The sequence below is a fragment of the Zingiber officinale genome, chromosome 10A, assembly GCF_018446385.1.
Source record: "Zingiber officinale cultivar Zhangliang chromosome 10A, Zo_v1.1, whole genome shotgun sequence".
NCBI lineage: Eukaryota > Viridiplantae > Streptophyta > Magnoliopsida > Zingiberales > Zingiberaceae > Zingiber > Zingiber officinale.
This window is the reverse complement of record NC_056004.1, coordinates 58,700,454-58,844,632: the sequence shown is the minus strand read 5'-3', so window position 1 is coordinate 58,844,632 and position 144,179 is coordinate 58,700,454. Positions and strand designations below refer to the sequence as shown.

General features: G+C 39.1%; 1 protein-coding gene across 1 annotated transcript; it reads left to right on the top strand.

Moving 5' to 3' along the window:
- The first annotated feature begins 64,449 nt into the window (after positions 1-64,449).
- Positions 64,450-115,039, top strand: LOC122027305 (plant UBX domain-containing protein 2-like). Its single transcript, XM_042586242.1, has 3 exons — positions 64,450-65,303; positions 98,308-98,586; positions 114,568-115,039. The coding sequence occupies exons 1-3, from the start codon at positions 64,530-64,532 to the stop codon at positions 114,814-114,816; spliced, it is 1,302 nt and encodes a 433-aa protein (XP_042442176.1). The 5' UTR covers positions 64,450-64,529; the 3' UTR covers positions 114,817-115,039.
- The last annotated feature ends 29,140 nt before the right edge of the window (positions 115,040-144,179 follow it).

The following is a 144,179-nucleotide window of genomic DNA, read 5'->3' as shown; positions in this document are numbered from 1 at the left end:
AGTGCACCTCTGATGAACGGACTCTATATTCTAGACCTTAAGAGCTCTATCTATAACGTTAGTACTAAGAGGTTCAAATCGAACGATATGAACCACACCTATCTCTGGCACTGTCGCTTAGGTCATATAAATGACAAGCGCTTATCCCAGCTCCATAAGGATGGTTTGCTGGACTCATTTGATTTAGAATCATATGAGATATGCGAGTCATGCCTACGAGGCAAGATGACCAAGACTCCCTTTAGTGGGCACAGCGAGAGAGCGACTGATCTGTTAGGACTCATACATAGTGATGTATGTGGCCCTTTCAATGTCGCTGCTAGAGGCGGTTATAGGTACTTCATCACATTTACTGATGATTTCAGTAGATACGGTTATGTGTACTTGATGACACATAAGTCGGAATCCTTTGAAAAGTTCAAAGAATTCAAGAATGAAGTACAGAACTAGATTAGCAAGAGTATTAAGATACTTCAATCAGATCGAGGTGGTGAATACTTAAGCCATGAGTTTCGTGACTATTTAGCTGAGTGTGGGATTCTATCCCAACTCACTCCTCCTGGAACACCGCAGTGGAATGGTGTATCCGAAAGGAGGAATCGTACCTTATTAGATATGGTACGATCTATGATGAGTCACACAGATCTTCCGACATACCTTTGGGGCTATGCTCTAGACACGGCAACTTTCATTCTCAACCGAGTTCCATCCAAGGCCGTGATAAAGACACCATATAGGATATGGACTGGGAGAGATGCCCAGGTGTCTTTCATGAGGATTTGGGGATGTGAGGCTTACGTACGACGTCAAGTCTCAGATAAATTAGGATCCAAATCCGACAAGTGCTATTTCATCGGATATCCCAAGGAAACTAAGGGATATTACTTCTACACTCCCAGTCAGCACAAGGTTGTTGTGGCAAAGACTGGAGTCTTTCTGGAAAGGGACTTTGTTTCTAGAAAGACTAGTGGGAGCACGTTCGATCTTGAAGAAGTTCAAGATGCGAACAATAGCACTGATGCCTCGATGGAAATTGAACTGGAACCACAAAGTGTTGTGGATGATGTTCCACAAGGAATTGAAAACAACAACCTCAAGTAGACATACCTCTTCGCAGGTAGGGTACGTCGTCAGCCTGAGAGATACTCTTTTCTCTTGTCTGACCATGATGACATTGTGCTCATAGAGGATGAGCCTACCACCTATCAAGAAGCTGTGATGAGACCAGATTCCGAGAAATGGCTAGAAGCCATGAGATCCGAGATGGAATCCATGTACACCAACCAAGTATGGACTTTGGTTGATCCACCTGAAGGAGTAAAATCCATTGGGTGCAAGTGGGTCTTTAAGAGAAAGACTGACATGGATGGACTTATCTATAAGGGTCGCTTGGTAGCTAAAGGTTTCAAGCAGATTCATGGTATTGACTATGATGAAACCTTTTCTCCAGTGGCGATGTTTAAGTCCATTCGGATCATGCTTGCTATTGCAGCCTACCATGACTATGAGATATGGCAGATGGATGTCAAAACCGCGTTTCTGAATGGAAACCTACTCGAGGATGTGTACATGACACAACCTGAGGGTTTTGTAGATCCACTGCATACTAGTAGAGTATGCAAGCTGCATAGGTCCTTTTATAGACTAAAGCAAGCTTCTCGGAGCTGGAATCTTCGATTCGATGATGCGATCAAACAGTTTGGTTTCATCAAGAACGAAGATGAGCCTTGTGTCTACAAGAAGGTTGTAGGGGACATAGTTGTCTTCCTCATATTGTATGTGGATGACATACTACTCATTGGGAAGGGCATCCCTATGCTTCAGTCTGTCAAGACCTGGCTAGGGAGTTGCTTCTCAATGAAGGACTTAGGTGAGGCATCCCGCATTCTAGGGATACAGATCTATAGAGATAGATCTAAGAGATTGCTTGGCCTAAGTCAGAGTACATACATTGACGAGGTACTCCTTCGGTTTACCATGCAGAATTCCAAGAAGGGATTTCTGCCGATGTCACATGGCGTGAGTCTTTCGAAGACTCAAGGTCCCTCTTCTAGAGAGGAGAGAGATCGCATGGATCAGATCCCTTATGCCTCAGTCATAGGATCGATCATGTACGCCATGCTATGTACTCGACCTGATGTCTCGTATGCTTTGAGCATGACGACCAGTCAGATCCAGGTGAAAGTCACTGGATAGCGGTCAAGAATATTTTTAAGTACTTATGAAGGACTAAAGAATATTTCTTGATATATGGAGGCAATGATGAGCTAACTGTAAAGGGTTACAGTGATGCCAGCTTCCAGACCGATCAGGATGATTATCGATCGCAGTCAGGGTTCGTGTTTTGCTTAAATGGTGGTGATGTGAGCTGGAAGAGTTCGAAGCAGGACACAGTAGCTGATTCTACAACAGAGGCCGAGTATATTGCTGCATCAGAGGCAGCAAAGGAGGCAGTTTGGATCCGCAAGTTCATCACTGAACTTGGGGTGGTTCCTAGCATCGCTGATCCAGTTCAGCTCTATTGTGACAACAATGGAGATATAGCACAGGCGAAGGAACCTCGCTCACACCAGCAGACCAAGCACATACTACGGCGCTTCCATCTCATTCGAGAGATTATCGATAGAGGAGATGTGAAGATTTGAAGAGTACCTACAGAGGCTAACATCGCAGATCCCTTGACCAAGGCTTTGGCACAGAGGAAGCATGATGGTCACACTAGGTCATTAGGCCTTAGAGCCTATACTGATTGGCAATAGTGCTAGTGGGAGATTGTTAGTTAGAGCCCTAGAGCCAATCATTTGATGATTATATGGACTCATGTATATCATATTCATGTATATATATTAATGCATTTGGTTTTTAGTTATTATGCTTATTTGTATTAGTGCCAGATAAAATAAGTATAGTAACGTCCTAGAGTAGAAGGTTCATACCTATATCAATCGATTAGTTGAATCGATAGTGAGATGATATAGGGAACACTACTCTAAATCATTCCTAGTCGAGTATTAACATTCAGGGACAATGTTAATGCAATAAGACTAGCATGTAGGTCAGCTCGATGACTTGATCTCACAAGTCATGGATATAGAGATATCATGCTGACACATGGGTATACATTGGAGAATGTATACTGAATGACCCGCCATGAGAAAGTATCATGGATCGTTATATGAGTGTCATATACTTTCTCATGTGGCTATTAGTATGACTATGCGTTCTTAGACCTGAAGTCACCATGGATCCCTACATAAGGAGTTATGTACTTTGGTTTTGTCAAACGTCACCCGTAATTGGGTGGACTATAAAGGCGATTACTAGGTATATAACGAATTATGTAGAGGGCTGTGAGTGATGTAGGTGGGATCTATCCCTCCCATATGACGGGAGCGACATCGGTATTCTTGATAGAGTGAGACCACTAAGTGCATGGTCATGCCCAAATGAGTCAACATGAGATGTTGAGCTCATTTGATCGAGTGAGTCTACTTGGAGTTCAAGATTTAGATTGATTAGAGGATGACACGGTCTATGCCTCATATTGATCAATCTAGATGTCTAGGATAGAAGGACATTTGTCACATATTTTGTGAGGAGTCACAATTGGTAGTCACAAGGTGATGTCGGATCTCGACATTCTTGTAACTTGGGTAGTAATGATGTGTTGCTAGATACCGCTCATTACTTATGCTCCTAAATGGGTTTAGGGCATTGCCAACGTTACAAGAACCTATAGGGTCACACACTAAGGACAATTAGATGGAGATTTGGTTCATATGATGAACCAAGAGAATTAGATTCATTTGATGAATCATATTGGATTAAGAGTAATCCAAATTGGGCTAATTGAGTTGGACTCAAGTTGATTCATGTATTTAATGAGTCTAATTTAGATTATGACTCATTAAATCAACTTAATTTAATGAATTAGATTCATTATATTAAGTTGGCTTGAATCATATGGTTGGATTAGATCAACCATGAGAGAGATTTGATCAAGTTTGACTTGATTTGAGAGGAAGAGAAGAAGTCATGTTTGACTTGACTTTTTACCACATCACTAGTGAGTTGGCAAGATGTGGACCAATAGGATTGCTCCACATCATCAATGTGTGCCACCTCATGGAGGTTACAAGCCTCCATAGCATTTAATGTGGCCGGCCCACATTAAATGAGGAGGTTACACTTGTTGCCATGTCATTTAGTGAGGTGGCAAGATGTGGACCAATAGTGTTGATCCACATCATCCTAGAGTGCCACCTCATGGGGGTTACAACTCTTAATGGTCTCCACATTAATTGGAATTAATGTGGGGGTTACACCTCCTAGAGTGGCCAGCCACTTGATGGCTAAGGGGTTTTTTGAATTTCCTCTCATTGATTCATTCACTCTTCTTCTCCCTTGGGTGCTCTCTCTTCTCCTTCTCCCATTCCTTGGCCGAACACTCCATTGGTGCTAGCACACCTTGTGTTTTGGTCATCTCCTTCTACTTGTGTTCGTGTGGATACATATAGAGGTTGTCTACTTTGACAACTAGAGATCAGGCGACATCTTGGACAAGCGGGAACGCGAAGGGCTTCGCTACAAGGGTAATGATCTTAACTTTAATGTAGATCTAAAGTTTTTACAAACTCGTACAAGAAAAGGTTTTTCGATAATTTTGTTTACGAATCTTTGCACGAGATCCATGGCTTTGGGTGACTCGGGGTTTCCGCGACGCGAAAAAGCGGTTTTTGTGGCCCGAAGAACCCAACACTAATGTAGGGTAATTAGTGCCTTAATGCGTATATGATACACATTCATGTTTAGATACCCATTAATACCTCGATCATTTGTTGTTGTTGAATATGCCAAAGCAGAGCAATGCATATTATCTTGGTAGGGTGCGGAGGGACAATCTTGGTCCCGCCTATCAAAGCTTGGGTGAGAACAAACTCAATTAGCTTGAGTATAGCTAGTTAACTCAATTGGATCGGGTAAAACTATAGGCATTTTCTAACTCTTGGGAAGATAGGATAAAGAACACATTTATCTTGATCCTATAAATAAGAGTTGCATAAAGATGTAATTGATAATTAGTTATCTACTGATCATACTAAGTCTTGGGTGATTTAGCCAAAGCTAACTCAAGGCGTAGTATGATGTGGATCTTGTCCCGCGACAATTATAGCTAATTGGTATGAATCTAGTAGTGTGGTTTGACTACATCCATGACTTGATTCTACAAAATCCCAATAATTCAGTGGGAGCATCATTTAGTTAAAGGTCTAATTAAATGATAAGTGGAATATGATATTTACTTTCTGCTTTATTTATGTTGTAGATTGTCATGTCGACGAACACGAACATTTTCTCTCTGCGTTCTATCCTTGACAAGGACAAGCTCAATGGAGCTAATTTCCTAGACTGGTATAAGAATCTGAGAATCATTCTCACACAAGAAAGAAAACTGTATGTCCTGGAGCAGCCCATTCCGGAGGCACCTCCTACCACTGCCACGCGAGCCAACCGAGATGCTTATAAGAAGCATCAAGATGATGCATTAGATGTGTCATGCCTTATGTTCGCAACCATGAACTCTGAGCTTCAGAAGCAACACGAGTTGATGACTGCTTATGATATGGTTGAACATCTTCGTCGACTATATCAAGGACAAGCAAGGCACGAGAGATTTGAGATCTCTAAGGCACTGTTTCAATGTAAGATGCAAGATGGGACTCCTATAGATCCATATGTCCTCAAGATGATTGGGTACATAGAGAACCTATAGAGGTTGGGATTCCCACTTGGCCAAGAACTGGCCACTGACTTGATCTTGCAATCCTTGCCAGAAAGTTACAGTCAATTTGTCATAAATTACAACATGAACGAAATTGATAAGTCACTGCCTAAGCTACTAAGAATGTTGCGAACTGCTGAACTCAACCTTAACAAGGTAAAGGCCAACTCCATTTTGATGGTGCAAAAGCATAAAGGCAAGGGCAAGCCTAAAAGTAAGGGAAAGTCCCAAGCCAAGGGCAAAGGCAAGGTAATGAAACCTAAAGGAGGGGTTGCCAAGGATGTTACCTACTTCCACTACGGTTAGACCGAGCATTGGAAGAGGAACTGCAAAGGATACCTTGAAGATCTTAATAAGAAGAGAAATGAGATTTCTACTTCAGGTATATATGTTATAGAAGTCATTCTTTCTATTTCTTCATCGTGGGTATTAGATACCGGATGTGTTTCTCATATTTGTACTAATGTGCAGGCGTTGAGAAAATTGACGAAGGGCGAGGTGGACCTACGAGTAGGTAATGGAGCATGGGTTGCTGCTGTTGCTGTAGGAACTTACTTTGTATCTTTGCCCTCTGGACTTGTACTAGAATTAGATGAATGTTGTTTGTGCCTGCTCTCACAAAGAACATCATTTCAGTTTCTTGTTTAGACAAGAAAGGCTTTTCATTTATAATAAAGAACAAGTGTTGTTCCATTTATTTGAAAGATATGTTCTATTGTAGTGCACCTCTGATGAATGGACTCTACATTCTAGACTTAGAGAACCTCATCTATAACATAAGTACCAAAAGGTTCAAGTCAAATGAAATGAACCGAACCTATCTCTAGCATTGTCGCTTAGGTCATATAAATGAGAATCGCTTTACCCAGCTCCATAAAGATGGTTTGCTAGATTCATTTGATTTTGAATCATATGAGACATGCGACTCATGCCTACTGGGCAAGATGACCAAGTCTCCCTTTAGTGGACATAGTGAAAGAGCAACTGACTTGTTAGGACTTATACATAGTGATGTATGCGGCCCTTTCAATATCACTGTCAGAGGTGGTTATAGGTACTTTATTACATTTACTGATGACTTCAATAGATATGGTTATGTGTATCTGATGACACATAAGTCACAATCCTTTGAAAAATTCAAAGAATTCAAGAATGAAGTACAAAACTAGCTAGGCAAGAATATTAAGATACTTCGATCAGATCGAGGTGGTGAATACCTTAGCCATGAGTTTCGTGACTATCTAGCTAAGTGTGGGATTCTATCCCAACTCACTCCTCCTGAAACACCACAGTGGAAAGGTATATCCGAAAGGAGGAATCGTGCCCTATTAGATATGGTACGATCTATGATGAGTCACACAGATCTTGCTATATCTTTTTGGGGATATGCTCTAGACACAGTAGCCTTCACACTTAACCGTGTTCCATCCAAAGTTGTGATAAAGACACCATATAGGATATGGACTGGGAGAGATGCTCAGATATCTTTTATGAGGATTTGGGGTTATGAGGCTTACGTTCGACGTCAAGTCTCAGACAGGCTGGGACCCAAATCTGATAAGTGCTATTTTATAGAATATCCCAAGGAAATGAAGGGATATTACTTCTACATTCCCAGTAAACTAGGATATTTCTAGAAAATGACTTTGTTTCTAGAAAAACTAGTGGGAGTACGTTCGATCTTGAAGAAGTTCAAGATATGAACCATAGCACTGAAACCTTGATGGAAGTTGAACTGGAACCACAAAATGTTATGGTTGATGAGATTGTTGCACAAGGAGTTGAGGAACAATAACCAGTTCAAGTATACCTACCTCTTCGCAGGTCTGACAAGATATATCGTCAGCCTGAGAGATACTCTTTTCTCTTGTCTGACCATGATGACGTTATGCTCGTTGAGAATGAGCCTACCTCCTATCAGGAAGTTGTGATGAGACCAGATTCTGAGGAACGGCTAGAGGCCATGAGATCCGAGATGGAATCCATGTACACCAACCAAGTATGGACTTTGGTTAATCCACCTGATGGCATCAAACACATTGGGTGTAAGTGGGTCTTTAAGAGAAAGATTGACAAGGATGGACTTGTTACCTATAAGGGTCATTTGGTAGCTAAAGGTTTCAAGCAAATTCATGGTATTGACTATGATGAAACTTTTTCTCCAGTAGCGATGTTTAAGTCCATTCGGATCATGCTTGCTATTGCAGCCTACCACGATTATGAGATCTGACAGATGTATGTCAAAACCACGTTTCTGAATGAAAACTTGCTCGAGGATGTGTACATGACACAACCTGAGGGTTTTGTAGATCCACTGCATACTGACAGAGTATGCAAGCCGCATAAGTCCATTTATGGACTAAAGCAAGCTTCTCGGAGCTGGAATCTTCGATTCGATGATGCGATCAAAGAGTTTGGTTTCATCAAGAATGAAGATGAACCCTGTGTCTACAAGAAGGTTGTTGGGAACACAGTTGTCTTCCTTGTATTGTATGTGGATGACATACTACTCATTGGAAATGACATCCCTTTGCTGCAGTCTATAAAAACTTAGCTGGGGAATTGTTTCTCAATGAAGGACTTAGGTGAAATAGCCTGTATTCTAGGCATAAAGATCTATAGAGATAGATCTAAGAGATTGTTTGGCCTAAGTCAAAGTACATATATTGACACGGTATTACTACGGTTTGCCATGCAGAATTCCAAGAAAGGATTTCTACCGATGTCACATGGTGTGAGTCTTTCGAAGACTCAAAGTCCCTCTTCTAGAGAGGAGAGAGACCGCATGGATAAGATCCCTTATACTTCAGTCATAGGATCTATCATGTACGTCATGCTATGTACTCGTCCTGATGTTTCTTATGCTTTGAGCATGACGAGCAGATACCAGTCAGATCCAGGTGAGCGTCACTGGATAGCGGTCAAGAATATTCTTAAGTACTTGAGAGGACTAAAGAATATTTCTTGATATTTGGAGGCGATGGCGAGCTAGCTGTAAAGGGTTACAGTGATACCAGCTTCCAAACTGACCAGGATGATTATAGATCGCAGTTTGGGTTCGTGTTTTTCTTGAATGGTGGTGTTGTGAGCTAGAAGAGTTTGAAGTAGGACATAGTTGTTGATTCTACAACAGAGGCTGAGTATATTGCTGCATCAGAAGCAACAAAGGAGGCAGTTTGGAACCGCAAGTTCATTATTGAGCTTGGGGTGGTTCCTAGCATAGCCGATCCTATAGAGCTCTATTGTGATAACAATGGAGCAATTGCGCAGGCTAAGGAACCTCTCTCATACCAGTGGACCAAACACATACTACGGCGCTTCCATCTCATTCGAGAGATCATCGATAGAGGAGATGTGAAAATTTGCAGAGTACCCACAGAGGCTAACGTCGCTGATCCCTTGACCAAGGCTTTGGCACAGAGAAAGCATAATGGTCACACTAGGTCATTGGGTGTTAGAGCCAACCCTGATTGGCACTAGTTCTAGTAGGAGATTATTAGTGAGAGCCCTAGAGTCGATCATGTGATGATTGTTGTATGGACTCGATGTGTTATATTCTTATATATATTTATAAAGGTATTTCTTTATGGTTATTATACTTACTTGTATTGGTGCCAAATAACTAAGTATAATAGCATCCTTGAGTAGAAGGTTCTTATCTATATCAATCGATTGGTTGAATTGATAATGAGATGATATAGAGAACACTACTCTTAATGATTCCTAGTCAAGTATTAACATTCAGGGACAATGTTAATGCGATGAGACTAGCATGTAGGTCAACTCGATGACTTGATCTCACAAGTCATGGATATTAGATATCAAGTTGACACATGGGTATGCATTGGAGAATGTATACTAAATGACCCGCCATGAGAAAGATCATGGATCATTATATGAGTGTCATATACTTTCTCATATGACTATTAGTATGACTATCAGTCTTTAGACCTGAAGTCACCATGGTTCCCTACATAAGGAGTTGCATACTTTGACTTCGTCAAACATCACCCATAAATGGGTAGACTATAAAGGCGACTACTGGGTATGTAACAAATTATGCGGAGGGATGTGAGTGATATAGAAGGGATCTATCCCTCCTATATGACGGGAGTGATATCATGATTCTTGATAGAGTGAGACCACTAAGTGCATGACCTTGCCCAAATAAGTCAATATGAGATATTGAGCTCATTTGATTAGAGTGAATCTACTTGGAGTTCAAGACATAGATTGATCAGAGGATGACACGGTCTATGCCTGAATTGATCAATTTAGATGTCAAGGATAGAAGGACATTGTCACATATTGTGAGAGTCACAATTAGTAGTCATAATGGTGATGTTGGATCTCAACATTCTTGTAACTTGGGTAGTAATGATGTGTTGCTAGATACCGCTCATTGCTTATATTTGTAAATGGGTTTAGGAGCATTGCCAACATTACAAGAACCTATAGGGTCACACACAAAGGGCAGTTAGATGAAGATTAGGTTCATATGATGGACCAAGAGGATTAGGTTCATGTGATGAACCAAATTGGATTAAGTGGAATCCAAATTAGACTAATTGAGTTGGACTCAATATGATTCATTGAATCAATTTAAACCAATGAATAGAGATTCATTAAATTAAATTGATTTGAATCAAAGGTTAGATTTGATCAACCATGGGAGATAAGAGGTCAAGTTTGACTTGACTTGAGAGGGACGATGAAGGGTCAAGTTTGACTTAACCAAATGCCACTTCATTGTGGCTTGGCATGGGCCAGCCAATAATGATATTCCACATGATCAAGGCTACATCATTGTGTGCCACCTCATGAGGAAGACCAAGAGCCATGACTCTTGGTATTACATAGAGGTATAAGTGCTCTAAAAGTGGCCAGCCACATTGAATCAAGGCAATTCAAGGCTTCTTCTTCTTCCTCTCTTCTCTTGATCTCCTTCTCCTCCATTGCTGAGACCTCTCAAGAGTGATAGCACACTCTAAGTGGTTTTCTCCACCTTTTGTCCATGTGGATATGTGTAGAGGAGTATACACTTGACACTCTACGAGATCCGGCAACCACTTGGACGAGCGGGATAATCGAAGGGCATCGCTACAAGGGTAATCCTTCTTTTCATGTAGATCTAAGGTAGATCTAGTGTAGACAAACATGTACATGAATATTTTATTTATCTTCGCACGGAGCCATGGCTAGCTTTGAGGTTTCCGCAACGCAAAAAGTGGTTTTTGCGGCTCGAAATGCTAACACATCCGGATATTACCTATATGGTCAACAAATTAAGTAGATTTATAAATAATCGAAATGATGACCATTGGAAGACTTTAATAAGGGTTTTTAAATATTTAAGATACACCTTAAAGTATAGATTATATTATACAAGATATCCAGTGGTACTAGAAGGCTATTGTGATACAAATTGGATATCTAATACAAAAGACTCTAAACCCACCAGTGGATATGTATTTACCACTTATGGTGGAATAATGTTATGGAAAACCATGAAACAAACGTGCATAGCTCGATCAACCATGAAATCTGAGTTTATAACCTTAGATAAAGCCACAGAAGAAGCTGAATGACTTCGTAACCTCTTAGAAGATATCCCATGTTGGAAAAAGCTAGTACCTGTAGTGATGATACATTGTAATAATCAATACCATTAGGCGGTTGATCTCTAACAGAGTTATCTTTGTTGTAACGCCCGCCCTCCCTGCTACCCTAAGGGACGGGGCTACGATATTCTACGTATAAATTTTTCTTTTTAAAACAGCGGAAGACTTAAAATAATTTTCATAGTTTTAATAAAACTTTTCTTTTAAATTTCTTTTGAACTATACTATCACATGGCATCAAAATCATAACATCAAATCCAGTGGAACCATAATGTCAAGCCACACATGTTTAGGTATCACAAGTCATAAAATACCAATGCATAGTTCTTTAAAGAAACTTTAAGCAGGTTCTTATTTATTTGGTTGCCTAGCCACTGCCACACACATCTTCGTTGCCCCTCCTGCTGCTCCTCTAACTCATCCAGCTTTTTCCTTTATCTGTGGTACAAGGAAAGTAAGCTATGAGCACTCATGGCTCAGTAAGTTCCTTTCCTACTCACTAAAACCAACAATCAGCACATAATCAAGAATGCATCAACAAGTCATAATCTCAACTAATCATGACATGACATAGCATTCTATTCAAGCATATCATGCATCATAATATAATCACAACTAGTCATAGCATATCAAGCATCACCATGGCCGAAACATATACATAGTGCATTGCATAAAACATAGCTAGACATGGCATAACAAACAAGTATTATGGTATATCAAAGCATGGCTGAAACATGTATATCAAAGCATCATACTATGGCCGAAACATGTACATCAAGGCATCATCATATCTATGGCCGAAATCTATATATCAAGCATCAACAAATCCATGGCCGAAACATGTCTATAAGGTATAGCATGAACATAACATAATCATACCTTATCATGGCATATCATAATCAAGAGCATAACATGAAACATAGCATAATCATAAGGTGTATGCAATATGATTTTGGAAAACATGTATCCGAAAAACATGTGTATGTCTCATGATCTTTAAAATCATTTTCTTTTACATATATACTTGAAAGTACTCTCAACATAAGGGGGATCCCGGCTATGTACCACTTACATATTGCGCGCAACCTTGTAGGTCCAAGGTAGCAAGTCTTGAACCCTACGAGGCAAACATACTAGGCCCTTAGTCCTAGGGGCACTTAGGAGCCCATCCCTAACGAGGTCCTTAGTCCCCGGGGCGCTTATGGAGCCCACCCTTGGTACAAGCCACTCACATATAAAGTAAAGTACATGTCATACATATCATGTATCATAAAAGCATGCATCACTTAGGCACACATCATATCGTAAAAGTATGCATCACTTAGGCATACATCATGTCATAAAAGTATGCATCACTTAGGCATACATCATATCATAAAGGTATGCATCACTTAGGCATACATCATGTCATAAAGGTATGCATCACTTAGGCATACATCTCATCATAAAGGCATGCATCACTTAGGCATACATCATGTCATAACAATATGCATCACTTAGGCATAGATCATAAAAACATGCATATCTTAAGCATAAAGCATATCATCAAGCATGCATGATTTAACCACATAGCATATCATGAAAGCATGCATATTTTAAGCACTAAACATAGCATTAAAGCATGCATAATTTAACCACATATCATAACATAAGCATGCATATTTTTAGCACAAAGCATATCATATCATAAAAGCATGCATATCATATCATAAGTCATAAATCACAAGCATACATATTGAGCATAAGGGTGTATCTTGTGATTATCCTATCATAGGAAACATGGTATCATATTTATCTTGGTTTTAAGCTTCCTAAACCCTTGTGGCCGAAACCCTTTAGAGCTCAATTTAGGTTAAACACAACATCCAAGCATGTGGCACCTAAATTATCATCATAACATTTTCATAGGAAGCATTATAAACATGATTAACTTAGTTTCTATGTTCCTCAAGTCCCTAATTTCATATGGCCGAAACCTTAAGGTGTGAAACAAGGTTCCATATGATATAAAAGCATGGACAACTTTAAATCATATTTATAACATTTTTACCAAGGAACAAGGTAAACACATTTGACACATTTGAATTAGTTCCTAAGTTCTTTAAGCCCTTAACATATGTCATGGCCGAAATTTAACAAGTTCTCATTAGGGCTACAAACAAGCATACAAGCATGTGAACTTGGACTAACATTATGTATAAATTCATACAAGGCATCATACAATAGTTATGGCCGAAACATACCCTAGCATTATTTTAGGTCATAAAACAACATATAGCAATTGAACCTTGGCTTTCTACTTATCATATTTCATGTAGAGTGACATGAGCATATTTAATTTAAGTCCTAGGGTTTCTAGGGCATCTATTCCTTCATGACCGAAACATTCAAGGGTTCATTTAGGTCATGGAAAAATTATACAAGCATGTGAAACAATCAACACATTATCCTATTTTCATAAGAAGTACTTTTAACACATTTGGTTTCATTTCTAAGGCCTCTAGGTCTTTTAAACCCTACATGGCCGAAACTCACAGAATATAAACTTGCTTCAAATAGCCTAAAAGCATGAGAATTTATACAAGTTTCATAGCATGTATAAGGACAAGCATAATGAGTATACATATGAATTGTGTCTTAGGCTTTCTAGGTTTCTTTTTCTCTTTTTTTTCTTTTATTTTTTCTCATGGCCGAAACCTACCATTCCTTAGCTAGGTTTTTAAGTGGCCTAAAGCATGAAAAACCTATGTAAGTTTCATGGCAAAAGTTACTAAGAAACATATATACAAATTGGTTCATGAATAAGCTAGGACCCCTTGTGGTCATACATATTATATGTCATGCAACTAATTTTTCTACACCCTAATTAAGCATGAGGGCATTAAACAACTTTCATATCTAAATAGCACAGAGGTCTTGAGCATATTAAAATTTTGTTTAAGCTTTTCTAAGCTATCCATCTCATCATGGCCGAAAAACCCTAAGAAGGAGTTCATGAAATTCTAGCAATATTCAAGCATACAAATCCTTTAAGATCTTTGTATTCTATCACATGAGCATGGTTATTTAAATTTAAAGGTCTTCCTAACCCTAAACCCTTTCTTGACCGAATCATATGAGTGGGTTTTCTTTTAGTTTCAAATATCTTCTAAGGAAGAAAACTAATACATGATCCTTAATATTTCATAGGGAGAACCTTGTACTAGTTGGGTAAAACAATAAATTTCCCTAGCCTCTTAAGAATATTTTTGGCCGAAATTCTAGGGTTCAGTACTCCTCTGATCAAGCATCATATAGGTATAAAATCATGAAGAAGAACCCCTTTACATAGCATATAAAAATCTATCATGTAGTGAAGACTAGTTTAAACACCATTAGATTTTGAAAGCTCTTCTTGGCCGAATTTTCTCAAACTTGTTTCTAGGTTTTAAAATCTTCATAAAATCCGAAAAGCACATAAAATCCTTGTACCACAGGTGAGGGGAAGCTTACATCCTTTTTCGCTTGTGGATCTAAGGTATGAAGAAGAAGAAGCAGCCTCTTCTTCTAGTTCCTTTCCCTTGATTCCTTTGCTAAGTCCTCCTTGTATCTTAGGCTTTCTTAGGGAAAAATTTGGCTTTGGGGCTGAAGATGGAGGAGAGGGGACTGTGGTGTTCTCGGTGAGGGAGAGGATGAATGAGAGAAAATGAGAGAAAAATAGTTTTCTCTTTTCTTGCTCCCTTTTATGTTAAGGGGGAAGAGGTAGCAAACTTAGTTTTTGCTTTCCTTCTCCCTTAGCCCTTTTTTTCTATTTTATTTTTATTTTTATTTTTTTATTTATCCTCATCATTCATGGTGAAATAAGGGGGAATGAATCCCCTTAATTAACCTCTTTTATTTTCGGCAAAATCAAAGAGGAAGAGGGAGAGGAAGGGAGGAAGGCAAATTGCCTTTCTCTTGCTCTTTACTTGTTTCCTTTTGGCTAGCTTTTACTCTTACCTTTATCATGAGTTTCCCTCCTTTGCTATCAACATATTATTCCTATCCCAACTGGTTATTACCCATTAATTCTATGAAATATAATATAAGAGGTTCAAGGTTCAATCCTTGACCTTCACTTCTTTTTATTTCATTTTATTTCTTTTTGCTTCAACTCACTTCCTATTATTTTTCTAAGGCAAAATCCCACATTCATATATTTATCTTACAAGCTTAGTGGGTATTATATTTGTTGATTATGTTAAATTGAAAGATAACTTAGCAGATCCATTTACAAAAGGTTTGAATAGAGATCAAATATATTGTGCATTAAGAGGAATGAGATTAAAAATCTACAAATAAAAATATTCATAATGGTAATCCAACCTTGTTGATTGGAGAACCCAAGATTTTGGTTCAATAGAACAAAATTATGAAAGTTTATGTAAGCACTAGGACTAATTCCCCTCTCATTCCTAGGATGGAAAAGTGCTACCTATAATATGTAGTGATGTTAAGTTATAAACTTTTAATGACTCTTATATTTAAAAAAGTAGAGTATGGTAGGATACTCTTTATAGGAGGTCACCTATATAAGTGAATTTGTGTGGAGATGATTTTTAGTTTTCTTGACTTGAACGGGACGTCCAAGATTAAGTGTGGGGGATTTGATAACCATGATTTTGGCTATATTATCTTGATTCATAATGCATGTTTTTAATGATATTTTCATAACTTAAAGTCATATTTACTCTACATTTCATAATTTCATTCTATCTTGGACCTAATTACAAATTAGCCTATTTTCATGGTATTTGATGCTAATATTTGTTAATTATTTTGTAGGCATCAAAAGGGTCATGTACCCGATCAAATCAGGCCACATTTGGGCTCAAATCAAGAGCTAATCAAGTCGATCAAGTCTTGGAGTGTTTTGGACATCCATTGAAGATCAGAGAGATCTAAGCCATCTGTTTAGGATATGGTCCATCCAAGCTACAAGGAAGCACATCACAGTCATAGATGAAGATCCAAGGGTTTTGATCCAGATCTGAGTTCATCCAGCCATTGATCAAGCCCAAGAAATCTGGACCGTCCAATTTAATCTGAGGCTGATTTAAATACTGTGAGGAACTACAGTGTTCCTGGGCTCGGACGCGATTTTCTTCTACAGTGTCTTCATCTTCTTCGCGCGATCTGCAGCTCCCGTTCTCCACTTCAGATCGAGATGTTAGCGTTCTTCACCGACAGAGATTCCTAAGCTCCGGCGTTCATCGTCCAAGGGTACAGAGAGTGGCAGAGGCATTCCCAGTCCGCGAGTTGATTCTGATTCACATTCGGATCACAAGCGAGAGGCGTTCCCAGATCTGTCATCTCCATCAGCATCGGAGCTCGAGGGTGTTCCCAAAAGCTTCCGATCGCATTCCCGATTGCCACTCCATCAGCATCTCTAGCCGATCTGATCAATCGGTTGAGTGAAGCATCTTCCAGATTCAACCTCTGTTTTCTTCGTGTGATGTGGATTCCGCTCGGGTGTGAGCTAGAAGGCGTTCTCTGAGGCTATGATCATCTGGATAGATTAGTTGGAAGCTCAAGATTCAAAACCATTTGCTGAAGGTCGTTCTCAATGACAATTTTGTAGTGACAGCAGGGAGAAGAAGGTTTGCTGCAAGGATCTGTTGTTTGTGGAACGTTTAGGGTTTTACTTTTCTTGCAATTAGTTTGAATTCTTATGAATATGCTCAGATCACCAGATCTGATTTATTAGCTTTGCAATTTCATCTTTATTTCGATTTAGTTTGCAATTCAGTGATGTTCTCTATTTGTTTGCTTGAACCTCTGATTTCTTGCTAAATTTTACAATCTGGAACTTGTTTAGCTACTAACAAAGTTTACAATCTGATTTTGATACTTAGCATTTGTCATCTGATTTCTTTGAACCATAGCAATATGAGTTTAGTCTAACTTCTGGATTAGTTACTTAACCAGTTTGTGTTTTGAATTAGATGTTCCTATTATCAAGAGTTTGTTTTGTGTTAGTTACTTATCCGTAGCATATGTCATGACTGTGATTTAGTTTGCATGATGGATGTTTAATTTGCACTCTTGAATGTTGCCTCTGTTCAACTTTATTTTGTTGGAGCTCTTGAGTTTGGTTACTACTATGAGTGTGAATTGAAGATGTGGAAATTGACTCATTTGATTCAATGAAGCATTAGAATCAGAATTTAATTGTAATAAGCTTAATGAGATGCAAGAGAATGATGTTTAGATGATATTTACCTTCTTTCAATTCTATTCTTGATTTTAATGGATGAATTCAAATTGTTATGTGAATCAAATGGAATTGATATACGAATCTTGTTGATGTAATAATTTGATTGGAACTAATTCTAGAATGCGCACACATACTAGTTATCCTTGGAAAAATACGACTTGGGACTCCTTACTACACGTGTTATTTTAGTTAATGTGAGTTTCCAATCTTTAAAAAATTGATGCGCCTCATGACATGCAAAAATGCCAACGCCAGAGATTAAGCAAATTCTTGAGAAAACAGTAAGACCGAATAGAAAGGATTGGAGTAGGAGACTTGATGATGCCTTATGGGCTTACCGAACAACTTATAAAACACCTATTGGGATGTCTTCGTATCGGATTGTTTTTGGTAAGGCTTGTCACTTGCCCGTGGAAGTAGAGCATAAAGAATATTGGGCAGTGAAATCATGTAATATGAATTTGGGAGAGGTCGGTTGTGAAAGAAAGTTGCAATTGCAAGAGCTTGAAGAGCTTAGATTGGAAGCTTATGAGAGCTCTCGAATTTTTAAGGAGAAAACTAAGGTTTTTCATGATAAGCATATTTTGAGGAAAGAATTTCATGTATGAGATAAGGTTTTATTGTTTAATTCTAGACTTAGATTGATGGGAGGTAAGTTGAAGTCTAGATGTGTGACGACCCGCCTTCTACTAACTAGGCTATAAGGTCGATCATCACATTAAGCTGTGCTAACTACTCCCTGACCATCATAAAATCTAGATGCGGAAGCTGTACTAATTTGAAATTTTCTAAGCTGCTAACATTTCTTGATTCTATACATGCTAAAGAGTGTAATCTAAAGCATACCTAGCATATACTACATCCCCTATGGTCAAGGATCTGAAATAAATGTTTTCCAGCTGTTATCAGACTTCCCAATCGATCCATTGATCGATTGGAACGTCGGATCGATCCAGGGATCGATTCAGCCAGCTACTGTACGCGGGACATAGGTTGGATCGATCCAGTGATCGATCTAGCACGCTACTGTGCTCGGGACGATATTCTGGATCGATCGGCTGATCGATCCCGACTGACCAATCGATCCAGTGATCGATCCCCGAACCTTCTGTTCGCGACAGAAATTGCTGGATCGATCGGCTGATCGATCCAGAAACCTACTGTTCGCGGAGCAATTTGCCCGATCGATCAGCTGATCGATTGGGACCCCCCAATCGATTGGGGTTTCTGATTTTGCAGTTAAGCTCTGATTTCAGCACTTGTTCGTGCCAAAATCTCACATTTCACTTATACAATCCATAGAATATATTCTAATGACATAACACTAGCATTCTAAACTGGATATAAAGCATGGTTTACTAGTTCATAGCATTTAACAATTAAAAGTGCGTGAAAATAGAAATACTAAAAGTTCAATTGTTTAAGCTTGCTAGATCCCCTAAGGATCTTTTATTCCATGTTCCTTCCACACACATCTTGATCTGCATTGCCCTCCAGCCTCCACTAGTCCACTTTTCTTTTACCTGTATCTGCAGTATAAGAAAAGTAGCATCTGTAAGCTAAAAAGCTTAGTAAGAAACCATCTACCTCACAAAAACATGCATACGATGCAGATATGGTTTTTAAAACATGCTATTTGAAATATACTGACTAGGCTAAACATGGCATGAAATGTGATCATACAAGCATAACAATCAAGAGCTGAACATAAGCTATCATAATGTATCAACAAGGAAGAGCTAAACTGAAGCTGAAACTGAAACTAAGCTGATCTCACATAACTGATTGTGAATTTGAAAAGCTATACATATAATAAGTGAAAATACTAAACATGCTGCTGAGGGGCCCTGGCAACTGTACTTGCTGTGCGCGTATCCCTATCTAAACCCGGGATTGCAAGTTCCGAATCTAGTAGGGTTTACTAGGTTAGCTAAACCTAGGGACGACTATGGGAGTCAAGCCCAGTGGATATCTAATCCAGTACGGTGCCACTGCTGAAAATAAAATACTGAATGCTATATACTTATTTCGCCGAATCTAGGTTATCTGAACCTAGAACTAGGTTGTCTGAACCTAGAGGCTACTGTGGGAGCCCACCCATTGGACTGTAGTCCTACATAAGTTGAAATAAAACTAATTTTCTGTTTTAAATGCTTCTAGTGCATTTAATAAGTTAATTAACTGTCTATTACTGAGCTAGACCTTTAATCGAGCACCTAGGATGCTCTAACTCTTCTCCCTATTAGGGTGACCACCTCTAGGCACCCGACAACGTCTAACCTCTTATCTGAAGAGGGAAAACCCATCTAGAGGTGCTCATCTAAACCCCTAATCTTCAAAGAGAGTTAAATACACCCTAGATCTCGATAAAAATTTGCATACATTCTAACTAAAGCACAAAAACTCAAACGGAAGCTATTATACTGCAGGTGAGGGGTTTCTTACCTGGTGTGCTAGATTTCTTACAAATCTAATCACTAGAAATTCCGGTGGAGACGACTTCTCGACGATTTGCTCGCGTCCACGTGCTCTACTCGCGGAGGGGAACGTCCTCGTGCTGAAATCGTCACCGGAAAGTGTCCTTGGGGCCCTAGGGAGAGAACCCTAGGTCTTCTTGGTGTGGCGCCGAGAGAAGGAGGAAGAGAAGAGAGGGGCGGCGTGCAAGGTCTCAGTGAAGAGGGAATTGCCGAACCAACACCACCCAATAAACCAAACCAACTTAAGTTCTTAATTTATATTAAGTGGGTAACTAGGCCCAACTCAAATATAAATATAAATGTTTCCCTTCTCTTTCAGCACGGCCCTGCTGGGTTCACCGGTTACTAAGGCTAACTAAAGGTTTAGCGGACCCGAGAGGTCCCGGGTTCGATCCCCGCTTAAGCCTTTTTATTCTTCTAATTATTTTTGCTACTTCCGCTACTCAGAAAATTCTGAAAAAATATCTAAAAATTCTTGAAAAATCATAGGATAATTCTAATGCAAGTTTGAGAATTTTCGGGCATTACAAGATGGGAAGGTCCTTTTTGTATTACTAATGTTTTTCCTTATGGTGTTGTTGAAATTCAAGAACTTCCTGCAGGAAGAATTTTCAAGGTTAATGGGCATCGTCTCAAAGTGTTCCACGAAGGTGTTATGGGAGGATCGATGGAGAAGTTGAATTTGGAGGAGGCAATCTACTCGACTTGAAAAAGGGGCGTGTGTTCTATATTAGTATGTGTTGTTTTTTTTTCTTATTTGAAATTTTGTTAATATTTTCTTTTAACAACTGCTCTGTGTTTTTGTAGTTTTGTTGTTTTCTATGGATTCAATAATGATCGCCTTGAATCTCCAACCTATCAATTTCTTTAGGTAATACTGATGTTGTGTTCGGATTTGTAAAGGGTTTTGTTTATGGTTCATTGACATTCAAATTTTGGCATGACTTGTCAGATAATTTCATGTATTCTGTTAGTAAGGTGGTGGATCTTAACTTGAATAGTTCAGTTCATTAAATTCCTAGTGAGGATCATATAAGGACTTTTGTCTACTTCCATTTGTGCGAAATGCACTTTCAACATGGGACTCTAGAATTTGCTTTGTTTCTATTCAAAATTACAGTTGGCATACATTAAGCATGGGGATGATGAAGTTTTTTTCTTTGGTTTTCATTCCACATTAATTTCCCTAGCCTGATTGTTTATTTCCATTATTTCTTTGGCTCTCTCTCTTTTCACAAATTCTTTTGTTATGATGGAAGTGTCTTGATGAATTTCTTTGTTCGAGACGAACAATAGTTTAAGTGTGGGGGGGAGAGGTGAGTGATTTGTTTGTAGTAGAGCTTGTGTTGTAGGAAGTTGGCGTCCTAGAATTTTTAATGGAGTGTTGTGGAAATTCTTGTGCTGTAGTCCCAGATTAGTGACAAATTGTATGTTACAAGCTGGATTCAGATGAGCATTGCCACTGGAAATGTGAGAGTTATGGAAGTAGGAAGTGTTATTAGAATTTTGTTTCATAATTCTGAGTTGAGCTTGAAATATGAAGAGTTGTTGATTGATGCTGAATTTACTGCAAAATAGATGCTCATGAATGAAGTTTAGGAATTTTGTAACTGCTAAGGCAAGTGATTCAAGTCGTGTTTTATATAATATTGGAAGTGTTTCCTTTATTAATAAGGAACTATTGGAAATTTTAAGGATCTTGATTCCTGGGAATATGAATTCTGGTATTGGAGGACGTAGGGTAGCAAATTGAAGGATTAGAGTGTGGACTTAAGTTTTGACCAAGGGGTACTCTTGTTTCAAAAAAAAAAATTAAAAAAAAATTGTGAATTTTCAGTAGTCAACTTGGTCAAATATTTTGAGTACAGTAGGCTAGTAGGTTGGTAAAGATTGTTCAAATTTTGGTGAGTTTTGCTTTGTAATGTCTTGAATTATAATTCTTTACAGGATAAAAGCTAAATTGCAAAATAGAAATAGAGGAAAAAGGTTTGAGCAACTGTGAAATATCATGGAATGCAAATTTTGGGAGGAAAAAAAGTTACAAGTGGAGATGCATTCCTTCAGCAAATTAATTTTGATTGAGTTTTCATTGACAGTTAGTATTGTTCGATTAGCTAAATGTCAGAATTGTAGTGAATAGAATACTGAAAGGAAATGGATATTTAACACAAATGGACCATGATTGGTAGAGGAATGGCAATTTTGACTAATAGAATGGTTTAGAACAAATATGGAACTTATCAAGTATAATTTCCAGCATAGTTATTCTTCATTTTTCCTTATTGTTCTAGTAATGCTTGTTCTAAATTCCTATTTCTTTCCTCCTCTCTCTAAAGAGCTTTTTGACCTATGGCATGCTGTGTCATAGTAGTGGAGAATTAGAAAAAAAGCAAACATATGGTAGTGAAGTGTTAAAGTGGCATAGAGAGGAACTCCATTTAAATGTTAGATTAGGAGAGTGGAAGGGATCAAGTCCCAACTAGAAAGGGTGAGTTCTTAGCTATTTGAGTAATGGAAACTACTTTGCTAATTGAATTATGGAAGGTATTGAACTTGAATGTCCTGGTTTGGTTTGATGGACATAGATTACTCCTTTTACACTTCTCAATATACTTAAGTAGTGTTCGAAGAAATGATATGGAGCATTCTTGTTAACCATTTAATTGCCGGGGCGGTCAAAAAAACAAGTGTGGGGGTTTTTGATATTGTTCATTTCACTGTAATATTTTTTGGTTGATTCTCTAGATTTTTAGTGTCTATTGAGCTTTAATGGTGCTTTTATCCATGATAAGTGATTTTAATTGCCAGCTGGACTTTGGTAATTCTTTAGCAAATATAGAGTTTTTTTAACTAATTGCTGTTATTCGTTGAAGGTTTTCCAGGGAAAATCATAGCTCTACATTAGTGTCAGGATTTAACATGGACCATGGATGAATTGCTGATCAAGATTTGCAACTTGAAGCAGATCTGGACCGTTGAAACTATATTGGAAGGATCTAAACCGTACAACTTATATCTGAGATATGAGGAGGGAAATAAAGAGGGAGGAGTAAGCGAGAATTGGGGGAGATCGGTGATTTTGAAGAGAAGACGAGGAGCAAAGGAGGAAAGGGACGATAACGAGTAGATCTGAAGCTTGTTGTCGACTTCGGTAACTTTTTACTTGGATCGCTGGTTCCGGGGATTGGTGGTAGTCAATTCTTCCTTAATCATTTGACATCTTGCGGCATTAATCGGCAAGTTGTTCAGATTCTGGATTGGGAGTCAGTTCTCTTTTTGTTTGGAATTTAGTGGCATTTGGTCAAGTCTAGTGAGTGCTTGGGAGTTCCTAGCTTACTAGGGTTTTGTTCTTCCCTTTTTCTTCTTCTATCAAGCTTTTGTTGTTTCTTTAATTGAAGCTTTCTGTTGAATTCGTTAGAGACTTTGTGTGATTAATAATGCGATTAATGTGTTCTTGTTTCTGATTGAAAAGAGTACTATGTTTGAATTGTTTTGTTTGAATTACGTTACCTTTCTTTACAGTTACTAATAGATAAATTGGTAATCTTTTATTTCATAATCCGTAGGTCCATTTTTACTCCGCAGTTAAATTCAGTTAGTAATGTTCTTAGCTTTAAGGAAAGTTTCCAGAAATTGTCTTCAATAGTTTTCATTTATAAAATAGAGCATATTCCTATTAATTAGCGTAGTAATCAAATTAAGGAATTTAACGACATCATGAAGTCCTTGAGAACCGATTCTAGGGTCTACCTTACCAATTTAGTTTAAGAGAGATCTTAAGGTATTATTTGGAAACTAAAACAATTACGACATTAGTTTTGGTTATCAGTACGCCACGAAAATTAAATACGAAAACAAAAACTCTATTAGTTTTACTTGGTTTTGAGCCTTTGACAACTCCTACTCCAAGACTCGGATCTCGCAGACCTATCGATGGGTAATCCACTAATAACCTCTTCTAGAACCACCGGAAAAGGGGATCGAGTACAAAGATAATAGGAAAAAATATAACACACTATACTTTTCCTTTTGTAATAATTAAGTACAATACTGAAACTTGTTACCCAACACTTTTGAAGATGATCAGATTGCGCTCAATGTTGGACGACTTCTCAGCGATAGTCGGGCGTAGCAGACTCGTAGCAAGGCAGCAGTAGGAAACTAGAGCAGTCAGAACGTCAAACAGACGCGTAGACGCTTGTAGAATTGATGATGAAGAAGCCTTGGTCGAATGCCTCTTTTATAAGGGATGGAAAGTGCCTTTCATAGTATTGAAGGCGCCTTCAATGCCAAGTTCAATCACTTTAAAAGCGACTCCTTATCGTCGATGATGTCTCTACCATATCTGACCAAAGGTGCATTCCAAGTACTCAAAGACGTCTTCCATGAACAGTACTCAAGACACCTTTCATCGCTTGAAAGGTTCCTCAAGTACTATTGACCCAAGGTTTTTTTGCGCTCCCTTTGCCCTGTAAAAAGTATTAGTCTAACATAAAAATATTTAACTTATAAAACAAGGTTAACACAATAATAATATGATTAATTTATAACATAGACCCTATCCTCCATACTAGGATCTAGTCAGGGTCTAAATTTAGGTTTTTAAAATGGACCTAAATTGGACCAACACATACTGTCGCCTCAACTAGGATGCATTCTCACTAAGTCACTCTCCTCTAGTGACTTACCTCCACTTACCTGCCAAATATCTGGTCCTCCAGACCTGTTTGAGCTTTCTCTAGTCTTGTTTAGTATCTAACCAAGCTGATCTACTAAGACTTACCTGCAACACTGAGTTAGCACAATAGATAAAATAATAAAGTAAAATAGTGTTAACAGATTTTAAGATTTGTTGATCTAGTCGACCGCCAATCAGTCATACATGCTTGGAGTTTACTCCTCCAAGATTTCTCATTACCTAGAGTTACCTCCCTCTAGGGTTGCCCAGCTTTACTTACTAGGACTTCCATTGTCTAGCTTCACTCACCAGGACTTCTACCACCTAACTTTACTCACTAGGATCTGACTTCATTAATTAGAACTTCCACTACTTAGCTTCACTCACTATGGTCCGACTTCACTCACCAGGACTTTTACTACCTAGTTTCACACACTAGGGCCTGACTTCACTCACCAGAACTTCCACTTGCCTAACTTTCAATTAGGATTAGTCACTCAGTAGTCTTTGTTAGGACCTTCGGATAGCGGTTAGAGAGGGGGGGTGTGAATAGCCAACCCCAAATTCTCGTTTCTTCCTACAATTTGAGTTAGCGCAGTGGAAATAAAAAGTAGAAACGAAAATGGAGAAGATCAAACCTCAAACACGACGATATAACGAGGTTCGGAGATGATACTCCTACTCCTCGGCGTGTCCATAAGGTGGACGAATCCTATCAATCCGTCGGTGGATGAGACCCCGGAAAATCGGCTAATAAAAACTCCTTCTGGGTGGAGAAACCTTGCCACAATCTCTTGTAACAGCAAGATCAGAGTACAAGAAATACAGCAAGAAGCCAAGAACAATATGAATGTAAAAACACTAGTTTGCTTGCCTTCTCGTCGACTGTTGATGAAGCAGCAACTTCACGGATGCCAACCACAGCAGTAACTGTTCAGTTGGAAACCCAACCGAGGGAAGCTCACACGAAGCTTCAGTAATGGAGAGCTCAGCAAAGCTCAAATCGCAAGGAGGAAGTAGAGCAAGAAGTAGTCCCAACAGTAGAGGCCCTCCACCTTATATCAAAATCTACGAAGAAGAAGACAGAAATCTAGCCGTTGTGTCTCAACGGCTAGTCCTGGACCGATCAGGCTCCACCCTGATCGGTCCAGGATGGCTCTGATCGGTCAGGGGACCGATCAGGCCCTACGCTGATCGGTCCCCAAACCGATCCCAACTCTCACAGAGAATTGGTTGCGATCCCTGATCGGTCTGTGGACCGATCAGCCTATAGATCTGAATCATATCTCCTTCTTACTGATCGGTCACCAGACCGATCAGATAACTCACAGAAAGTTTCTGTGTTGTTACTGATCGGTCCACAGACCGATCCAGACAGCCAAAGTATCACTGGATTGGTCAACAGACCGATCCAATGCCTCTGTTGGTTTTAGAGCTTCCCAGCCCTAAACCCTAACGTCTTCCTGGTCTAGAGAACGAACTACCGAGCCCTCTCTGACCTAGTCCGGAGAACGAGCTACCGAGCCCTCTCCGACTCCATCGTCCGGGTCAGAGAACGAGCTACCGAGCTCTCTCTGACCCAGTCCGGAGAACGAGCTACCGAGCCCTCTCCGACTCCATCCAGTCCAGAGAACGAACTACCGAGCCCTCTCTGACTTCCACGTCCGGTCCAGAGAACGAGCTACCGAGCCCTCTCTAACCTAATCCGGAGAACGAGCTACTGAGCCCTCTCCGACTTCGTCCGGTCCAGAGAATGAGCTACCGAGCCCTCTCCGACCTCCCATGCCAAGCTTCCATACTTTGACTTTTCCCCATGCCAAGCTCCCTGCTTGTTCTCGAATCAGGTCAACTCAAGTCGGGTCAACCAGGTCAACCTTGACCAAAGGTTGCACCCACAATCCCCCAAGTTCCTATTCTTGTCAAACATCAAAATATAACTTCTCTATTCTTGTCAAACATCAAAATATACCTCGAGTCAGGTCAACTCGAGTCGGGTCACCCAGGTCAACCTTGACCTAAGGTTGCACCAATAATCTCCCCCTTTTTGATGTTTGACAAAAACCATAATCAAGTTAGGTTAACCCATGCCTAGCTTAGGTTTTCCAATAGTTCTCCAATGTTCTTCCTTGAACATTTTCTGAACATTCTCTCCAAACTCCAATGTTCTTCTTTGAACATTCTCTGGACATTCTCCCCCTTTTTGACACACATCAAAAAGAGTGAATCAAGGTCAAGAGTTTCTTCCTAATGAAAGTCCCATACCTTTCATTGAAACCCTTAATTTCCCCCTTGATACTAAAATCAACAATCAACTTAGTGATAATCCCATATCACTCATCCTCAGAAATCTTGACGAGTAAAAACTCCCCCTAAAGGTCAACTCCTCCTTGACCATTAGGTAAAACTCCCCCTAAAGGTCAACTCCTCCTTGACCATTGCACCAACAATGTCTTGGAGAGTTTCAACCCTTTAGAAATCTAAAGCACCAACTTCCATAGCTGAAATTTCAGACAACAGTCGAAAAGTCAGCATTTTGGCACGCTCTGATCGGTCACCAGACCGATCAGGACTCCACTGGATCGGTCACCAGACTGATCATCACTACCATGGATCGGTCCAGTGACCGATACAAACTTCCCTGGACCGATCAGACTCTTCTCTGATCGGTCCACAACTCTCTGATAAGAATTTCTGATTTTTCTCCCGAAATTCAGAAACCCCTAAAAAATTACAGAAAATTCTAAAAATTATAAAATTTTGAGGATACATTCCTCATAACATATATTATCATGGAAAAATAGTTTTCTATGAAAATAACTCCCATTTTTTAATCTTGATACAAAGTTTGAAAGACTTTGAAATAGCTCAAGGTTAATCTATCTTTGTATCAACTTGCTCAATGATGAATGCTATCACTAGAAAAGCTTCATCAAGGTTTTTCAAATCAATTTTGAAATAATTTTAAACCATTCAATTTAGGACCACAATCTTAGGACTAAATGTACATGACTTGTACATAAGTTTTCCCTATGATCCTCAATTTCGAATTAGGCTCATCTAGGTACAAGAACTATGCACCTTGATCCTAACTCATCATCCTAATATGTCACACACATCTAAGGTGTATCAAACACATCCAAGTCAATTTTGATGTGAGATATGGGTTTAGGTCATCTTAAGCTAAGTTCTCATGCATTTTCTAAACAACAATTTGATCTCCATATCAAATTGTGTTTCTATCCTTAAATCAATTTAGTTGATCATGAATGCAAGAGATTATGACATGGCATAAAATAATATCATAAGTGGAAACATGTGCCAATGTCATGATGTCATGTCATCAAGTATGAAACTTAAATAAGGCATGACATATAACTAAACTAAGCATTATCATGACATTTCAAATGATAATAAAATAAATATGATGTCATGACATGGCATATGACAAACAATATATGTCAAATAACATATAAAGGTATAGAAAATACCTAATTCTAGCCTTAGTTGCCATTTTTGATAATTTTGATAATTTTGCCATAAATTCTATATTCCTAAGTGTAATAGACCTAAAGTCATATACTAAAGATTTTTAGATCACTATGTGCCAATTAGATTGACCCTAGAAAACTCCTCAAATGTGGTTGGCACATCCTAATCACCTTAGAAATAATTTTTAATTTCATTTTCAAGGCTTGATTACACCTTGAAAATTCCTAAAATGTCACCTTTTGCCATGAGTAGGTTAACTACCTATCCAATTAAGGTTGGCACACCCTAAACCATCTAGCGTGAAGGAATCACGCTCCTAGGAACCCAATACCTATTTGAGCTCATTGGGTTCACTAAATATTCACTAGGGATGACTTCCCTAGCAACCCTCCTAATGACCCTCCTAGGCTTTAAAACCTTGGTCATTTGGGGCTCATCAAGATCAACTCTAGGGGTGACTCCCCTTGTGACCTTGGTGATGGTCTTCCTAGCCCTAGGTCTTGTTCCATAATCGAATGGAACATTATGATACGTGAGCTTGACCACTTGAGACTTAGGTTTGTGACCCAAACCTCTCATGTCATTGGGCTTTGATTTTTGACCCTTAGACCCTAGAGTTGACTTCTCCAAATTCTGAAGAGCCTTTTTTAAAGTGTCAAGTCTTGACCTCAAGACTTGATTTTCCTTCTTTAATACCTCAAGCTTTAATTTGTCATTTTTCTTTGAGGTATTCCTAGGCATATGTCTAGTTGTTTTGGGATTCTTATCTAGGTTTTCCTTAACCTTAGATGAGTTAACTCTAGGGTTGGCATTTCTAGTATTATCCTTATCTAGGCTAACATGTTTGGCACCTAAACACATGTATCGGTTTCTATGGTTATCACGCTTATCATTATTGACAATTGCAATAAAACTACTAGCATGTGTCTTATTGCAAGAATGTGCCTTAAAGGATACCTTAGGGTTTGCCTTAGCTCCCCCCATAGATGTGCTTGGTCTCTTGTCCTTGTGAGGTTGCCTCCCCCTTGGACATTGACTCCTATAATGTCCCCTTTGCTTGCATTGGAAGCACACCACGTGCTCCTTGCCCTTGCGTATCGAGACTCCGACTTCCTTGACTTTTGGTGCCGGTGGAGTCTTCCTAATCCTCTTTGGACATTTACTTTTGTAATGCCCATATTCCCTACACTCAAAGCACATTATATGTAATTTACTTGAAATTAAGTTGCTTGAGTTACCTAGGGTTGAGGATGGACATAAGCTCTCTCCTTCATCCCTTCCGGAGGTAGAGACTTCTTCTTCTTCTTGCTCCAGTCTTGAAGAAGAACTCTCCTCCTCTTCTTCCTTAGATGTTGAGTAGCCCTCAACTTCTAATTCCATACCTCCATGATGTAAGCTACTTGGCTCACTTGACTCCTCTTCATGACTTGAATTGGAGCTCTCCTCATGGAACTTAGCCAAGTTGTTCCACAACTCCTTGGCATTGTTGTATCTACCTATCTTACACAAGATATCATTAGGTAATGAAAATTCAAAGATTTTCGTTACCTCGCCGTTGATTATGGATTGGTGGATTTGTTCCTTCGTCCACTTCTTCTTTTCGAGAGGTTCTCCTTCTTTCTCCACCGGAGGAATAAAACCTACTTGTACACAATTCCAATTTACAAGGTTAGTCATAAGAAAATACTTCATTCTTACCTTCCAAAACGTGAAGTCGTCGTGATCGTAGAAGGGTGGAATCGTGACGTCTTCTCCAAGTTGATCCATTCTCTAGCTCGTGCTCCCCCGGGTGTTAATCCGACGAAGAGCGACCTCGCTCTGATACCACTTGTTAGGACCTTCGGATAGCGGCTAGAGAGGGGGTGTGAATAGCCGACCCCAAATTCTCGTTTCTTCCTACAATTTGAGTTAGCGCAGTGGAAATAAAAAGTAGAAACGAAAATGGAGAAGATCAAACCTCAAACGCGACGATATAACGAGGTTCGGAGATGATACTCCTACTCCTCGGCGTGTCCATAAGGTGGACGAATCCTATCAATCCGTCGATGGATGAGACCCCGGAAAACCGGCTAATAAAAACTCCTTCTGGGTGGAGAAACCTCGCCACAATCTCTTGCAATAGCAAGATCAGAGTACAAGAAATACAACAAGAAGACAAGAACAATATGAATGTAAAAACACTAGTTTGCTTGCCTTCTCGTCGACTGTTGATTAAGCAGCAACTTCACGGATGCCAACCACAGCAGCAACTGTTCAGTTGGAAACCCAGCCGAGGGAAGCTCACACGAAGCTTCAGTAATGGAGAGCTCAGCAAAGCTCAGATCGCAAGGAGGAAGTAGAGCAAGAAGTAGTCCCAACAGTAGAGACCCTCCACCTTATATCAAAATCTGCGAAGAAGAAGACAGAAATCTAGCCGTTGTGTCTCAACGGCTAGGCCTGGACCGATCAGGCTCCACCCTGATCGGTCCAGGATGGCTTTGATCGGTCAGGGGACCGATCAGGCCCTACGCTGATCGGTCCCCAGACCGATCCCAACTCTCACAGAGAGTTGGTTGCGATCCCTGATCGGTCTGTGGACCGATCAGCCTATAGGTGGATCGGTCCACAGACCGATCAGCCTATAGATCTGAATCATATCTCCTTCTTACTGATCGGTCACCAGACCGATCAAATAACTCACAGAAAGTTTCTGTGTGGTTACTGATCGGTCCACAGACCGATCCAGACAGCCAAAGTATCACTGGATCAGTCAACAGACCGATCCAATGCCTCTGTTGGTTTTAGAGCTTCCCAGCCCTAAACCCTAACGTCTTCCTGGTCTAGAGAACGAGCTACCGAGCCCTCTCTGACCTAGTCCGGAGAACGAGCTACCGAGTCCTCTCCGACTCCATCGTCCGGGTTAGAGAACGAGCTACCGAGCCCTCTCTGACCCAGTCCGGAGAACGAGCTACCGAGCCCTCTCCGACTCCATCCAGTCCAGAGAACGAGCTACCGAGCCCTCTCTGACCTAATCCGGAGAACGAGCTACCGAGCCCTCTCCGACTTCGCCCGGTCAGAAGAACGAGCTACCGAGCCCTCTCCGACCTCCCATGCCAAGCTTCCATACCTGGACTTTTCCCCGTGCCAAGCTCCCTGCTTGTTCTCGAATCAGGTCAACTCAAGTCGGGTCGACCAGGTCAACCTTGACCAAAGGTTGCACCCACAATCCCCCAAGTTCCTATTCTTGTCAAACATCAAAATGCAACTTCTCTATTCTTGTCAAACATCAAAATATACCTCGAGTCAGGTCAACTCGAGTCGGGTCACCCAGGTCAACCTTGACCTAAGGTTGCACCAACAATCTCCCCCCTTTTTGATGTTTGACAAAAACCATAATCAAGTTAGGTTAACCCGTGCCTAGCTTAGGTTTTCCAATAGTTCTCCAATGTTCTTCCTTGAACATTTTCTGAACATTCTCTCCAAACTCCAATGTTCTTCCTTGAATATTCTCTGGACATTCTCCCCCTTTTTGACACACATCAAAAAGAGTGAATCAAGGTCAAGAGTTTCTTCCTAATGAAAGTCCCATACCTTTCATTGAAACCCTTTGATATGGGTAGGTTTTATGGGCCTTCATATGAGGAAAGAAAAGGAAGAAAAAGTCAAAGGAGGAAGGCCAATATCGGTCGATACATACTTGCCGAACGAAGGTAGGCCAATATCGGTCGATACATGCCTGCCGTATAAAGGTAAATCGATATCGGTCGATATGTGCCCTCCGAGCGAAGGTAGGCCAATATCGGTCGATACATGATTGCCATATGAAGGTAAGTTAATAACGACCGATGCACACTCCAGAACAAAGATAAACTAATATCGGCCGATACATGCCCTCCGAGCGAAGGTAAGCCAATATCGGTCGATACATTCCTGCCGTATAAAGGTAAATCGATATCGGTCGATATGTGCCCTCCGAGCGAAGGTAGGCCAATATCGGTCGATACATGATTGCCATATGAAGATAAGTTAATAACGACCGATGCACACTCTAGAGCAAAGATAAACCAATATCGGCCGATACATGCACTCTGAGCGAAGATAAGCCAATATCGGTCGATACATGCCTGCCGTATAAAGGTAAATCGATATCGGTCGATATGTGCCCTCCGAGCGAAGGTAAGACAATATCGGTCGATACATGCCTGTCAAGTGAAGGTAGGCTAATATCGGTCGACACATGCCTGCTGAACGAAAGTAGGCCAATAGTGGCCGATACATGATTGCCGTGTGAATGTAAGCCAATAAAGACCGATACATACTCTAAAGCAGAGATAGACCAATATCGGCCAAAAGGGTTAATGAATACCTCAGAAACATGTTAGATAGAATATTATTTTGACACAATAAAGATATAAATAGAAGTCACATGAAGAAGAATCATACATGAATATACCGAATGGAATAATTCATGATAGAGAATATATATTTTGGCGGGAAATATGCTTTCAGATTGTCTTGCAGGCATTAAACGACAAAGAAGGTACATCTGGGGTACAAAAAAGATTCCTTAAAAATCATCTTCCTCAAGTACGCAGCTGATGTCATAACGAACTCTAACAAACCGGGGTCCACTTCATGACTACGGAGGTTATATGAAGTGGTATAAAAGGGGGAATACTCTCCGTTGGCAAAAAAAAGGTTCACATCTCTAATTCTGGGACTACTGTTCATCTTCTTTCTTCTTCTTTCCTCGGCATCAAGAGAGATCCCTAACTTGAGCGTCGGAGGGCCTAGCCAGGGATTCCCACCCCGGTCTTAGGTCACTGACGATAGTGTTGATTGGTCTCTTATGCGCAGGGAGCCTCGGTAGCTTGAAGGTTCGGTTTTCTCCTATTTGGATGGGGATTTCTTCCTACTTATCAGACTTCCTTCGGTGACTCGGGTTTTCTTCCAATCCACTTTGGGTTTCTCGGGTCGAGGTTTCACCGTCATTATTCTTCGTCATTACAGTGGGTCTCCTTCTCCCGGATCTCCTTCACGGTCAGCTTCTCAGACAGGATCAAATTTGGCGCCGTCTGTGGGAAACTTCGCCTGAATCTGAGACTACGTGATGGAAGAGGCTGGGAAGTCGAACCTACTTACTATCAGTCGCGAAGATTTGGATCTCTTCATTAATTCTCATGTTCAGAAAGCCCTACAACAACAGCAACAACAATTGCAAGCTCATACTGGGGCCACTTTGCCGACGGCTCATCATCCGGCGATATCAACTACTGAGCATCGGAAAGGAAAGGAGATGAAAGAAGAAGAACCTTTGTATTTTCCTCCAGCTACTGTTTCTCCAACCAGGCGTCCACGAGCTTTCCTTCGCACTCCCTTGGATCCAGGGGGTAAGAGGCCTGTGTTCCAAGAGTCCTCTGGTGAGGCGCCGGATAGAGAGAAGCGTAAGATTAGAATGATAACCAGTGATAGTTCACCTGAAAAGGTCATCTCCCCATTTTCACAAAGTGTATTAGATGACCCACTTCCCAAGCGATATCAGAATCTGCAAATTGGAGAATATACTGGAACCACAGATCCGGAAGATCATTTGTTAAAGTTTGAGAATGTAGCCTTGTTGCAACAATTCTCCGATGGGGTGAAGTGTCGGATGTTTCTCACTACTCTTGGGGGAGCAGCGCAACGCTGGTTCAAGAGATTGCCTGAAAAGTCTATTCGAAAGTTTAAAGATTTCAAGAAAGTCTTTCTACATCATTTCTCCAGCAACAAAAGGTATCATAAGACCCCGTGGAGCCTATTCTCAATTAAACAGACGTCTAAAGAATCCATCCGGGCATATATTAAAAGGTTCAATCAGGTAGCTATAGATATACCTAATGCTACTACTGAAATATTAGTAAGTGCTTTCTCTCAGGGCCTAAATGATAATGATTTCTTTAAAGATCTGGTAAGAAATCTTCCTGTTAATTTTGATTCCCTGATTGAACGTGCCACTGAGTTCATTAACGTAGAAGAAGCCCAAGCTGCTCGTAGGAAAGAAGGTGTTCCCTCTTCTCCTACTCATGTGAAGGAGAAGGCTCCGACCCCGGTACCCCCACCAAGAGGACCTAGAACTACTCATCCACCTCATCGGCAACCAGATTATCGTCCACAAGCTGTATAGCATGTAGAGATGCAGCCGGAGGCACCGAGGAGATGGTGTACTTATCATAAAACTAGCAGTCATCACTCTGATGACTGTTTCGTTTTGAGAAATAGAAGAGTCAATAAAGAGCGCTATCAGAAACAGAACTATTACCGGCAACAATACCCCAGGCAGCAAAGTCCACTCAAACCGGAATATCACCCGGATGGAACCCGGCAAGAAGCAATGCCGGTCCCAGCTGGTACCATCCAAGTATCAGATAAAGCACCTTCCGAAGCCACAATAACTCGTCAGGAAGAGAACAGAAACAATGCTGCTCGGGGGAATATTAACATGATTACGGGCGGACCCACTGATGGGGATTCCAACAGAGCCAGAAAAGCACATGCCCGAAGGTTGGAGATTCATGCAGTAGGATGCAGCATGGAACGAGCAGCCGGTCCTGAAATAAGCTTCGGGCCCAAGGATCTTGAGGGGGTAGAGATACCTCATGATGACGCATTAATCATCAAAGCTATGATAGCTAACTACGCCATCGCTCGTACCTTCATAGACACTGGCAGCTCAGTCAACATTATATTCAAAAAGGCTTTTGATCAGCTACAAGTTGACCCCAGTGAACTTCAACCGATTGCAACTCCTCTGTATGGATTCACAGGCAATGAAGTGCAACCTTTGGGTCAAATAAAATTGGCCATTTCTCTGGGAGAGGAACCCCTGATGAGAACCAGGAGATCCTACTTTATGGTAGTAGATGCTCCATCTTCTTATAATGTGATATTGGGTCGGCCCGCCCTGAATGAGTTCAGGGCGGTCGTTTCTACTTTCTGTCAGAAGATTAAGTTTCCCGTGGAGAATCAGGTCGGAGAAGTACGGGGTGATCAAAAGACAGCCCGAAAATATTACGTAGAAATCATTCGGACTGAGGCTAACATCGCTCGGAAGATTCAAAGAATGGAAGTTAATGTCATTCGTGAAAAGCAGCCTATCCTGGTTTATGAGGAAAAGGAAGAAGTTCAAATCCAGACTGGGCGTCCAGAAGCTACCACCTACGTTGCAGCCGATCTCGATCCTGATCTTAAAGCTGAGTTGGTGCAATGTTTGAAGAAGAATAATGATGTATTTGCCTGGACTCCCAAAGAAGTTTCGGGCATTTCTCCTGCTGTCATGGAACATTCCTTGCATGTCTTTCCGGATGCCCGCCCCGTCATGCAAAGGAAGAGGAGTTTCAGTATAGAGCAAAATCATATTATCAAGGAAGAAATAACCAAGCTTATGGAGGCCGGATACATTAGGGAAGTGCAATTCCCAAGTTGGTTGGCTAATGTGGTGTTAGTCTCTAAACCTGGGAATAAATGGCGAGTGTGCATTGACTTTCGAGATCTCAACAAAGCTTGCCCGAAGGATTACTATCCCTTACCCAGGATTGATCAACTAGTTGATTCTACTGCCGGATGCGAATATATTTCCATGCTGGATGCATATCAAGGTTATCATCAAGTCCCCTTAGCCAAAGAGGATCAAGAAAAGGTTAGTTTTATAACATCTGAAGGTACTTATTGTTATAATGTTATGCCCTTTAGACTAAAGAATGCAGGAGCAACCTATCAAAGGCTTATGAATAAGGTTTTTCAGAAGCAGATTGGTAGGAATATGGAAGTATATGTTGATGACATCTTAATTAAGTCTCTTCAAGCTGCTAATCTATGCAGGGATATAGAGGAGACTTGCAAGACATTAAGACAGTATGGGCTCAAGTTGAACCCAAGCAAATGCTTGTTCGGCGCAAAGGGAGGAAAATTCCTGGGATATATGGTGTCCGAACGGGGGATAGAGGCCAACCCGAGCAAGGTCAAGGCATTGCAGAGCATGGAGCCACCCCGCAACCTGAGAGAAGCTCAAAGATTGACAGGCCGAATCACAGCCTTGTCTAGATTTATTTCCAGATCAGCCGATTGCAGTTTTCATTTCTTTAAAATACTCAGAAAGGCTACTAAGTTTCAATGGAATGAAGAATGCGATAAGGCTTTTCAGGAGTTGAAAGATTATTTAGCTACCCTCCCTGTGTTGGCTAAACCTATAGCAGGAGAGACTCTGTGGGTGTATTTGTCAGCTAATGAAAACGCTGTAGGCTCTGTATTAGTCAGACAGGAAGGAAAAGAGCAACAACCTGTATATTTTTCTAGTCATTTATTAAAAGGAGCGGAGTGTAGGTACACTACACTAGAAAAACTGGCTTATGCTCTAATATTGACTGCTCGGAGGTTGCGCCCATATTTCTTAGCACATGATATTATTGTCTTAACCAATAGCACTCTCGGACGGGTATTGCTCAACCCAGAGGCATCAGGACGGTTAGTCAAATGGACAACCGAGCTTGGGGAATATGACATCCAATATCAACCCCGCTCGGCCATCAAGGCACAAGCTCTAGCAGATTTCATCATAGAGGTTCAAGGCCCAGAAGAAGAAGATACCTGGAAAATTTATGTGGATGGCTCTGCAACTAGACAAGGCAGTGGGATTGGTATTCTTCTTATATCCCCCAAAAGAAGACAGACTTCAACTCTCCATTAGATTAAATTACAGAGCCACCAACAATGAGGCTGAATATGAAGCTCTCATAGCTGGCTTACAAGCTGCTCGGCATGTAGGAGCAGTTCGAGTCCTTATATATTCTGATTCTCAGCTAGCAGCTCAACAATTATCAGGTAATTTTGAAATCAATAATGACAGGCTTAAGTTATATGCAGAGGCATTCGATAAGTTGAAGTCTCAATTTCAAGATGTGAGCAAACAAAAAATTCCTCGATCAGAGAATCAAGTGGCAGATGAATTAGCTAAGCTAGCCTCTGCTGTAGTACCATGGAGTCTTGATCGACCAGTGGAATAGACCCTGTTAATTTCTTGTATTGAAAGACAGACTGATATAGAAATTCAAGGTGATTGGCGAGCTCAAATTATATTATATTTACAGCAAGGTCTTCTTCCGAGAGATACAGAACAAGCCAGGGTATTTAAGAAACGAGCTGCTCAATATACTATGGTGGGGGAGCAATTATATAAAAGGGCTTTTTCCAGACCTTTGCTCAAGTGTGTAGGCACAGAAGACACACAATTTATTTTACAGGAGGTGCATCAGGGCTCTTGTGGTAGTCATATAGGAGGAAGATCTTTGGCTCGTAAAATCCTCCTAGCGGGATATTTCTGGCCTACTCTACATGAAGATGCCGCTAAATTGGTAAGAACTTGTATTTCTTGTCAAAAGCATCAGAATATATTACATCACCCTACCCAGTTATTAAGAACCTCTATAGTCTCGTGTCCCTTCGATCAATGGGGTATGGACATAGTGGGTCCATTTCCTATGGCTGCTGCACAGAGGAGGTTCTTGCTGGTGGCTGTGGATTATTTCTCTAAATGGGTGGAAGCAGAACCACTTGCTAGAATTACAGAAGACGCGGTCATTAAATTCTTATGGAAAAATATAATCTGTAGGTTTGGCATTCCTCATAAGTTGGTCTCTGATAATGGAAGACAGTTCCAAGGTGATAGAATCCTAGACTGGTGTCAGAGTTATGGGATTACCCAGGCCTTCACCTCTGTAGCTTACCCGCAGAGCAATGGTCAAGCAGAAGTAACTAATAGGGAGATTATTAGAGGACTAAAAACTAAGCTAGATCATGTTGGAGGTAGCTGGGTAGACGAGTTACCCAGTGTTCTCTGGGCATATCGTACTACGCCTCGTGAAGCTACAGGAATCACTCCTTTCCAACTAGTCTATGGAGGAGAAGCAGTAATCCCCATTGAGGTAGGAGTAGAGTCTGACAGAAGACAATTGTATGATGAAAATAATAGAGACCGATGACTTATGGAGCTGGACTTAATCGAGGAAATAAGGGATAAAACTGCTACTCGTCTTATATCATATCGACAAAGGATGAGACAGAATTATAACAAAAGGGTCATCCCCAGATTCTTCCAAGTGGGGGATTTGGTATGGAAACGAGTTAAGCCTGTGGGAGATGTCAGCAAGTTGGCACCACAATGGGGAAGGCCTTATAAAGTGATAGAAAGGCTCGCGTCCGGCTCATACTATCTCCAAGATGCCGAAGGAAGAATGTTGGAACGCCCTTGGAGCGCTAATCATTTGCAACCCTATCGAGCCTGATTTGATCATATTACTTTAAATATGTTCACAGTTATTGGAATTCCCAGGCAAGTTGAGATACTTACAGTTTATGTACTTTGTTTCTTTGATGAAAGTCAAGCAAGATAAATATTGACACAGGAAATAAATATGGTTCATACAAATTGATAAATATCAGGAGAAGCCTCCTTTCTATTTTTCAAGTAGTAAAATAAGGGGGAATCATAAAGGCCTATTCAGCTCCCCTCAAGAAATTACAGGCCAACACGAGGTTAGCCCAAGTATTATACTTTCGTACAGATCAAAGTCGATCGAGAAAATCCTATGAAGTAACCCGGTCGGGTTTTCATAGGAAGACTCGGAGACTATAAACCAAAGTCGATCGGGAAGATTCTATGAAGTGACCCGGCAGGCCTTCATAGGAAAAACCGGAGACTATAAACTGAGACAAAGCAAAGTCGATCGAGAAAATCCTATGAAGTAACCCGATCAGGTTTTCATAGGAAGACTCGGGGACTATAAACCAAAGTCGATCGGGAAGATTCTATGAAGTAACCCGGCAGGCCTTCATAGGAAAAACCGGAGACTATAAACTGAGACAAAGCAAAGTCGATCGAGAAAATCCTGTGAAGTAACTCGGTTGGGCATTCATAGGAAGACTTGGAGACTATAAACCAAAGTCGATCGGGAAGATTCTATGAAGTAACCCGGCAGGCCTTTATAGGAAAAACCGGAGACTATAAATTGAGACAAAGCAAAGTCGATCGAGAAAATCCTATGAAGTAACCCGGTCAGGTTTTCATAGGAAGACTCGGAGACTATAAACCAAAGTCGATCGGGAAGATTCTATGAAGTAACCCGGCAGGCCTTCATAGGAAAAATCGGGGACTATAAACTGAGACAGATCAAAGTCGATCAAGAAAATCCTATGAAGTAACCCGGTCGGGCATTCATAGGAAGACTCGGAGACTATAAACCAAAGTCGATTGGAAAGATTCTATGAAGTAATCCGGTCGGGCTTTCATAGGAAGACTCGGAGACTATAAACCAAAGTCGATTGGGAAGATTCTATGAAGTAATCCGGTCGGGCTTTCATAGGAAGACTCGGAGACTATAAACCAAAGTCGATCGAGAAGATTCTATGAAGTAATCCGGTCGGGCTTTCATAGGAAGACTCAGAGACTATAAGCCAAAGTCGATCGGGAAGATTCTATGAAGTAATCCGGTCGGGCTTTCATAGGAAGACTCGGAGACTATAAACCAAAGTCGATCGGGAAGATTCTATGAAGTAATCCGGTCGGGCTTTCATAGGAAGACTCAGAGACTATAAACCAAAGTCGATCAGGAAGATTCTATGAAACACATCAGGCAAGATTTCACGGATGAAATCAGAGATTTCGAACTAACGCAAGGTATAATTAATCAGGGAATCTCTGGGCTTTGAAGCCTAATTAAGCAGGAATTGAGAAGGGATTCTATATGGGAGCTCAGATATATGAAAGTCTTTATTCAAAATCCGGTTGGGATATTATGCTTAATCTGAAGATCAATAATACAATTCCGGATCCAGTCTCAACTAAGATCATTCATCCTCGGGGAGATACAAAGCATACCGGATGTTACTTAAGGAAGAATCCATCAAGATAAGGTTTAATTCTGAAAGATGAACAAGGGATTTTTCCAATAAAGTTTATACTTAGCAATCAAAAGCATGTCAGGAAGGGGTATTCTTGAACTAGCATAAAGGAAAAGCAAGTAAGTGTTAAAGTTTTTCTTACACCTTGCAAGTACTTAATTACTTAGTATCAAATGCACTTTTTCCACTGTCAGTTCTTACTTTACAAGTTTTTATGAATAATTTCCTTAGACATTAGGAAAAGGGCCTTTCAAATCTGAGGGTAGTTCTTCATTAAGCCTGCGGCGATTTATGAAAGATAGGGGAGGTTCTTTGGGTAGATATCCACCCTCTTTTAACTGTCGTAGAACTCCCGATACGGAATGATTTAGCGCACCCACTATCCTGCGAACAAATTCCCGGGCAAATGCCGGGGACTGTAAGTAAACTTGCCGCCATTCTTCCCACCGACCCTTTTCCTGCTCCTTATAATTCTGGAAATCAGCTTGCAGCTTTGTGTTTTGTTCTTTTAAAACATCTTTCTCTGATCTTAGCTGTTCCAATTCCTTCTGGAGCAGTGATAATTCGTTATCTTGAGCTTTCCTCAGCTCTTGTTCCTGTAGAATAGTGAAATCATGAGAAGTCAGGTCCTGAGCTTGGTCAGAAAGACAGGCATTATGAAGCTTCTCTACTTTCTCTAAGATAAGACTTTTCTGAGAAGCATCTAAGAGAGCTTTCTCTTTTAGAGCGATCTCCAAATGAAGACCGGAATGCAGTCGATCCACCTGTAATTCTAAGGTTTTTCTAGCCAGCTCTTTGTCTTTTAATAGTTGCTGGCATTCTTCCAACTCTTGTTTTAGGATCCCCAACTGTTGATCCTGCAAGGCCACCTTCTCCTGTAATTGAGTCGGGTCGCTAGCGGAAGAAAGAGACGTGGCCTTCAATGTTTCCAATTGAGCTTTCAATTTAGTGTTCTCATGATCTTTAGCTGTGAGTAACTGATCGATATGCAGACTTGTGGCTAGAAACTAAATAAAAGGATAATGTCAGTTAGGGATAAAGTTACAAAGCTAATAAACACATAACTGGGAATACTTACAGCCACTGCCTGACGACTATGGCGATCCGCTCGATGTGGGAGACTAAGGCCTCGTAATTGTTCATAACCTTGCGACCAAGATTCAGCCAATAAACCTTGCAATTACAGAGTGACATAGCCAGGAGGACTAGAAGGCTGTCCCAATTGAGAAGGTAAGCCCGCAGCCACTCTAAATAAAGGAGGGGGATGAGAGGAAGTCGGATATGGAGAAGAAGAGGAGGCAATCTGAGGAAAAGGGATAGTAAAAGCAGGAGGAACAGAGTGGGAGCTACAGGGAACAGAAGGTAGTAGCGCAGGAGGGGTTGTTACAATTGTGGAAACACTAGCGGTTGAAGGGCTGACAATGGGAGAAGATCTCCGGCAAGGTGTTCGTTTCGCTCGAGGCCTATAAGCCAAGGGAGGCAAGGCCAATGCCAAGGATGTAGAAGGCACGGGAGGGATAGCGGCCATCTTAGAAGCAGGAGCAGGAGAAGCTGAAACAGTAGAAGAAGAAGAGATAAGCAGACCAGGCCTCATCATTCGAAGAGCAGGATTGGAGATGATATTGGTGGGAGTCATCGGTGTTTTACCTCTTTCAAAAGAAATAGGCGCCGGAACAAGAGGAGTTTGTACAAAGGTACCAAAGAAATCACCAAAGGGAGAATCCTTGGTAAGATTTGACTTTTTAACTAAAGTGACAAAAGGCTCTTCTTCTTCCTCTTCCATAAGTGTGACACCCTCTGCTTGTTGTTCTTCTTCAGAAAGCAAGCCCAAGGTAGAGGGATTGGGATCAGATTGGCGAGCCAGTAACCATTGTTCTCCAAGATTATTGATAAAGGACTTGGTCATAGCAGAATTCCTGTATATAAGAGCCGGAAGAATAGCGTCGGCTGAAAAACAGAGTATAAACATCATGGTTATAGAGATATACTAATTAGCAAAGGCGAAGTAAAATAATTATACTCACCAAAGGAACTATCCAAAGGAGTATTAATGTTGCCTATCCCAAAGGGAAACATTAAGCCCTCTTCAATTAGATGCGGTAAACTAAAATTCGCTCCTCGCAGTTTAGGCAAGGCAGAGGCCACAGAAGGATCATTGAGAAGACCTTGAGTGTCAGGAAGCGAGGGCAGATCATATATCCATTGAATAGGAAAAGGAGGGGGAGAAGGTAGATGCATATAGAAAAAAATTTTATACCATTCACCTTGAGGGGGAATACGATTAAATAGAATAGCTTTGGGACGAGATTGAAACTTAAAAATACCAACATCTACCCGACGAGGAATAAAGAAATGATGGAAAAGACGAGGAGACAGTGGCAAATCTAACAGTTTGGATACTCCAATGAAGCCCACTAGAATGGAAAAGGATTGAGGGACGAACTGGTTTAACGGGATAGCAAAATAACGGCTAACCTCACAAAAAAAGGAGTGAAGAGGAAATCTGAAACCTTGCAGAACTTGGTCCCTGAAGATGGAGATACAGTCTAAGGGAGGAAGGTGAGGACCCTCATGGGGAGCAGGGCGGACAATGTAAGAGGGAAAACCATAGGTTGCCTGTAAGTCCACTTCTTCTGTATCTGTGAGGTCGGAAGAGCAAGAGAGGAACCATGCCGGAGAAGAAACCGCCATGAAGAGAGAAGGTCGAAAGAAGAGGAATTGAGAAGCGAAAAGATGGACGGAGGGAAGCAGAATAAGATTCCGTAAACCCTTGTCCCTTTTCTAGTCCTATGCTAAAACCTCTAAACATAAGATACGAAAGGGAAATAAAAGGTGCTCAGAATGTCAAGCGTCATAAAAGGTAATAATATCATAGAATAAAGGGAAAGAGATGAAGTCAAATAAACTACCTCGGAAAAAACGTAAAATTTCCCTAGGAATAATTTTTGAAGAAACTTGATGAGACAAAAACAAAAAATAATAGGTTTAAAGCACGGGTCAAGCCTCGAATATTGATTAATGAAAACAACCTGGTTAAATTGAACCATCTTAATAAATCGACCGATAATTGGGGGTATCTTCGAAATATCGGACGATACCTACCAATGCTTGTACCTAAATCGACCGGGTCAGTAAGGAATGAGGATAATTGGGGGTATCTCCGAAATATCGGACGGTACTTACCAATGTTTATACATATATCGACCGGGTCATTGAAGAATGGGTCATAGGGAAAAATTGGACACTCACAAGCTAAGTAGCATTTAGTACACGTACATGAAACCAACAAGTTTTCCAAAAATTTGAATAAGATTAGCAATCAAAAGAGACTATTCAGATTCACGTAAGTTTGTAAAACCTTAATTCCCCTTCTCTACAACCACTGGAGAATGAGTTAGAACTAGTTTGGGGTACAAATCGGGAGGTCTTTCTTCAATAAGTCTGCGACGGTTCAGGAAATTGAGAGGAGGAACACGCGCTAAGTAGCCCTCCTCTTCCAATTGTTGAATCGCTCCTTTGGCCCCTGCCGTAAAAGCAGACAAGATGGATCTCACAATCGGACGGTTGAACTCAGTAGACTCGATCATGGCGGTGGCTCGTTCCTTATAACGAACGTCCTCGCCCCCTTTGTAGACTACCAGCGCCATCTGAGAGGTTTTTAATTCATCTGTTCTGGCAGAAGCCTCGGCTTTAGCCGAATCAAGGGAGGAGGTCAAAGAAGCTACCTCCTCCTCTTTCAGCTGTAAGGCTTTAAGTTTCTCAGCCAATTCTACTTCATAATTCTCTTTTAGTTCGCCAAGTTTTGAGGTTAGCTCTTGATTGAGGTCCGCAACCAATTTGAATCGGGCTTCAAGGTTCTCAATTTGAATTTCAAATTGCTTCTTGGCGGTAGCAGAAAACTCGGCAGAAGACAATTCAATAACCTGCTGTCGCAACCCCTTGTTCTCTGATTTCAATTTCTCGTTCTCAGTGTACAGAAGAAACTCATGTTTTCTAGCCACCACTGGGAGCATATTCAAAACCGTAAGACGATACTCCATAAACAGAAAGCAGAAGTATGTAAACATACCTTGTTCTCTTTATTAGAAAAACGGTCAATCGCCTCAGGAATGGAAAGCCCCTCAAAGAGGGGACGCACCTCATCCCAAGAACTAGCGAAAGAACCCCCCAGTAATATGGGGAGAATAGGAATGGTAGAAGAGCCAGTTGAGAAGGAAGAAGTAGGGATAGATGGTGGAGCAAAAACCAAGTAAGAAGAAGGCGAAGAGGGTAAAGATCCTGAAGTCGGAATAGACAAAGGAAAAGTAAAAGAAATGTCACCAGAAGTACTAGTTTTATGAAAAGGAGAGGTAGAAAAATTCAAGGAAGGATAAAGTTCTGCTAATGTGGGCTCATCGGAAAGAAGATCAGTTGAGGCAAAATCTTCTAAACCAAGCTCATTAGCAGAAAGGATTAGCCTCCTTTTTGGAGGAGGGGCCCTGGTCAATTTGCGTCCGGGACGCTTGCCCGCAGAAATCTCAGTTAGAGGTTTATCAGAGCTACCATGGGATGCAAGCTCGATAAGAGGAACCGAGGTAGAGGGGGAGACAGTAACAGCTGCAGGAGACGTAATAGCGGGAGCAGGATCAGGGAGGATCTGCGCAGCAGGATCCCTAGAAGAACCTCCTGGAGTCTCATGAAGCCCAGAAGAGCTAGGTATTTCGGCTGAGATAGCCGGCTCTTCAGTTGACAGTGGAGGGGCGATAGCAGCCAGAAATTCGACCTCCTTGGCACGAAGCAATTCTTCTTCCACGCGTATTTCTTCATCAATCAAAGCATCATAAAAACTCTCCACTGTATAGGATAGAGAAATAATTTAGGCAGTTATAAACAAAAAGAAAGGAGCAAGACGTTACCTAAGGAAATGTGAGTATTGGGTCTGACTGGGCTTAAACCAAACAGGTATAGCAGCTCGACCTTCAACCATTTCGGGATCGAGAGCCGGTGACCTAATAACTTCTCACAATAAATAGGAAAAGTAGGAAGGAGATGAAACTCTCTAACATCGGGTAAGGGAGGCAAGAAAGACTTCCAAGCATGAGACCAAGGAATAGGTCCCGGAAACTTTAAAAAGAAAAAATGAGATTTCCAGGCTTTAAGAGACGATGGCATATCTCCAAAAAGGACCATTTTAGTTCTCGATTGGAATAAGAAGACACCAGGTTCCGAAAGCTTAGGGTATGAAAACATGAAGAAACTTTGAGGAGTAGGGGGAATATCTCGTAGACGAAACAACATATAAGCGCCGCATAGATAACGAAAGGCATTTGGAGCAAATTGTTGCAAAGGAATATCAAAATATCGACTTATTTCAATTAAGAAAGGAGGAATGGGAACATATTCAAATCCCTAAAACGATCCACGCAGTTATCAGGGGGATGATGAGGTCGATCAGTCGGTGCTGGGAGTATGATTTTATATTCCTTAGGAATTTCATATTGACGACGGATGGATAATCTAGCATTCTTGTCAAAGATAGAAGACATATGGACATACCAAGGAGCAATCGCTTCTTCAGCCATGGACAAAGGTATGGGCTAGAGCAATAAAAGTATTACTTACTGAAGACAAGGAAAGGGATTGTCGTGCGACGGCGAGCACGAAGACTAGTTGAAGACAGCAACAGGAAAAGAGCTTTAGAGAAGGAGAAAGGAAGGACGGGGATTAAAGAGGAGACGAAAGGTTTAGGGTTTGGAAGACGCAAGACGGTCGTCAGATTAGGACGTTGGTAGCTCAGCAGACGTTGAGGATCGAAATAGAAGGATAAAAGGCCTATGTGAAGTGGTAATCAGAAAAGGCATGTGTCAGGTCATCATAAAAAAGGGAGGGGCATTTATATCAGACGTGACGAATCGGACCGCGATGGGGGTTGGTAGTGCCTCGAACATCCTCTCACCCGAAGGAGAGCCAATCACCAGTTCAGAAACCTCGAAAGAAAATGCAATCGACTGGGCATAATAAAATAAAAAGGACTAAACTTTTTGACCCTACCCAGGCTAAAGACAAGAATATTTTAAGAATAAAAGTTTAGAAGAGTGATAAATATTAATCTGTCAGTGCAGAATATGACTTAGTATTTATTGAAAATATTTTTATTAACGAAGGCAAGTGTGGTTATGTTGGATAAATATGATATTGACTTCAGTCAATGAGACAACATCAGTTGATATAACATGGGTTATAATATCAAACTATACAAATAGTTAAAATGACCTTAGCTATGATAACTGATATATAGGATACATGAAGAAATGATGAACACAACACCACATTGTAAATGATAGAAGGATTCCATAAAAGCCTTTGATTAGATACAAAATTTGTCTTTACACTTAGAATCTGATCAAATACATAGCGTCACATTTCCTCAGGAACAGCCAACCTCAAATAGATAACAAATATTACAAACATAAACTCTTAGGGCACTTAGAAGATTTTAGTCCCACTGGATTCAAACTTACCATAGAGCAGAGATAGAAATAGCCCACTTCGTTTGAGCTTGTCAAGGCTCATAAGAGGCAATATTTTGCCCGAGACGAAGAAAGCAACAAAAACAAAAGCTCAAGGGCAACGAGACAGGGAAACATTGATTCATTCCATGATGGAAAAGTAAATGTGAAAACCACTTCCCTTCTCAAGCCGTATGAGCTCAGCAAGTGAAGCAACCAATTTTAGCCCAAGGGTAACATGTGCTGTGCCCTTCACACAACACCCCTGGGTCATTTGGCTGCCCCTCTATAAGTAGAAAAAATTTCTCTGAAGTTTCTAGGGTCCTTCAGAGCACCTACATCTTTGGATAGAAGATTTGAACTATGAAGCTTCATCTCTTAAGACGATCCCTTGTACCCCTGGAATAACCGGAGCAAAAATCCCAATAAACTCATATATAGATCTCACCTGGTCCAACAAAAGTTGCCTCCAAAGAGGAGGATCCACGACCATGGCCTTAGCAACAAAAAGTAGCAAGGAAGAAAAAGAACTAAGAAAGGTTGTGGGTGAAGAGAAGGTTGTAGCCCTATTTAAAGAAGAAACAGGCTTACAGTATGGCCACACTTAATCTATTAAGATAGTGGTACACAAAATCTGTGAGGTCATTTCAAAATCTGGAGCAGAGTCACGGGTAGGAAAAGACAAGATCATACCTCTGTCTAGTCAGTCGTCTACACCTCCTTCGACTAGACTTGAAGGGAAGGCTAGTGATATGAGTAGGTTTTATGGGCCTTCATATGAGGAAAGAAAAGGAAGAAAAAGTCAAAGGAGGAAGGCCAATATCGGTCGATACATACCTGTCGAACGAAGGTAGGCCAATATCGGTCGATACATGCCTGCCGTATAAAGGTAAATCGATATCGGTCGATATGTGCCCTCCGAGCGAAGGTAGGCCAATATCGGTCGATACATGATTGCCATATGAAGGTAAGTTAATAACGACCGATGCACACTCCAGAACAAAGATAAACTAATATCGGCCGATACATGCCCTCCGAGCGAAGGTAAGCCAATATCGGTCGATACATTCCTGCCGTATAAAGGTAAATCGATATCGGTCGATATGTGCCCTCCGAGCGAAGGTAGACCAATATCGGTCGATACATGATTGTCATATGAAGATAAGTTAATAACGACCGATGCACACTCTAGAGCAAAGATAAACCAATATCGGCCGATACATGCCCTCCGAGCGAAGGTAAGCCAATATCGGTCGATACATGCCTGCCGTATAAAGGTAAATCGATATCGGTCGATATGTGCCCTCCGAGCGAAGGTAAGACAATATCGGTCGATACATGCCTGCCAAGTGAAGGTAGGCTAATATCGGTCGACACATGCCTGCTGAACGAAAGTAGGCCAATAGCGGCCGATACATGATTGTCGTGTGAAGGTAAGCCAATAAAGACCGATACATACTCTAAAGCAGAGATAGACCAATATCGGCCAAAAGGGTTAATGAATACCTCAGAAACATGTTAGATAGAATATTATTTTGACACAATAAAGATACAAATAGAAGTCACATGAAGAAGAATCATACATGAATATACCGAATGGAATAATTCATGATAGAGAATATATATTTTGGCGGGAAATATGCTTTCAGATTGTCTTGCAGGCATTAAACGACAAAGAAGGTACATCTGGGGTACAAAAAAGATTCCTTAAAAATCATCTTCCTCAAGTACGCAGCTGATGTCATAACGAACTCTAACAAACCGGGGTCCACTTCATGACTACGGAGGTTATATGAAGTGGTATAAAAGGGGGAATACTCTCCGTTGGCAAAAAAAAAGGTTCACATCTCTAATTCTGGGACTACTGTTCATCTTCTTTCTTCTTCTTTCCTCGGCATCAAGAGAGATCCCTAACTTGAGCGTCGGAGGGCCTAGCCAGGGATTCCCACCCCGGTCTTAGGTCACTGACGATAGTGTTGATTGGTCTCTTGTGCGCAGGGAGCCTCGGGAGCTTGAAGGTTCGGTTTTCTCCTATTTGGACGGGGATTTCTTCCTACTTATTGTTGGGTTTTTCGGGCCGCGAAAACCGCTTTTCGCGTCGCGGAAACCCCGAATCGCCCAAGCCACGGATCTCGTGCATGGTAAAACCGAACGAAAATACGAGTACGAGTTTGAAAAACTTTAATCTACAGTAGATCTACATAAGGATAAACCATTTATACCTTTGATGCGATGCCCTTCGCATTCCCGCTCGTCCAAATGATGTCGGATCTCAAGACCGTCAAGCGCCGGTCCTCTAGAAGTATCCACACGGACACACTAGATGGAAATGACCAAAAACCAAGGTGTTCTAGCACCTATGTGGTTCGGCCAAGGGAGGAGAGGGAGAGGGAGAGCTTGAGAGGGAGAAGGAGGAAGAAGCACACAAGTGAATGAAAAATGAATTTCTTCACCCAAAACAAAGTGGCCGGCCACATTTCAAAAAATTCACATTAATTGCATTAATTGCAATTAATATGAAACCATAAAATCACATTAATTGCATTAATTACAATTAATATGAAACCATTAAGAGAGTGACTTTGTCACTTCCATGAGGTGGCACCCATGATGATGTGGAACATCATTATTGGTCCACCTAATGTCAACTCACCAATGAGGTGGCAAAAGGTCAAGTCAAAATTGACCTTTGGTCTTCCTTCTCAAGTCAAGTCAAACTTGACTCAATCTCTACCATGGTGGATCTAATCCAACCATTTGATTCGAGCCAACTTAATATAATGAATCTAATTCATTAAATTAAATTGATTCAATGAGTCAAAATCTAAATTAGACTCATTTAACACATGAATCAACTTGAGTCGAACTCAAGTTAGCCCAATTAGGATTACTCTTAATCCAATTTGATTCATCAAATGAATCTAATCCTCTTGGTTCATCATATGAACCTAATCTCCACCTAATTGTCCTAAGTGTGTGACCCTATAGGTTCTTGTAACGTTGGCAATGCCCTAAACCCATTTAGGAGCATAAGTAATGAGCGGTATCTAGCAACACATCATTACTACCCAAGTTACAAGAATGTCGAGATCCGACATCACCTTGTGACTACTAATTGTGACTACTCACAAAATAATGACAAGTGTCCTTCTATCCTAGACATCTAGATTGATCAATATGAGGCATAGACCGTGTCATCCTCTAATCAATCTAAATCTTGAACTCCAAGTAGACTCACTTGATCAAATGAGCTCAACATCTAATGTTGACTCATTTGGGCATGACCATGCACTTAGTGGTCTCACTCTATCAAGAATACCGATGTCGCTCCCGTCATATGGGAGGATAGATTCCATCTACACTCACATCCCTCTACATAATTCGTTATATACCCAATAATCGCCTTTATAGTCCACCCAGTTACGGGTGACGTTTGACGAAACTAAAGTACATAACTCCTTATGTAGGGATCCATGGTGACTTCAGGTCTAAGGACTAATAGTCATACTAATAGCCACATGAGAAAGTATATGACACTCATATAACGATCCATGATACTTTCTCATGGCGGGTCATTCAGTATACATTCTCTAATGCATACCCATGTGTCAGCTTGATATCTCTATATCCATGACTTGTGAGATCAAGTCATCGAGCTGACCTACATGCTAGTCTTATTGTATTAACATTGTCCCTGAATGCTAATACTCGACTAGGAATGATTTAGAGTAGTGTTCCCTATATCATCTCACTATCGATTCAACTAATCGATTGATATAGGTATGAACCTTCTACTCAAGGACGCTATTATACTTAGTCTATTTGGCACTAATATAAATAAGTATAATAACCAAACAAATACCTTTATTAATATACAAGAATATGATATACATGAGTCCATACAATCATCAAATGATTGGCTCTAGGGCTCTAACTAACAATCTCCCACTAGCACTAGTGCCAATCAAGATAGGCTGTAAGGCCTAAAGACCTAGTGTGACCATCATGCTTCCTCTATGCCAAAGCCTTGGACAAGGGATCGCGATGTTAGCCTCTGTAGGTACTCTGCAAATCTTCACATCTCCTCTATCGATAATCTCTCGAATGAGATGGAAGCGCCGTAGTATGTGCTTGGTCCGCTGGTGTGAGCGAGGTTCCTGTGCTATAGCTCCATTGTTTTCACAATAGAGCTCAACTGGGTCAGCAATGTTAGGAACCACCCCAAGTTCGGATGAACTTGCGGATCCAAACCGCCTCCTTTGTTGCCTCTCGATGCAAAGAATATACTTAGAATCACCATCGATCCCGCTCAACTCTTCCACCGACAAGACCACCATTAATTCAAAATACGAACCCCGATCGCGATCGTAATCATCCCGACGGTCGAAGTCGGCATCACCGTAACCCTTACGCTAGCTCATCATTGCTCCATATATCAAGAAATATTCTATAGTCCTTCGTAAGTACTTAAGAATATTCTTGACCACTATCCAGTGACTTTCACCGGATCGACTGGTATCTGCCGCCATGCTCAAAGCATACGAGACATCGGGTCGAGTACATAACGTACATGATCGATCCTATGGCCGAGGCATAAGGGATCTGATCCATGCGGCCTCCTCTCTAGAAAAGGGACCTTGAGTTTTCGAAGACTCACGCCATGTGACATCGGCAAAAATCCCTTCTTGGCTGCATGGCAAACCCAAGGAGTACCTTGTCAATATATGTACTCTGACTTAGGCCAAGCAATCTCTTAGATCTATCTCTATAGATCTGTATCCCAAGAATGCGAGATGTCTCACCTAAGTCCTTCATTGAGAAGCAACTCCCAAGCCATGTCTTGACAGACTGAAGCATAGGGATGTCCTTCCCAATGAGTAGTATGTCATCCACATACAGTATGAGGAAGACAACTATGTCCCCTACAACCTTCTTGTAGACACAAGGCTCAACTTCGTTCTTGATGAAACCAAACTGTTTGATCGCATCATCGAATCGAAGATTCCAGCTCCGAGAAGCTTGCTTTAGTCCATAAATGGACCTATGTAGCTTGCAAACTCTACTAGTATGCTGTGGATCTACAAAACCCTCAGGTTGTGTCATGTACACATCCTCGAGTAGGTTTCCATTCAGAAACGTGGTTTTGACATCCATCTGCCATATCTCATAGTCATGGTATGCTGCAATAGCAAGCATGATCCGAATGGACTTAAACATCGCCACTGGAGAAAAGGTTTCATCATAGTCAATACCATGAATCTGCTTGAAACCTTTAGCTACCAAGCGACCCTTATAGATAAGTCCATCCATGTCAGTCTTTCTCTTAAAGATCCACTTGCACCCAATGGGTTTTACCCCTTCAGGTGGATCAACCAAAGTCCATACTTGGTTGGTGTACATGGATTCTATCTCGGATCTCATGGCTTCTAGCCATTTCTCAGAATCTGGTCTCATCACAGCTTCTTGATAGGTGGTAGGCTTATCCTCTATGAGCACAATGTCATCATGGTCAGACAAGAGAAATGAGTATCTCTCAGGCTGACGACGTACCCTATCAGACCTACGAAGAGGTATGTCTACTTGAACTGGTTGTTGTTCCTCAACTCCTTGTGGAACAACATCATCCACAACACTTTGTGGTTCCAGTTCAATTTCCATCGAGGCATCAGTGCTATTGTTCGCATCTTGAACTTCTTCAAGATCGAACGTGCTCCCACTAGTCTTTCTAGAAACAAAATCCCTTTCTAGAAAGACCCCAGTCTTTGCCACAACTACCTTGTGCTGACTGGGAATGTAGAAGTAATATCCCTTAGTTTCCTTGGGATATCCGATGAAATAGCACTTGTCAGATTTGGGTCCTAACTTGTCCGAGACTTGACGTCTTACGTAAGCCTCACAGCCCCAAATCCTCATGAAAGACACCGGCATCTCCCAGACCATATCCTATATGGTGTCTTTATCACGGCCTTATGGAACTCGGTTGAGTATAAAAGGCTGTGTCTAGAGCATATCCCCATAGATATGTCGGAAGATCTATGTGACTCATCATAGATCGCACCATATCTAATAGGGTACGATTCCTCCTTTCGGATACACCATTCCACCGTGGTGTTCCAGAGGAGTGAGTTGGGATAGAATCCCACACTCGGCTAAATAGTCACGAAACTCATGGCTTAAGTATTCTCCACCTCGATCGGATCAAGTATTTTGCCAAGCTGGTTCCAGACTTCATTCTTGAATTCTTTGAACTTTTCAAAGGATTCAGATTTATGTGTCATCAGTACACATAACCGTATCTACTGAAGTCATCAGGTAAATGTGATGAAGTATCTATAACCGCCTCTAGCAGTGAAAGAGCCACATACATCACTATGTATGAGTCCTAACAAATCGCTGCTCTCTCGCTGCGCCCACTAAAGGAGTCTTGGTCATCTTGCCTCGTAGGCATGACTGCATATCTCATATGATTCAAAATCAAATGAGTCCAAAAAACCATCCTTATGGGATAGCGCTTGTCATTTATATGACCTAAGCGACCAGAGGTAAGTTCGGTTCAAGTCATTCGACTTGATCCTCTTGGTATTTATGTTATGGATGTGGGCTCTCTAGGTCTAGAATGTAGAGTCCATTTATCGAGGTGCACTACAATAGAACATATCGTTTAAAAGACGGAACAACATTTGTTCTTTATTATAAACGAGTATCCTCTCTGTCCAAACAAGAAACCGATATTATGTTCTTTGTCAAGGTACATAACAACAATCGTCTAATTCTAGTACTAGCCCAAAGGGCGTAGATAGATGATAAGTTCCTACAGAAATAGCAGCAACTCGTGCTCCATCGTAGGTCTATCTCACCCTTCGTCAATGCTCTGCTATTCCTCGGTGCTTGTACATTAGTACAAATGTGCGAAGCACATCCGGTATCTAATACCCACGATGAAGAAATAGAGAGGTTGACTTCTATAACATTTATACCTGAAGTAGAAATCTTATTTCTCTTCTTAAGATCTTCCGGTATTCTTTGGAGTTTTTTCCAATGCCTTGCTTGTCCTTGATATAGGTGACAAAGATGTTCAACCATATCGTAAGCGCCCATAAACTCGTTGCTTCAAGCTCAAAGTTCATGGTTGCGAGCATAAGACAAGACACATCTAATGCGTCATCTTGATGCTTCTTGTAAGCATCTCGCCCGCCGCGCGGGCGGTGAGGGGCCTCCGAATGGGCCGCCCAACGCATGCCACGCTTGGGTGAGAACTATTCTCGATTCCTGTACCATCCAGGAAATTTGCTCCGTTGAGCTTGTCCTTTTAAGGACGATCGCAGAGAGAAAATGTTCGTATTTGACGTCATGGTTATCTACAACAGAAAATTTGCGGAAATAAATATCATATTCTTAAAATCATTTAATTAGACCTTTAATTAAATGATGCTCCCATGAATTATAATTGCGGGACAAGATCCACATCATACTAACCCTTGAGTTAGCTTTGGCTAATACGCCCAAGGCTTAGTATGATCGGTAGGTAACGATTACCAATTACATCTCTATGCAACTCTTGTTTATAGAATCAATATCCGATTTATATTAAAACTCGAGTTAGCTTTGGCTAATACGCCCGAGAGTTAATATAGATGTGATATTGACCTATCTTTCCAACTATTGAAGAATGCCTATAGTTGACTCGATCCAACCGAGTAACTATGAATACCAATCTAATTGAGTTTGTATTCACCCATGCGTTGATAGACGGGACCAAGATTGTCCTCCGCACCCTACCAAGATAATATGTATTGCTCTGCTGGCGTATTCAACAATACATGTGATCGAGGTAGTGATAGGTATCACCGCACGCGGTTGCATTTTAGAGTTGATATAGATCTAATCTAATCGAGAAGAATGCATCTTGTGCACGACTTAGATCTAATTTAATCGCTAGGGTTCATCATGTGCACGACTTAGAACTTTTCTAATGGTTTAGGCACTATTTAATTATTTAATTATTAAACATGCTTTAAATACATAATAATTATTTATTTAATCTAATTGTGTTTTAGTCATGTCCTACTACGATCTTCTCAAGCCACTGAGAAGATCGATTGGTCAACCTAGGGTCAACAGCTTCTCCAAGCGCCTCCCTTTGACCACCTTGTGTTGCTCGTGCCCGCCTCGGAACTCCGTCTCGTGTGGACCCTCCACCGCTCCAATTTGTACATTACAATTTGAAACTCGAGTTACATTCGAGTCTAAATCTAATTTACAACAAGAAAATATGAGAAGGCACGACACGCAGGTCGCGAATATAATACAACAATCGCAAACACATAACGGCATGCAGGCCGTATTATGAATTACAACACAACCAATCATATTGGGCTTTGGGCCATGACTATCACAAATTAATATATATAATTCAAAATTATATATTTTCATAATTTTCAATAATTTTAAAATTAATTTTTACAATTTTACGAATAAAATTTCCCGGCGGTCCTGCTTAGCTTCGGCAATCATGAACGGATCCTCATGGGGCCCAGGGCATCGCCCCTACCCGCGATCTAACCATCGCGAGGGTTCCTTTGCGATCCAACAGCGCCTAAACCCGCTGTCCCAAAACGATTTGGGTCGAGACATTGCCGTTTCGGAAAAATCTTCCCGGTGGGTTCGTTTTTAGCGATTTCGAGTGCAATCGCGGAGCAAATCCCCTTGCGGAGTTAGGGGCAGTACCCCTACCCACGATCTAACCATCGTGAGTTGCTCCTTTGCGATCTAATGGCACCCAAGCTCGCTGTCCCAAAAGGATTTGGGGCAAAACGAAGCCGGTTTTGAAAGATCTTTCCGTAGCCGAAGCCTACAAGTGCCGAGACACTTGTGCTTCGCTTCTACGGAAAAATTACCCATAAAATCATAAAAAACTAATTTTTACAGAAAATCATAGAAGGTTTTATTTTTCATAAAAATAAAAACAAACTCGTACAAGCCTTGCACGTGGCTCTAATACCACTGTTGGGTTTTTCGGGCCGCGAAAACCGCTTTACGCGTCGCGGAAACCCCGAATCGCCCAAGCCACGGATCTCGTGCAAGGTAAAACCGAACGAAAATACGAGTACGAGTTTGAAAAACTTTAATCTACAGTAGATCTACATAAGGATAAACCATTTATACCTTTGATGCGATGCCCTTCGCATTCCCGCTCGTCCAAATGATGTCGGATCTCAAGACCGTCAAGCGCCGGTCCTCTAGAAGTATCCACACGGACACACTAGATGGAAATGACCAAAAACCAAGGTGTGCTAGCACCTATGTGGTTCGGCCAAGGGAGGAGAGGGAGAGGGAGAGCTTGAGAGGGAGAAGGAGGAAGAAGCACACAAGTGAATGAAAAATGAATTTCTTCACCCAAAACAAAGTGGCCGGCCACATTTCAAAATTCACATTAATTGCATTAATTGCAATTAATATGAAACCATAAAATCACATTAATTGCATTAATTACAATTAATATGAAACCATTAAGAGAGTGGCTTTGTCACTTCCATGAGGTGGCACCCATGATGATGTGGAACATCATTATTGGTCCACCTAATGTCAACTCACCAATGAGGTGGCAAAAGGTCAAGTCAAAATTGACCTTTGGTCTTCCTTCTCAAGTCAAGTCAAACTTGACTCAATCTCTACCATGGTGGATCTAATCCAACCATTTGATTCGAGCCAACTTAATATAATGAATCTAATTCATTAAATTAAATTGATTCAATGAGTCAAGATCTAAATTAGACTCATTTAACACATGAATCAACTTGAGTCGAACTCAAGCCCAATTAGGATTACTCTTAATCCAATTTGATTCATCAAATGAATCTAATCCTCTTGGTTCATCATATGAACCTAATCTCCACCTAATTGTCCTAAGTGTGTGACCCTATAGGTTCTTGTAACGTTGGCAATGCCCTAAACCCATTTAGGAGCATAAGTAATGAGCGGTATCTAGCAACACATCATTACTACCCAAGTTACAAGAATGTCGAGATCCGACATCACCTTGTGACTACTAATTGTGACTACTCACAAAATAATGACAAGTGTCCTTCTATCCTAGACATCTAGATTGATCAATATGAGGCATAGACCGTGTCATCCTCTAATCAATCTAAATCTTGAACTCCAAGTAGACTCACTCGATCAAATGAGCTCAACATCTAATGTCGACTCATTTGGGCATGGCCATGCACTTAGTGGTCTCACTCTATCAAGAATACCGATGTCGCTCCCGTCATATGGGAGGGATAGATTCCATCTACATCACTCACATCCCTCTACATAATTCGTTATATACCCAGTAATCGCCTTTATAGTCCACCCAGTTACGGGTGACGTTTGACGAAACTAAAGTACATAACTCCTTATGTAGGGATCCATGGTGACTTCAGGTCTAAGGACTAATAGTCATACTAATAGCCACATGAGAAAGTATATGACACTCATATAACGATCCATGATACTTTCTCATGGCGGGTCATTCAGTATACATTCTCTAATGCATACTCATGTGTCAGCTTGATATCTCTATATCCATGACTTGTGAGATCAAGTCATCGAGCTGACCTACATGCTAGTCTTATTGTATTAACATTGTCCCTGAATGCTAATACTCGACTAGGAATGATTTAGAGTAGTGTTCCCTATATCATCTCACTATCGATTCAACTAATCGATTGATATAGGTATGAACCTTCTACTCAAGGACGCTATTATACTTAGTCTATTTGACACTAATATAAATAAGTATAATAACCAAACAAATACCTTTATTAATATACAAGAATATGATATACATGAGTCCATACAATCATCAAATGATTGGCTCTAGGGCTCTAACTAACACTTATCAGACTTCCTTCGGTGAGTCGGGTTTTCTTCCGATCCACTTTGGGTTTCTCGGGTCGAGGTTTCACTGTCATTATTCTTCGTCATTACAGTGGGTCTCCTTCTCCCGGATCTCCTTCACGGTCAGCTTCTCAGACAGGATCACCCTTAATTTCCCCCTTGATACTAAAATCAACAATCAACTTAGTGATAATCCCATATCACTCATCCTCAGAAATCTTGACGAGTAAAAACTCCCCCTAAAGGTCAACTCCTCCTTGACCATTAGGTAAAACTCCCCCTAAAGGTCAACTCCTCCTTGACCATTGCACCAACAATGTCTTGAAGAGTTTCAACCCTTTAGAAATCTAAAGCACCAACTTCCATAGCTGAAATTTCATACAACAGTCGAAAAGTCAGCATTTTGGCACGCTCTGATCGGTCACCAGACCGATCAGGACTACCCTGGATCGGTCACCAGACCGATCCACACTGCCCTGGATCGGTCCAGTGACCGATCCAGACTTCCCTGGACCGATCAGACTCTTCTCTGATCGGTCCACAACTCTCTGATAAGAATTTCTGATTTTTCTCCCGAAATTCAGAAACCCCTAAAAAATTACAGAAAATTTTAAAAATTGTAATATTTTGAGGATACATTCCTCATAACATATATTATCATGGAAAAATAGTTTTCTATGAAAATAACTCCCATTTTTTAATCTTGATACAAAGTTCGAAAGATTTTGAAATAGCTCAAGGTTAATCCATCTTTGTATCAACTTGCTCAATGATGAATGCTATCACTAGAAAAGCTTCATCAAGGTTTTTCAAATCAATTTTAAAATGATTTTAAACCATTCAATTTAGGACCACAATCTTAAGACTAAATGCACATGACTTGAAGGAAGAACATTCAATTTAGAGAACGAGCTACCGAGCCCTCTCTGACATAGTCCGGAGAACGAGCTACCGAGCCATCTCTGACTTCCACGTCCGGTCCAGAGAACGAGCTACCAAGCCCTCTCTGACCTAGTTTGGAGAACGAGCTACCGAGCCCTCTCCGATTTCGTCCGGTCCAGAGAACGAGCTACTGAGCCCTCTCCGACCGCCCATGTCAAGCTTCCATACTTGGACTTTTCCCCGTGCCAAGCTTTCTGCTTGGACTTTTCCCGTGCCAAGCTCCCTGCTTGGACTTTTCCCGTGCCAAGCTCCCTGCTTGGACTTTTCCCGTGCCAAGTCTCCATACTTGGACTTTTCCCCGTGCCAAGCTCCCTGCTTGGACTTTTCCCGTGCCAAGTCTCCATACTTGGATTTTTCCCGAATCAGGTCAACTCAAGTCGGGTCAACCAGGTCAACCTTGACCAAAGGTTGCACCCACAATCCCCCAAGTTCCTATTCTTGTCAAACATCAAAATACAACTTCTCTATTCTTGTCAAACATCAAAATATACCTCGAGTCAGGTCAACTCGAGTCGGGTCACCCAGGTCAACCTTGACCTAAGGTTGCACTAACAGTCTTATCACCTATCTATCCTTCAGTTAGGACTTATCATTACTAGTGATCTAGTCCTGACTAGACTTCTCTCTTCCAAATATCAAGTCTTGTTTGGATCAACCCTTGGTTAAACTGACCAGACTTAGGTATATTATCAAGCATAGAAACCCTAGAGGTCAATTGCATCCAAATCATGGACCAGTTGACTACTCATCATGGGAAGAGCGAACAAAATACTTCTGTTCACTCTTAGTCGACTGCATAGTCGATTAACTATACCAATCGATTAGTCTAATTGACTGAGGGCTTTACTAGTCGACTTGCAAAATCCTAACTTGGGGGTTTTCTCTTGAGTAATTGCCTTTACAACTTAGATCTTGTCTTCTAACCTCCTCCATCAGCCTTGTACCCCTCGAATATTTTCCCATCCTTCACGTCTTACCTTCAAGAGCTTCCTTCGACCTCGTCCTTGTTGTCGGATCTTCCTTTGCCAAGAGGCTCCTCACCTTCGGACTTCATTTTTGCCAAGTCACACTTGGACTTTCCTTTGCACCTGTCACTTGCACACTTAATAGCACATATCAAATACAGATGCAAATGCCAACTTAAACCCTTTGTCTAAATATCAAAACCTAAGGGTATACCGATTGCTCCAACACAAGGTAATCCTAAAATTTGAAACTCCCTACAATTATAATATTTTCTTTCCAAATCAACAATGAATGAAGCACCCCATGTCTCTACTTCTATTTTAGATTGAGAGTAGCGGTGAACTTTATATGGTCTAGCTTTCTCTCTCCTTGAATCCATTTATTTGGTAGCATGAAACATACCATTTTAAGACTTTCTCCCTACAGTTAAAAAATTATTAAGCTATCTTTCTTCTAGTATTATTATTTAACCTATTTATGGGAAGTTCATATGTATGCTTAAACAAAGCATTTAAACTCTCTACACAATTGGTGGTTAGCATTGTGTACCTTCTCCCACTAAAGTGTGTATTTGCCTATCTTTTAGGGTTAATGTTCTAAAGCCACTTATGGGCATCTGGATATTTTTCAAGGATGTATTGCATTATAAGATCATATTAGAGTGTTGTATTTTCTCGTGTTGTTGCCCAAAACAAGCCTAAAATTACCCTACCGTCAGTATTTGTTACCATATTGCAAGACATGTAGTGGCAACAAAAAACATGATTGGTGGTTGAGTTGACTTTTTTAATTACTGAAATAATGTCGTGATATCTATCTGATACTATAATCATTGCATGTGTATCGATAGCAAAGAATCTCTTCGTATGATCCAAAAAATACTCCCATGTAGACTCACATTTAACTTTAGTGATTCCCAAGGCTACTAAGAGGGCATTGTCATTAGCATCAATTGTTGTAGCCATCAACAACACACCTAGATACTTTCCTTTTAGATGTGTAACATCAATTCTGATTAATTTATGTAGATAAGACTTGAATACTCTTCGATAAACTCTAAAACCCCAATAATAACACTAAAACTTATTATTACCATTTCTGTGTAGTGCCACATAGGTTTCAAGATCTCTGACTCTTAAATCATACAGATATAGTGGAAGATCTTTATATGTCTGGTCATAATCTCCAACGACCTTTTTTTTATCACTTTGTCGTAGGCTATGTATGCTTTTCTGTATGATATGGTCACTCCAACCTAGCTTTTATATCTAATACAATCATACTTGGGTTGTACTGTTTATTAGAAACAAATTGCTCTTCAAGAAAATATGCTACAAATGAGGAAGTGTATGCTTAATAATCAGCACTTCCCCTAACGATGGTGCATTAGTGTTTCTGTATATATTTCAAACTTTTCATCCTCTGGGCAGCTACTCTCCATGTACATCGTTACTTGAAGTAGACTACTTTAACTTTATTTGTTTGGGTATCAACACCATAACATGTTTCACAAGTGCATTCTTGAACTCTTGTTGAGACGGAAAAATCTGTCCCATAAAAAATTCATGCTCATCTATTGTCTTTTCAATTGACCTTTGTAGCAATTGAGGATTCAGAATATATGAATTATCAGCTATTGGAAACTTCTCCTCTAAGTCACTATACTGCTCTGGGAGAAATTCATATTGTTCAATGTACATATCATCAGTTAAGAATTCTTATATATCTGTATTGCATTATAATTCCTTTATAATTTGGATATAATGCTCTTCCTCCTCACTCCAAGTAGGCTCAAAGTATTCAACAAGTGTTGTAGAAGGATTCAGAACCTCATCTTCTAGGATACTTATTTCTTTATTTAGATCAAATGTCAAATTTCTTGCATTTCTATTTGTGTTCCGCACACCACTATACTCAGAAGACGATGGAATATTAGTTCTGGACAATTCTACTGCATTAGCTCCATGTTCTATGATAGAATTTGCATTAAGCGTATTCCATATTTCAGAGAGAATTTCTTCAGGAATATGATCGTCCCTAAAAAATAAATTACAAACTAATCTAGCATAGTTACAACTACATAATCAAGTGGTGATGTAATTCAAAGAGCAAGTAGCGATAGATATGATGTACATACTATATTTTCATAATTTATCAGTGGTTTTGACAGAATCCCACATTCATGATCCCACACTATAACCAAGAATTAAAGTATGCCTCATATGATCCCACGTTGGGCCTGATATGGGATCATATCAGGCTCGCATTCATGCTGAAATTTATTGTAACATTGGAGCACCTCTAGAGAGCTTTAAATAAGTAATAGATTTGAGTCCTTACAATATCAGAAACTCACAAGACTTTAAATGTGTGCAATCAAACATGTCTAGGCCCATCAATGGATTTTGATCAAAATCCACTTAAGGACCTAGGGTAATTGGATTTATGCAAACTCCCAATCACTACAAAGGGTTGAGTGAGGAGAACGTAGATATGGTATCAAACCAAAATTTTAATCAAGGAACAAAGTGGGTCTGATATGATCACATATCAGACCCAACGTGCTGATACCTACTATATCAGCTGAACATGGATGAGCAAGGTCTAACTAAAATCTAGTATCACAATGGAGCACCTCGCAAACCGATTAAATAATGGAGGATACCATATTGTAGGTGGTGTTTCATAATTCTTCCCTAGACATCCATTGACGCTATAAACATGATTTTTGTAATCACCTTTTGTTACAAAAGTGTACACTATTTTTTTTTACACTAGAGACCAATTTTATAATAACAAATTGATCGTACATCGCTAAATTTTTATATGTCTTCTTTTACCAATTTCACTCTTGCTTAAAATTTATCCTTCAATGGCGATGTTCTTCAACGACATTATTCTTGAATGCTATTATCTTTTGAAGTCGTCTCTTAAAACCTTTATGATAATATCCCACTCTAATTACTCTTTTGCAATCCCGCCAAACTGCATGAGGAGGTTTGGTAACCGGAGGAGATTCATGATGATTTTATGTTTATAAGAGAAGGAAGAAGGTATGGATGAAAAGAGAGGGTGACACCAAGTATATCTGAACTATAGAAATACTTTTAAAATAAAGATGTAGTTCAGATGCCTTGAAAAATGAGGAGAAAAAAAGGGGAGGTTGGTGGAAGGGCTAGAAGCAAAATTTTACACATTTTAATGTGCTCTTTGATAAATACAAAATCATAATATACCTTTTAATAAATTTTGTATTCTGCAGACACCATTTAATAATTTGTCGTTGTATTTTTCACAAGCCAGGACTATATTTTAGCTCTTAATTTACAAGTCATCTGCATCTTCTATCAGAAGCAGTTAATTAGAAAATGACATTAATATTTATTCATGCAAATGACATTTATTGTCACATCTAAACATAATCATGCCAACTAGCTTTCTTCTTTGGCCGATGGATCCCTATAAGGAGGTGTTTGATTGGGGGTTATCATTGATAATCTTGGTAGGTTATCAACAAAAACTTTGTTTGATTTAGATAATGAGTGATTCCCGGTAATAAACAATTCCCGCCACGTCAGTAAAGTCGGCATGTAACCCGGAATTGCATTACCTCCGAAATCTAAGGTTTTGGACGATGCCGGGGTTATCAATTTATTTATTCCAAAATTACCCTCCCTGATCGGTCTACAGACCGATCAGGAGGTTCCTTGATCGGTCACCAGACCGATCAGGAAGCATGTCCGCCGGTCCGCACGGACTTTGTCCGCAGCATATCACTTCTGATATATATATATATATATATATATATATATATATATATATATATATATATATATATATATATATATATATAAAATTTTAAATCAATTATATTTATTTATTACATATTTCATCAATTTATTATTTATTAATATTATTAATTTAATTTAATTTATTTTCAAAAATTAATTGAATATCAAATTCAACTAAGGGTAATATAGTAAATGTTAAATTAAATTATAGTATTACTTTGATTGAACCAAACAACGTTATGACTATGTTTTATTCTCCATAACCTTAGTTATGTGATTACTTGGTAATCACATAACCAAGGTTATGTTTGATAATTTGAACTAAACATGCCCTAATTATTAGATTTTCCTTTTTCACATGCTTCCACTATCATGCAAGAGGTCTCACTATCAAGATAACACCTCAGTCAACAGACCCTCAAAGCATTTATTGTTGCAAAGAAAGAAATCGAATCCCGCAAAATTGTTACAGGAGGATCTTTTTGGTCACGAATTTAAATTGTAAAAATAGCCTTTTTAGAATGCACGAATTCACGATCACAAGGATCAGACCCTCAGCGAGTCTCCTAACAACAGTAATATGAAATTCATAAAAGGAATTTAAGGCACACAATTCAAATACAATATGTTATGATTATTTATGATAGAAATATGATTTTCAAACAAAAACAATATCCTTCATGCTCATCCATTGAAAAAATAAAGTCCGCTCAAGATGCACAGTTAGATAACATATGGTGATATTATTATTATTATTATAAGATTTAAAGGTTAAATTCTAACTAGTAATTTGATGTCTGTCATTTTTTATATTCTATTCAACTATTTAAAATTAATAATCATATATAATTGATCTCTTCCTTATTATCTTACAAATGATAAAAATAAATGAACGTTTTACTATCTGCTATTATAAAATAAAAAATAAATACAGTCCCACATGTGACTAGTCAAAACGTTTGTTTGTTTATTTATTATAATTATTTTTAAAGTTGTTTTTAGTTGACCTGGCCTTCTCGAACCTCGAAGAAATGAGACAAAATAGTCGACAACCAATAGATGAAGAGTTAACACCGATAGATGAAGAGTTAACACTAGAAAAACCTTTTCTTTAATTAATTAGGTATTGCTTTAAAGTGGTACGGTATTCTCGCAAGATTTGACAACCATGCTTTTGATATTTATGTTTAGTTTCACAAATAAACAACGACGGTCTTTCGTTAAATATATTAAAACTCAACTCCTTTGCAAATTGAACTAGCAAAGATGGAAGATGTGAAGGAGAAGATGAAGGGGTTGATGAAGAAGGTCAACAACCCCTTCTCGTCTTCTTCCTCCAAATTCAAAGGCCAAGGCCACGTCTTGGGCTCTGGACCTCCTCCCTCCTCCTCCTCCTCCTCCTCCTCCCTCTCTCACCGTAGCCCTTCCGACCCTCGTCCTCGATCTACTCCTCGCCCCGCCTCCGACGCCTCCACCTCGTTGTCCTCCGACTTCGACCCTTTCGACCCTCTCATTTCCTCCGCCCGACAGATCAACAACCGAAACCCTACGGTTTCCTTTTCTTGCCCCGTCTGCTCCCGCCCCTTCTCCTCCGAATCCGATGTTTCCACCCACCTCGATGGCTGCGTCGCACCTGATTCCACCTCTGGCGACGTGGGCGTGCCTGCTCGCGTGGAGGAGTTCCTTTCCGCTGGGCCTCCTGACGGGGCGGTCGACGTGGTTCTCAAGCTGCTGGGTAACGTGGCTAAGGATCCTGCCAACGAGAAGTTCCGGCGGATCCGGATGGGAAATCCTAAGATCAAGGAGGCCGTGGGCGATGCCAAAGGAGGGAAGGAACTGCTGGAGTATGTGGGTTTTAGGTTGGGAGAGGAAGCGGGCGAGGTCTGGGCTACAATGGAAGTCCCATCTTCAGAACAGGTTGCTGTGATTAAAGAAGCTGTCTTGCTGTTGGAGAATTGGAAATTGGAAAGGTTAGTTCCGGCAGTGGTCTCTGATGTGGAACTTCATAGGACGGTTGAGCCGAAGGAAGTTGATAGGCAGGTTTGAGCTTGTTCATTCTCTTCTCTTAGTTATATTGGCATCTAGAACTTATTTTGTTTTGCTAATTTCTGACTACTTTTCCTTGTGCAACTTGGAAAGCGATCCTATTTCAATTTTTGGGTGTGAAATTATTTATGTAGCCAACATCACATAGTTTAAACTTGCATTTGTTGTTTCTGTTGTATTTGTATTCTTGAAATACTTGTATTTATTAAAAAAAAAAATATGCAGAAGCAAATATTGTTCAAAAGAGACATGATAGCTCCAGAATATTATTGCTAACAAAATCTTGTGGTAAGGTAAAAAGGAGTAAGTTGACTCATTTGGAGTCTAGTAATTCTTAGTTCAGTGTTTATATGTTCTTGCAGTAGTTAACATCATAACAAGAATCCTACTTTGTCCAATTGTATTTTGATTTTTCTTTAAAAAATTAAATGGTTCTAAAGCTGAATAATATGAAATATTATTTCAATGAAAAGAAAAGAAATGAGAGAATAATTTAGATGGATGGGTATGAAATTCTTGTAAGATTTTTTGTATATCTAGGAACTATTATACATGAAGGAGATATTGATAAATATATCATTAATAGGAAAAGAGGGAAGGTTGAAATTGAAAGGAAATTGTAAAGTTCTTTATTATCGTGATTTTCCTTTAGACCAAATGAAACTTTTTGGGGCTAATATGATTTTCCTAGCTTTATAGATCAAATTGTAGGACACACATGAAAAGTTAATGCAGTAGAAGTGAGTGCTAAAATTGATGATGTGTGGGATTAGTAGAAATAAATTTTGTAGGTAGACATATTGAACTAATTAAACTTGAACATATAAGAGATAGAGTTTTACCAAAGAAAACTGTAGCTAATGTAATAGCAACTAATTCAAGATATTTAAATATTGCTAGTGAATAGTGATACAACATTGAGTATAGTCTAAGTTAGGAGATAAGGTCAATGTAATCAAACACCAAATAGTTGGCACTAACACAGACTATGATGATTGATGGTGTGCATATAGTTATATATTTAATGTAGTTTTTACCTTTATTTATAGCTAATTTTGTTTTAATATCTTCTTCATGCTTTTTCATTGCTTCCTTACTGCAATCAACCTTGTCATTTTGTTACTTGTTTTTCAATCTTTAATTTGGTCCTAACTTTGTTTGTCAATTTGAATACTCACATGTTAGTTATTGCTTTTCTATTCATACTTAACTCTAATATGATCTTTCTTCTATTCTCTTTATCCATTTGTTCCATCGTTGTTGCATTATTATCTTCTACACGCCACCTCTTGTCTACATTTAATCCTATTTCTAAATTATTAGACTTTCCCTCTCTCATCATTTCATTAATGTTAACTGCTACCTTGCATTATGGTTCTCATTTTCATAAACCTCAATTTGCTATTTAGATATATCTAGTACTCATTTGAGCACACCCTTTGCTTCAACTTGTTATTTATCAACTTCTGGACAAATTGTCTTTTATGTTATATTCCTACTCAGTATTCCGTCTCATAAGTGTTAAATTTATGAGGAATTTAAGGAAAGAATTGTATATACTTAACAAGTAAAAAATGAAAACTATAATATTTCTATTATAGACTTAGTCTTAAATAGATTAGGACTTTATGTATAAATATACTAAACTTAGGAATGTAAATAAAAAAGGACGATAAGGAAATATGTATACAGGAAGATGGGATTACTTTAGGAATTAACCATAATAATTTTTCCCATATATATAGAGATTTTGTCTTCTTAGCGAGCAACGTCACCGCAACAACTCTCTTCTTTAAGAGTTGTGTAGGCTTCGTTTGCTTCATGAAATTTTTTAGATCTTTTGTTTTTGTTCTTAATTTCTAGAAAATAATTTTAAAGAAATGTGAAATCACATTGGAAATAAAAAATGGACCTATAGTATGATGCTTGTATCAAGTTGTATCATGATGGATCATATGTTATCTCAATTGTTATGATAATAATAGAATGAATCTATCCTAATTTAACACTAGAATTGATACACTTGAGGAGTAAATGTTAAGCTTAAATCTTTTGTGAGAAACACTAGAAGTGAAAGATTTTAAATTTAGTAAAGTAAAAATAGAATGTTTGGAATTTAAATTTAGAAATAGTAGATGTTGTGAAAAAGAGGAAATTTCTCTATATTGTTATTAATATGTTTACATGTAGGTATTTATATACATAAGGAGAGAAAAGAAAAATCAATCTCAATCCCCACAGTTAAGGGAATACAATCAAGATCAATCTCAATCCCAATAATCAAGGGAATCCAAATCAATCATAATCCCTACAATCAAGGGAATCTTCAACATTCCCCCTCAAGCTGGAGAATATAGATCATATACACCAAACTTGTTACATATGTAGTCAATTCGGGGACCTCTCAGTGACTTAATGAATATATCTGCTAGTTGATCATATGAATTGACAAAGTTAGTAGATATTTTTCCAGATATGACTTTCTCTCTGACAAAGTGACAGTCAACTTCAATATGCTTTGTTCTCTCATGAAAAACTGGGTTCGAGGCGATATGCATAGCGACCTGGTTGCCACTATAAGTGATACTTGTGTAAGCTCTTCAAACCTTAGTTCCGGAAGCAACTGTTTTAGCCATATAAGCTTTTGACTGGTTATGACCATAGCTCGATACTCTGCCTTTGCACTGGATTTTGCCACAACATTCTGCTTTTTGGTCTTTCAAGAAACAAGGTTATCTTCGACAAATATACAAAACCCAGAAGTGGATCTTCTATCAGTGGGAGATCCTGCCCAATCTGCATTAGAATATTCTACAATTTGAGTATGACCTTTATCTTCATACAAAAGACACTTTCCTGGTGTGCCTATGATATATCGAATAATGCGAGTCACAACATCCCAATGTTCCTTGCTACACTTACTGCAAACGAGATGTCCGGATGAATAATAGTAAGGTAGCTTAGTTTCTCTACTACTTGTCTGTACAGTACCGTTCAGGATTTGGAAGAGACTCCTCCTGATTTGGCAGGAGCTTGACATTAGGATCCATGGGGTTGCTGACTGTCTTTAGTTTAACATTCCTATTTCTTTCAAAATATTTATTGCATACTTCCTTTGTGATATGATGATCCCATCTTTAGACTGTGCTACTTATATCCCCAAGAAATATTTGAGTTTGCCGAGATCCTTTGTCTAGAAATATTTGAAAAGATGCTGTTTTACTTGTGAAATCCTGAGATGATCACTATCTGTGATGACGATATCATCAACATAAACCACTAAGAAGATGCAACAAGTAGATGAGTAGTGATAAAAGACAAAATGGTCAGCCTCGCTCCGAGTCATGCCAAACTATTGAATTACAGTACTAAATCTACCGAACCATGCCTTGGGTGACTGCTTGAGGCCATATAAAGATTTCCGCAGGTGACATACAAGACCAGAAGACCCCCTGAGCAACAAAACACGGAGGTTGCTTTGTGTAGACCTCCTTGAGCAGGTTTCTATGTAAGAATGCATTTTTGATGTTCAACTGATAAAGAGGCCAATGTCGAATTGCAACAATAGACAAGAAAAGGCACACAGAAGACATCTTGGAAATAGGAGAAAAAGTGTCCCCACAATCCAATCTGAAGATCTGAGTATAGCCTTTAGCGACGAGGCAAGCCTTAAGCCGCTCAATCGTGTCGTCTAGACCAACTTTCACTGTATACACCCATCAACAACTAACAATTGACTTCCCAGGTGATAGAGGAACGAGGTTCCAAGTCCCACTACGTTGCAAGACACACATTTCATTGAGCATAGCCCGTTTCCATCCTGGATGGGCAAAGACATCACCTGCCGTCTTTGGAAGAGAGACGGACGACAAGGAAGAAAGACAAGAAAAGTAGGAAGGAGAAAGACGATGATAACTCAAGGAAATATAATGAGGAGAAGGATTACGAGTGTAACACATACCTTTTCGAAGTGCAATGGGAATATCAGACTAAGGAGACGGGACCGGAGGAAGAGGTGAAGGACTCTGCTCTAAAGATGTGTCTATGGCAGTGTCAGTGATGGGTGGCGGCAAAGCAGGGCGAGGACGACGCCGATAAACCTGCAAAGGAGCAGATGGGGCTAGAGGTGATAGAGACGTCCTCGGAGGATAAAAGACAGTCACTGGTGCAGGCGGAGAACGAGAGAACTCGGATGGAGATGCGTGAGGCCCAAAAAAGGGAACCGAATCAAAGACATGACGTCAACAGAGATAAAGTACTGATGGAGTGTAGGGGAATAACACTTATACCCTTTCTGAGACCAGGGGTATCCAAGAAAGACACACTTATGAGACTGGGGAGAGAATTTGTCAATGCCAGGATCAAGAACATGAGCAAAACATATAGAACCAAAGACCCAAGGTGGTAAAGGATGAAGAGACTGATGAGGATAAATTACATGATGTGGTATTTTACCTTGGAGAGCTGAGGAAGACATCCAATTGATGAGATAACACGCAATAGCGTCGCCCCAAAACTGATGAGGAATGTGAGAGTGGAGAAGAAGAGTCCGAGTGGTTTCGAGGAGATGATGATTCTTACGTTCTGCAACCCTATTCTGTTGAGGGGTATGAGGACAAGATGTGCGATGCAACACATTGTAAGATGCCAAGAAGGTACGAAATTAAGTAGATAGATACTCGCGAGCATTATCACTTTGCAATGTTCGAAGAAAAATATCAAATTGAGTTTTGATTTCATGGAAAAAAGATTGAAAAATAGGAAATAATTCTGAATGATCCTTCATCAAATATAACCAAGTACAACGGGAAAAATCGTCTATAAAAGTAACAAAATAATGTGATCCCAATGTAGAAAAAATGCGACTCGTACCTCAAACATCAGAATGAACCAAAGCAAAAGGGGACGTAGCCTGACTCACAGTACAAGGAGAAAAAGAACTGCGAACATGCTTTCTTAATTAACACAACTCACAAGACAAAGACTCTAAGTGAGAAAGATTAGGACATAATAGTTTCAACTTATCTAGACCTGGATGCCCCAACTGAGCATGAATAAGAAGTGAAGATATTGCCGCCGAACCAACAAGAGAGGGCTGTTGAAGCTTGTATAGGCCATGAGACTCACATCCGAAGCTAATCATCCTCCCTGTACTCGGGTCCTGGAAGGAAACAGAAGTTTTAGTAAAATAGATGATATAAACAAAGGTCCGAATAAGCTGGCTTAAATAAATTAAAGGGAACTCCGGGGACATAAAGAACATTATAGATAGAAAGAGACGGGGAATGATGAACAATACTAACACCCTGAGACTGGGTTTGGGAACCATTGGTCATGGTGACAAAGGGTAAATAATCGAAAGTAAAGAGAGAAGAAAAAAAGATTTATTACCAGTGATATGATCGGTGGCCCCAGAGTAAAGAACCCAAGGATCCGAAGAGCGAGATATGCGAGCAAAGGAATTACTAGCGTGTGCGACGACAGCGGTGGAATCTGAAGCCTGGCGATCCTCATACCATTTTAGAAAGTTATCATAGGAAAACGGTGGGGTCAGATTCGGTGGCAATTGTGCAGCGGAATCTGAAAAAGCGACAGAAGCAGTGTGAGGAGGTCGACCATGGAGACTCCTGCACTTATCAATCGTGTGTCCTGGTCGGTGGCAGTGATCACACCAAGGACATCCTTTGCCACCCTTACGAGGTGGTCTGTTGTTGTTTTGAGAGACCAAAGCTGACGAGTCAACAGGAATGGAAGGAGGCAATGTCAAGACTTTGGCAGGGACACAAAGGAGAGTTGCCCAGGTTGTAACGCTCCGGCCTGGGCGAGCCCCACCCGGACCGAACCGAGAACGCCACCAAAATTGCCCATCGGGTTGATGACTAGCTCCACAGACCACCGGAGGTCCTTTCAGCGTGTTTTGTCTTCACTCGCACGCATCTTGGAAAACTTCCCAAGAGGTCACCCATCCTCAAAATTCTCCAAGCCAAATACGCTTAATTTTGGAGTTCTTAAGTTTGGGCTTCCGAGAAGGAAGGTGCACCTTGGTGATATGGATAGTACCATCTAACCTTTTAAGCCATACTTAACCAGAATCTCAAAACCGGGGTATTACAATCACCCCCACTTAAAGACACAACGTCCTTGTTGTGTAACCACGAATCACACCATAGACAAATCCCAGAATCTCCCTCGCTAGGTGGTGCCCTGGGTGCTCTTGCCACAAACACACTCACGGTCTCAAGGTTGCTATGATATGTAACGTCCCGGTCCGGGCGGGCCCCACCCGGATCGAACCGAGAACGCCGCCAAAATTGCCTATCGGGTTGATGACTAGCTCCACAGACCATCGGAGGTCCTTTCAGCGTGCTTTGTCCTCACTCGCACGCACCTGAAAAACTTTCCAGGAGGTCACTCATCCTCAGATTTCTCCAAGCCAAGCACGCTTAATTTTGGAGTTCTTAAGTTTGAGCTTCCGAAAAGGAAGGTGCACCTTGGTGATATAGATAGTACCATCTAACCTTTTAAGCCATGCTTAACCAGAACCTCAGAATCGGGGTATTTGTAACGACCCACCTTCTGGGTACTGGCTGTAAGGCCGGTCGCTACAATTATGCTAAACTATACTGTGCGGAAAGCTGGGCTAATTAAAATTTTACTCTACTAATGACGGATACAACTGCTAAGAAAGGTCTAAAGACCTTCTTTGCTGGTGTACATATGCTAAGGAGGGGAAACTGAACATCCCAACTGGGCTAGGGACTAGAAACTAAACTTCCCAACTAACTACAGATCTGCCGATCGATCCGCAGATCGATCGAAGCTATGGGGCATTCGGTTCCCAACTGGATCGGTCGGGCAGACACCAGGATCGGTCGACCGACCGATCCAGGTCAGATCGGTCGGACCGACCGATCAGTGAACCTCCGAACGCTGCCGAGTGCGCAGTGGATCGGTCTACCGACCGATCCAGGAGGATACTGATCGATCTCGGTCGGCTGACCGATCCAGAAGCCTGATACACTGCGGGATCGGTCGGCAGACCGATCCAGCGTCTGATTTCCTGATTACGAAATCAGAGATGCTGATTTCGACACTTTGACGTGCCAAAACCACCTGCAACAACTCTAAACCAATGCAAATCATACTAATATAAACTTACTAATCTTCTAAACCTGGCATACTACATAGTGCATGGTTTACTATTTAATAACACTTAACAAATCAAAAACTGAATAATCAAACTGAAAACGCTAAGTGCTAATACTGAAGTAAAACTGTTTAGATCCCAAAGGTCTTTGTTCCAACTCCTGCCCACACACATCCTGATAGCATTGCCCTCCAGCCTCCACTACTGGTCCACTTTTCCTTTACCTTTATCTGCAGTATAAGAAAAGTAGTATCTATAAGCTAAAAGCTTAGTAAGAAACCATCTACCTCACAAAACATTCATACAATGCAGATATGTTTTAAAAACACGTCATTGAAAGTAGTATCACGGTACGATACGACATTTATTCATACGAATGTAAACCGAGTATGGCAATCATACTCATAAAAATAGAAATGAGTACGAAAATCGAAACCAATACAAATCATGGAACTGAACTAAGTCGATCATGATCCGTATTAAACTAACGAGTTGGTAATCAAACTAAGTCGAACTCACATAATCGATCAGAATTCGAAAAGCTATACATATAATAAGTGAAAATACTAAACACGTCCGAGGGCCCCGATAATCAGATTTGCACAAGATCCCTATCTAAACCCGGATTGCAAGTTCAATCTAGTAGGTTTACTAGGTTAGCTAAACCTAGGGACTTACTATGGAGTTCAAATGGATATCTAATCCAAGACAGCCACCACCGAAAGTAAAATACCGAACGCTATATACTTATTTTGTCAATCTAGGTTATCTCAACCTGTAACTAGGTCAGTTCAACCTGAGGCTAATGCGAGCTCACCCATTGGACTGTAGTCCTACATAAGTTGAAATAAAATTAATTTGCTGTTTTAAATGCTTCTAGTGCATTTAATAAGTTAATTAAACTGTCTATTACTGAGCTAGACCTTTAATCGAGCACCTTGGATGCTCTAACTCTTCTCCCTATTAGGGAGACCACCTCTAGGCACCCGACAACGTCTAACCTCCTATCTGAAGAGGGAAAACGTGCCCGGCCCATCTAGAGGTGCTCAACTAAATCCCTAATCTGCGAAGAGAGTTAAATACACCCTAGATATCGATAAAAATCTGCATACATCCTAACTAAAGCATAAAAACTCAAACGGAAGCTATTATACTGCAGGTGAGGGGTTTCTTACCTCAGTCGCTAAGGTTTCCTTACGATCCTTTCGATAGTTCTCTTGCGCCAACACGTTCCTCTCGCGAAGGGGAGCGTCCTGGTGTCGGAGCCGCTGCCGGAAGATGTCCTTGGGGGCCTAGCCTTGGTGCGCCGAGAGAAAGAGGAGGAAGAGAGGTTGGCGTCGGTGAAGGTTTGGAGAAAAGTGGCGTGAGGTTTGTGAGGAGAGGGCTGCCGAACCAAAAATAAACCAAAACCTACTTAAGTTTTTAATTTATATTAAGTGGGTAACTAGGCCCAACTCAAATATAAATATAAATGTTTCCCTTCTCTTTCAGCACGGCCCTGCTGGGTTCACCGGTTACTAAGGCTAACTAAAGGTTTAGCGGACCCGAGGGGTCCCGGGTTCGATTCCCGCTTAAACCATTTTACTTTTCTATTCATTTTTTTTTTTTGCTACTTCCACTACTCTGAAAATTCCGGAAAAATATCTAAAAATTCCAGAAAAATCATAGAAAAATTCTAATGCAAGCTTGAGAATTAACGGGCGTTACAATCCCCCATACCTTATAAAAAGTTCGTTCTCGAACTTAGAACAATTCTGGGTACTTCCTCTACGCCGGCTTCGCCTCCCAAGTCGCTTCTTCTATCACGTGACTTCGCTAAACGACTTCGACAAATGGTACTTCCTTGTCTGTAATTTAACCGCCTTGGCCTATTATCCGAATAGCCGACTATCATACCGAGGTCCTCGATCCGCACTGACCGCCAATCACCGGTGGCATCCGTACGCTTCTTCAAAGATAGTGATACGAATACGTCAGGACAACGACATTTCTGCAATCTAGCTCATACGCCACTCGCCCACTCTTCTCACGATAAGGTACGGTCCCACATATCCGGGACTAAGTTCGCCTTCTTCCCAAAACGCATCACCCTTTACGGAGCTACTCGAGGAACACCGATCCCCGATCAAAACTCTAAGGGTCTCATACTGCAGACAAGATAGCTTTTCTCGGCCTGAATGCCTCTATCCTCCATGGATCCGTCAGATACCGCTGTGGTATCTCGCTACTAGATCCGTCTCAAGTTCTAGTTCTTTCTGCTCACCACTCATACCAACAGATTGAGATCTACACCTCCGCCCATGAGAGCCTCGTAAGGTGCCACGCCGATAGGGCTCGATAAGCTGTTATACGCAATTTCGCTAAGCTTCGATATTTGCACCAACTTCCCTTAAAGTCTAGGGCACGCGCGGAGCATATCTTCGAGTACCGGTTTACTCGCCCGTCCGACCATCCGTCTGAGGACGGAACGTCAGGTCGAACTTTAACTTAAGCCTAACGCCGATCGTATACACCCTGTATGTGATGTGAATCATTGCCTCGTCTCAAATGATGGTTCGTGGGACTCAGTCCGACGATCTCCTGAGATACAATCGAGCTAGCTTCTCCACGGAGTAGATATCTCGATAGCTAAGAAGTGAGCCGATGAAGTCAACTCACGACTATTACCCGACGGCGCTAAAACCACTCGTGGTTCCGGGCGCCCCACTACGAAATTCATGGAGATATCCTCCCACTTCTATTTGAATCAGATAGCCGCAACTCCTCCTCGCCGATGTTCCGCCGACCTCCGACAGCGAGGCAGACGCTAACATATCCGGCGATGTCTCGCTCATACCGCCACCAAAACGGTTCTTCGTGTCTTGTACATTTTGTGGAACTCGACGATCGTGATAAGGAGTCTCATGAGCCTCATCTAAAATCGCCTCGTAGCCCTCCCGATCCGAACACGTAGTCTGCCACCACAAGATAACACCCCGCCATTTGACACTCAATTTCTACTTTCGATTCGCTAGCTTTCGCTGATTTTCTCAATTCCGTGGTCCCGCCCCGAGATCAATATCACCAAGCAAGGTAGACTCTAAGGTCATAGTAGAGAGCCCAACGATGAGTTCTAGATCGAAATTTACGATCTCCTTCTGAGGGGCGATGGCTGTAAGAGATAATAAGGTAGCACCGGATTTTCTGCTAAGTGCGTCGGCTACCTTATCGGCTTTCCTCGGACGGTAGAGGATGTCTATATCGTAGTCTTCGACCAGCTCAAGCCATCTGCGCTGTCGCATGCTCGGATCCTTCTGAGAGAAGTACTTCAGGCTCACGATCTGTATACACTCGCACCGAGCTCCATATAAGTAATATCTCCAAATTTTGAGAGCTAACACTATCGCCGCAAGCTCAAGGTCGCGAGTAGGGTAATTCTTCTCATAATCCTCGAGTCGTCTGGAGGCATAGCGATCACCTCGCTGCATCAATACGCTTCTTAGTCCCAACTTGTAGGCATCACTATACGCCAAAGTCGCTGTGTTGTCTGCAGAGCCAAACGGAGCACCGTCAATCTTCTTTAGCTCACTGTCGCTCTCACATCTCCGTCCACCGAAATTTCCTCTTTCTCGTAAGAGTCAGCTGGGAGGCTATCCCGAGAAGTCCTTTACAAACTTTCTCAGAATAACCTCGCTAATCCCGTAAAGCTTCGATTTCACCGCTCTTCGGTCTTTTCCAGCTACTTACCGCTTCTATTTCATTGGTCTACCATGACACCATCCTTCGAGACGACGCGACCTAGAAAACACCGATCGCCGTAATTCACATTTCTAACTCGCATATAGCCGATTCTCATCAAGTGTCTGTAGATCGCCTTCGTGTGCTCGCATGCTCTTCCTAAGTTCCCGAGTAGATAAGAATGTCATCACGAACACGATAACAAACTTATCTAAGTGCTCTCAATACTGCTCACGAGGTCCATGAAGTGGTCTGAGCATCTTACGCTAAAAGGCAATGACTACGAACCGTAGTGCCCGTGATCCGGTCCTAAATGTCGCCTTCGGCCTATCACCCTCCTCGACTGACTCGTGATATCCCGATCCGAGGTCAATCTGAGAACACCGCTCCCTTTAACCGGGTCGAACAGTCATCTATTACGGGAAGAGGATACTGCTCGACGCGACCGATCTGCTCGTAGTTCATGACAACCGCACGCCCATCCTTCTTCTTCACGAACAAGACAGCGCCTCTACGGTGAGTGACTAGGCGATGGCCCTTGCTGCCTCCTCAGAGTTGCTCCCCAAGTTCCTTCGCTCACGAGCCACGCGATACGGCGCTGAAATAGATCGCGCCGGGAAGAGCTCTATCTCAAATTCAATCTCCCGACCGTGCTAGCCCTGTAACTCCTCGTGAAGATCACTGGTAGTCACATACAACTCTGACCGCTACCGCTGGTCCTCGTCCCGGCCGGTATCGACTATACGTGCTAGTACCTGTGACATCCCGAATCCATCAACTTCGCGCTTTCATACCGAGAGAAATTTTCTGCTTTTCTTCGTTCTCCACGACTCGAACCGCTTTCGGGTCGAATACGACTGCTTACTTGACTCTACGGAAGCACCAGATCCGATCGAAGTCCATTCCAAGGACGACGTCAGAGTCGCCATTTCAGCAGGATCGATCACAAAAGAGTTCCCTGTCATAACGACCCAGACCGCCCGAGCCGCCATGGACGCCACGATCTCCTCAAGGTAGTGCCGCCAAAACCGACCACCGAGTACCTTCGAGGGTATTTCTAATTTTTCGAGAACACCGCTATATACGAACGGGTCGCCCAAAGATCAAATAATAGAGACTACGCCGAAAATGCTAATACGACCGTGACAACCGCCGAGGCATCGCCCCTCTAGTGAGTGAGTAGATCCTCGATTCGCCATAGCCGAGGGGCTTCTAATCGCCTCGGCCGATAAGTGACTTTCAGAGCGCCAGATCCGATATAACCGAGCCGGCCGGCTCGTGACATCAACTGGCCGAGGAAGACCGGTCTTGTTCGGCACCGCCGCCACGCCCTTCGTCCACATTCAGCATCCTCGCGCCTCGCGACAAACCCCGGGTGAAATTTCCCAAGGCAAGACACTGATAACCGGGTCGCTGATGATGGTCCTCCTTTGGGTCACTCCCCGATTCAAGGCCACGCCGAGTTCCTTCCGCCAGAGCCGCCTCGCTGCTGGAGCGAGGGTTTCGCCTCGACTCGAGGAGACCCGTCACGCTTACGCTGCTCGTAACGCTCGCGTCAAGGCACCGCCACTAACTCCTCCGTGGTTTCGGGCCCATGATGCCACCACCACGCTCATCGCTATCTCTGGCCTCAAGATTCGAGCATCAACCGATTCGCCCTTCTCGCGCCGACTAGCTCGGCATGTATGAGCCAACCTGTCAATTTCTTCACCGCCTCAATCGAAAGGTCGCTCGACGAAACTCGTTAACTCGTCAGAATGGCGGTTCAGAATTGATGAAAGAATTCTCAAGAATTTTTTCTCAAGTCACCCCACGACATCCGGGTTCACCGGGCGCTGCTCGATCCTTTCCCACCACACGCTGCCTCCGCCGTGCGTAAGGAGGCACACTTCACCTTCTCGTGTTCTGCCATCGTACTCTCCAGCGTTTTGAACCAGGCTTGTGCATCCCACGGTTCACTAGTGCCCAGAAGTTCTCCTCACTCGCCGCCACCGGATCGATAGGCTTCTTTCGCTCACTGACCGCCGGTGCCGGCATCGCTGCACCGCCGTAGGGTGGAACCTCCAAGACTTCGAGTCGCTGTTCGGTTCCGGTGACCGGGGGTACTGATTAGCTTTTAAGGTGGCTATTTCGTCATTGCTCACCTAGTCAGAATCGAGCCACCATCATGTAGGTCGGAGGAGGCACCGAATCGCCCGCTTGGGCTCAGAGCTGCCTTCTAGCGGCGCCTCGTGCTATCGCTAAAGACATAGAGATGTAATACGAATAACTATTACAATCATAATTGTATAACTATCATTATCATGTTATATACTATCACATACTATCACGCAGCAGCTTTATCTATGTATACGAGCTATAACAAGGAAACGTAAAGCATAAATAAGGTAGAGACATTCTTACTGAAGTCGCATGTTCAACGCCGATGTGTGGAAGTATGGAACTCGCTCGATACCACTCGAACGACCCACCTTCCGGGTCGCTATAAGGCCTGGCCGCTACAATTACGCTAAACTATACCGTATGGAAAGTCTAATTAAAATTTTACTCTACTAACGACGGATACAATCGCTAAGAAAGGTCCAAAGACCTTCTTTGCGGGTACATATGCTAAGGAGGGGAAACCGAACATCCCAACCGGGCTAGGGACTAGAAACTAAACTTCCCAACTAACTATAGACCGCCGATCGATCCGCAGACGATCGAAGCTTACGGGCATTCGTTTCAATCGATCGGCCGGCATCGATCCACGCGTGGTCGATCGGCCGCGCATCGATCCAGTGTGTCGATCGGTCACCGACCGATCCGTGCACCAAACCCCGAACGCTATCATCGGCCGATCGGCCGGTCGACCGATCCGTGAGGATACAGAGATATCAGATGTCGATCGGCCGGCCGACCGATCCAAGCTCGACATCGCGGATCGGCCGCATCGATCCAGCGTCTGATTTCCTGATTACGAAATCAGAGATGCTGATTTCGACACTTTGACGTGCCAAAACCACCTGCAACAACTCTAAACCAATGCAAATCATACTAATATAAACTTACTAATCTTCTAAACCTGGCATACTACATAGTGCATGGTTTACTATTTCATAACACTTAACAAATCAAAAACTGAATAATCAAACTGAAAATGCTAAGTGCTAATACTGAAGTAAAACTGTTTAGATCCCAAAGGTCTTTGTTCCAACTCCTGCCCACACACATCCTGATAGCATTGCCCTCCAGCCTCCACTACTGGTCCACTTTTCCTTTACCTTTATCTGCAGTATAAGAAAAGTAGTATCTATAAGCTAAAAAGCTTAGTAAGAAACCATCTACCTCACAAAAACATTCATACAATGCAGATATGTTTTAAAAACATGCTGTTGGAAAGTAGGTGCTGATCATGGTACGGTACGACATTTATTCATATGAATAAACCGAGTACGATAATCATACTTCAAAAAATAGAGTCGAGTAAAAACCAAACCAATACAAATCATGGAACCGAACTAAGTCGATCGTGATCCGTATTAAACTAACGAGGGTATCAAACTAAGTCAACTCACATAATCGATTGTGAATTTGAAAAGCTATACATATAATAAGTGAAAATACTAAACATGCCGAGGGGCCCCGACAATCAGACACAAGATCCCTATCTAAACCCGGATCGCAAGTTCAATCTAGTAGGTTTACTAGGTTAGCTAAACCTAGGACGACTACGGAGTCCAAATTTCAAGGATATCTAATCCAAGATAAGCACACCGAAAGTAAAATACCGAATGCTATATACTTATTTTGTGAATCTAGGTTATCTCGAACCTAGAATTAGGTCAGTTCAACCTGTGAGGCTATCATGGGAGCCCATCCATCGGACCGTAGTCCTACATAAGTTGAAATAAAACTAATTTGCTGTTTTAAATGCTTCTAGTGCATTTAATAAGTTAATTAAACTGTCTATTACCGAGCTAGACCTTTAATCGAGCACCTAGGACGCTCTAACTCTTCTCCTATTAGGGAGACCACCTCTAGGCACCCGACAACGCCTAACCTCCTATCTCAAGAGGGAAAACGTGTCCGGCCCATCTAGAGGTGCTCAACTAAATCCCTAATCTGCGAAGAGAGTTAAATACACCCTAGATATCGATAAAAATCTGCATACATCCTAACTAAAGCATAAAAACTCAAACGGAAGCTATTATACCGCAGGTGAGGGGTTTCTTACCTCACGCTAGTTTCTTACGGTTCTAGTCGCTAGGTTTCCGGAGAAGACGATCCTCTCGATGATTCTCTCGCGCCAACACGCTCCTCTCGCCAAGGGGAGCGTCCTCGTATCAAAGATCCTGGGGCTTCCTTGATGTGGCGTCGAGAGAAGGAGAGAAGAAGAGGTTGGCGTCGGTGAAGGTTTGGAGAAAAGTGGCGTGAGGTTTGTGAGGAGAGGGCTGCCGAACCAAAAATAAACCAAAACCTACTTAAGTTTTTAATTTATATTAAGTGGGTAACTAGGCCCAACTCAAATATAAATATAAATGTTTCCTTCTCTTTCAGACGGCCCTACTGGGTTCACCTTACTAAGGCTAACTAAAGGTTTGATCACACCAAGGACGTCCTTTACCACCCTTATGAAGTGGAGGTCTATTGTTGTTTCGAAAGACCAAAGCTGATGATTCAACAGGAACGGATGAGGCAATGACAAGACTTTGGCAGGGACACAGAGGACAGTTGCCCAGGTACTGTCCATGGTGGCTTCTGTGGGGCTGCCCAGTATCTGATCGCGAACATGAGAATAATCTGTGGGCAGACCATATAAAGCCAGAGACATAAAAAATTTCTTCCAATTTTCAAGCTTCGCAACAGGAGTGGTCACATGTGGAAGTAGTTTATTGAAGTCATATAGAAAGCTAGAGACTGAACCTAAATAGGTAGACATTGAATCCTCAACCTGATGGACACTGAGGATGGTCATGAGATCTTCATAAACCTAATAGAGTTGCCGAGAGGTGTTTGTAAAGAGTTATTGAGCTTGTGTCCAAACAGAGTTACAGGTTTTTTGAGTGCGGAAGACATTCCTAAGAGATGGATGGATGATGGCTTGGATAATGCAACACAACTGGGTGTCAACTTTTTTTCATAGAGGACGATCAACAACTTGGACATCCTCTTCGGTGTGAGTGAGATGTATCTCATTAACTCTGTCCAACAAGCCAAAGCTTAATGTGAGAGGCCCAAGAAGAGTAGTTATTATCATCCAACTGCTCGGAAGAGAGTGGTGTAGTGATGTGGTTGGTAAAGATTGAAAGATTCGACTTTGGAGTGTCGGAGAAAGCCATTGATTAGCTCGGTGAAAGAGGGCACACGGTGAAGAAAGGCTCAAGCGATGCAAGAAGATAGGTGAGGACGGTGGAAAGAATAATCCCTGTCATCGCCAAATTGTTGATCTCCCGAGCTTCTCTTCATCGTCGGACTGCAGGAGAGGATGAAGGACGGTGTTAGGGATGACAATGGGTCGGGTTCGGGTCGGATTCTATATCCTCCGTCCCCATACCCATCAGGTATAGGATCTTCGATGGGTATACCCATATCCATTAAAGGATCAGATATCTTCTATAGTTTTAATTTTTCTTCTTTCTATCCAACTATTATCATTCAACAAAAATATATTAAAATTAACATCCTATTAAAAAATATATATAATTAAAAAAATAGATTAAACATCTATATAGTCTCCTCTTAATATCAACAAAAGTAGCAAGTTGATTTTGGAAAAAGAAAATTTTCTTTAATATATGTATATATATTATTTAATCGGGTATTCGGGTCGAGTATCGGGTATTGATAGTCCCTCTATACCCTCCTCCATTCGGATTCGGTATCGGATCCTCCATTGGGTTCGAGTGAAATTGCCATCCCTAAACGGTGTGCTCATGATGCAGGAAAATGTCGGTGTCAGTTCGCGAAGAGAAGAGGAGGGCGACAACGTCGGGCGGTTGCCGAAAGGGGCTGCTATATGCGTGCGAAGAGGCTGTCCCGATGCTGTGACGCAAGGAATGACGACGCAAGGAACGACGACGCAGAAAAAAATAGGGTTTGCCTTTCAACCTCTCTCTGATACCATGTGGAAAAGAGAAAATCACTCTATATTGTTATTAATATGTTTACATGTAGGTATTTATATACATAAGGAGAGAAAAGAAAAATCAATCTCAATCTCTACAGTCAAGGGAATATAATCAAGATCAATCTCAATCCCAATAATTAAGGGAATTCAAATCAATAATAATTCCTACAATCAAAAAATCTTAGAAGTATTCAACAGATGTAATAACTAATAAGACAATTGTTAAGTTAGCAGATGACGAGTTAATAAAAAAAAATAGAGGGGTTGAGAGATGTATTATATAGAATACAAATAAGATGATTGAAATGAAGAAGAGCGTCAAGTATTCTTTGTGATCATAAAATACCTCTAAAAGAAAGTTATACAAAGTAATGGTTATTCCTACTATATTATATAAAGTTGAATGTTGGACTATGACTCAAGCACATAAGCAAAAGCACATAAGCAAAAGATGAGAGTGAAGATGTTTAGGTGGATGTGTAAACATACATGGATGAACATAATAATAAATGAGAAATTAGAGAGAAAGTCGAGGTTGCATCTATTAAAGGAAAACTCCAAGGGACGTACAATTTGTACTTAGATGACTAATGCTCAGTTAGGCGATGTGAAATTACGATCAATACACACATTAAAATGGAAGAGGAAGATCAACGACAACTTGATTAGTAACAATAAAACAAGATAAAATTTATTTAAATATATATGATGATATAGCAGGGTTAAAATCCAATGACATAGAAAAATCCATATAGTCGACCCCACCTAATTGAATAAGTCTTTGGTTGTTGTTCTATTCGGTTGATAATTTTAAATTTAATTAATTTTCTCATAATTTTTACAGCCAACATATTATTGTTTCCTATTTAGTTTAATCATCATCTATAAGAAAATAATACCATCACTAACCTTCTCTTTTACTTGCATTTTGATTTATTTCTCATCCATTATATTTCCTTGCATTATATTTATTAAATTGTTTTTTTATAGTAATTATTAAGATGGACACAATGGGAAGAATTACCGCAACTACTATTAAATTGACGAGAGATTCAAATTTTAGAAGGGAGAGATATAAACCAAACTACATTCATATGAACAATGAGTTAATTTCATTAGAACTAGAACAATCCATCCAAATAATTATTCCTATATTTACAATTCCATGAAAACTCATACACAATCAAGTTATTCCATGTCTACAGAATAGTTTAAATTCTTTTTAGAATACATGCCCCTATTTTTGATGATAGAATGGAATCAAACATTTATTTATTGGTTAGACGACTTCAAAAGTTATTTTGACTAACATAACATAACCCAAGGAATGAAATCTCGAGCCGTGCCATTCGAAACGGACGGTTTTTATAGTTTTGACACAGGACTGGCACTAGCATAGCATGTGCAACACTTTCACGTGTGCCATCGCGTGTGTCACATACACGTTACATGAAAAAGGAATCGATTTGGGGATGAAGACTTACCTTGAAGCATTGACGAAAGATTAGCTTGGCGAGGCCACTAGCAAGACGGTGAGGCAACGATGAGGCAAGAAAAAATCCCGTTGAAGGGGAGGAGGCGGCAGAATCGCGAAGGAAGAAAGCGGAATCAGGAATTGGGGAATATGCGAGGAAAAGTAGGGTTTTATTAAAAGTTTTAATTAAAATTATTAAATTATATATATAACTTCTAATTTGTAATTAATTATTATATAAATTATAATTGTATATTATATAAATTAATAATGAATTAAATAAGTATTTAATTAATTAATATAATTATAATATATAAATAAAAAAATAAAGTAAAAAATAGATAATTTTTATAATATATAGTTATATAATTGAAGGGGAGCTTTCGTGCAACGGTAAAATTATTGCTTTATGACTAAAAAGGTCATAGGTTCGAATCCTAGAAATAATCTCTTGCAAAAAACAGGGTAAGGCTACGTCATAGTTATTAAAAGCGCATGAAGCACTTGCTTAAGCGCAAAGCGCAACGAGGCGCTAGCCTTGCGCTTCTGAGACCTTGGAAATGCACGAGGTCTCGGAAGCGCTCGCTGCGCTTCGTGCAAAAGCGCACACTTGCGCTTTTGCGCAAGGTGCAGCGAAGTTACCTTTTTTATTTTATTTTTCTTTAAATCCCTAATCAATACTGCGATTCGTGTTCACCGCCTAATCATCTACCCCTCGTGCCTCTCGAACCGTCTGCCTCTCGTGTCTCTTGGCGCGCCTCAATTAGTAAGATTTATATTCACATTTTCTTCTTTTTTTTTGTATTTTCTGGCATCGGCGACGCTGGAAGCGTCGAGGGACACGTCTGATGCTGTCGGAAGTGTCCTGCGACACTTTCGGTGGCACTGGACATGTTGTGATGCCCTCGGCATCGCCGCGGGCATCTTGACGCGCCCGACGGCGCCAACACCTCTGGCACCATCGGAAGCTTTCGACAATGCTTCCTGCGTCGCCAGACTCGTTCGGTGACGCGACCCTTTTTCATCGGGCTCGTCGTGATGACTGCGGTCCGTGGCTTCATTATTTTTTGGATTTATTATTAATTAATTAATAAATTCAAACAACTCCTCACTTAAATAGGAATAATTCAAATAGGTTTTTATAAATCCTAATTAAATAATCCCAATAAAATATATAAAAAAATATATTTAAAATTATTTTTTAATAAATTTTATATATTCTAATTTTATATTTAAAATATTTTTTAATAAATATTATTAATTTTTTATATTCTGATTTCTCATAATTTAATGTTTAAAATAAAAAAATCTAATAGTTAATTAATATAAATATTGTTAATTAATATAAATCATTCTTATATTCTAATAGTTTATATTTAAAATAAAAAATCTAATAAATATTGTTAATTAATATAAATCATTCTTATATTCTAATAGTTTATATTTAAAATAAAAAATCTAATAAATATTATTTATTCATGTAAATCATAATTATATTATAATAATTTTAAAAAAATTCTAATAAATTTTATTAATTAATTTATATTTTAATAATTTTATATTTAAAACTAAAAAATCAAATAAATATTATTAATTCATATAAATCATAATTATATTATAATAATTTAAAAAAAATTCTAATAAATTTTATTAATTAATTTAATTTAAAACTAAAAAATCAAATAAATATTATTAATTCTTATAAATCATATTTGTATTTTAATAATTTATATTTAAAATTAAAAAATAATTTTTATTTAATAATAATAATTTTTAAAATAAGTTTAATTAATTCATATAAATCAAATTTATATTTTGTCATTATGATAATCTTGTTTTACACTTCTACTATTTTATATTGTTTTTATTTATTGATTTCAATGGTCTTAAATCTTAATCATGTTAAATACAATGATTCTATTAACTTGAAAGAATATTGTTTGGAGTTAGGTAACATGTTCGGATCATATAGTCGGTTGTATTTTTTGTGGTAAAGTAACAAATGGTAGAATTTATTGACACAAGCTACATTTAGTTGGAGACAATAGAAATGTAAAAGCTTGTCCAAAATGTCTCGAGCATGTCAAAGAAGAAATTAGAGAGTTCATGAAAAAAAAAAAGAGAGTAATTTGAAAAATTAAATGGATGATATTCCTCATTTTGATAATATTGATGATTTAGAAGATTAGTAAGAACATGAAGATGATCTTCAAACTAAAGCGAAAGGAAAACGACCAATATCCGATCCAAGCATCTATTCTACGGTCCAAGGTAAAAAGTGTAACAAACTAGATCTATTAATCTTTTTTTATGAAAGATGTTGATGAAATTGTCAATCAAAGACGTGCAAAAAACAAAGGACAATTTGATAAAAATAAAAAGAAGTTAAGGGATATTGCCATAGAGAAATTTGCTAGATGGATGTATGATGCTGGAATTCCTTTCAATGCTATTAAATATGATTTTTTTGAGTCTTGTATTGAAGTTATTAGGCAATTTGGATTGGGGATGAAGCCTCCGTCATATCATGAAGTTAGGATTAAGTATTTGAAGGAGTTACCAAATATAACTCGCTTCTCAAATCCCACGAAGAAAATCATGCTAAGTTTGCGTGCACAATATTGGCAGATGGGTGGACGGATAAAAAGGACAAGGCTCTTATAAATTTTTTGGTAAATGGTCCTAAAGGAAATGCATTTGTTGAATTAGTTGATGCTTCAGGCTATTCTCATAATAAGATGTTTGAGTTACTTTCTAAATTTGTGTATCGCATTGGAGAAAAAAATGTGGTTAAGATTGTAACAAATAATGCAAGTTTCAGTGTTAGTGCAAGTAATATTTTAAATTTATGTTGCTTTCAATTAAGAATTGGATCATATTTTTTTTTTTGACTAAATTTACTTTGTTTTTTTAGGTCCTCTTTTGAAAAACCGATTTCCACACTTGTATTGAACTCCCTATGTAGCTTATTGTTTAGATTTGTTGTTCGAGGATATATTCAAAATTCCACATCTCAAATAATAATATGAACGGGCATTGATAGTGAATGGTTATATTTATAATAGATCATAAGTATTGAGCATGATGAGAGAGTTTATTGGATAGAGAGACATGGTAAGAACTGTAAAGACACGTTTCGCAATCACTTTTTTTTTTTTACTTTAAATCGGTTTTACGTACAACAAGCAAATTTGAGAAAAATGTTTACATCTGAAAAGTGGGCAAATAGTCGATTTTCTAAAGAGGTTGCTGGAAAACGTGTAGCAGAAGTGATATCGATGCTTTCTTTTTAGAAAAATATGACTTTTGCATTAAAAGTTGGTTGTTTGTAAAAGTATTATGGATGGTAGGTGGTTAAAAAAGGTCTCCTATGAGTTATATTTGTTTGTCAATAGACAGAGCTAAAGAAGCTATTGCTGCGCCATTTAAAAATAAGGAAGAAAAATGTCGTAGCATTGACAAAAGATGGAATGTTCAACTCCATTGACCTTTGCATGCGGCCAGATATTTCTTGAATCTAGAGTGTTTTTATTCAAACCTAATATAGAAAATGATATAAAAGTGATGGAGGGTTTGTACAAGTGCATCTCTAGATTGGTGAGAGGTGAGAATTTATAGGATAAGATCACAAATCAATTAAAAAAATATAAGAAAACATAAGGACTTTTTGGTTTGCCATGACTATCAGACAAAGAACTTCAAAATCACCAAGTAAATTCATAAATAATATATTATGCATTATAAATATTCCAGTAATAAAGTTAATCTTATATGTTTTTGTGTTTCAAGTTGATTGATGGTCTTCTTATGGTGCATCAACATCTGAATTAAAAATATTTGCAATGAAGATTTTAAATTTCATATGGTTTTCTTCAGGCTGTGAACGCATTTGGAGTGTTTTTGAACATGTAAGTTAGAATTTTTTAATATATATTAAAATTTATATTGTGGATTTAACTTATTTTACTTTTTAATATTTTTGTAGATACATTCTAAGAGCATCTGCATCATAGCTTCCTTATTCAAAATGCATAATTTAGGGTAAAAAAGTTACTTTATTAAATTTAGATATCTATTTTTCAATACACCATATATTAGCTTCCCTATTTCTTCTCTCGTCTCTATAATGTCTAGGGAATATAATTCATTCCCTAAATTTTGAGAACTACTATTCATAAATGCATAATTTAGGGAATGGATAGGGTAGTTGATGTAAAAGTTTTTTAGTTATCCTATCCAAAATTTAAAGTAAAATCTTTGAATAGGGTAATTGATGTGGATGCTCTAAGAAAAGAAATAGATTGTCTCAATAATGATTGAATGATTTAGTATATATCAAGTACAATAGAGGTTTGAGAAGAAGATATGACATGCAAGATAAGATTGATTCTATTATTGTCAGAGATAGATGAGAGTAACGAATGATTGTTGGAAAAATTGGATGACAGATAAAGATTGTTAAAATATTGTAAACATAATAACTAGGGGTATTATTGTAATTATGCTATATATCCTTCTCTATGTAAGTCAATAACTCCGTGGTTTCTAATACACGATTTTTTCTTAACATGGTATTAGAGTCAAACCCTAATTTTTCCGCCGCAGCCACCAATTCCTGTCGCCATTAGTCACGCCTGGACGGGAGAAAATATCTCTCGATCCCTCTTCTCCCTCTCGCGTCGCCCGCTTCGGTTTCTCCGTGGTCGCCATGGACGCCGACGCCGACCTCCGCAACCAGGATCTGCTCCTCAGCCTCGAGAAAGTCGCTCCCTCTCGCGTCGCCCGCGAGCACAATCCGCTACTTCTCCCTCGTGCGTCGCATGCTTCTCCCTCTCATGTCGCTCGCGACCACAAGCCGCCGCCTTCATTCCTTGCGCGCTAGTAGAGGCATCTCTTTCCCGATCGTGAGCACAAGCCGTCGTTGCTCTTCCTTCAGCGTGGAATATCCTTGCGTCGTAGCATCCTTGCGCCGCAGCAAACCTTAAATTTTCCAATGCCGTTGCAGCAAACCCTAAATTTTCCAACGCCGCAGCAAACCCTTAATTCTCCTGCAGTCTCTCCGAGGTGCTGCGACATCGCCGAAGAGTCGGGCTACTGCCCTCTTTCACCGAGCTAATCAATGGCTACCTCCATCACTCTAAAGCCGGATATTTCGATCTTTACCAACCACATCACTACACCACTCTCCTCCGAGCAGTTGGATGGTAAGAACTACTCCTCTTGACTTCTCACATTGAGATTTGACTTGTTAGACAGGGTTATGAGACACCTCTCTCAAACCGAAGAGGATGTCCAAGTCGTCGATCGTCCTCTGTGGAGAAAGGTTGACGCCCAGTTGTGTTGCATTATCCGAGCCACCATCCATCTCTTAGGGATGTCTTCCGTACTCACAAAATCTGTAAAGATGTTTGGACACAAGCTCAACAACTCTTTACAAACACCTCTCGACAACTCTATCAAGTTTGTGAAGATCTCATGACCATCCTCAGTGCCCATCAAATTAAGGATTCAGTGTCAACTTATCTGGGTTCGGTCTCTAGCTTTCTTTGTGACTAAAATGAACTACTTCCACCTGCGGCCACTCCTGTTGCAGAGTTTGAAAATCGGAAGAAATTTTTATGTCTCAGGCTTTATATGGTCTACCCTCAGATTATTCTCATGTTCGTGATCAGATCCTGGGCAGCCCCACAAGCTACCATAGACAGTACCCGGGCGACTCTCCTCCATGTCCCTGCTGTTGCCTCCTTCTATTCCTAGTGACTCGTTAGCTTTGGTCTCTTGAAACAACATCAGACCTCCACCTCGTAAGGGTGGCAAAGGACGTCCTTTGTGTGATCCACCGACCAGGACACACGATTGATAAGTATTGGAGTCTACATGGTCGATCTCCTTGCGTTGTTGAGGTCGTTCAGAGTTCTGTCGCTTTTTCTGCTTCCGCTGCGCAGCCGCCACCGGATCCGACCCCACAACCTTCCTATAATGACTTTCTGAAATGGTTTGTGGATTGTTAGGCTTCTAATTCTACTCTTTGCTGGCATATCTCGTTCTCCAGGTCCTTGGGTTCTTGATTATGGGGCCACTGATCATATCACTGGTAATAAATCTTTATTTTCTTCTCTCACTACTTATGGTTATTTACCATGTTGGAGTCTACATGGTCGACCTCCTTGCGTTGCTCAGGTCGTTCAGAGTTCTGTCGCTTTTTCGGCTTTCGCTGCGCAGCCGCCATCGGATCCGACCCCACAACCTTCCTATAATGACTTTCTGAAATGGTTTGAGGATTGTTAGGCTTCTAATTCCACTCTTTGCTGGCATATCTCGTTCTTCAGGTCCTTGGATTCTTGATTCTGGGCCACTGATCATATCACTGGTAATAAATCTCTATTTTCTTCTCTCACTATTTATGGTTATTTACCAATTATTACCATGGCTAATGGTTCCCAAATTGAATCCAAGGGTATTGGTATTGTTCTTCCTTCTCTGTCTCTTTCTATTCATAATGTTCTTTGTGCTCCCGGAGCTCCCTTTAATCTATTGTCATTAAGTCAACTTACACGGTCTCTTGATTATGTTATTTTTTTTTTACTAAAACATTTGTTTCCTTACAGGATCGGAGTACGGGGAGGTTGATTGACTTCAGATGTGAGTCTCATGGATTTTATCGGCTTCAACAATTCTCTATTGTTGGTTCGACGGCGGCATCTCCACTTCTTATTCATGCTCAGTTGGGATATCCAGGTCTTGATAAGTTGAAACAATTACATCTTAGTCTTTCTCATTTAGAGTCTTTGTCTTGTGAGTCATGTTAGTTAGGTAAGCATGTTCGTAGTTCTTTTTCTCCTCACACTGTGAGTCGGGCTATGCCCCCCTTTGTTTTGGTTCATTTTGATATTTTGGGTCCGAGTCATGTTTCTTGTACATTGGGATCATGATATTTTGTTACTTTTATAGACGATTTTCCTGTTGTATATGGTTGTATCTGATGAAGGAATGTTCAGAATTATTTTTCTATTTTTCAATTTTTTTTTCATGAAATCAAAACTCAGTTTGGTATTTCTCTTCGAACTTTGCAAAGTGATAATGCACGCGAGTATCTTTCTACTCAGTTTCGTTCCTTCTTGGCATCTCATGGTGTACTGCATCGCACGTCTTGTCCTCATACCCCTCAATAGAATGGGGTTGCAGACAATCGTATGCCTTCCTCCACTCTCCAGAGTAAAATACCTCATCATATCCTCTACCCTCATTATCCTCTTCATCCTTTACCACCTCGGGTCTTTGGTTCTATATGTTTTGCTCATGATCTTGATCCTAGTATTGATAAACTCTCTCCCCGGTCTCATAAGTGCGTTTTCCTTGGGTACCCATGGTCTCATAAAGGGTATAAACTCTTCGTTGTACTTCATATCTGCTGATGTCACATTCTTTGATTCGATTTCATTTTTTGGGCTTCCTGCTTCCCAGTCCGAGGATTCTCCCTCTCCACTTGCACCAGTGACTATCTTTTGTCCTTCGGAGGCACCTCTATCATCCCCAGCCTTGTTTCCTCCTTTGCGAGTTTATCAGCGTCGTCCTCGTCCTGCTTTGCCGCCGACTAACCTGACACTGTTGTGGACACATCTTTGGAGCTAAGTCCTTCGCCATTTCCTCCGATCCCATCTCCTTACTCTGATATTCCTATTGCACTTCGAAAGGGTATGTGTTCTACTCGTAATCCTTCTCCTCACTATGTTTCTTTGAGTTATCATCGTCTTTCTTCTTCCTATTATTTTTGTCTTTCTTTCTTGTCTTCTGTTTCTCTTCCTAAGACTGCAGGTGATGTCTTTGCCCATCTAGGATGGAAACAGGTTATGCTCGATGATATTTGTGCTTTACAGAGTAGTGAGACTTGGGACTTCGTTCCTCTACCACCTGGGAAGTTTGTTGTTGGTTATTGATGGGTGTATACGGTGAAGGTTGGTCCAGACGGTATGGTTGACAGACTTAAGGCGCATCTCGCCGCTAAAGGCTATACTCTTCGGATTGGATTATGGGGATATTTTTTCTCTTGTTGCCAAGATGTCTTCTGTTCGGCTATTCCTGTCAATTGCTGCGATTCGCCATTGGCCTCTTTATCAGTTGGACATCAAAAATGCATTCTTACATGGTGATCTGCTCAAGGAAGTTTGCATGGAGAAATCTCCGTGTTTTGTTACTCAGGAGGAGTCTTCTGGTTTTGTAGGTCGCATGCGGAAGTTTTTATATGACCTCAAGCAATCACCCAGAGCATGGTTCGATAGATTTAGTACTGTAATTCAATAGTTTGACATGATTCGGAGCGAGACTGATCATTCTGTCTTTTATCGCTACTCATCTACTTGTTGCATTTACGTAGTGGTTTATGTTGATGATATTGTCATCACAGGTAGTGATCATCTTGGGATTTTACAGGTGAAACATCTTTTTAAACATTTCCAAACAAAGGACCTCGGCAAATTCAAATATTTCTTGGGGCTAGAAGTAACACAGTCTAAAAAAAATAGAATGTTGTGGCAAGATCCAGTGCAGAGGCAGAGTATCGGGCTATGGCCATAACTAGTCAAGAGTTGCTTCAGGAACTTAGGTTTGGGGAGGTTACACAAATGTCACTTATATGTGACAACCAGACTGCCATGCATGTTACCTCGAACCCAGTTTTTCATGAGAGGGCAAAGCATATTAAAGTTGACTGCACTTTGTTAGAGAGAAAGCTAAACTACTACTTAGGAATAAACACCTTGGTGTTGCTCAAGTGTGTCTAAACCTCTACACTTATAGTCCTTATATAGCTTCAACGAAGTTGTAACGATAGGAAGCGGGTGCCCTTCTTTAGCCCCATCGTCCTTCCTACTCATCATCTTTGTTGGTTATTATGGATTTTACAACACATACTGACTCAGCACACCCATACTTTACATGACTCAGCACACCTTTACTTTTCATAAAGTAACTTTATAGCTAAGAGTGACTAGCGAAAAGACGACTCCCCAAGGCTCAATCTTTTCTTTTTTACACCTGTCGGATCATGGGCTCACCACTTGCTCCTTTGCTATGGTGGAGTTTCTTGTATTACACGATAAACGTCACATAAGGCATTGGATGCCCTCCAGAGGTCTTTTCGTGTTTCTTGAATAATTCGGAGTTTCTTCGTCCAATAATATCAGAAGAAATATCTATTAGTTTTGTCAACTCACATGATCAACTAGCAGATATATTTACTAAATCACTGAGAGGTTTTCGAATTGACTACATATGTAACAAGCTGGGTATATATGATCTATATTCTCTAGCTTGAGGGGGAGTGTTATAATATTGTAAACATAATAACTAGGGGTATTATTGTAATTATGTTGTATATCCTTCTCTATATAAGTCAATAACTCCGTGGTGTCTAATACACGGTTTTCTCTTAACAAAGACATTGTCTGTGAAGGTGAAGATTTGCGTTGGAGTGATGTAGCACGGGCATCTGGGGTTGGTGAAAATGCATATGACTTTTGATCTCAAAATGCGTCTTCTTTAAAAGAGACATTATCATCTGCATCAGCAAAAAGAAAGCAAAATCTTCGGCTCAAATTAGTCTTATTAATGAAGAAGAGATTAACCTTGACGATGAAATTGATGAAGATACTGATGGATACATATCCATGCGATGGAGCTGGTGACGTAGATTTGGACAATAAAGATGAAGAAGAAGATGATTATTTTGATATTTGATATTTTATCTATTGCATTTTCAATGACTTTTGATTTATTTTTAGATTTTTTGAATAATCTACCGCTTCATCAAAGAATATTTTATTTATGACCCTTGAGTGTTTTTTTGCGCTTCGCACTTTTGACAACTATAGGTTGCGTACAATGGATCCTTCCTTGGGACCCCGCATGACGGGTGCTTCGTGCACCGATTGCCCCTTTTTTTAATAATTTAAAATAATTTTAAAATCAAACTTTAAATTATTTTTATAAATTAAAAAATAGATTAAAATTTTATAAAATTATTTAAAATAATTTTAAAATTTTATAAATAATTCTAAATAATTTAATTGTTAAAATTTTATTATATATATAAATTAGAATATTTATAAATTATAATTATATAAATATATATTATATAAATTGATAAATAAATAAATAAATAAATAATTTATTTAATTATTATATATATATTAGGATTAATTTATATAATTATTATAGATAATAATTTCCTTTTTTTTATCTCTCTAGTTTTAGATTCTTGCTTCATAAGCATATGAAATACATATTTTTGTTAATATGAATGTTTGATCTTTACATTTAGGAAATACTTTAGATTATCTATCCTTTATTTCAGAAGTTTTGAGAAAAGTATATTGTCAAATTACATAAATCAATATATTAAATTATATATAATAAATATATTTATCGAAATCATATCGGCATGTACCGAAACATCGAGATTTTAAACCTTGACATAACTTTCATTCGATAACTACGATTTGCCAAAATTAAACTTAATGGATCTGTTGGAAAATATTGACAATTTATTCTAACCATTAGTACCAAAAATGAATGAAAACCATCACATATTGACAAAAAAGAAAGAAAAAACAATTGATAAAAAGATATGCCCCACCAAACTTTGAAAGATGGCCAAGTATGTAAACACAAAACCATCTCACTTAAAATAATATACCTTATCTCACTTAAGTAAATTTTAGTTTAAATAAACTTTTTGATAATTCAACCTCAATAAATGAACTTTTGGGTGACAATGTAAAAGAGCCCTCAAATGACATCTTATATGAGCCCCTTAAGGATGCAATTGGAGAATTTTTTTATTGACATAGACCTCTTTAGAGATCAGTCGGCTATTAATTATATCTTAGGCTCGTAGAACATAAATCATTTATTTTATCTAGGGAAGTTAAAAGAAGAAACTAAACAGGAAAAGCAATATAAAATAGTAATTAAAGATATCAACTTAGACATTTGTATATGACTTAAGTATCTGTATATCACTTTTGACATAACTCCTTATGACCTTAATGTTTTCATCAACTACTTGGTTTCTTTATTTGCTTCAATATATTAAAATGAGAGCTCCACTTTGCATATAAGAGTTATATTTATTGATACTAAAAATGAAATTGTACTGTTTAATGAATTATTACAAAGTGCATCATTAACATTTTGAATTTCTGTAATTCAACAAAGACAAAAGAGAAAAATTATATTATTGTGTAGGAAACACATACAGAAATAGGTGACATATTAATAACACAATTAGTGTTCTGTAATATTTTTGTTAATGATACACCAATTTTCAGTTGTGATCATTAAACTTGTGCACATTTGAACCAATTGCTATGTTTGCCTAGTTTTCAAGAGGTTCGAAGGTAGTCAATTAATATCTTACCAAATTTGAACATTGCTTTAATGCATCAGTTGCTTATTATTTGGCGGGCAAGATATCTACTTATTTTTTTCTTTAGTTTCACACGAATGTGTTATGAGCCTTGGATATGGATTGCGTAATGAGACGGTTTACAAGTTGATCGGTGGAATCAATTTTTGTTTTCTTGGTTTTACGACCTTGACGACCTATGATGGTAGGGATAATTTGAGGCTCGTTGGGATTAGAAAATCTCTCGATCTAGGGGGTTTGGTTTTTTTTTTGTAAACTCATAATCTTTATTGCATTATTCTAGCTATTTAAATATAACGTTCCTTCTCAACAAAGGAATGAAACAAACACCGAATAAAATAGGTTTCATTCTTACTAAAAATAAAGATACTAGATTCAATCTTATTGAAAATAAAAGATACTTGACTTAAATAAAAATCAATTACTATAGCTGAATCAATTTTGTTGATATGTACTGATCTTTCTAAATCTGTCGTGCGTGTATCTCTTCTATTTGATGGACTCTAGATTCTCTTTTGTTGCATGGGTTTGCTCACGGTCCATAACATTACCCCCTCCTTGAAAATTGGGTTTGTCCGCAAAGATGAATGATTGGTAATATTCTATGATAGCTACTACCTCTTCCCATGAATTCGTACAGTTTGAGGGCACGAATGCATGTGATCGTATTGAGGGAAATTTCAACATCCTCAATGTGATCTTGTTCATCATAATCTTCTAATCCTTCAAGCCAGAAAAGACATTTGCAATGGTAATCGGGAGTGTAAAGTTCATTGCAATTAAAATAAAGGCCCTTGGCACGTCGTTCTTCCATTTCCTCCTGATTTAATCGTTTGATAAATGGTTGCTTCGGTGGCTAGATGGGGGTGCATTGCGGTGTGACACTTGTTTAGAGTGGTGTCCAATAGTGTTATAAAAATTAGCCTAGGTGGCCGCCTAGGCGCCAGCCAATCATACAAAAAACATGCTAGTTGGTCAGCTTAGGAGGCCTTGGCAGGATTAGGCAGCCATAGGTGTCGACTAATTGGTCGAATCGTCTAAGCGCCGTAGAAATAAATAAGGGTTTTTATGATTTTTTTTAGTTTGGGATTTTAAATTTAAAGCCCAATTAAAAAAAATTAAAATGTAACTTTTTTTGTATTAGGCTTAGGTTTTATAAGCCCTAAACTTTGGTCCAACAAAAAAATCGATTTGTTGGTTGCCCTAGCAGCTAGCACCAAACTTCATCTTCAGAGCGAATGAAGAAGACTACATTTTGGAGAAATCAAAAAGTTAAAAAGATGGAGAAATCGATTTGAAGAAAAATTTATTATTTTATCTTTCCTAGCGACTTGAAAGGGGTTGAATTGAAGGTTAGCCAAAGCCTTATCCTGTGAAGAAGATCACATTTTGGAGAAATCAGAGAGTTAAAAGGATGGAGAAATTGATTTGAAGAAAAATTTAGGGTGCGTTTGGTTTGCACCGTTTTCATTTTCATTTTCTGGAAAACGCGCGTTTTCTAGAAAACAGAAAACGACTTTTTGTCATTCTCTGTTTTTCTAGAAAACGATAGCCAATTTTTTAGAAAACGCGCGCGGAAAACGCAAACCAAACACCATTTTCCAGAAAATGCGCGTTTTCCAGAAAATGAAAATGGAAAATGCGTGTACCAAACGCCCCCTTATTGTTTGATCTTTCCTAGTGACTTGAAAGGGGTTGAATTGAAGGTTAGCCAAAGTATCATCCTTTGAAAATGTCATTTCATCATACACTTGCACTATTCATTGAAGTTGAAAGGTAATTTGTTTTAATTTTGATACTTGCAAATTGAAAGATAATTTGTTTTAATTATTATGTAATTTATGTTGATATCGTTGAATCTGCCTAGTGGCACCTAGTCCTGCCTAGATGGTCTAGGCGCTAGGTGCTGGTCTGGCCCTTGCTAGCGCCTAGTGAATTTTAAAACCTTAGCATTTATAAAGATAGACAAAACTCAACTGATGGGAGATCAATTGTTCAAACTTTTGTTGATAGTCTTCCACGGATCTTGATCCTTCAAGTTTAGCAAGCTCGCCCAATTTGTTGTTGCGAATAGGCGACCTAAACCTCAGATTACACAAATATTTAAATTCCTCTCATTGAATATGAGGTTGATCACGTTTGCATTTGATGAGCCGTAATTGGCCATCTCCCTCTAGATGGAACAAGGCTTGGCCAACTTTTTCTTCCTACGGAGTGCGTTGATGGCAAAAAAAAAAAAATGGTCACATGAGCCATCCCAACAAATCATACCGTCCATCATAACGTGGGAAATTCAGTTATGAATACCGTGGTATATATGAGGATCTCTCTTTATGGTCACAGTACCCTTTTGAGCGGTGCCATTGTGGGTCAGGATGGTTGCTGCAGCCCTCTTCACTTGGTTGTTGTGTGAGTGTAGCTTAGAGAAGTCTTTGGACAATTCCTCTAGTTGAGCGTGGATGAGCTGTTGTCGCTTTTCATTGACAGTTTTGTCCTCTTGGTAAATTTTAAGAAAAATATCAAAGCGTTGTTGAAGTACTTGTAAGTAACCCATTACAATGAGCTCTGATACCAGTTTGTTATGGCGCTTGGATATGGATTGCGTAATGGGACGGTTTACAGGTTGATCAGTGGAATCAATCTTTGTCTTCTTGGTTATACAACCTTGACAGCCTAATAGGGATAATTTGAGGCTCGTTGGGATTTAGAAAACTTCTCGGCCTAGGGGGTTTGATTTCTTTTTATAAACTCAGTCATAATTTGTATTACATTGTTCCAGCCATTTAAATATAACTAGTGACATTCCTTCGTGACAAAGGAAGAAAACAAACACTGAATAAGAAATATTTTATTCTTACTAAAAATAAAAGATACTGAATTCAATCCTTTTGAAAATAAAATATACTCGACTCAATCCTATTGAAAATAAAAGATACTCGATTTGAATAAAAATAAATTAAATTAATTCTCTTGATATGCTCCCTTCTTTCTAAATATGTCGTGTGTATCTCTTGTATTTGATGGGCTTTAGATTCTCTTTTGTTGCATGGGCTTGCCCATAGTCCATAGTAGAATGTTTGTATGAATTTTCACCTATTAGGTTTTATGAAGAATTAAATTTTACAGGTCCGTGTATTCTTCCCTGTTCCTGAAAGTGAAGCATCAAAAATTGACCTGCCGGATTCTTTCTATAGCCTTTCTGCTGGGGAGCTGAAGAGAGAAGCTGATCTAAGGAAGAAAAAATTTGCAGATTCTCAGCTTTTGGTTCCTAAATCATATCGGGAGAAGCAAGCTATGGCTGCTAGACGAAAATACAAACGGGCATTAGTAAGAGTTCAGTTTCCAGATGGAGTACTTCTTCAAGCTGTATTTCTTCCTTGGGAACCTACTACAGTTCTTTATGAGGTATTATTCCTGAAACTGTTAACTATCTAATGATGGTATTGGCATGTTTTGTATGCTCTTTCACATACTGAATAGTGTTACATCAATCTTTTAGTTGTGTAGGTCAGTTGAAAAACATAGTTGTTGAAATCTTGTTTGATTACAGTATGGTATATGTTCTTTCAACAATAGTCATCTGCATTCTAGTTTGGGTCAACTAGCATGATTATATTTATTGTTCACCGTCTTGCTTAATAATTAAATGTTGATGTCTTGTTCAAACTTTCTGACACTATGATTAAATTTGATGGCCTTTTGGTTGGCCACCAAGTACTTAAACTAAGAGGGCACTAAAACAATCTCTTTCTATTATTATTATTATTATTTAAATTTTTAAAGCACAGGTTAATTTGGAATTTGGCAATTTCAGATAACAGTTTGGCTTAGAGCGCTGAATTGCCAATCAAGTGGCAAGTTCCCCAAAATATATAAGTTGAAATACACATCTAACAGGTAGGTGAAAACTCTTAAACAAGGTATTAAATGTCAATTCTTGATGATATGCAATTGACTCACTATAAAATGCCTAAGTGGATATCATTAAAACAATATCAAAATAGAGAATTACCTTTAATTAAGAATAACTAATATTAATTAGGGTATATATTATAAAGCACTAATCCATCAAAATGTTAGAGAATTGATAAATATTAAATGAATAACTATAGTGAAATATTTCATGTTGCAACAAAAAAAACATTTTTAAAATATGAAAATAGAAACATTCTATTTGTATCAAAGAATCTCGAACAGTATTGAAGTATCGATCTTTGATTGGAACAATTACGTTTGGTATTATACCAATGTTTTGATGCATAGTGTCGGTAATAGATTAGAGATGAAAAAGGAAGGATATGAAGCATACCGAGCATAGTTTTAAATCTTGTAACATGTTGAAACAGTCAAAATATATCATTCCTATAGATTATCGAACACGATATCACTCAACATAGACAATGTCTTCTTCTTTGCTTCATCTTCTTCCTCCATCAACCTCCAATTTGTGACCGACACCATGCATCTAGTGTCGACATGATACCATAATCTCATAATCTTTCTAGTCAAAGATCAAAATTACAATATAACTCAAGATTTTGAAACTTGATAGCAAGTGGTATTGAATTTCCTTGATTTACCAAAATGATATGTTTCGAAAGTTTCGCCCAACATGGTACGAGATTTAAAATCATGATTTGTATTGACATTAAATGATAGAAAATTTAACAATAAATGTGAAGCAAAGATAGAGAGAAGAGGGAGAATACACCTAGAGAAGATAAGGAAGAAAAATAGCCAAAAAGGAATGGCACGAAAATGATGTAGGTCATTAATAGAGTTCTCATCATCTGGCGGGGCGGGCCTATATCTTGGTGGGCTGGGAAATTTCCAACCCAACCCAACCTAAGGTGGATTATGGGTTAGGCGGGCCCCGCCCACAAGCCCACCAAAAAATAATAATAAAATATAGAAATGGTTGGAATTTTTAAATTTGGATTGCAGATTGAGTGGGAAGCCAACCCACAAGTCCATTGAATTTTCCACTTTATATATTTATTTTCTACTCAATCCATGGTTCAACCAGTTTAGGCCCGCCAGATGATGGGTCATTGAAATTGTGATACATTGTGTCATATCACTTAGGGACTGTTTGGTTGAGGGTCAGCTGTGATAACTTTGGTTATTCATCCAAAGTTATCAATGATAATCGTGTTTGGTTTAGAGAATCAACTATTCCTAAGTAATCATATATACCCGCTAGCATTAGCAAACAACATCAATTCGGGAATGAAACCCGGAATGAAATTACCTCCAATTTTGGAGGTTTCTATGTATTCTTGAGGTTATCGAGAATCGGCGCACCTGTTCGCGTTCCTTCGTGAGGGCACATCGAGGTCACACCAAAGACTCGCCGGGGCGGGTCGGCCGGGGGGCTGGAGGTGGCAGTAGGCGGCACTAGCCTTTGAAAGCTATCCCATGGTCGTCGTTCTAACGAGAAGCTCACACACGCCGCCCGTCGAACGCAGTTGCTGGAGGTCGGAGGTCGCAGCAAGTGGCTCATCTCCAGCCTGACGAGCCTCCGACAAGCTGTGCCCGTCGTCACCGTTCCAGCGAGAAGCTTACACACGCCACCCGCCAAACACAGTCGTCGAAGGCTCATCTCTGGCTCGACGAGCCTTCGACAAGCTGTTGCCGTCGTCGTCGTTCCAATGGCAGCGGCTCGCCACTGGCTGGTCGTGTCGGAGGTTGCAGGCAGTTCTTCAAGCTGGCGGTGGTAGTGACTCGGCAAGCGACGATTCTGTTAGTGGCGACTATAGTCGGGATAAATTAAATAGATCTAGTTCCCAGCAAAATTATCCTAAAAATTTTTCTAAAATAATAAAAAATTTGAAAATATTATCTGAATTTAATTATTTATATAATCACCATTAATATTAATATTATTATTATATATATATATGTTGGGTTTTTCGGGCCGCGAAAATCGCGTTTTCGCGTCGCGGAAACCCCGAAAGACCCAAAGCCAACGGATCCGTGCAAAGAAAATTTTTGAAAAACTATGAATACGAGTTTCTACCGAGATCTACTCCTAGATCTACATGAAAAAGGGTTATACCTTTGAAGCGAAGGCCTTTGCGTTCCCGCTCGTCCAAACGGTGCCGGATCTCAAGAGTATCAAAGTAGATACTCCTCTAGAAGTATCCACACGAACAAGATGTGTTCTCTAACACTCAAGGATGGAGAAGAGAGCACCACAAGTGTGCTAGCACTTTCTAGGGCTCTCGGGTAGGATTTAAAAAAAGGAGAAAGGAGAGAAAGTAAAAGGAATCTCATACACTCCTCTAGGTACCCTCCTTTGTGACCTTCACTCCACCCTATTCTCTTGGAACTCAACTCACTCACCTTCACCTTGCTTGGAATCCACGGCAACAGCAACAAAGGAGGAGGAAGAGAGCTAAGGAGGAAGAAGCATTCAACACCACCAAATCAATGCCACAAAATGAAACTTCTTTTTCTTTTATGTGGCCGGCCACACATGGGTAACTCCCCATTTAATGTGGCCGGCCACATTAAATGGAGGATTGTAACCTCTTGATCTCCCTTGATGATGTGGAGATGATGTGGCAAGGTTAGTCATGCCATGTAGGATGAGTCAACCTTCATGATGTGGCAATACATCAAGTCTAACTTGATGTTTCAACTTCCATTTGGTCAAGTCAAAATTGACCAATTCTCTTCCTTGTTGAGTTAAATCCAACTTTTGATTCAAGTCAATTTTAATTTAATGAATCTCAATTCATTAATATAAATTGACTCAATGAATCAAATTTAAATTAGACTCATTCAACAATTGAATCTAATTGAGTCTAACTCAATAAGTCTAATTTGAATTAATCCAAATCCAATCTTTGGTGCATCATATGAATCTAATCCAATTGGTTCATGATATGAACCTAATCTCCATCCACTTGTTCTTTGTGTGTGACCCAATAGGTTCTTGTAACGTTGGCAATGTTTCTAAACTCCTTTAGAAACATAAGCAATGAGCGGTATCTAGCAATACATCATCACACCTAAGTTACAAGAATGTTGAGATCCAACATCATCTCGCGACTACTAATCGTGACTCACAAAATATGACAAGTGTCCTTCTATCCTGACATCTAGATTGATCAATGAGACATAGGCCGTGTCATCCTCCGACCAATCTAAATCTTGAACTCCAAGTAGACTCACTAACTCAAACGAGCTCAATATCTTATTTTGACTCATTTGGGTACGCCACGCACTTCGGGTCTTACTCTATCAAGAATCGATGTCTCTCCGTCATATAGGGGATAGATCCCATCTACATCACTCGCGTCCCTCTGCATAATCGTTACATACCCAAGAATCGCTTTATAGTCCACCCGCCACGGGTGACATTCGAAAACCAAAGTACATAACTCCTTATGTAGGGATATGGTGATTTCAGGTCTAAGGACTAGTAGTCATACTAATAGCCACATGAGAAAGGATATGACACTCATATAACGATCCGATACTTTCTCAACGGGTCATTCAGTATACATTCTCTAATGCATACCCATGTGTCAACTTGATATCTCTATATCCATGACTTGTGAGATCAAGTCATCGAGTTGACCTACATGCTAGTCTTATTGCATTAACATTGTCCCTGAATGTTAATACTCGACTAAGAATGATTAAGAGTAGTGTTCCCTATATCATCTCACTATCGATTCAACCAATCGATTGATATAGGTAAGAACCTTCTACTCAAGGACGTTTTTATACTTAGTTTATTTGGCACCAATACAAGTATAATAACCAAAAACTAAATGCCTTTATTTATATAGAATATGATACAATAAGTCCAAAAATACAATCATCAAATGATTGGCTCTAGGGCTCTAGCTAACAATCTCCCACTAGCACTAGTGCCAATCAGTGTAGGCTCTAAGCCCCAATGACCTGCTTGGTCAAGGGATCTGCGATGCTGCAAATCTTCACATCTCCTCTCTCGATGATCTCTCGAATGAGATGGAAGCGCCGCAGTATGTATTTGGTCCGCTGGTGTGAGCGAGGTTCCTTCGCCTGTGCTATAGCTCCATTGTTGTCACAATAGAGCTCAATAGGATCAGCAATGCTAGGAACCACCCCAAGTTCAGTGCTGAACTTGCGAATCCAAACTGGCTACTTTGCTGCCTCTGATGCAGCAATGTACTCGGTCTCTGTTGTAGAATCAGCTACTGTGTCCTGCTTCGAACTCTTCCAGTTGACACCACCACCATTAATGCAAAATACGAACCCTGACTGCGATCGGTAATCATCTTGATCGGTCTGGAAGCTGACATCACTGTAACCCTTTACAGCTAGCTCATCATTGCCTCCATATATCAAGAAATATTCTTTAGTCTTCTTAAGTACTTAAGAATATTCTCGATCCTATGGTTGAGGCATAAGGGATCTGATCCATGCGGTCTCTCTCCTCTCTAGAAGAGGGACCTTGAGTCTTCGAAAGACTCACGCCATGTGACATCGGCAGAAACCCCTTCTTGGAGTTCTGCATGGCAAACCGGAGTCCATGTATGTACTCTGACTTATGCCAAGCAATCTCTTAGATCTATCTCTATAGATCTGTATCCCTAGAATGCGGGATGCCTCACGTAAGTCCTTCATTGAGAAGCAACTCCCTAGCCAAGTCTTGACAGACTGAAGCATAGGGATGTCCTTCCCAATGAGTAGTATGTCATCCACATACAATATGAGGAAGACAACTATATTCCCTATAACCTTCTTATAGACACAAGGGTCATCTTCGTTCTTGATAAAACCAAACTGTTTGATTGCATCATCGAATCGAAGATTCCAGCTCCGAGAAGCTTGCTTTAGTCCATCAATGGACCTATGCAGCTTGCATACTCTGCTAGTATGCTGTGGATCTACAAAATCCTCAGGTTGTGTCATGTACACATCCTCGAGCAGGTTTCCATTCAGAAACGCGGTTTGGACATCCATCTGCCATATCTCATAGTCGTGGGTCGCAATAGCAAGCATGATCCGAATGGACTTAAACATCGTTCTTTGGAGAAAAGGTTTCATCATAGTCAATACTATGAATCTGCCAAACCTTTAGCTACCAAACGACCCTTATAGATAACTCCATCCATGCCGTCTTTCTCTTTAAAGACCCACTTACACCCAATGGGTTTTACCCTTGGTGGATCAACCAAAGTCCATACTTGGTTGGTGTACATGGATTCCATCTCGGATCTCACGGCTTCTAGCCATTTCTTGAATCTGGTCTCAGCTTCCTAATAGGTGGTAGGCTCATCATCTATGAGCACAACGTCATCATGGTCGACAAGAGAAATGAATATCTCAGCCGGTGACGACGCTCCTATCGGACCTGCGAAGAGGTACGCCTACTTGAACTGGTTGTTGTTCCTCAACTCTTTGTGGAACAACATCATTCACAACACTTTGTGTTCCATTCAACTTCCATCGAGGCTTCAGTGCTATCGTTCGCATCTTGAACTTCTTCAAGATCGAACGTGCTCCCACTAGTCTTTCTAGAAACAAATTCCCTTTCTAGAAAGACCCCAGTCTTTACCTTGTGCTGACTGGAATGTAGAAGTAATATCCCTTAGTTTCCTTGGGATATCCAATAAAGTAGCACTTTTCGGATTTGGGTCCTAATTTGTCCGAGACTTGACGCCCAACGTAAGCCTCACAACCCCAAATCCTCGCGAAAGACACCGGCATCTCTCCCAATCCATATCCTATACGGTGTCTTTATCACGTTGATGGAACTCGGTTGAGTATAAAAGCTGCGTGTCTAGAGCATAGCCATGTCGGAAGATCTGTGACTCATCATGGATCGTACCATATCTAATAAGGTACGATTTCTCCTTTCGGATACACCATTCCACCGTGGTGTTCCAGGAGGAGTGAGTTGGGATAGATCCTACATAGTCACGAAACTCACGGCTAAGGTATTCTCCACCTCGATCTGATCGAAGTATCTTAATACTCTTGCTAGCTGGTTTTGGACTTCATTCTTGAATTCTTTGAACTTTTGAAAGGATTCCGACTTACGTGTCATCAAGTACACATAACCATATCTACCGAAGTCAGGAAATGTGATGAAGTACCTATAACCACCTTTAGCAGTGACATTGAAGGGCCACATACATCACTATGTATAAGTCCTAACAAATCGATCGCTCTCTCGCTGTGCCCACTAAAGGGAGTCTTGGTCATCTTGCCTCGTAGGCATGACTCGCATATCTCATATGATTCAAAATCAAATGAGTCCAGCAAACCATCTTTATGGAGCTGGGATAAGCGCTTGTCATTTATATGACCTAAGCGACAGTGACAGAGGTAGGTTTGGTTCATGTCATTTGACTTGAACCTCTTGGTATTTATGTTATAGACAGGGCTTTCAAGGTCTAGAATATAGAGTCCGTTTATCAGAGCTGCACTACAATAGAACATTTCGTTTAAATAGACGGAACAACATTTGTTCTTTATTATAAACGAAAAACCTTTCTTGTCCAAACAAGAAACAGATATAATGTTCTTAGTTAAGGCAGACACATAACAACAATCATCTAATTCTAATACAAGCCTAGAGGGCAGAGATAGATGGTAAGTTCCTATAGCAATAGCAGCAACCCGTGCTCCATTGCCTACTCGTAGGTCTATCTCACCCTTCGTCAATGCCCTGCTATTTCTCAGCGCTTGTACATTAGTACAAATGTGCGAAGCACATCCGGTATCTAATACCCACGATGAAGAAATAGAGAGGTTGACTTCTATAACATGTATACCTGAAGTAGAAATCTTATTTCTCTTCTTCTTAAGATCTTCCAGGTATTATTTGGAGTTCCTCTTCCAGTGCCTTGCTTGTCCTTGATATAGGTGACAAAGATGTTCAACCATACCATAAGCACCCATCAACTCATGTTGCTTCTGAAGCTCAGAGTTCATGGTCGCGAGCATAAGACAGGACATATCTAATGCGTCATCTTGATGCTTCTTGTAAGCATCTCGGTCTGCTCGCGTGGCAGTGGCAGGAGGAGCCTCCGGAATGGGCTGCTCCAGAACGTACAGTTTACGTTCTTGGGTGAGAACTATTCTCAGGTTCCTGTACCAGTCCAGGAAGTTTGCTCCGTTGAGCTTGTCCTTCTCGAGGACAGATCGCAGGGAGAAGGTGTTCGTATTCGACGTCATGGTAATCTACAACAGAAATAAATACAGAAATAAGTATCATATTCTTAATCATTTAATTAGGCCTTTAACTAAATGATGCTCCCACTGAATTCTATAATTCATGTGGGATAAGATCCACATCATACTAACCCTTGAGTTAGCTTTGGCTAATACGCCCAAGACTTAGTATGATCGGTAGGTAACGATTACCAATTACATCTCTATGCAACTCTTATTTATAGGATCAAAATTTGCATTTATATTAAAACTCGAGTTAGCTTTGGCTAATACTCCCAAGAGTTAATATAAACGTGATTTTGACCTATCTACCAACCATTGGATAATGCCTATAGTTAAACTCGATCTAATTGAGTTAACTAGTTACTCAATCTAATTGAGTTGTACTCACCCATGCGTTGATAGGTGGGACCAAAATTGTCCCTCTGTACCCTACCAAGATAGTATGTGTTGCTCTGCTTTGGCAGATTCAACAACAACATGCGATCGAGGTAGTGGTAGGTATCACGGCATGGTAGGCATTACGAGTTGACGCGATTTAGATCTAATCTAAATGATGATGCGTATCATATACTCGATAGATCTAATCTAATCGAAGGGTGCATCATGTGCACGACTTAGATCTAATCTAATCGTTAGACACTAATTAATTACTTAATTAACTAGCATGCATCACATACACAAAAAGCAATTAATTAAATGATTTTGTGATTATGTCATGGCCCTACTACGATCTTCTCAAGCCAATGAGAAGATCGGATGGTCAACCTAAGGTCAACAGCTTCTCAAGCTCCTTCCTTTGACCACCTCGTGTTGCTCGCGCCCTCCTCGTAACTCCCTCTCGAGTGGACCTTCCATCGCCTCAAAATTTACATTACATTTTGAAACTCGAGTTACATTCGAGTCTAAATCTAATTTACAACAAGAATAAAAGAGAAAGGCACGACGCGCAGGTCGGAAAAAAAAATAAAATACAACACGCACATCACATCACGGCACGTAGGCCGTATTATGAATTACAACACGAATTATCCAATCGAATTGGGTCTTTGGGCCATGATTATCACAAAAATAATATATAATTCAAAATTATATATTTCTATAATTTTCTGTAATTTTTCTATAATTTTTACAATTTTTACGAGTACAATTTCTCGGTGGTTCCGTTTAGTGGTTTTCGGGCGCAATCGCGGAATGAATCCCCTTGCGGGGCCAGGGGCAGCGCCCCTACCCACGATCTAACCATCGCGAGGGTTCCATTGCGATCTAACAGCGCCTTAGCCCGCTGTCCCAAAAAGTTTTGGGGTGAAACTTGGCCGTTTTGGAAAATTCTTCTCGGTAGTCGAAGCCTACAAGTATCGAAACACTTGTGCTTCGCTTCTATGCGAAAAATACCCATAAAAACTATAAAAATCATAAATTTACAGAATATTATAGAACTGAAAAATTTTCATAAAACACAAAATAAACTTGTATTCGTCTTCGCACGTGGCTCTGATACCACTGTTGGGTTTTTCGGGCCGCGAAAATTGCGTTTTCGCGTCGCGGAAATCCCGAAAGCCCCAAAGCCAACGGATCTGTGCAAAGAAAAATTTCGAAAAACTACGAATACGAGTTTCTACCGAGATCTACTCCTAGATCTACATGAAAAAGGGTTATACCTTTGAAGCGAAGCCCTTTGCGTTCCCGCTCGTCCAAACGGTGCCGGATCTCAAGAGTATCAAAGTAGATACTCCTCTAGAAGTATCCACACGAACAAGATGTGTTCTCTAACACTCAAGGATGGAGAAGAGAGCACCACAAGTGTGCTAGCACTTTCTAGGGCTCTCGGGTAGGATTTAAAAAAAGGAGAAAGGAGAGAAAGTAAAAGGAATCTCATACACTCCTCTAGGTACCCTCCTTTGTGACCTTCACTCCACCCTATTCTCTTGGAACTCAACTCACTCACCTTCACCTTGCTTGGAATCCACGGCAACAGCAACAAAGGAGGAGGAAGAGAGCTAAGGAGGAAGAAGCATTCAACACCACCAAATCAATGCCACAAAATGAAACTTCTTTTTCTTTTATGTGGCCGGCCACACATGGGTAACTCCCCATTTAATGTGGCCGGCCACATTAAATGGAGGATTGTAACCTCTTGATCTCCCTTGATGATGTGGAGATGATATGGCAAGGTTAGTCATGCCATGTAGGATGAGTCAACCTTCATGATGTGGCAATACATCAAGTCTAACTTGATGTTTCAACTTCCATTTGGTCAAGTCAAAATTGACCAATTCTCTTCTTTGTTGAGTTAAATCCAACTTTTGATTCAAGTCAATTTTAATTTAATGAATCTCAATTCATTAATATAAATTGACTCAATGAATCAAATTTAAATTAGACTCATTCAACAATTGAATCTAATTGAGTCTAACTCAATAAGTCTAATTTGAATTAATTCGAATCCAATCTTTGGTGCATCATATGAACCTAATCCAATTGGTTCATCATATGAACCTAATCTCCATCCACTTGTTCTTTGTGTGTGACCCAATAGGTTCTTGTAACGTTGGCAATGTTTCTAAACTCCTTTAGAAACATAAGCAATGAGCGGTATCTAGCAATACATCATTGCTACCCAAGTTACAAGAATGTTGAGATCCAACATCACCTTGTGACTACTAATTGTGACTCCTCACAAAATATGACAAGTGTCCTTCTATCCTAGACATCTAGATTGATCAATGTGAGACATAGACCGTGTCATCCTCTGACCAATCTAAATCTTGAACGTCAAGTAGACTCACTAACTCAAATGAGCTCAATATCCTATATTGACTCATTTGGGCATGGCCATGCACTTCGTGGTCTCACTCTATCAAGAATACCGATGTCTCTCCTGTCATATAGGAGGGATAGATCCCATCTACATCACTCACATCCCTCTGCATAATTCGTTACATACCCAGTAATCGCCTTTATAGTCCACCCAGTTACGGGTGACGTTTGACGAAACCAAAATACATAACTCCTTATGTAGGGAACTATGGTGACTTCAGGTCTAAGGACTAGTAGTCATACTAATAGTCACATGAGAAAGTATATGACACTCATATAACGATCCATGATACTTTCTCATGGCGGGTCATTTAGTATACATTCTCTAATGCATACCCATGTGTCAACTTGATATCTCTATATCCATGACTTGTAAGATCAAGTCATCGAGTTGACCTACATGCTAGTCTTATTGCATTAACATTGTCCCTGAATGTTAATACTCGACTAAGAATGATTAAGAGTAGTGTTCTCTATATCATCTCACTATCGATTCAACCAATCGATTGATATAGGTAAGAATCTTCTACTCAAGGACGTTATTATACTTAGTTTATTTGGCACCAATACAAGTATAATAACCAAAAACCAAATGCCTTTATTTATATAGAATATGATACAACAAGTCCAAAAATACAATCATCAAATGATTGGCTCTAGGGCTCTAGCTAACAATATATTTATTTATTTTTTTTTATTAGTTAATTCGGATAGTGGTACAATTACCTATATTAAGTTATACACTAAAACCTCCAAACAAATAATTTTTTTTTACATTATCTAAAATTGAACCAAACAACATTTGGTTATATTTTATTCTCCATAAGCTAGTTATGGTAATCACATAACAAAGGTCATGCATGATAATATTGAACCAAACGCACCCTTAGGATTATGACAATGTTGTTTAGCCTTCATAAATATTCCTCAATAGAATTTTGTCAGACTCAACATAATGTGCAGTTCATCTCTTCAATTTACACTGGCCATTCGAAATATTTAGTTATTTCATAGTATTAAAATTAAGAAATATATCTAATACTTTAGACTTTATAGTTTAATATATAAGAAGTCTATCCTCTCTTTAGGATAAATCTATTTTAACTTTTAGAATCCACGTATTTGATTCTTTTGTGATTTTCATCCGATATCATCGACTTGCAGCTAATTTTCGCTAACTAAACTATAGATGTATGTCAACGTCCAGTTTTAAAGTATTCTTTTATGCCAGAGACTCTAGTTTCAATGGTATGAATTGAGTACAATTCCATGCTGACACTTGTATGCTTCATTTCAAAATGTGTTGAGATCAACTCAAATGAGATTTAATCTATAAACCTCTTCCACTTTAATTGTTTGCTTCCAAATATGTACATAATAATTCAAAAGTTAATTGAATTAAAGTTTTAGAATAACAAATTACCAAAATATAAAATGATTATTCCTCAAGATTACCAAAATGAAAACATATAATTTTCCAAGATCTACTTAAATAATGGTTTCACAACATCTAGGCGTTGAAATTAGTATCTCCACAGGTTCAAAAATATCTTGGTTAACCATTGGGAGGTAGATTTAGCCTAACAAAACTAGAATTGGAACATTCACAAGTACAAGATATAGATATATCTTGATTTCTCAGATTACGATCACTCTTTGCTGCTGATGGTCCAAACTTCTGATTTTTTTGTCGAGTCCCTTGTCTCCATTTTTTACAAAATGTGTGTGATACCTAGGTCCATGTGTGCCATGCTCGTATCAAAGTAAGAGGATTTAGTTGTTGTTTGAGAGGTGATTAAATATATGATTTGTAATAGAAATGTATTCATTCTGGCAACACAGTAACATTTTATCTTTGTCTAATGAATTTTACTTGACATAGATCATTGTACATTTTCCACTAACGGAGTTCTTAATGAATTCAGATTCCCACTGCCAACCACTTGTAGACTTTTAGTGCTTATAGACTTAGTTATTCTCATTAAACATATCAATTCAGATTCATTGTGTCTGTAACCTCTACCTCTTTCTAGTTTTTTCGATGGTACAGGCTACTGGCAGGTGGCTATCAGCTGAATGTTTCACATATTATTTATGTTGTCTCTGCCCTTGATCTTGTTACTATGGAAGAATTAGTTCAATTTGTGGGCAGGAGGGGCTCTATCTGATCCTCCGGACTTTCTATTATCCATCAATGCTAGGAGACAATGGGTGTTCACCATATTTGGTCATATGGAGACATTTGATGTGGTCTCCATACTAGGTTTGTGCAAGATGTGGGACATGATAGTGTGCCATTTCCATCTTATGGTTTTTATGAGTGACAGAGCGAACAGTCTGAAGCTACTTCAACTGAAAGACGCTGACTGAGCAAATTGTTATTTTCTCAATCAATACCCAATTACTTGTAAACCATATGGTCTACTTTTTTTCCACAAGAAATCTATTTAACTAAAGTTAACAAGTTAATCCAACTCGTGCATGTTACTTGTTAGAAAAGTCAGAACTTTTTGGGTAGATAAATAAATATTATCCAAATGAAAAATGATTACAATCTTGATTAGGCCTACCCGAGCTATCTCCTTATCCTGACCGGCTAGGGGTCTATACCTTAGTGACAACTTCTACTTACCAAGAATTTTCTTAGGATGGGAGCAGCCTTGCGCAACTGCCCAACTGTAATCTGCTAAGCAGATATTCAAATTGTGCTTGTTTCCAACACTATCTGACCTTTTGAACCCCAGGGTTACTCTTCTAAGAAGTCATGCCTGACACCAAGCCTTGGTGGATGATCAGGGGCCCTAAGTTGCTGGGTTGCCTCTCACTCCGCTGGAGGAATCATCAATGAAGGTAGCTTCCTTGCACCATAGCTGCATTTTCATTACCATGGCATAATTGGTGCCAGTGTATGTCGTCATCAGCCCATGTTGGTTGTTTGCCTTTCAGTCCACCCACCATCAGAGGTATCTCATGTTTCGCCACTGCTGTGACTCCATCACCATGACTTTGGTAGTGATAGCTCTGTGCCATTGCCAGAACAACTAACTGCCTCCTGGCAGCCCCATGTCCAGCCATCATAGGTGTGGCCCTGCTCCTGTCCTGTCCTGATTGCCACGCCTAGCGCCAGGCCTTGCTGAATGGGGACAACTTCAGGTAGCACATTTGTCTCTCACACCACTGCAGAAATGTTGCCAGTGGAGGCAGCTCATGTGCCACCACAGCTATGCCGCCTTTGCCTGGCTTTCCCGGTTTGCCACTCCTAGTGCCAACCTTGGTGTATTAGGCATCAACACCAGGTCACTCGCTTGCCATTCGCTCCGCTGAGGATGCTGCCAATGGAGGCAGCTCACTTACACCACCACAACTGTGCTTGCCATCAACATGGCTTGGTCGGGTGGTCGCTAGGAATTGATGCTGGATGTTGTATCATAGGGAGCACTGCCTCTAATCTAGGACTGGCTTTATTTGGCTGGTTTCTTCCAAAATTTGAATCACAAGTTTAAAATCAAATTCCCAAAGACCGGCCACCTCTTGCCCTCCATGCAAACCTTTTTACTTTTGTTGGTGGTTTCAAATTTTGAATCCCAGATTGAAATTCAAATTTCAAAGCTCGCTGCCATTTGTTTTCCCCCATGTGACCAGGTACCTGTTGATCGGTTCCCCAGGTGTCAGTGCAAATGGCCTTCCTTGGTTTCAACACCTACCAGAATTTGAAATCCTTAGTTTCTCCGCCCTTTGCCTTTGCCAGCCAGCACTAATTTGAGGTTCAAATTCCCACTGCCAACCACTTGTGTTGCTCATGTATTTCTTCCACCGGTTGGAGATGAGTGCGAGGTTTCAGCTACCACTTCCACTAGCCGGAGACGAGTGTGAGGTTACCGTTCCTCCCCTGACAGCTCACACCCTTTAGTCGTTGGCAGTTGTGCCCCTGCTAAGACCGGAGTATTCAACAACTTCCTCTGTTGTGATTTAGTCCAGCTCCTTCCATCACCGACAATGGCAACTGATGAGGCATGTGCCTCTTGCTCCACAGTCTTTCAAAGGAGGTATTCTGCCTGCTTATCCATTTGGACAGCAGTGACAATGGACCTTTAGCGTTGAGTTCTCTCCTCTGCATCCGCCTCCGCCCGAGCAGTGGCAATGGCCTTTTCTTTGCATGCTCCACAGCCGCCGTATGATGCAACCAGCATGTGTCCCATTCTCTCCAGCCTTGAAAAACCCCTCCACTACTGTTGTTCCAACAGCGCCGATGGTGTCTTCACAGCCTATCCTAGCATCTTCAAGGGAGAAGGAGGTAGGCCACCCTCTTGTCTGATAGGGCAGCAACAGCAGCCTCATTCAACCTTTGATTTCCTCCACTGCCGCTGATCCAGCAACAGTGAGGATGCCCTCTATACATGCGCCATACTCGCTGGTTGATGCCAGTGTCCGGAAGACCTCTCACAGCTCCTTCCTGTTATCTTCTAGAGAGAAGGGAGTGCATCTCTCTCTAAACGGGAAGGAGCTGTGACAGAAAAGTGAGATTATTATTCACATGTAAATAAGTTATGTATATAATGGAACAAAGTCAGGGAAAATATCCAAAAAGAAGCAGGATTTGTTTCTCACCTTTCTCAATTTAATCAACATTTCGTACTTCTTGTTTATTTTCCTTTGTCCCCTATTGGTTGAGCAACAGATTACAATTTTAATTTGTTATGCCGTTTATCAAGATTATATTTATGCTTTGATATTTAAGCATGTTCCCCTTCACCTACATCAAAGTTCATCTTATACTAAACAACCAGAAGTTGAAAAATTTACAAATCACTAGCGTCCCACCAATGTATTAATTTTTTATTTAGAATAACTAATTACACCAAGAGATGTTGAATGATGTAAGAATAAATAACTTCGCTGCCAGCGGATCAATTTTAAGTTAAGAGTAACCAGTTTAATCAAATTGCAGCTCAAGACTGCATTTCAACTTAAATGGTAAATAACATCCTCTGACAAGGTAGCTTTGTATGAGTCAATTCCTGGAGCCATCGGAGTCTCCTGACAAGCATGTAGTGACTGAGATTGTTATTCTTCATCTAGCAGTTTTGCCAGATGCAACTTGTATTTCAAATTCGGTGGACATCCTTTAGTTTCATTCTACTAGTAAGGTATCGATGGAGGATGATATGACCAGTGTAGCTGACCACAGATAATCAATTATGGCTTGAAAATGATCCATTAGCTCCACATTGTTGTTACGAGTATGTGGTGGGGCAAATATCACTGAAAATCTTTGGATTTTTTTTTTTTGACTCTGCTTTTGTTAGATCAATCAATATTTTGAAGTTCTTAAAACATTTTGGTTAAACTTTTACTTCTAGACTACTAAACTCTTGATTTATGTAGTTTGTGAGCTCAGCTTTAAAGGACCCCACTCTGGAATTTGAGCTCCTCCGTCCTGCTGTTCCTAAGCTAAGAGTTATCCCTCATTTCCCAAAACCAGGAGCTAAATCAACGTTAGAAGAGGAAGAGTTGGTTCCCTCGGCACTACTCAAGTTCAAACCTGCAGAGACGGAAGCCAGCGTTTTCACCGGCCTAACCAACGAGCTTCTTGAAGCTAGTGAACCCCTAACTAGCGAAGCAGCATTGTTGTAAAAAATTAACGTTGCCAATTTAGTAGCCAAAATCCTTTCCTATATTTCAATATTTGATTTTTACAAAGAAAACTGAACAGATAGAAATGATACATTGGTTCGTTCATGTTATCCTTGAACAAACGAACAAATAATGTTGTAGTCTATTTATTTATTTGTGTTGTGTATGTAATATGGGAACTACTGATATTCTTATACGAAAGGCAGTTACTAGTTGAATCAAATTTTTGCCCTATAGTTAATTAATTAAATGCATCTTCAAGCTGTCTGATATGTAAATTTTACTTCTATGTGAGTTCGTTTATTCGTTTTGTGGTGGGTATCGAAGCAAGTTCTTATTTCTGTGAATTAGAGTTTTAATCCAATAAATTACTTTAAAGGCCTTTAGCAGTTTGGCGAATCCAGTCTATCTCTTGTTAAGGCTCCCTTTGGTTTAACCAAAATGTTTTATTTAACAAAATATTTTTTTTTTTAATGAAGAAGAGCCTAGCCTTCTTCGTAATATTTACATTTCAAGTCAGGTATACCTGGATATATGCCAGTCAGTTTGGGTAGCTAATAGACTGATCGATCATGTTGGGTTGGGTAGGTAAATTGAGTTGAGTAGGATGGGTGGATTAGCATGTCCTTCAGTTGATGGTGTGTGCGGATTGGGTGGTCAATCAATTTGATCGGTTTCGATCAAACCACAATCAGGTTGAGTTGTTCAGAAGGGTTGGCTTATATAAGCCTCCCACGCCATTGGGTTGGCTTATATAAGAAGGGTAGGATGGTGTCCAGTCAAATAGTTAATTTTCTTTATTATTTTTGTAATTGAAAAAATTATCATAAATTTTATAACAACGTTGGTTGTTAATATGACAAAAACATGTTATCCAATCCTGAAATTTTATCATCAAGACTTTCTCTAAAAAGATTAATTAAATTTACATAGCAATAATGCAATGCACTTTGTTCCATCTTTGCTTTGTAAATAAACAATTATAATATTTATATTACTATTTAATTCGGATAAAATTAGGCGCTACGTTTATAAAGACCGTAACCAAGAAGCCATAGTTTTAGTCTTAGCTGATCAATTCCATAGACCGTAACCAAGAAGCCACGACAACTCAAACACTAAGCCCAACCAATGACTACTTCAAAGTAACAATATCCTCCATCTCAAAATCACCTTGATATAACTCAACCCAACCCCTTTGAGAGAGAGCAACTCACCTTGACCCGATTCCTTTCAGTTTTGGCAGAGTAGCTTGTGTTAGAACAACTTAAATCAACTTACATACGGGTTCTAGAGTGGAAAAGGTGAAAGTGGAGAAAAAAATCAAATCAAATTTCTCCTATAGACTTGTTAGGTGAGCCAACTCATGAAAAACCATTAATTTCTCCCTCTTAAAACCCTTTGGAAGGTAAATATTTTTTTTACAAAAATTATTATAGAAGATAATAAAATAAGTGCAATAATAGAGATTGTAAAATATTGAGTTTAAAAGTAAAGCCCTCAAACTCATGAAATTAAAACTAAAGACACACACAAAAAAGAGAAAACTATAAAAACTAAAAAAATTGATAGAAGAATTACTTTAGAGAGTTGAGGATCGTAATATATCATAGTAAATGATTCAGATGTTGTTAATCATAGTACATTTATTTAGTATTTCTAGAGTGAAACTAGACACGTCAGTTGATTGATTGATCCATAATAGTCAACTGATCCATTATTATCGAATCCCTATTCACAGCAATAGTTGCTCGATGTTATTTCATCTCGTTGACTCAACCCTTCCTATCAATCAACTGCTCACTCTTGTAGTCAATTCAAATTCCAATCGACTAATTGGGATCATCCTTTGATATGGTACGTTGTGTTGGAACTTTTGTCCTCATCAACATTTATATAGTTATGTGTTTTGATGAGAAAAAAAGATTTAAGTTAGATTTGTTGCTACATCTAATGTGTAAGTAGTGCAAGATCTAACATTTATACAAGTTGATTTAATGTGGCCAAGGTGCTTGATGACTTTGTTGGGACCGGTGATAGGGGAGGTAAATAGCGATTCACTTCTTTCGATTTTTTCGATTGTGTGTTCATCTTATATAGCAAAAATATAGAAATAAAATATAAGCACACAACACGATTTTACGTGGTTCAAAATCCTCTATTCCTACTCCATGATCTAGCATCCTAGTGGTATCATCACTAACTTTCTCCTTCTCAGACACCTTCCGGAGGTAGAGAAACTTTTTACAAACTTGTTCTTATACAAGAAACACAAAGAAAATAAGATAAAGATGAAAAGAGAAACATAATGTAAATAATAATTTACACAAGTGGTCTTTGCTTTGCTCGTTATTTGGTTTCTTTGGATTACTTTCTGAAAGTATGGAATGTAGCAGCAATTCCTTTCAAAGTCTCCAAGAACCAGCACTAAAATCCACGAAACCTTCTTTTATATCTTTTAGGATGAGGTTGATTTATGTCTAACAGTCGACTAATAGTGTCTATCAGTCGATTGCTCTATTGAATTCAATCGTTCATTTACAGAATGACTGATACCCAAACAATCAAGTCTTGCAGTCGAGTTCTGAGCTTTTTTTAGTTCGAACATCAATCGACTGCTCTTGTCCATCAATCAACTAATGACAATTAGTTTAGTTGAGCAGTTGAGTTTCGAATTTTTTATTTGCTCCAAGTGTCATCAATCAAATGCACTACTCGATTGATAAAGCAGTTAACCAATAATAACGATCAATCAATTGATCACATGCTAAACCCTCAAAACTCCCTCAAATCCTCAAACTCGGGATTTATGATTTATCAGTCGACTGATACCTCTGTTTCAGTCTTTCTAAGGTTGAAACATTGCTTTATCTTGTATCCGATTGATCTCAACCTATTAGGACTTCTCCCACTTAGCATTCGATAACCTACCAAGACTTCACTCACATAATATCCGATCAACCTTGACCTACCAGAACTTCCCTTCTTGTGCTATGCATCCAAGTCAACTTTAACTTGTTAAGACATCACAATTGCTAAGCATCTGATCCTTCTTGACCTATTTGGACTTTTTGTCTCATGTCAAGCATTCGGTCCTCCATAACCTACTTGGTCTTCACCCTTAGCATGCCAAGTGTTCGATGATCTATGACCCACTTGGTCTTTGCCCTTGTCATACTAAGTGTTAGATCCTCTATGACCTATTTAAACTTCACTCTCGCCAACTCTTTATTATATTTCCAACCGCTAAGTGTCCGATCAACAATAACTTAATTGTTCTTGGATAGTTCTTGTCTACCTAATCTTAAATTTTCCTTCTTAGACACTTTAACTTCATTTTCTATTTTTCTAAGGGTCTTCTCCAATTGATTAAGTCTTACCTCAAGACTCAATTTTCCTTCTATAAAGCCATAATTCTTGATTTTTTATGTCCACCTTAGCCTTTATTCTTTCTAGGAAAATGTCTATCATTCTTAGATTTCTTGCCTAGATTCCTCTCTACTTTCCTATCGTTAGGTAAGATACTTCTATCATGATATGATCTAAAATTATTCTTAGATTTATCATACTTCCTATTTTTATGCTAATAAACACTACAATCATAAAATTTTATTCTAGCATGCTTTTTATCATGACATACAAGAATTTCAATATGAAATGATACCTTCAATTTTTCTTTGAAAGATCCCATTGTGTTTGAGCTTTGTCTCTTATCCTTATTCGAGTTCCTCCCTCTAGATATTAGTTTTGTTAATGTCTGCGTTGTTTGCACGACAAACACACTATGCGCTTCTTGTTATATTTGAGAGGTGCCCTAAGACAATCCTCTTAGATTTTATATTATTTATTGGATAAATAAATTTACTATTTGAGTGTAATTATATATATATATACTCAATTAATGAAGTCTACAATGCAATGCATAGCATGAGAAAAATTATAATTGGATCATAATTAGTGGATATCTTTTCATGTGCAATTATATACATATTAAAAGATTCCCTAATTAATGAATTGATGAGATTGAATTTTATCAATTCTATAAGACTAACATATGTTATGCTCCTTGGTTTATCTAAGCAGTCGGCCCTTGCTTATTGGAAATATTGGGATGTTAACAGTTAACATATGGATGTTGGTTAAGGGCAACTAGTTCATTGGATGTGACCTGCTATGAGACTTCATATGATTCTATACATGTTTATAAAGATCTCATTGTAGCTCGAGTGCAAGTTTCCTTCGACTTGAGGTATTCAAGTTATTTTGGTCATAGAGACTTATGCTTTGACATCTTAAGTAAGAAACTTCTTGGAGGTGTGGCCCTGGGATGATTAGGCATAAGTCTAAGTGTCCGAAAGTGTTTGAATAGTCTACAGAGGTTTCATCACTCCTTTTTATAAGAAGACATATATCCCATGACCTCTTGTAAGTCTTTGGCCAAAGTATTACATGTCAAGAGGATGGTCTTCTTGGACATGTGTTTGAGTAATTTGAATCTACAGGATAAGAAACTATTATTTGGGCTAGGTGTGACATAGTTAGTCTAGTGGAGATTGACACATAAACCATGTCCTGAACCAAGTGAGTATAAGATAAGTGAAGGAATAGACGCATTGATAACCATAGCTGCTGAAGGGTTCAAATTTAGTTCTGGGATCAATTATGATTTTTTAGTTAGTTGGAGATCATGATATACTACTATGTGTCATCATGGTCGATTCATAATTAATGATTAATTATGAATGGTCAACATAAACCAGGAACCTATTGGGTCACACACACTATGAATATATTCGAAAGTCTTAAAATAAGTTTGAGAATTGGATCTTAGATTGAGAGAAACTAAGTCTAGTAGGACCAAATGAGAGGCAAATATGAAAGATATTTGGTAGACTAGAAGCGATGGTGGGTCACGCCTCTTGTAGTCAAAGTTAGATCCCTTTTGGTTTAATTATGAACCAAAATTGGTTTGGTTTAATAATGAATCAAGAGTGGTTTAGTTTTGAACCAAGCTTAATGATAGTGGATCGGATTGCTATTGGATTTTGAATTTGAGAGATGACTTGCTCCATGATGAGAAGAGATTGATTTTTGATTTATTGAAATTAAACCTAATAGTGATTAGGTTTGTCTCCTCTCCTCTCCCTCTCTGTTGCTACTAATTTTGGTGTCGACGCCACTTGCTGTCGATTTTGGCACTAATGCCCCTTTTTATTGATTTCAGCGCTGACACCACTTGCTACCGCTTATTTATGATTTCAGTGGTGATGTCCCTGGCTATTGATTTCGGTGCCAACACCCCTTACTGCTAATTTCAGCATCGACACCCCAGCCGCTAGCAACCGGCTATGCTTCGGACAGCAACTCCTAAGGGAGTTGTATAGCAGCAAAGGTTGCATTAGAGATGAAAACTTGTGACTTACCGAAGCCATCTCGAAGATATCTTAGAGTGGATATCGATAGAGGCTAGCCTTGTGAGACTAGCTAATCATTCTCTTCAAAGTTCGATTACGAACTTGAAGGTATAATTTATTTATGAAAGTTTTTATTTTATTCTATGGCTATGTCTATGCATGTGTGTATCTTGTATGTGTGTGATACACGTGTTGTAATAATTTAAAAAATTAATATGTTTCCACTCATGTTTTGATAAATAAATTTTTAAAATGCACATAGAGACACACAACAGTAGTATCAGAGCCACTTACGCTTCGACATAGATCATAGATCTATGTTTTCATGCATAGGTTATCGTAAATGTTATTTATGGTAATTTAGAAAATTTTTTATATGTAAATTATTTCCTAATCCAATGCAAAATTTTTAATTTTGAAAATTATTTCATAATTTGTAAGGAAATATTTGTTTTTGATTAACATGACATGAAATGGAGCAGAAAGGGACAAAGAATACGAAGTGCAGCCTATTCTGAAATCTAGCATGGGCAGGTCGTGCCCTAAGGCACAGTTGTGCCCCCTACAAAGACAGCCACGACCGGTCGTTGGTTTGGGGGGGGGGGGGCGTGCTCCCCGCCTATAAAAGGGTTCTTCTCCCATTTTTGACGGATCCTTGGTTTGGGGCTCCTCTATCTTCCTTTGGGAAGGGTTTTCCCTTCTAGGGGAGACTTTAGAGCCTCCATCTTCACCAATCCACACCATCCGTCCACTTCCGGAACAAGGGAATGCCTCCAAAGACGTCGGGTTTCAAGGATAAACACTATCTTCTCTCTATTTTCGTATATTGAGTTGTAGTTTACTACTTTTTATCCTTTGGTTGTATTCTCTTGTAATAGAGTAGATTACGTAAGTAGTTATGATGTGATATTGGTGTATGAACTATGTATATGCCAATTTCCCTGTTCTATGATATGTTTATGACTTGGTCTATATGTGTTGTGTCTTGTTTGTTTTTGATGAAATGTGTATGTGGTGAATGCATGTAGATCTGAGAGATTTATCTCTAGGTTAAGGTTGAATGGATTGGATAATTGAGAGATCTTTAGTAACAGAGGATACTCATTCAATTGGATATACCACCCCCTTGGTGACAAAGGACATCAATATTACCCCACGTTCTGGAGGCCTTGATATAGGGACCAATCCTTTGCTAGAGAAATTATAGTTGGAGATCTAATTAGAATCCCTCTAAAAGTATAAGCACATATATTAAGGAGATGAACATATTCTAGAGAGATTAACTAGCATCATAATGAAACTAAAATCCTAGTATCATTCCCCCAATCACTCTCTCTCCTTCGTAGCTCACTTTCTCTCTCTATTACTCTGTAACCCTCTCTCTCTTCCATTCTCTTGCATTCTTGACCAACTCAACCTTCGAACATCTAGATAATTCATTGTGCAAAATCAACTAGTGCTTAATGAATAGTCTTTGTAGATCAATATTTTTATTACTTGATAATTGGTCGTGCACTTACGATTTCACATCAAATTCTAAGTTTGGAAATAATTTCTTAATAGAATATTGAATTAGCATTGGAAATTGTTTCCAAATTTAATTCTAGGATCTTGGTTTATAGAAACCAAATCTTTTACAATATTTGATTTCCTAATTAATTTATGACAATTATGTCAATGATTGAATGTCATAATTGATATCATGATTTATGTCATGATAGGTGCCATAATTTATGCCAAGTAATTTCATATGGATAGTTTACAAACTTTGCATGAAATAGATGAGACCTTTATAAATAAAAATAAAGCCCTTATAAAAATTTTAAACCTTACACCTTCCTATGGTAAGAATGAGAGTTTAATTTCATGTTTGTGTTGTTGGACTCTCTCCAAGAGAAAATTGAAATTAGACATGTTCAGACCATTGAGATATGATCTCATGATTAATGAGTTGGAACAAAAGATGCTTGTATTCAAGATCCTTGTTGTATTCCTGGAGAAAGAGTTTTTCCTACAAGGAAATAGTGGAAATGAGGTTGAACTTGGGGCAATTCAAGGGACTCAAATGGACATTGAAGAGTGTCTAATCAGGAACCATAGCTGATTACTCATGAGGATGAGGTAACAACTGAACCTATTATTACACCACCTCTTCGTAGATCTAGTAGAATACATCTAATTCCTGAAAGATGTGGATTTCTCATAATTGAATTGAGAGACATGTTATTCATTGAGGTGAAGGAGTCTATTAGTTATAAAGAAGTTCTGAATAGTTCATAAAAGGATTCATGGTTAGAAGCCATGAAATCAAAAATAGATTCCATGTATGAAAACCAAGTTTAGAACTTGGTGAATCCACCCGAAGGTATTACATTTATTGAGTGCAAGTAGATTTTCAAGAATAAAATTGACATGAATGATAATTTGATTACCTACAAAGCGAAATTAGTGGAGAAAGGCTATCATTAAAAATATGGTATTGATTATGAAGAAACCTTCTCACTAGTCACTATGTTTAAATCCATTCGGATACTCCTAGTCATAGTAGATTATTATGATTATGAAATATAATAGATATGAAAATAACTTTTCTTAATAGAAATCTATTTGAGAATGTGTATATGATATAACCCAAAAGTTTTATATCTGTTGACAGAAATAAAGTATGCAAGTTTTAACAGTCCATTATGGACTAAAATAAACATCCAGGAGTTGGAACATCCATTTTAATAAGGTAATGTAAGAGTTTGATTTCTTATAAAATCTAGATAAACCCTAGGTATACATGAAGGTTAGTGGAAGTGCAGTCATTTTCCGGATGAAATATATATTGATAATATATTTTTTTGATAAAAGGTTAATTATATATCATCAAGAAAAAGGTACAATTAAACATGTGTCCAAATATAACCATTAGTTTTTGATGGAATATCATATCTGGATAGCTATCTAAGGTATGAAAGCCATATATATGTATGTGTACTCTCATGGTACCAACTTACAAAAGTAAACACTCTGGCTACAGAGACACCACTCCAAAGTTGGTTGGAGAGGACATGATGATGGGCTACTAGAGAAGGATGCCAGATGGGATGCAGGACATCTAAAGGAGCACTCTGGCATTGTGGATAGAGCTTTGCCAGACATCATTTTTTAGAGAGCGTAGTGTGAGTAGTGAGGACAGCTGAGCGGGGAGGCCACAATGGAGGGAGGCATGTTATAGAGCATGAGGATTATATGTGGGAGAGATTATAGATGATGATGATGTATGAGAGGGGAGGCCATAGCAGAGGGAGTCATGCAGTAGATCATGAGGATTATATGTGGGACTGATTACATGAGATGATGGTGATGTATAGGTGAATAGATCCACCTTAAAATGATTTATCTAGTCCACAACAAATGGTTAGCGGTAAAGATATGTCAAATCTATTTTTGGTTGGGGCTTTGCCAAAAAGCCCAAGAGGGTGAATATACCTACCATAAAGGTCTATCTAGTCCACAGTAAATAGCTCATGGTAAGGATACCAGAAATTCATTTATGACTGGGGCTTTGCCAAAAAACCTAAGAGGGTGCATAGACTCACCACAATGGCCTATGAGGGTGCATAGACCCACCACAATGGCCTATCTAGTCTGCAACAAACATCTTACTATAAAGACACATCAAATCCATTGACATGTGTTCACTTGCTAAAAGTGACTTCATCAGACTTGGAGATGCCATTGGGTGATCCTAGGCTCACAACACAAGAGGAGTTGGGCAGAGATGATTTGGAGCCATTGGTGGCATATTAACATAGGATAGAGTCTCGATAGGGAGATTGTGGAGCATCCGCTGCTAGAGGATGCAGGAGAGAGTTTCAACAGTGATGATGAGGAGACACACATAGTATGGATAGAAAGGGTCACATGATCAGGGGCGGTGCTGATTGATACCTCATCTTCTATCTTATATGGAGGACGAGTAGGTGGCTAACACACGTCATAGAGAGAGCAAGAAATGGTACCCAAGTGAGTACATGTACACTATCATGGTTTCCCTTTTAGATCTGACAGTTTGTCAAATATGACATAAGGGGCTCCATGGTTATTTTTGTATTGTTGTACACATTTTGATAACATATATTTACCTTTTCATAAAAAAAACAAACACTACTAAAACATAGCTCAAGTACTAAGCACTTGGTCAAACAAATATGTTACACCATGAAACCCAAAATCAACCAACTAGCCAAACTAGCCAAGCAATCGTACTCAGATAGCTGCAATGTTTACCTTGCCATTGCACATATAGCCTCAAAATTGAAGCTTTAGTCATCCACCATCTCCTCATCCTCAACTACCAACATTAGTTTTGTACCCATAGAGTACTTAGCAAGATTTTAGATATTTTTATCATGAATAAGAATAGGCCTTATGTGGAAATTTCAAAAAGAATAAAAATAAAATAGAACCAAAAAGAGAGATGACCAAGGCTTGAACCTTGGATCTCTTACTAGATATATGCATGTGTTAACCAATAGACCAAGAGAAATTATTGTTAAAGAAAGAAGTGACAATATAGTTAAGGGTAAGAAAAGAGATTTTTCATTGAGAAGGAGAAGTTAGAGTTGCCTTCCCCCTCTCAAAAGAAAAGAGGATTCTTGCTTCCTCTTCTCATTAAGGAGAAGTAAAAGAAAGGAGAAGGAAAATTACATTTTCCCTTCCTCCTCTCATGATGAATAAAAGGGAAAATTAAAGAGGAAAACTCATTTGGTCCTCTTCCTCCTCCCTCCTCCTCCTCACCGTGACCAAGACCTTCCCCCACCTCTCCTTGCCGAAATCAAAAAAAAAAAACCAAAGAAGACCCCTCTCTAGGAAGGCTCCACAAGAAAGATTCTTTTTCCTTAAGCAAATAAGGATGTAAGTATTCCCTCACCTGTGGTACAAGTTGCTTATGGTATTCTCGAAAGCTTTTAACTCTTAGAATTAGAAATAAAATGAAGAGAAGAAACCATGCTTATGTACTTTAGTAGGTTATGATATGAATTTAGTTAGAAAAGAAATTATGTGTGTGATGTTAAATTGATCTTCTTATTAAGATGTTTATTGACCTTCCTTTCTTTTATAAGGTTCGGCCATGATAAAAAGTATAGAGTTCATGAGGCTTAAAACCTAATCTAACATGCTTATAGATTTATTTATGATGTGTTATGAAATTTGTTAGAAATTCATGTTCATATGTTGTTTAGAAGTTGTGTTCTTGCTTTTGTAAGTTTCGGCCATGATAAAGATATAGAGTTTATGAGGCTTAAACCTTAATCTAACATGCTTATAGATTTATTTATGATGTGTTATGAAATTTGTTAGAGATTCATGTTCATATGTTGTTTAGAAGTTGTGTTCTTACTTGAGAAGGTTTCGGCCATGATAAAAGTATAGAGTTCATGAGGCTTAAAACCTAATCTAACATGCTTATAGATTTATTTATGATGTGTTATGAAATTTGTTAGAGATTCATGATCATATGTTGTTTAGAAGTTGTGTTCTTGCTTTTGTAAGTTTCGGCCATGATAAAAATATAGAGTTTATGAGGCTTAAACCTTAATCTAACATGCTCATGGAATTAATTAGGATGTGTTATGAAATTGACTAGAGATTCATGTTCATATGTTGTTTAGAAATTATGTTTTTGCTTTAGGAAGTTTCGGCCATGATGGAAATATTAGGGTTCATGAAACTCAAAACCTAAATTAGTATGCTCATAGACCTCCATGTGATATGTAATGAAATTAACTAAGAGATTTATGTTTACATGTTGCTCATAATTTTATTTCTTAGTTGTGAAGTTTCGGCTATGATAGTGATTTAGGGTTTCTTAAAGCTCCAAATCTAATTTAGCATGTCCATAGGCTTCCTTGTGATATGTTATCAAATTTGCTAGGTATTCATGTTAAAAGATTTCTTAGAAGTCTACTTCTTGTTGCATGATGTTTCGGCTATGATAACTTTTAGGGTTCATGAAGCACAAAACCTAAGTTAGTATGCTCATAGGCTTCTTGATGATATGCTATAAAATGGGATAGAAACTTATACTTATATGGTGCTTAGAAATTCATTTCTTACATGATGAAGTTTCGGCCATGATTAATCCTTAGGGTTCATGAAGCTCCAAACCTAATTTAGTATGCTCATAGATTTCTCTATGATATATGATGGAATTAGCTAGGTGTTCATGTTACATGTTGTTTAGAAGTTTATATTCTTGGCTTATGAAGGTTCGGCCATGATCAGATTTTAGGGTTCATGAAGTTCAAAACCTAAGCTAGCATGCTCATAGACTTCCTTATGATATGTTATCAATTTGGCTAAGTATTTATGTTCATATGTTGCTTTGAAGTTTTACTCCTTGTTATATGATGTTTCGGCTATGATAAAGTGTTAGGGTTCATGAAACTCGAAACCTAATTTAGTATGTTCATAGACTTCTTATGATATGTTATGAGATTTGCTAAGTATTCATATTGTATGTTGTTTAGGAGTATTCTTTGTTATGAACTTTCGGCCATGACTATGACTTAGAATTCAAGAAAGTTTTAAACTTAAACTTAGCAAGCCATGAATTTTCCTTATGATATGTTTAGGTTTAAGTATGCATGCTTTATGATAAGATCAGTAACATGTTGATTATGTATGTACGAAATATGCATGATGTGATCCTTATGATGATTATGTACACAAGCATGTATGATTTCAATATGTTATATGCTCATCTATGTAAGCTTAGGAACCAAGCATGATAATGATTTCATATGATGGCCATGTGCCAAGAATGCATGCCTTATGATATGATAAGAAAATGGCAAAGAGTTGCTTCCCTTAAGTTGGGTATAACGCCCACCCTTCTTACCCAACCAAAGGCGGCGCTACGTTCGTACATGCTTCAGTTATACTATGGCAGCGGAAGAACAAAAATTTTTTCTTTTTAAACATTCATTTTATAAGCATGATATCACAGATTAAATGTGCATATGTTGATTCTATAACTAATCATATTAATTTTTCCGGATCGTTCTTTGCCGAGCCACCATCACACACATCACTATCTGCTCCTCCTGTTGCTCCTCTAGCTCATCCAGCTTCTTTATCTGCGGTACAAGGAAAGTAAGCTGTGAGCACTCATGGCTCAGTAAGTTCCTTTCCTACTCACTAAAACCGAAAATCATCGTATATTAATATCATACGTAGTATCATAAGCATACGACATACAAGGGTATCATATTCATATCATGACATTATATCTAATCATCAGATAATTCAAGCACATATGTAGGCAATGCATCATGAATTTGAAAGCTTATACTTATAAGTACTTGAAATTCATATCATCATTAGAGGGGATCCCGGTTTGTACCACATACATAATGCGTAGGTCCAAGGTAGCAAGTCTTGAGCCCTACCATTCATACATACTAGGCCCGAGTCTTACTCCATTGACCTAGGGCACTCAAAGGCCCATTACTGACGAGGCCCGAGTCTTACTCCATCGATCCCGGGGCGTTTACGGAGCCCACCCTTGGTACAAACCATAAAAATAACTTATCATGCATAACTATCATATCATGTCCTTAACAATCTTTCATGCATTTATTCTTTTTCATCATTTCTTTTCATTATGTATAGCATTTTCTATGCTATCACATATCATAACATAACTTCATTTCTTTTCATTATGTATAGCATTTCCTTATGCTATCACATATCATGGCATATTACATAACATTAGGTATAGCATTTCCTATGCTATCACATATCATGGCATATAACATAATTTCATTTTCTCCTCATTATGTTTAGCATTTCCTATGCTATCACATATCATGGCATATTACATAACATTATGTATAGCATTTCCTATGCTATCACATATCATGGCATATAACATAATTTCATTTTCTCCTCATTATGTTTAGCATTTCCTATGCTATCACATATCATGGCATATTACATAACATTATGTATAGCATTTCCTATGCTATCACATATCAATGCTTATAACATAATTTCATTTTCTCCTCATTATGTTTAGCATTTCCTATGCTATCACATATCATGGCATATTACATAACATTATGTATAGCATTTCATAGAAGGAACCTTGCACTAGTTCGATTAGACAATAATCTTACTCACCTCTTTAAAATATTTTTGGTTGAAATCCTAAGGTTAGATACTCCTCTGATCATACATCATATCAATATAAAATCATGGAAAGGAATCCTTCTACATAGCATAGAAAATCTTATCATGAAATGAGGTCTTGTTTAAATCATCCTAGATTTGAAAACCTTTTCTTTAGCCGAATTTTCTTAATTTCTTTCCTAGGTTTTCTAATCCTTATAAATCCGAAAATCACTTAAAAGCCTTGTACCACAGGTGAGGGGAAGCTTACCTTCTTCGCTTAAGTTTCCTAGGTTTGAGAACTTGCTTGGGGACCTTTCTTCCTTGCTTGTTTGCTCGGCACCAATGGAGGAGAGGAGTGGCTAGGTCTTTTGGTGGAGAGGGGAGGAAGAAGAGGCTTCTTCCTCTTTGTGTTGCTCGGCAACAACAAGAAAGAAAGAAGAGGGAGGGAGTGAGGGAGGTCTCGGCACAAAGGGAGGAGAGGAGGATGAGTGGGTTGAGGATGAAGTTGAAGCCCCCCTCCATGCCTATTTATACTAAAAGGAGGGGAGGGAACTTGACTTGATTCATCCTCCCTATTCATTTCTCCCCTTAAATGACAAGAATATTCTAGAGATATGCCTCTTGAGTTCTCTCTTTTCTTTCCCTTAATCTCTCTCTTTTTTTCTCCTTTAATTAAAATTCCTATCTCTCCTCTTACAATATTCTCTCCTATCCCACTTGGTTAATACATGCATGCATCCACAAGAGAACCAAGGTTCAAAACTTGGTTATGTATATTTTTATTTCTTTTTACTTCCTTTTTCTTTTAAGTAAAAAGAATCCTTTCTTATTCTTAACTACTTAATCCTTTCTCTCCTTATCAATAATTCTCCTATCCCCTTTGGTATCCTATACATGTTCCTTACAAGAGATCCAAGGTTCAATCTCCCTTCTAACATTTTATTTTCTTTTGTACATAATAACTCATATATTACAATATTATGCATTATGCATAAATATTTCATACATATATATGTATGAAATATTTCTTCCTTTTGTCTACATTAATTCCATCCATTATAAATCATGCATAGATGATTTATATTCTCAACTTTATTTTCTTTCATAAAGTTTTGCTCATCTAAATCCTTCCCATCTTAATATTCAACTTAGACTATCTACACATTCTTTTCATTACATTCGTACTCTCATTGCCCTTACTTTATCTAGGCTTTCTAGGGGTGTTACATTGGGATTAAGAGCACTCTTCATGTTAAGACAAGAGAATGACCTTATGATGATATGATATGACGATTATAATGATATGATATACATGACATGTACTTTACTTTATATGGCTTGTACCAAGGGTGAGCTCCATAAGCGCCCCTAGACCGACGGACTATGAACGGGTCTAGTAAAAAGGGATGGGCTCCTTAGTACGCCCCTAGACCGACGGACTATGAACGGGTCTAGATCCCTAGTAGGTTCGGGGCTAGCTACCCTGTCCTAGGGATTGCGCGCATTTATGTATGTATGTGGTACAAGACGGGCCCTCATGATGATGATATTATGTTCAAATATTAAAAAATATGTATAAAGACATCTTGCACTCGACATGGCATATGTTTTAAAAAAAAAGACATTTTTGCATAATGCACCCATTCATATATGATATGTTTCTTTCTATGTTCCATGATATATTATGCTTCTTATGATCTACTTCATATGATTCCTTTGTTTATGATATGTTAGAAACATGTTTCATAAGGATATGTTATGATAAGAAACTATGCTCACATATTGATGATTATGTTTTCATTGATGATATGCTTGTATGATTTTGCTTGAGATACGGATTTTTGTGAGTAGGAAAGAATCTTACTGAGCTCGTGTGCTCATAGCTTACTTCCTTGTACCACAGATAAAGGCAAGGGATGGATGACCTAAGGGAGTTGTAGGGAGGCAAGGAGGTGTGTGTGGCAGTGGCTCGGCTGAGACTAATAAGACCTGCTATAATGTTTTGTTATGTTTGACATGAACCATTGTATTTACGTTACATTCCAGTATAACTCTATGACATTTCCGCTGCTTTATGTTATAAGAAAGAATTTTTGAATATGTATGTATCCTGGAATAGTTAAGTAAGTAAGTAGCCCCGTCCCTTTGAGTAGCAGGGAGGGCGGGCGTTACAGTTTGGTATCAGAGCCAAGTTAGCCTTTCCACTACACACACACCGAGTCTCTTTCTGCTGCTCCAAGTAAGAAACTATTTTTATGTTTAGTAAGATTTCTTTATGATGCTTATGCTCAGTTTATTTATTTATTTCTTTATGATGCTTATGCTCAGTTTATTTAGTTATTTCTTTTATGCTTATGCTCAGTTATTTATTTATTTTACTCATAATATTTATGATCAGTTTATTTATTTATTTTACTTATGGTACGCTAATAGTATGCATGCTTACTTTTTTCTTTTAAGTCACAGTTTTAGTTTAGATTGCATGATGGTAGGTTAGGGATGATAACACAACAAACTCACAACTAATTAGAAATGACATTAACCTTTCGTTAGTCCGGATAAGAATGATAATAACTTACGCTAGCTATGTTGTCATTAATGAAGATAAGGATGGCTAGAAGACGTAATACCAGAGCAGAGGAAACAGCACCCCCACCTGATTTGATGCATGTAGTTACCGAGCTCCAGCGTCAAGTTACGGAACAGCAACAAATGATCACTGCTCTGCTAAATCAATAAGGAAATCCTGTTACCCCGCCAGGACACCAGAATGTAGTACCAATAATACCACCGGCACCTGCACCACCGGTAGGCCCAGCTCCAGTGGTTCGTCAGGAGGCATACCTGATACAGTGGCAGAGACTGAAGCGAGAAGCTTTCTCCGGAAACTGTGAACCATGGGACGCACAGGCCTGGTTCAAGACGGTGGAAAGCATAGTAGAGTTATTGGATTGGCCTGAACACGAGAAGGTTAAATGTGCATCATTCTGCCTTACTGAAGATGCCCGAATGTGGTGGGACAGAGTAAAGGCGAAAAGACAAGTAAATCAGATGATGTGGACAGACTTCGAGACAGAATTTTTCGAAGAATTTTTCCATATGCGAGTCACAAATAAACACTATGATGAATTCACCGAGTTCCGGCAGGGTGATCTATCAGTCAATGAAGTCGTTAAGAAATTCAACCGTCTAGCACGCTTGTGCCCAGAATTGGTTAGTACAGACAGAGAAAGAGTCAGACTTATGCTGAAGATGCTTAGACCTGAGATAGCCTTGAACGTGGCCGGCGGAGTTAATAGACCGTAGACCGCCGAAGAATTAATCAACAACGCCCTAATCACGGAACACTATCAGAAGGCAATGAATGAGGGCAAGAATCAGACTCAGTCAGGGGGACAGAAATCAAAAAGTAACCAAACTAGCTGGAAAGGAAATCACAGTGGCAAGAGGAAGCAATGGGGTGATTCCAAGAATGGTCCAGCAAGCAAGCAACTCACGTTCCCTCAATGTACTACTTGCGGAAAGAAGCACCCGGGGGTATGCCGTATATGTACAAACAGATGCTACAACTGTGGGATGGAAGGACATATGGCTCGGAATTGTCCTACTCAGATCCAGACACCGATCCCTCCTCAGGTTCCGAACAAAGGTGTACTTCCACAGCTACACATGATGCAAGCTGCAATAAAAGGCCCGTAGATAAGCCAAGGGAGATTGGAAGCTCCGCCAGTAGCGACGGATGCCAGGATTTTCTCCATCACCAAGGAGGATGCGGCCAATGCTTCCACGGTTGTCACAGGTCAGATAATTATCTTTAATCAGTATGCTACTGTGTTGTTTGACACTGGGGAAACACACTCGTTTGTTTCTACACCTTTCACGGGAAAGATAGACATGCCACCACAAACCTTAGACTGCAAATTTTTAACGACGTTACCATCGGGAGATGTGATGCCATCCACACATATACTGCGAGCCGCACCCGTCAGAATTGTAGACAGAGAACTCTACTGCAATCTGATAGTGCTGGACATGCAGGATTATGATATTATACTGGGCATGGATTTCCTAAGTAAATACGGAGCTTCGATAGAGTGCAGAAAAAGAAGAGTAATTTTCCTGCCTGAAGCGGAACCAACCTTCGAATTCATTGGAGAAAACAAGAAAGAAGTTAAAAAGTTTTTATCAGCTTTAAAGGCACAGAAGATGTTAGACAGTGGATGCACTGGGTTTCTAGCGCATGTAATTGATAGAACTGAAGCCAGAAGATGTTAAAGTCGTATGCAATTACCCAGATGTATTTCCAGATGAACTACCAGGGTTAGCACCTGACCGGGAAATTGAGTTCGAGATTGAATTAGTTCCTGGTACAAGGCCGATCTCTAAAGCACCTTACCGTATGGCGCTGGCCGAATTGGAGGAACTTCAAAAACAGCTACGGGAGTTGCTCGACAAGGGACTTATCCGCCCTAGTCACTCACCATGGGGGGCTCCGGTACTGTTTGTTAAAAAGAAGGATGGGTCTATGCGAATGTGTATAGATTATCGAGCACTGAATAAAGTTACAATCAAGAACAGATATCCCTTACCACGGATTGACGATTTGTTCGACCAGTTGAAGGGGGCCACTGTTTTCTCCAAGATTGACTTGAGATCTGGCTATCATCAAGTGAAGGTGAAACAAGATGATATACCGAAAACGGCCTTCCGAACAAGATACGGACATTATGAGTTCGTAGTAATGCCCTTCGGAGTGACAAATGCTCCTGCTCTATTCATGGATCTGATGAACCGGGTATTCTCAATATATCTCGACAAATTTATGATTGTTTTTATCAATGATATTCTCATTTATTCGAGAACCCAGGAAGAGCATGCCAAACACCTGGAAATAGTATTACAAATTCTCCAGGAAAAGCAATTATATGCGAAATTCTCCAAATGCGAATTTTGGCTCGACCAAGTATCATTTCTGGGTCATGTTATCTCTAAGGATGGAGTAATGGTAGACCCAACCAAGATCGAAGCTGTCAGTAACTGGAATAGGCCAAGGAATGCCAGCGAAATCAGGAGTTTCCTCGGACTAGCAGGTTATTACCGGAAGTTCGTAGAGGGTTTCTCCAGAATCGCAGCACCAATGACGACCCTCACTCGAAAAAATAGAAAGTACGAATGGACAGATGACTGCGAGAAAAGTTTCACAGAACTGAAAAGGAGACTGACTAGTGCTCCAATTCTTACTCTTCCGGAAAGCAACGAAGGATTTGATATGTACAGTGACGCTTCTAAATTAGGACTCGGAGCTGTACTCATGTAAAATGGCAAGGTCATTACCTATGCATCCAAGAAACTCAAGGAACACGAGAAAAATTATCCTACACACGATTTGGAACTAGCAGCCGTGGTCTTTGCTCTTAAAATATGGAGACACTATCTATATGGAGCGCAGTGGAGATGACCAAGACTTGAACCTTGGATCTCTTACTAGATATATGCATGTGTTAACCAATAGATCAAGAGAAATTATTGTTAAAGAAAGAAGTGACAATATATTTAAGGGTAAGAAAAGAGATTTTTCATTGAGAAGGAGAAGTTAGAGTTGTCTTCCCCCTCTCAAAAGAAAAGAGGATTCTTGCTTCCTCTTCTCATTAAGGAGAAGTAAAAGAAAGGAGAAGGAAAAGTACATTTTCCCTTCCTCCTCTCATGATGAATAAAAGGGAAAATTAAAGAGGAAAACTCATTTTCTCCTCTTCCTCCTCCCTCCTCCTCCTCACCATGACCAAGACCTTCCCCCACCTCTCCTTTCCGAAATAAAAAAAAACAAAGAAGACCCCTCTCTAGGAAGGCTCCACAAGAAAGATTCCTTTTCCTTAAGCAAATAAGGATGTAAGTATTCCCTCACCTGTGGTACAAGTTGCTTATGGTATTCTCGAAAGCTTTTAACTCTTAGAATTAGAAATAAAATGAAGAGAAGAAACCATGCTTATGTACTTTAGTAGGTTATGATATGAATTTAGTTAGAAAAGAAATTATGTGTGTGATGTTAAATTGATCTTCTTATTAAGATGTTTATTGACCTTCCTTTCTTTTATAAGGTTCGGCCATGATAAAAAGTATAGAGTTCATGAGGCTTAAAACCTAATCTAACATGCTTATAGATTTATTTATGATGTGTTATGAAATTTGTTAGAAATTCATGTTCATATGTTGTTTAGAAGTTGTGTTCTTGCTTTTGTAAGTTTCGGCCATGATAAAGATATAGAGTTTATGAGGCTTAAACCTTAATCTAACATGCTTATAGATTTATTTATGATGTGTTATGAAATTTGTTAGAGATTCATGTTCATATGTTGTTTAGAAGTTGTGTTCTTACTTGAGAAGGTTTCGGCCATGATAAAAGTATAGAGTTCATGAGGCTTAAAACCTAATCTAACATGCTTATAGATTTATTTATGATGTGTTATGAAATTTGTTAGAGATTCATGCTCATATGTTGTTTAGAAGTTGTGTTCTTGCTTTTGTAAGTTTCGGCCATGATAAAAATATAGAGTTTATGAGGCTTAAACCTTAATCTAACATGCTCATGGAATTAATTAGGATGTGTTATGAAATTGACTAGAGATTCATGTTCATATGTTGTTTAGAAATTATGTTTTTGCTTTAGGAAGTTTCGGCCATGATGGAAATATTAGGGTTCATGAAACTCAAAACCTAAATTAGTATGCTCATAGACCTCCATGTGATATGTAATGAAATTAACTAAGAGATTTATGTTTACATGTTGCTCATAATTTTATTTCTTAGTTGTGAAGTTTCGGCTATGATAGTGATTTAGGGTTTCTTAAAGCTCCAAATCTAATTTAGCATGTCCATAGGCTTCCTTGTGATATGTTATCAAATTTGCTAGGTATTCATGTTAAAAGATTTCTTAGAAGTCTACTTCTTGTTGCATGATGTTTCGGCTATGATAACTTTTAGGGTTCATGAAGCACAAAACCTAAGTTAGTATGCTCATAGGCTTCTTGATGATATGCTATAAAATGGGATAGAAACTTATACTTATATGTTGCTTAGAAATTCATTTCTTACATGATGAAGTTTCGGCCATGATTAATCCTTAGGGTTCATGAAGCTCCAAACCTAATTTAGTATGCTCATAGATTTCTCTATGATATATGATGGAATTAGCTAGGTGTTCATGTTACATGTTGTTTAGAAGTTTATATTCTTGGCTTATGAAGGTTCGGCCATGATAAGATTTTAGGGTTCATGAAGTTCAAAACCTAAGCTAGCATGCTCATAGACTTCCTTATGATATGTTATCAATTTGGCTAAGTATTTATGTTCATATGTTGCTTTGAAGTTTTACTCCTTGTTATATGATGTTTCGGCTATGATAAAGTGTTAGGGTTCATGAAACTTGAAACCTAATTTAGTATGTTCATAGACTTCTTATGATATGTTATGAGATTTGCTAAGTATTCATGTTGTATGTTGTTTAGGAGTATTTTTTGTTATGAACTTCGGCCATGACTATGACTTAGAATTCAAGAAAGTTTTAAACTTAAACTTAGCAAGCCATGAATTTTCCTTATGATATGTTTAGGTTTAAGTATGCATGCTTTATGATAAGATCAGTAACATGTTGATTATGTATGTACGAAATATGCATGATGTGATCCTTATGATGATTATGTACACAAGCATGTATGATTTCAATATGTTGTATGCTCATCTATGTAAGCTTAGGAACCAAGCATTATAATGATTTCATATGATGACCATGTGCCAAGAATGCATGCCTTATGATATGATAAGAAAATGACAAAGAGTTGCTTCCCTTAAGTTGGGATTAAGAGCACTCTTCATGTTAAGACAAAAGCATGACCTTATGATGATATGATATGACGATTATAATGATATGATATGCATGACATGTACTTTACTTTGTATGACTTTTACCAAGGGTGAGCTCCATAAGCGCCCCTAGACCGACGGACTATGAACGGGTCTAGTAAAAAGGGATGGGCTCCTTAGTACGCCCCTAGACCGACGAACTATGAACGGGTCTAGATCCTTAGTAGGTTCGGGGCTAGCTACCCTGTCCTAGGGATTGCACGCATTTATGTATGTATGTGGTACAAGCCGGGCCCTCATGATGATGATATTATGTTCAAATATTAAAAGATATGTATAAAGACATCTTGCACTCGACATGGCATATGTTTTAAAAAAAAGACATTTTTGCATAATGCACCCATTCATATATGATATGTTTCTTTTTATGTTCCATGATATATTATGCTTCTCATGATCTACTTCATATGATTCCTTTGTTTATGATATGTTAGAAACATGTTTCATAAGGATATGTTATGATAAGAAACTATGCTCACATATTGATGATTATGTTTTCATTGATGATATGCTTGTATGATTTTGCTTGAGATACGGATTTTTGTGAGTAGGAAAGAATCTTATTGAGCTCGTGTGCTCATAGCTTACTTCCTTATACCACAGATAAAGGCAAGGGATGGATGACCTAAGGGAGCTGCAGGGGAGGCAAGGAGGTGTGTGTGGCAGTGGCTCGGCTGAGACTAATAAGACCTGCTATAATGTTTTGTTATGTTTGACATGAACCATTGTATTTACGTTACATTCCAGTATAACTCTATGACATTTCCGCTGCTTTATGTTATAAGAAAGAATTTTTGAATATGTATGTATCCTGGAATAGTTAAGTAAGTAAGTAGCCCCGTCCCTTTGAGTAGCAGGGAGGGCGGGCGTTACAAGTTTATAGATAATCCATCTGACTATTAGCGCATCTATCCAGGAATCAACAGTCAGAGTCTCCAATAGTAACAATAGGTAAGTAAAGGCGCCGATGAGTATATGTCAATGTATCTCTAGGTATATCTCTAATGCTCTCCGTGTCATCCCAAGAACCTCTAATCACATCAATGTGGATGCCTACTCTTTTACACACTTTTAGCAAGTGGTCAACTATCAACAGATTTAACGTATCTTTATCGTGAGTTATTTGCTACAGACTAGATAAATCATTATGTCAATGTATCTTTAGGTACATGTATAATCCTCTCTATGTGTCATGCCAAGCACCTCTAAATCTAATCACATTGATGTGGATGTTAACCCTCATATACAATTTTAGCAAGTGGTCATCTATCAACAAATTTAACGTGTCTTTATCAGATTTGCTATGGACTAGTAGATCTTTTTGGTGGATCTATTCACTCTCATATGCTTTTTGGCAAAGCCTCAACCGTTAACTGATTTGAGGTATCTTTACCATGAGTTGTTTGCTATAGACTAGATAGATCATTAAGGTTGATCTATTCACCATACTCACCCATGCACCCGAAGACAAAAAATAAAAAACAAATGTGTATGCTCACCCCTCACGCCTCACAAGTATGTGGCCTCCCCTCAAAATAAAACTAGGGAACCATCTCTCTAAACCCATCAATCACAATGTGCGACCCTCTTTGTAATACAAAAGTATGACCCCACCTTCCAAAATCAAACATGAGACTCTTTCACTAAAACTAAAGTATGATCCCACCTCACAAAAACTAGAATGTGGGATCTCTCCCTCAACTCCATCCAAGCTGATGAGGTGCTCCAAAGCTGCTCCACCCCAAACTGATGTAGCTCTAGTGTAGTTTCCGTGGAGTGCGACAATAGCTTGACTTCAAGAGAATACTCCAATGCATTGCTCCATCCAAGGCGGTAATTTTTTTACCCATTCAGGACTGGTGAAACATTAGATCAGAATAGAGATCCAAGGTGTGGTATACATGAGTTTGGATTTTCCTAAATATAGTCTCACCCTCAAATCCCTCTCTCTCAAATCTCAAATGATTGCGACCCTACCAAACAAAATGTATCATAGCAAACATAGTAGTTTGGCGTGCTCACATCAGCATTCTAGTCCCCTGATAGTGGCATGCTAACACCCTCACCATCCTCCGATAGCTAGTCATCTCATGTGTTATGTGCAACTGATGTGCATAGATTATATATGTTTTTAACCATTCATTGATGCACATCTACTTATATTTTATGCATATAATCTATGTTTATTATACCCAATTTTATTATTATGTCATACTTCCATATTATTTATTCAAAGATATGCTCTTTACTTGTTTTGATTGACAGGATGCAATTTAGAGTAAAAATGGAGTAGAAATGCACATTGGAGTAACTTCATAAGAAGACCAACAACTTGGTCGTACCTCCACCCGCACCAACCATGGGTAGGCCATGCCCCAGCACTAGTAATGAAGTAGGCTATGACTGTGCTTAAAGGCATGGTCGTGCCTCCCACCAGTAGCCAACAAGGGGCTAGCCCTATGATTCCACACAATAGTGTCCCCCTTCCAGAGCCAAATCTTATCTTAGCCGTGCCATATTTCCATAACCTAATTAGAGAAGGGTTGTGCCTTCAGGCACGGCTGTGCCTATTCTGAGCTGTGGCACACATGCCCCGACCGTGTCTCAAGGCATGACCGTGGCAGACAACACAAGGGGGATGTGCCCCCTTGTTATAAATGAGGATTTTCTCCCCTTTGCATGAATCTTGGGTTTGAAACTTTGTCCCTCTCCTTGGGGAAGGGTTCTCCCCTTAGGGAAAAATCCTAGAGCTTCCATCTTTGCTAATCCACATGATCCGTCCATCTCCAGAGCAAGGATTGTAAGTAAAAAGATCAACACCACATAGATAAACATTCCTCTCTTCTCTATCTTGTATTTTGGATTGTAAGATGCTTAATATCTTGTCTTTTGATTGTAAACCCTTTACAATGGAGTAGATATCTAGATCTAGGATGTAGGAAATAATTATAATGTTTTCATTGATGTATGAACTATGTATATGCCATTTCCTTATTTAATGAAGTGTTTATATTATGTTCTATGTGTCTTATACCTTGTAAGTGTTTGATGAAATGTGTGGATGGTGTAAACATGTTGATGTGAGGGATTAGTTACCATGTAGAGGAGGTACTTTAGATTGCATGATTAGGGGGCCCAGTGACAAAGGGTAACACTTTAGCCGAACTTTTCGGAGTATCACCTTGAATTGGGAGCCAATCCTCCACAAGGGATTGACTAATTAGATCTTAATGAGTTTTCACCAATTTCGTGATAGGAAGTGATTTGTATAATCTAGATCGTATGACTGGGGGTCCCTCAGTGATAAAGGATAACCCTTTAACTAGACCTTCTACATTACCTTCTTTACTTAGTAGCATTGAATATCAATGGGGAGAACACTCTAGTAAGACCATCGTGGGGTTATACCAGTAACTTTATTAGAATCCCTACAAGAGTGTACGCATGGAGGTAAGGAGTTGAATAATATATAGGGACATTTATCGACATCATAATGAAACCAAAATCTTAGAAACCATCTCCTTAAGCTCAAGATCATCTCTCCTTCTCTCTCTCTTGCCACTACAACAAAACTACTACAAGACAACAAATAAAAATCATTGTCAAAGACCCAAAAAAATTATTGTAAATTGACGCATTAAAAAATATAGGAGCACTAAAAGATAGAGATTAAAAATTATTGTCTCTTCACCTGAAACACAACAGTGAAAAATTATTGTATTTCTAATTGAGCCGTTGTGTTTTGAGTAAAAAGCCAACAACTATTTTCTTAAAACAACAATAATTTTTAACCATTGTGTTTAAAGTAAAAAGACAATGATTTTTAACCATTGTCTTTGAGTATCTCTATCTTTCTCAATGCATCAATTTATCACAATTTTTTTTGGATCTTTGACAATGATTTTTAACCATTTTATTTCAAGTGCAAAGACAACAAATTGTAACCATTATCGTTGAACACCCTATCTTTCCCAACACATCAATTTATCATGATTTTTTCAGTCTTAGATAATGATTTTTAGCCGTGGTCATTTGTATTGAAATATTATCATTTTAACCGTTTAACCGTTGTCATTTCTCAACAAACACTAGAGAATAATAAACCGTTGTCTACAAACATATGTCTACAAACATATATTATCTTATTTTGAATGATCACTTCTTACAAACATATATACAAACTTATAGCAAAATATATATACAATACTTCTTACAAACATATATATACAATACTTGTCATTTCTCAAGTCTAGTAGATTCTACCTCTCTTGAAGTTAGCAATGGAACTTTCTCAGTTTTAGAGTTCTCTAAAGGATGGCTAGTTGGAAGCTTTGTCTCTTCTGCTCCATCGAAGGTTTGACCTGGTGACAGTGAAAGCATCTGAAAAACATAGGTATACAAGACTATTGCACCAACCTATCAATTTGCAAATAAAAGCTTATAAGGTCTCTTTGAACATAGAGTCTCCTAGTGCCAAAATACATATCTTAGAATGTCCAGAGTATAAACCAAAGAAATCTAATCTTAAAAAAAATGAAAAGGAGATGGAAGCTTTATTTTTATAAATAAATATACATCGCCCAACTCAGGCTCAAAGAAGAATTAAACAACTTTCAAATTCTTCACCATTAAGTATGAATTATTCAATCTATAAACATAGCAGAAAACATCTTTTCAATTATTGAAGTTTAATTGACCAATGCCATAGAAATAAATTAATTTTAATTTCATTCTAGTTTCATAAATTAATGAACCAATTATCTACATCACGCATGACATTAAGTATATCCAAGTTTCAAGTAGTAAACCTAAATCCTGCTCTCATTATAAAAGTTCCCTGAATAAATGAAATGAATGTTGCTTGAATTAAAGCTTAAAGTGGAACGCTACTTACCCGCTAGCCAAATGATATGTATGCATTTCCATCTTGGCTACATTTGACAAAATCACCAAATGGATTTGATTTGTCCCGACATAGAGCAACAATCAAAACAAGAGGTAAATTCCCTATGTTTCCTATACACAACTACACAAGATCATAGAATATAATAGAAAAATAAAATTTAAAAAACTCATGATAGAAATTTGATATAGGTCACAAAGATCACTATTCTTCAAAGAATTTAGGCATTTCTTCTACATTGCATATATAAAAAGGTTAATTTTGTAAAAAATCTAGACAAACTCATCACTTTAAGGTGGGAAGAAAGTACAAGTCTATCATCACTTTAAGGTGGGAAGAAAGTATAAGTTCCTTTGAATTTCATTTATGAAATGGATTTAAATCTTTTTATTTAGAAAAACAATGAGTTCTAACCTTTAACTTGGATATTGCAATAGAAATGCAAGCACAAGTAGCAACAAAAATCTATCAAAACAGATTGTACATTGACAAAGTCTAAATAAGTGATGACAAATTAGATAATTAACATATCTCAAGATGTTTAATTAGGTAGGAATGATAAAAATCAGGGAGTAAAACACATAAATATAAAATAAAAAATATGATTTAGTTAAAAGAAAAATAAACTTAAGTATGATGAGCTAGAAGTTAAGCATACATATACACTAGGTCCTAAAAAAGGAAACAATTGTCCCCTAATAGGAAATGCTGATTAAGATCGAACATCTTACCAATTCCAATGTGAATGATGGTAAACTTGAAGTTAATCATAGAAGACTAATTGAGACCATATAGAAACAAATGAGCAAATTGAGAGTGATCAAACTTAGTGTTACTTAAAATTTTTCAGAATTAAAAAAGAGTGGTGCATCTATAATCCAATAAACTGATGTATCATTGTCATGATACAGTATCACATATAAAGATGATATTTGCTGAAGACTAACAAAATCCTCCATTAAACAAGAAGTTTCCACTATTAAATTATCATTTTTAGTTTTCTAAATGCCAACATTCAGTTACTACACATAGCAAGTACATTCAACAATGCTATAGTAAGACAATAACTAGTAGTTGTTATAATAATACCATAATATAAGTTATTTAACAACAATAAGGAAGGATCACAAAGCACATTTATAAAGATCTATAATAAAAAAAATTAACTAATGAATAATGAGAGAACCATAAATGAGTCTTACCACTCTAGTAGCTTTTGCCAAGTGTCGCAATCATAGATGGAACTAAAAGATACGAGAGGTATAAAAACTAGTTAATACACTTTTCCTTTAAGATAAAAGCTATATTAGGTCCATACGAGTTGTAATTGTTGGGATGTATACTATAAGCCGATCTTTTGTATGAACATCTGTTTTGAAATATTTTGAAATGAGAATCACCTTGGTCAAATGTTTGCATTTTATATTTATATATATGTCAATGCAGTTGCCCATTTAATTTATATTATAGATAACATGGTGTGTGGTGCCACACAGAAGATCATGTTATCGGTTCCTTATAAATTATAAATAATAGCTCACAACCAAGATGGATTGGGACAAACCATTAGAACGATTGTAGTATAATTTGGTATTAGTCTATCTTGACTATAAAATTACACTAGTACACTATGTGTGTATTGAGCAGGACCATTTGAAGTTGTTTAATTTGTACTGACTACATAAAAGAATAGAACCTCTGTTATTATGGATGTATGTCTTCTTAATCCCTATATAATAACAAGCACGTGTGCTTAGTATTTATTTCTTTAACTTATTAATGGGTGAGATTTATTAGTTAAATCAATAGGCTTGATGAGTTGGAAAATAGTACTGCTTATACGGTGTGTTGTTGATTATAGAACGAATTTGTATCCTAATTATTTAGGTTGATGATGTCCCCTTCAAGAGCTCATAAGGATTATCATGTAAACTCTGCAGGTGGACTTAGTCCAGCATGATAATAAAGTTGAGTGGTACTACTCTTGGAATCATATATTAAATAATTGAGTTGTAAGTAACTCATTTAATTAATGGACATACGATATCTTAAACACGGGGAGATTAACACACTCATGATAAGAAAGAGCCCATATTGTAATATGGGATTGGTGTGGTAGTTCAATAATAGTCCTTTAGTGATATGAGTTATTATTGATGGACTTGAGTTGGGTGTTCGGGCCTAACACAGGAAGCCCAAGCCCATCAGGAGGCCTAAACCAATTCCTCCTCTAGGTCCCTGTTGTAGCCTCTATATAAAGCCTCGCATCCACCCCAACAGAATTCGGTTATAAAAGAGAGATTTTTCTAAACAGAATTCTGTTATTTTTCTTTCTTTGTAATCGACGATAAGGGTTATAAAAAGGGGAGGTGGCATCCCCTAAACATAAGTTTTCCGCAACTCGCTTGCTTAGGGCCGGCGACACAAGGTTCTCCTTCTCTCTTGCTTAGGGCCGGCGACACAAGGTTCTCCTTCTCCACCTTAAGGTCGGCGGCACAAGGTTCTCCTTCTCCACCTTAGGGCCGGCGACACAAATCTCTTCCAACTCCACCTTAGGGCCGGCGGCTTGGAGGAGAGGAAGAAGAGGAGAGGGCGCCCATCCTAGAGCCTCCTTTTGGTGGTCGGCGGTTTGGAAACAAAGAAGAGAAGAAGGGTGGTTTTGTCTTGGTAGATCATCGCCCACACGACGCCCAAGAAGAGGAGAGGAATACAGCAGAAGATCGAGAGGTCTTTAGCTACAAAGGAAAGGTACAACTATTTCCTTGATTCCGCTGCGTAATTAGTTTAGTTTTTTTTGTATCGATTTTGAATACCAACACAAGAGACAAGCGATCTTATACTTCGATCAAGGTGTGCTTTGATCCGTCAAGAACTTGCTTGATTGATCAAACACATGTCTGATCGAACATGCGGATTGCTAGGAAAAAGTTCTGTACTTATACAATTTTTGTACAGGGAAATTT

Bases quoted from the DNA above. Each gene is read 5' to 3' on its own strand.
- LOC122027305 (XM_042586242.1), top strand. From the start codon at position 64,530: ATGGAAGATGTGAAGGAGAAGATGAAGGGGTTGATGAAGAAGGTCAAC. The intron at 65,304-98,307 runs GTTTGAGCTTGT...TAAATTTTACAG, and splicing joins CGAAGGAAGTTGATAGGCAG to GTCCGTGTATTCTTCCCTGT. The intron at 98,587-114,567 runs GTATTATTCCTG...TGATTTATGTAG, and splicing joins CTACTACAGTTCTTTATGAG to TTTGTGAGCTCAGCTTTAAA.